The sequence below is a fragment of the Micromys minutus genome (assembly GCF_963924665.1).
Source record: "Micromys minutus genome assembly, chromosome: 5".
Lineage (NCBI taxonomy): Eukaryota > Metazoa > Chordata > Mammalia > Rodentia > Muridae > Micromys > Micromys minutus.
This window is the reverse complement of record NC_137974.1, coordinates 78,280,552-78,421,533: the sequence shown is the minus strand read 5'-3', so window position 1 is coordinate 78,421,533 and position 140,982 is coordinate 78,280,552. Positions and strand designations below refer to the sequence as shown.

The 140,982-nt window shown below is 47.7% G+C and overlaps 4 protein-coding genes across 15 annotated transcripts; 2 read left to right on the top strand and 2 right to left on the bottom strand.

The window, feature by feature from the left end:
* The first annotated feature begins 4,551 nt into the window (after positions 1–4,551).
* LMAN2L (lectin, mannose binding 2 like) lies at positions 4,552–23,097 on the top strand. 2 transcript variants are annotated; one of them, XM_080917029.1, is made up of 9 exons: positions 4,552–4,744; positions 5,944–6,062; positions 9,493–9,610; positions 10,387–10,469; positions 19,179–19,211; positions 20,183–20,344; positions 20,429–20,543; positions 21,361–21,480; positions 21,802–23,097. In XM_080917029.1, the coding sequence occupies exons 1-9, from the start codon at positions 4,555–4,557 to the stop codon at positions 21,942–21,944; spliced, it is 1,083 nt and encodes a 360-aa protein (XP_080773155.1). In that variant the 5' UTR covers positions 4,552–4,554; the 3' UTR covers positions 21,945–23,097. The 2 variants fall into 2 exon arrangements, with proteins under 2 accessions (XP_080773155.1, XP_080773156.1); XM_080917030.1 differs by lacking the exon at positions 19,179–19,211.
* A 1,341-nt stretch (positions 23,098–24,438) lies between these two features.
* Positions 24,439–73,709, bottom strand: FER1L5 (fer-1 like family member 5; the record flags this gene model as incomplete). The annotated part of the gene is made up of 53 exons (XM_080917478.1): positions 24,439–24,657; positions 24,769–24,916; positions 25,169–25,278; positions 25,442–25,632; positions 25,708–25,807; positions 26,000–26,141; positions 26,298–26,393; positions 26,614–26,702; positions 27,709–27,848; positions 28,072–28,220; positions 28,410–28,580; positions 28,804–28,895; positions 29,054–29,212; positions 29,667–29,786; positions 30,355–30,459; positions 30,567–30,617; positions 32,247–32,272; positions 32,412–32,574; positions 32,650–32,796; positions 33,741–33,845; positions 34,104–34,265; positions 34,475–34,656; positions 36,045–36,122; positions 36,217–36,349; positions 36,544–36,714; positions 36,820–36,995; positions 37,459–37,561; positions 38,717–38,831; positions 39,062–39,225; positions 41,501–41,629; positions 42,682–42,837; positions 42,915–43,092; positions 43,726–43,826; positions 44,587–44,711; positions 55,473–55,650; positions 57,141–57,269; positions 58,381–58,475; positions 58,821–58,903; positions 59,002–59,045; positions 60,138–60,206; positions 61,765–61,814; positions 62,439–62,559; positions 62,798–62,913; positions 63,297–63,327; positions 65,560–65,610; positions 66,426–66,488; positions 67,436–67,564; positions 67,972–68,081; positions 68,946–69,000; positions 70,362–70,470; positions 71,024–71,115; positions 71,833–71,885; positions 73,625–73,709. 53 exons carry the CDS (start codon positions 73,707–73,709, stop codon positions 24,439–24,441), a joined length of 6,159 nt encoding a protein of 2,052 aa, XP_080773604.1.
* A 1,986-nt stretch (positions 73,710–75,695) lies between these two features.
* Positions 75,696–108,414, top strand: KANSL3 (KAT8 regulatory NSL complex subunit 3). 11 transcript variants are annotated; one of them, XM_080917103.1, is made up of 23 exons: positions 75,797–76,379; positions 76,506–76,620; positions 76,789–77,056; positions 78,970–79,140; positions 84,104–84,194; positions 84,332–84,517; positions 88,459–88,590; positions 89,010–89,126; positions 89,357–89,458; positions 89,562–89,633; positions 90,887–90,961; positions 91,156–91,313; positions 93,599–93,662; positions 94,043–94,243; positions 94,399–94,555; positions 95,774–95,851; positions 96,995–97,186; positions 97,562–97,643; positions 97,986–98,116; positions 99,128–99,237; positions 99,578–99,800; positions 100,081–100,214; positions 106,494–108,414. In XM_080917103.1, exons 3-23 carry the CDS (start codon positions 76,842–76,844, stop codon positions 106,512–106,514), a joined length of 2,712 nt encoding a protein of 903 aa, XP_080773229.1. In that variant the 5' UTR covers positions 75,797–76,379; positions 76,506–76,620; positions 76,789–76,841; the 3' UTR covers positions 106,515–108,414. The 11 variants fall into 11 exon arrangements, with proteins under 11 accessions (XP_080773230.1, XP_080773232.1, XP_080773229.1 ...); XM_080917105.1 differs by having other exon boundaries at positions 76,786–77,056; XM_080917107.1 differs by having other exon boundaries at positions 75,797–76,620; positions 106,494–106,541; positions 107,859–108,414.
* A 13,036-nt stretch (positions 108,415–121,450) lies between these two features.
* On the bottom strand, positions 121,451–135,479 carry ARID5A (AT-rich interaction domain 5A). The gene is made up of 7 exons (XM_080916923.1): positions 135,394–135,479; positions 126,865–126,983; positions 125,930–126,050; positions 125,595–125,647; positions 125,099–125,196; positions 124,604–124,769; positions 121,451–124,280 (listed from the first exon to the last, which is right to left on the bottom strand). Exons 1-7 carry the CDS (start codon positions 135,395–135,397, stop codon positions 123,075–123,077), a joined length of 1,767 nt encoding a protein of 588 aa, XP_080773049.1. The 5' UTR covers positions 135,398–135,479; the 3' UTR covers positions 121,451–123,074.
* Between the last annotated feature and the right edge of the window lie 5,503 nt (positions 135,480–140,982).

The following is a 140,982-nucleotide window of genomic DNA, read 5'->3' as shown; positions in this document are numbered from 1 at the left end:
CCCTTAAGCTTTTCTGTCAGATACTCTGCCACAGCAATGGAAAAGTAACCATGGACCAACCCTGGGTTCCCAATACCTTCTTTCTAAAGGTTGGAAACCTGGCTTTACTAGAGCAACTGTTCTCTGCTTAGGCATTCAATAGGCAGAGAATCCTAGAACCACTAGAATGGAACCCCCACTCTTTTTCTAAGCCCCGGGAAATGCTCTCCTTTGTCTTCTTTCTGAACTGAGGACTGAATCTAGAGCCTCAGGTACAACAGGGAACCAACCTACCATTGTGCTAATCCAGTTCTCTTTTTACTTAAAAAAACTTTGTTGTTGTTGTTGCATGTATGATGTATGTCTGTGGTATCTGTGCACATGTATATGTAGGTGGGGGGGCGGGGCAGAAGAGGATGGTAGTTGTCCTGCCCTATCACTCCCTGCCTTACTTCCTGAGACAGGGTCTTTCACTAAACCCAGCTGGGCTGGCAACTAGCAAAGCCCCAGCGAGCATCCCTCCAGCCTCCACTCCTCTGAAGCACCATCTCCCCAACCTTCGTCACCATCGTGGCTTAGTAGTTAAAAGTTCTTGTTGTTCTTTTTTTTTTAAGATTTATTTATTATACATTATTACACTATAGCTGTCTTCAGACACACTAGAAGAGGGTGTCGGATCCTATTACAGATGGTTGTGTGGTTGCTGAGATTTGAACTCAGGACCTCTGGAAGAGCAGTCAGTGCTCTTAACCATTGAGCCATCTCTCCAGCCCCTTGTTGTTCTTTACAAAAGACCTGGGTTTGATTCCCAGGACCCACACAGTGGGTCAAACACCTACATCCAGGAAAACACCTGTACCCATAAAATGAAAACAAATAATTCCTTAAAACTGAGAGCTTTCTGGGCCTAATGAGGCATGCCGGTAATCCTGGCACTCAAGGAGATGAGACAGGAGGAATGTCTTTAACTGAGGCTGCAGGTTAAGTTCTAAGATTCTGTCCCATAACCTTTTCTAATTAAGAAGGAAAAACTAAGAGCCAGGTGTGGTGACATCTACCCATAATTTCAGAACTAGAGGTAGAAGGACAGCTGGATTCCAGGCCAACTTGGACTGTGTTGCAAAACTGTCACTGGTAGGGATGAGCTACATCCTTAGCTTTTATTTATTTATTTATTTGAGGCAGCTCTGACTATCCTTGAACTCACTATTTAAACTATGTCTGTGATGTATGGTGTACTTAGAAATTGAGAGCTGGAGCTCTCACACATGGAATCCCAGCACCTGGGAGGCGAAGGCAGGAGGATTAGGAGTCCAAAGTCCCACTTAGGCTACACGGTGAGTTCAATGCCAGCCAGGGCTACTTGAGACCCTATCTTAAAAGGAGAGGGGGTTGGGGGAGCTTTGCTTGGTGGTCTAATACTTGTCTGATATGTAAGAAATTCTTTTGATATGTCTTGATTTCCCTATACTGCCAAACAATAAAAAAATAAACAGGACTGGGAGGTAGCTTGATGTCAGAATATTTCCCTAGCATGTTCGAGGTCTGGGTTTAATCCTTAGCACCACAAGCAGATGGGGGGGGGGGGGACTCAAGACAGAAGGCTAACCAAACAAATAAATAAGTCATCAAAAGTTAAAATTTATTATTTAAGAACAACAAAAACAGTCTAGTTAATAGAAATATAGTGGAAATAATTCTTCAAATCCATTAGAACCCTTACTCTGTACCAATGATAGGGGCTGGGGGTGGGGAAGTGGGTGGGGCCTTGCATAGGAAATGAGTAAGAAAGGCTTCCTGAGGCCAGTGAGCTGCATTCCTGGATAGGAGACCGACCGTGCATACTGTTAGTTGAGTTACATAATTCCAGTGACACCCATTATAATGGACATGTATACAGTTTGATCTGATCACTTTATAAAGAGCTTTGATGGCCACACTAGGGTGACTGCATTTTACTCTATGGCCACTGAGGGCCCTGAATGGTTTTATGGTAAGGGACTGACGTAAACAGATGAACTGCCATTCTTAAAGTCTTGCCACCAGGTATCTATCTGTCTTGGGTGATGTAAAAGATTGGTATCTTCGGCAGCTTTCAAGAGTTGGTCTTCTCTGAGGCAAGCTCTTGTTTGTCACTCTGTCAAATGTACTCAAGTTTGGAAGAAAGTTAACTTGGGCTGTGCCTATTGGGAAGGTGTAGACACAAGTCTGAGAAGTCCTTTGTAGATATCTGTAGACCAGAGTCAGAGCTCAGTCAAGGAAGGCCTCCAGGAGGAAGAAGTTAAGAAGCAGTTTTCTGAGAGACGAGAACAATCGGGCAGGAAGCTGGAACTTGGTGAAATATGGGCTCTAGGCTGTAGTTAAACCGATTTGAACACATCCCCGACCAGCTTATAAGTAAATGGGACTAAGACCATGGTTATTTTATTTGGCTTTGACTTTATTGGAGGTAACCCCTAATCTACTCCTCTAACTGCTGTCCTGAGTGTCTCCCCAGAGGTGTACCCTAAATACTTGCTGTTTCTTCTGGTCATGTGCTCATGGTCCATCTCCCCCCATGGAGGCTTCTTCCTCTTTGTTCTTCCTCTTTCTCCCCCTGGTCTCTCCTCCCTCCTCTCTCTTCTCAAGCCCCAACTAAGTAGCTCAAAACCCACCTACCTCTAATCCCTCTGGTAATTGGTTGTAGCCAATTTTATTTAACCAATCATTTTAAATCAAGGAAAAGTGACTAAGCCTTTGCTGTAGAATTCCTATAGAATTTAGCATTTTGATACACAGCAACAGACCAAACCTGTGAGCAGTTTGGCTGCAGGGGAGAGTTAGTGTCAGATGGCAGAGAGTTTTTCTCTATTGGCAAACTATTAGAGGGCTGATTGATAACTAGATGAAGCAACCATGTTGGAAGTAGGTTGTTGTGGCTTGAAGGAAGCCATGGAAAGGAAATATGTATTTTCAATTTTTTTTCACACCTTGACAAAGGTTTAAACTCTATAAATGCCATCATGTGATGCTGGTTGATAGTGTTCGTCAACCTAGCAGGTAACCCAGCCTGTCCTTTATACATTTTATAATTTGCCGGCATTTTGTTTATTTGGTGTGGCTGTTTGTTTCTTCGAGGCAAGGTTTCTTCTGCCTTGGCTATCCTGGAACTTGCTCTGTAGACCAGGCTAGCCTCGAACTCAGAGATCCCCATACCTTTGCCTCCAAGCATTGGGATTCACTCCAGTGCCAGCTGTTTCATTTGAATGAATTGCTTAGGTCCCTAACTCACTGGTTGGGTTTGAATTCTCTACCTTCCTGCCTCAGTTTCCAGAGTGCCGGGATGACCTAATACTCCCTGACATCGAAAGTCAAGTTTTTTTTTCCTTTCTCTTTTTTTTGTATAGAATATTCTCTATATTTACATTTTTTAAGCTTTATTTTATGAGTACACTATTGCTATCTTCAGACACACTAGTAGAGGGCATCAGATCCTGTTACAGATGCTTGTGAGCCACCTGGGAACTGAAATCAGAACCTCTGGAAGAGTAGTTAGTGCTCTTGACCGCTGAGCCATCTCTCCAACCCCCTGTATTTACATTTCAAATGTTATCCTCTTTCCTCCCACTCCTATCCCCCCTTCCCCTCCCCTTGCCTTCATGAAGGTGTTTCCTCTCCCAACCACCCTCTTCCCAACTCAGTGCCTTTGCATTCCCCTACACTAGGAAAATGAGCCCTCACTGGACTGAAGGCCCCTCTTCCCCTTGATGCCAGATAATGCTATCCTTGGCTACATATGCAACTGGAGCCATGGGTCTCTCCATGTGTACTCATTGGTTGGTGTTTTAGTTCCTGGGAACTGTGGAGGGTTTGGTTGGTTGATAATGTTCTTCCCATAGGGTTGCAATCCCTTTCAGCTCCTTCAGTCCTTTCTCTAGCTCCTTCATTGGGGTCTCCATGTTCAGTCCGATGATTAGCTGCAAGCATCTTCATCTGTATCAGTATGACTCTGGCAGAGCCTCTGAAGAGGCATCCATATCAGGCTCCTGCCAGTAAGCACTTCTTAGCATCAGCAATACTGCATGGGTTTTGTAGCTGCACGTGGGGTGGATCCTCAGTGAGGACAGGTAAGGCAGTCTCTGGATGAATTTTTCTTCAATCCCTGCTCCCAACACAGCTAGTCTTCAGTTTCTAACACTCATTTTATTCATGGATTTGTCTATTTTTCTTTTTACTTCTATGCCCTCTTGACTGTTAGATTGATGATCAGGTAGGTACAAATGGCAGTGAGGATCGGGGAAAAAAATGTTTTATCGCTTTAAATTTACTATAGAACGCAGAAACAAAGTAAGAATCACCATTACTACCAGGCCTGGTGAAGCCTGGGACAAAAGCAAAGAAGGGAGTCTGGAAATTCGGCAACGCCCCTTGCCTGGGTTGGCAAGGCAACTGCTACCAGCCAGCCAATCGGTGGGATACTCACCTGCGGGGGCGGGGACTCTCCAGAAACCAATGGGAGGTCGTGCCGATGGTTCCGCAGGCCAATGGGTTGGGCCACGGGGCGGGCTTTTTGATGAAGGGCCGGCGGTGGGAAAGATGGCGGCGGCTCCGAGACCCTCCTGGTGGCAACGGTGGCGGTGGCACGCGTGGGCTCGGGACGGGACCAGGCTTTTGCTCTTTCTCCTTCTGTTGGGGTCTGGGTTTGGGCCGGGGCCGCGGCATGTCAGGGCGGGTCAAGCGGTGGAGTACTTGAAACGGGAGCACTCGCTGTCGAAGCCCTACCAGGGTGAGGCGCCCAGGGCGAGGTGGTCGCGCAGGGAGGGCTTTGGGACCGAGCGGGGACTGAGTTCGGGGACGTAGTCATCGGCGGGAGGGGGCGCCCCGAGGATCTCCGCTCCTTTGAAGAGCCACAGGTCCTAAGGACAGGGGTCCGCCCCCCACCCCCGCCCCTTTCTGAGCGCTAGAAGTTTCTAGTAGGGTCTAGGTAGGGCTCTCAGATATTACCGGTGTCGGGCTTGGAGGAAAGGGTGTTTGGAGTTGGACAGAAATATGAGGAGAGAAAAATGAGGGATGGCCGAGGACTATTAGCGATGAGCCGGTGTCGAGGTGGAACGGTGGCAGCTCTAGAACTAAAGCACGAGAAAGAACCCTGGTAGAACTCGGTCGGCTTGAGACAGGAGAAAAATAAAAAGTCTGTTTGCTGGTTAGAACACCTGCTCTTTCCCAGGCCGCGAGCCCTGGTGATGAAAGAGGCCGGTTAGCATTGCTTTCTTCAGGGATTTCTAGGTCTCTAAGCACAGCTTAGTGTTAGAAAATTGACACAGGTCTACAGAGGAGAGAAATTAGTGCAGCTAGCTACAGCTTAACACAAGTTTGTTTTTCTCGCAGAGCTATGGATAGGGGGTACAGGAAACAAACATTCAAAATGCAGAAAACTATCTGTACACTGTCAATAAGATGTCCTCGATTCAGTGATTGTATATAGTACCTCTTTAGTGTTGATTCCTGCTGATCCTATAGGTTGGATGGGTTTTTCACCCTGGAGATATTTAGTCCAAGGGACTTGGGGACGATCAGCTTCACACTTGAAAGATTGATTTTAAAAGAATAGTTAAGCACATGGGCTTTTGAGGATCAATCTTTTTGCTATAAATGACAAAATTCTTGTCCTTTCATGTGCTAAAGTTCACCCACATATAGATCTCAACTCTTGTTACTGTGTAACAACGTCTTGTGTAAATGACAGCTCTGAGGTGCTTGGAATCTTCTGCTGAAGGACTTAACTAAAGGAGGTCTGGTGTGATGGCAGGTACCTGTGGCTCTAGTAATTCAGGAGGCTGAGGCAGAATATTGAGACCCCCGTTTCAGAAAGGAGAAAAAAAAACCATTAATACCAAAGGAAAGATCATGGCTCCAGTTTTTGTAGGATCTGGTTTTGTGAACCAATGGATGAAGAATATGAGCTGATTTTTTCCCTCTTCATAGGTGTGGGAACAAGCAGTTCTTCCCTGTGGAACCTGATGGGCAACGCCATGGTGATGACACAGTATATCCGCCTCACTCCAGATATGCAAAGTAAACAGGGTGCCTTGTGGAACCGGGTGGTAAGAGGCTTCCTGTGTTAGGACCCTCAGTGTCCTAAAAAGCCCAGAATAACTTTGACATTACTTCATACAGTCTCTTCCCAGTGTTCCATCTTCTAAAGATATGAAAAGTCTTTAGAGGGTTGGAGAGATGGCTCAGTGGTTAAGAGCATTGTCTGCTCTTTCAGAGGACCTAGGTTCAGTACCCAGTACCTACTTGGCAGCTCACAACTGTCTGTAACTCCAGTTACAAGTCATTTAGCTCCCTCACACAACATTTATGCAGGTAGAACAGCAATGCACATAAAGTTAAAAATAAATAAATCATTAAAAAGAAACTGAGAGTCTTCAGTTTATAGATAATGGGGAACTTCATAGTATAGAAATTAGATATTTTTTCAATTGCTCTATTAGACCAAGAACAAATAATTCATTTTCTCCTTAAGCTGGACATACCATACTTTGGCATTTCATAGCTTAAATCTTATTTAATTACTTCATTAAACAGGAAGCTCTTGGCTTTTTGCTGTTATTGTTGTATGTTTGTTTTGTAGTATGTAATCCAGGCTGTCCTTGAACTTGGTAGTAGCCTAGGTGACTCTCAAACCTATGGCCCTTCTGCTTCAACCTCCCTACTTTGGATATAATGCTATACATGTATAGTTCAAATTTCGTGGGGGGGGAGGGTAAGGTAGAGGAATTAGTTAAGCCCAGAAATTCAGTCGCAGCCTGGAAAACATAGTGGGACACTGCTGCTAGATACTTAAATATTAAAAAACACTCAGATGTGCATTTATCCCCTATGTAATCCTAGTGGCTTTCTTTTGTTTTAGTCAAAAGTTTGTTTCTGCTTCCATATGAAAGTCACTTTAGCCATGTTAGTCACTTTGCTTGTCCTCTGGACCCTTTCTAGCTGCCTCCTTTTTCTAGAGGTATGGTAGGAAGGAGCACCTGGCACTGCTGCACTGTGACTCTGTGCCGGTCTCCGGCAACGCTTCTCACTCCCAGGTCCTTTCTGACTGAACAGCCAGGTCACTGTTGGGGATGACATTGGCATCCTTGGTGTTTTCTCCTGGACTCCTCCTGTGAATGAAGGCACAAAAATCATACACTACCATGTTTTTTTTCTCGTTAGCTGCTTCGAGTGGGTCTCATAAAGAGAACTGTTTCTCTTCCCTGGTGGTTTGTTTCTATCCAAGAATTGTAAAGGGGTAGAAAGGTATGAGCCATCTACACAGGCAGGCCCCGGAACCTGGACGTAGCACTGAGCTCAGTGTGGGTCGTGGTAGGAGATGTAAGAATCAGTTGACTGACGGATCTAAGTCCAGCTTGAAGAGCCCTGGGCAGATCCCCACCTGTAATACCGGCTTGACAGTCTAGTGGTCGGAATATAGCCAGAAGGGGCATGAAAAGATTTTGTGCAAAGTTTGCTACAGTGGGTACAGAAATATATGCTGTTCTTAGACACCCCCTGCCTCAGTTTCATTGAAGGGTTCTTGTGGGTTATTTAATTATACAAGGCTTAATACCTTAATATAAGAGTCTCTGATACCTATATTAACAGAACAAACTAAGGAACTATTTTAAGATACATAGTCGGGGCAGGTGGTTCTCAGATTTGGCTGTCCACTGGAGCTGGTGTCTGGATTCTACCCCAGGATGCTGATTTAATTAGAATAGGGCACATTTTGGTCACTGGGCTTCCTCTTTTCTTTTCTCATTTTTTTCTTTCTTGGAGCAATTTGGTCATCATATTCTCTTTCTTTTTTTTAAGATTTATTTGTTTAGTATGTATGTATGTATGTATGTATGTATGTATGTATGTATGTATGTATGTGAGTACACTGTCACTGTCCTCAGAAACACCAGAAGAGGGCATTGGATCCCATTACAGATGGTTGTGAGCCACCATGTTGTTGCTGAGAATTGAACTCAGGACCTCTGTAAGAGCAGTCAGTGTTCTTAAACGCTGAGCCATCTCTCCAGCCCCTTCTTTGTTTGTTTGTTTGTTTGTTTTTAGTTCTTTTGCAACAGGCTTTCTCTGTGTAGCCAGAGCTGTCCTAGAACTTGCTCTGTAGAGACCAGGCTGGCCTTGAACTCAGAGATTCTGCCTGCCCCTGCCTCCCTAGTGCTGAGACTAAAAATGTGTGAGCCACCATCACTGATTCTGTTGGGATTTTAAACATGCAGTGAAGTTTCAGAGCCACTCTTAAAAATCACCATGATACCCAAGGTCAAGAATTAGCTGCAACTACCTGTTGACTTAGTACAGGCTTCTCTGAGCCTGCCCTTTTTGAAGGCCCATTGTACTACCTGCTGGCTACAGCACAGCTTTCTGCTTGTCCTGAAAGCTAAATGTAACAGCAGAGAGATAACCTCACTTGAAAAGACAGAATAAAGCAGACTGTTGGAGACATCAGGGCTCCCTGCTGAGTGGGAAAGCATCCACCCCACTTTGACTGTGACTCTGAACTCGTAACACCAGGTCTTTTGGACGATGTCCCAGAAATTAAAAACAAAAAACTGAACATGATGAAGCACTGTGTTGCTCAAGGCCCAGAACAATCTATTTGGAAAGCCTTTGGCAGAATCCAGCCAACCCCAGCTGAACCCTTCCCTTCTTTCTTCACAGCAGGTTTTAACTAGATGCCTCCCCAGACCAAATACTGTACTCACCCCAGTTTCTACTGGAAACACAACTGTGCCACATACTTAGTCTCTCACCACCTCTCCTTTTATAAGGTTTTGGCACACAATTACAAAACTCAGAAGCCTGAATGACATCTCTCTCCTTAATATTTCCCCACCGCCAAGAGGCTGTCCCAGAAGAAGCTAGTGTTTGCCTCTGGCACATTTATCCTTTCTAGCCATGGGCACAAAGGTTTGGGGGACTGTAACTTACTCTGCTATCTGTTCTCTTGGGAACTCAGGCTTGCCCCTTAGCTTGGCTAAATTCCAACTTTAGCTAATTAGAGTTCTTCAGTAACATCTGCTAATTATCCCCGGAAACCTCTCTGTGGGACTTAGCTTTTTAAATTTTTATTTCTTTTTAAACAAAATGAGGTTTTGACTTTTCTTGGAAGCCCCGCTTTTTAGAGTCTTTCTGTCAGAATAATCTTAGGCTGCAAACAGGCATTAAGTCATTTTCTTTATCCAGTTCTGCAGTTGTGCTTCTGGGTAAATGAAGGATCATGTTGAATTTATGTGCCTTTTCCAGCTTTAAGCGTACTCTCCTGTTTCTGCAGGAAGATGAGAAGATAATCGGGTGGTTTGTTCCTTGAACAGATGAATGGCTCAGTCTGTTTAGTTTTTTGACAGAAGTGCTTTCCAAGTCTTAGATTCCATTTCAACTTTTAGTGTGTTACCAAAGCTGCTTTCCAAGTTTGTAGACTGCTTCTGAGGGCTTTATGGGTTCTATGCTCCTGTCTTACACCTGTCTTCCTCACATCAGCCATGTTTCCTGAAAGACTGGGAACTGCAGGTGCACTTCAAGATCCACGGCCAAGGGAAGAAGAATCTGCATGGAGATGGCTTGGCAATCTGGTACACAAAGGACCGGATGCAGCCAGGTATTAGGGACCCTGGGTTGCTCCCACATGGGCGTAGCAGACCTGTTTATGCCCGTACCCTCTTTTTGAGGTGGGCCCTCCCTTCTAGTTTTCCCTCTCCCTCGATGTCTGTGAATGAATATTAACCTATCTTAGAGTGGGGTCAGAGTCCTAAGCAGTCTGAACTTGTCTCATCCTCCAATGAGTCCTTGCTTGTTGGTTCCTCCTGTGTTATCTGTGAAGCCTGGCCACTGGCTGGCTGAATGCACTTGCTCCTGAACACTGGAGGCTGGTGTGCTAGTCTCTTCTGGACATATAGGCACTTACTGATCTCAGCACGGAGTCAAGAGAGAATTCCCTGTTGTGTTTGCTGCTGTTGGAGCTGGTGTTCCAAGTGGATGGCAGGCTGAACCTGATTTGACCTGGTCTCTTGCAATAAGAAGTAGAACTTGGGAATTCAGTTCTCTCTTGGGGGCATAATTGTCACCAAGTGTTTGTGAAGCAGAATTCTGTAGGCAGAGGAGCCTTAGCAACCAGTTTGGAATAGGGCGTTATCATAGTACAAACAAGATTCAAGTAGCCTTCCCTCTTTTCCTCCTTTTAGCAGCAAACTTCTATAGCTGTTCATGGACCCAGATGTAGGTCACTTTGCAAGGGTCCTTTTATATGTGTGCGCTCATCTTAGGAAATGCCTGGAGCCATTTGAATATCACCCTGTCCTCTGCCATGTAAGAGTTCTCTCCCTTTGTCCGCTCTTGGGTGTATGTCATTGTTCATCATCTGTTCTCTCTCTCTAGGGCCTGTGTTTGGAAACATGGACAAATTTGTGGGGCTGGGAGTGTTTGTAGACACCTATCCCAATGAGGAGAAGCAGCACGAGGTAATGGCGAGTGTCAGGGCTTAGGGCCACTGTACTGGTCACAGCCCTTCCCCCAGGAGCAGAGTACAGAGCAGTGAGGCCCATCTTTGACCTTCAGAGGACAATGTCCTTGGCAGCTTCCTTTTCTTTTCTTCCTTTCCTTTTCTTTTTTCTTTTCTTTTCCTGGAGAGAACTACCTGTGATCCCAGCAGTCCTTGAGGAGTAGCTGTCACACTGGGTGCTCTTCCTTCCTGTTAGTCACACTGGGTGTTTTTCTATAGTGCCAGCAGTGTTCCCACTCATTTCTGTAAGGCAGCTGCTTGAATTGAGCACACATGGCTGGTGGTGTTTTGGCTTCTAGACTGAGGCCAGAGCAAGGAGAAAGATGGGTGCTCCACACTTTAACCATCTCTGTGGACCTGCCATTTGCCCTCCATTCCCAGCATCTTTATCTTCCCTGGCAGCAGTTCCCATCACTTACAAGAAAGGGTTAAGTAAATAGAAGTTGCTGAAAGCGCTGTACTTATTTACAATGATAAGGTCTCACTGTGGTTCAGGTTGGCCTGGATACCTGAGATTTTCATCCTCAGCCTCTGAGTCCTGGGATCGCAACAGGGCCACCATACCTGGCTCAGATCTAAGCATCCTGATGGAACCCAGTGTCTAGACAGTGCAGAGACATTAACTACCTCTGCAGGTTCTTCAGTACTTCCTTATACTAGCACAGGGCTGTGTCCTCCTCTCCTGTGGCACTGCTGTGAGAGGGTAGAAAACTGACAAGCTGTTCCTGGGTGTCCTTCAGGGTTGGGAGTGGGGATGGAGACCATTCACTCCCCACAGAGATTTATCAGAAACACATGTAAAATGTGACAGTGACTACTGTGTGTACCACACTCAGGTGTAACGGTCAGAATCTCCCAAGGTCACTTTAGAGGAGCTGGAAAGTGAGACCTGGGTTAGGTGAGTAACCTCCTGTTGTGGATCAGTTAGAATTGTGTTTCCATTTCCTCTGGGCCCATCAAACCCTTGCTAGATGCTGGGGCAAGACCAGCATCATCTCTGTGCTCTGTAGTGTGGAGATTGCTGGAGACTCTGGGGCCCTTTGAAAGGGGCAGCAGTGGTGGCTACAGAGCCTTCTTTCAGGACGAGCATTTACATTGACATCTGCAGGATGAGCCAGTGGTCCATGAAGAAGGAAACCATGTACTAAGGCATTCTGGGAGGGGACAGGGAGAATAAGGAAGTACAGAGCTTCATGTGAGGCTAGAAAGAAAGGCAGCCAGCGCCTTGCCATGTCCGAGTTATATGAGCTGCATGTTGCTGTTTGTCCTTACCCCTCCTAGGTACGCTAGCCACACTGAGATTGTATGCTTGAATGTTGTTAGCAGGGCTGTTAGATCATTCACAGATGGTTCCTCTTTCTCAGTGAATGAACAGACTAGAGAAGCTATGTTGGGTAGCAGCCTTTGTAGGGTCTCCCTGTCCTGAAGCTCGACATTCTGGTGTTAGGCCTTCACCTATCCACTGTTCCTGTTCATTGATTTCTTTCTTGAGAGAAGAGACGTTAGGTATTTGCATATATGTGTTTTCAGTTCTTTGAGCTTCTGTTCAGTCCATAGAATGTAGAAAATTGTCTTCTTTTCTACTACCAAACCAACTGGGGCCTCTCAGAGGTAAAAGCAAATGTATTTTCTCAATGGTGTGGTTTACTGTGCTTACTCATACAAGGGTGCAGGGCATTGTTCCATGCTTATTACTTACTTGTAGCAACTCTTTGTTGCAACTGTTACCATCTTTGTCTGATGAGTAAGACATCTGAAGAGCAGAAGAAAGTCTGCAGAGCTTATTGGGTCACACAGGTCCTAGGTCTGATTCCAGAAGCTCCCCCTCTGTGATTTTGGCTTCTTAGATTTGGTAACAAAAGCAGAAATGACAAGAAGAAGCACAGGGAAACTGGGCTTCACCAGAAGGAAGAACCTGGGACTGGAGAGATGGTTCAGCAGTTAAAAGCACCACGCCTTCTTGTATAGGACCCAGGTTCAGTTCCCAGTACCCACATGGTGGCTTACAACTGTCCATAACTACTTACACATGCATGTGGTGCACAGACATGCATGCAGGGAAAACAGACACCTAAATTTCTCTTTTGGGTTTTTAAGACAGGGTTTCTATGTGTGGCCCTGGCTGTCCTGGAACTTTTTGTAGACTAGGCTGGCTTCCAGCTCAGAGATCTCTCTGCCTCCTCTGCCTCCCAAGCACTGAGATTAAAGGCGTGCACCACTATGCCCAGCTCTAAAGTTAATTTTTTAAAGTAATAACTTAATGTGCTTCAAACACAGTCAGGAATAGGGGTGGTGGTGTAGCTCAGAAGAGTATTTGCTTCATGAGCACAAGGCCCTGGATTCAGGCTCCAACACTGAAAGCATAAGAAAGTGGGATCGCCTGTAGGATGGAGGAAAATCTATGTAAATCTTACTAGAGATCCATCGCTAGAATATATGAGGAACTATTGTGCAAAGAACTACTACAACTTAATAAAAGACAAGCCAGTAAAACAATAGGCAAATGATTTGAGTAGGTTTATCTGAAGAGATGCTCTACGTCATTAACTTAGAGAACACAGATGAGACCACAGTGAGATCCTCACAGCCACCAGAATGCGAATGCAGAGATGTGGGCGTCATTTGGAACCCACAGATAACTTGTGGGGATGTAAAATGATACAGTTGGAAAGCAGGCATTTCTTGAGACTGCTAAAGATAGATTCTTTAATCCAGTGAATCTACTTGTGTGTGTGTAGCCAAGAGAAATAAAAGTATCTACTAAAAGGTTTGTGCACATATGGTTATAACAGCCAAAACATTGATACACCTCAAGTGTTCATCAGCTGGAATATTCGGTGATAAAAACGTGTTCCTTCGGATCACAAGAGTCCTGCTTATTGTGTGAGCTTGTTCCTATGAAGTATGGTCAGACCTACAGAGACAAGGTTAGAGAGCAGTTGTCCAGAGCTAGGGCTCTCAAGTGGAGAGGGGGACTGCCAGTGGGCACAGAGTTATGGAGTGGTTAAAATGTTCTGACATGATAATCATCACCTTAATTAGCACATGCCTGAGCCCACTTTGTGTGGATCAAGTGCTGTTGATTTAGAAGTGGATGAAAGATGACTCCAGTCTTTTGGCCCTAGGAGCCCATCCACTAAAGATCATGTTTCTCCTGTGAACCCAGATGGTGGTGATCACTTCAGGGAACTTGGTAGCACCCTTGGAGCACAGATGTCTTTGTTCTGTTGAAACCAGAGTTTAGTGGGAAGAGATTTCCTGAAATGACGAACAGAAGAGTGAAGCTGTTGGCAGACTCGGGTTGGCAGGCTTGGCCATCTTTTTGTCTGTGACATGTTTTGAGCCTCACGCATGGGAGGGAGAGGCAGTTAGTAGTAAGAGGAGCAGTACTCCAGTCTGCCTTGATCAGGCCAGCCTGGACGTCATGTGTCATGGTTCAGACACTCCTCATATATATTGGTTTTTCTCCTTTTAACTGGAAGAAAATAAACACTAATGTTTTTTTTAATATACTAATTGATTTTTATTGGATATATTTTATTTACATTTTGAGTGTTATTTCTTTTTTGGGATTCCCCTCCATATCCCCTATCCCATCCCCCTCCCCCTGCTTCTATGAGGGTGTTCACCCACCCACCCAACCCCTCCTGCCTCCCAAGCATTAATATCTTAAAAATACATTTCAGGCTGAGGAAATAGTGATAGAACTCATGCCCAGAAACTGGAGAGTTCATTCCCTAACACACACACACACACACACACACACACACACACACACAAACACCACAGACCTATAAGCACTCATGTATGAATACCTTGTGTTCCCTTAGTCCTCTCTTGATAAACTAATCTCAGTTGGTCTTTTATGTTTGGTCTATGGAATCTCCCCCACGCCTCTTTTTGAGACAGGGTTTTCTCAGTGCAGTCTTGCTGTCCTGGAATTTGCTCTGTAGACCAGGCTGGCCTCTAACTTATAGAACTGTTTTCTTTTGCTTCTGAGGCATGTGCTATCACCATCCAGGGAAATATTTTTCAAAGAAACACTGACTGCTTAAGTCTTTTGTTATAACACTTAGATGTGCCTTTTTTTTTTTTTTAAGTTTTTTAGATAATGATACTCAAGTATATACGCATTGTGTGAGGACCTGGAAGTACCCCTTTTCCACAACCTTTGACAAGCTGAGAGCTGAGGTCAGCATCACCTTGTAGGAGACTGATGGGGTTTGGTGCTGATGGGGTCACATGTCTCAGCTTTGATTATTGCCTGCTCTGAGGAGCATGGGTTCTGCTTAGGTTCTCGGTGTTCTTTCTGTTCCTGCATGAAGGGCCAGCTGAAGAGCATTGTAGGGTCAGTGGAAAGGGACAGGACCAAGCACTGGGTTCCCCATCTGAGGGCTTTCGTGAGAGACTTGGGAGGAGGCTGCCTCTTAGCAGCAGCACATGTCATTTGTTCTGTTGCTGCAGAGCAGGAAAAACAAATCTGTGTAGGCATCTTTTTACAAATGAAAATGGTGCCACATACAGCAGCTGTCTAAAGACATAATTATGAAACTGGAGCATAAGAGTATGAATATCAGATTAGATATGTCTTTATTTTGATACAAGTTTCAGATTTATAGATTGGTAATCCATTAGAGTTCTAGAATATACCCTATGGATACTGCCCAGGCTGGCATCAAACTTCTGGTCTTAGGTGCTCTTCCTGCCTCAGCCTCTTGAGTAGCTGGGATTATAGTCATGGACCACTTTGCCCCCAGCTGTGTCCTTTATGTCCTGCATGCCCACACTTGCTCACCATGAGCATTGTCTTCTCCTCAACTAGCTAAGAGTAATTGGTGAATGTTGCCTCCTTAACCCTAAATAACCTGTGGGTTTTTCCTAAAAAAGCAAGGACTGTTCCCAGCATAGTGGTCAAAACAGCAAGTGAGAAATGGTGAGCTCACTGCTGCTCGTCTTCAGACCTCACTTGGGTGTCCTTAATGCTCCTCTGTGTCCTTTAGCAGAAGAAAACCCGAGGCCCTTGGACATGTGTTCAGTTGTTAAGAGTGCATGCTCTCTCATTTGTGTATGAGGTGGAGTGTAGAGGTCAGAGGACAACTTGCTAGAGTTGTTCTCTCTTTCCACGCTGTGGGTCCCAGGGCTCAAACTCTGGTTATCAGGCTTGGCAGCAAGCCCCTTTCCCCACTGAGCTGCCCTCTCTTAGTCTTTAATCTGGAACCACTCTTGAGTATGTCTTTGTGCCTTAGAGTTCCTAAGCATGCTGTTTACTTACCTGCCTGTTCCTTTTTAAAAGTGCATGTTAAATGTTGGCTTTAAAATAGACAGGGTCTTACTTTGTATCTTGGTCTGTGATTGTAGCAGTCCTGGGATCACAGGTACCATCCATACTTGCTGAGACTCCTACGAGTATGTGGTGGATTCTAGAGTCACACTGACTGAGACTGGGTTCTGGATCTGAGCCACGTGGTTTCATGTCAAGTACATCCTTGAATACCGGCATTCTCTCCCATGAGATTGCTTCCCTGTGAGGTGAGGACACTGCCTCACAGGTGGCTCCACTGTTAAAGGTGCCTGTCACCAAGTGAGTTTGATCTCCAGGACCCAAAAGGTGAAAGTAGAGGGCCAGCTCCCCCAGTTGTCCTCTTTCCTCTCCCTGAAGTGATTTAGCACAGAAGATGGTGCTGGTTCACAGGGCTGAGAGGACTAGAAGCATGTCCTCTTAAACACCGCTGTTCCCCACCCCTCTAGGTGGGTTCTTCTGAAACGTTTGGTAGCCAGCTTGGCAGTAGCTGCTGTGCGGCCTTCTCTCATCTCTCCTCTCCCCACCCTTTCCTTCACATCTCAGAGTGTTAGGAGCACAGCTTGGCAGTTTGCAGCAGGCTTAGGTTGGGAAGCACTGCCCCAGAAGAGTGGCTGGTACCAGAGGTTTTCCCATCCAAGATTCTGAACAGAGAAGCGACTTTTCCTGTGTTCCAAGTGTTTTCAAGTGTGCTTTATTTTAGGAAGTTATGTAACTATAACTTTCACTTTTTGGTGTTACGGTATTATGGATGGCCTTTCCATTCCATCTTAAAATATTTAAAAAGAGGAAGAGACTGAGTCTATTAATTCCCTAATGTTTTTAGACAATTTTCTGGCCTATGTGAGCCAAGAAAATTACTCCCCTGAATCATGTATGTTTGGCTTTGAACAATGTTTAATGTAAAAATTCATCAATTTGGCTATTAATTGACTGGATTTTTGTTGACTTCCCCCAAATGCCAGCCACTGTGCCAAGTGGTCCACCCATCTCATCTCTTTCACATAGTTAACCCTTGAACTCTACATATAATCCCCATGTTTTCCAATAAGGATAAGATATAGAGGTCACACTGTGCAAAGGTATGCAGCCTTAGGTAGTATAGGATGATTGGGACCCAGCTGCTAGAGGCCCTCCGTGCTCTTTTCTGTTAGACATCAACCCCATGTGCTTTGGACCTACAAAATTTCAGAATCCACAACTCCAAAAGTTCATGAGTATCTTTTTGGGGGGATGGTGGGAGACACAGGGTATCAAGTACCTGATGCTAGCCTGGAGTTTACTATATAACCAAGGATGACTGTGGACTTATGGGCATATGCAGTCATACTCAGTTTTATGTGGGGCTGAGCATCCAACCCAAGGCCTTGTGTGTGCTAGGCAAGCATCCTACCATCTCAGCTCTGCTCCATCTCCCTTACCACCATCACTTTCTAAAGCCAAGCTAAAGAAGTTGATTTATTAAGAAAAGTGAGGAGTGGGAGGGTCTTAAGAGTGGGAGAGTCCAAGGAAGAATCCTAGGTATCTTGTTAATGAGTGAATGCTTCAGAAGGTCGTTTTAAACACTCTGAGTGCCTCCAGTGGTACAAGGCTTGGAAACTTCCTGTGCTATAGACAGTATTCACTGGGACAATAGGTGGGAATTACTTTGGGAACTCTGAAATTAGGAATGAATTCTACCTTGCCATAGTGTGAGCTGCTGAAGCTACAGATGAAGCTTTGGAGCCATGGGCTCAGTGTAACTTAGTGCGTCTCGGTCTTTATGGGGCTGGGGGTGTAGCTCAGTTTCCATAGCATGCAGGAGACCCTAGATTTGATCCTTTGCGTGCCATGGACCTGGCAGTGGCAGTATTCTATCCCTCGCACTGGGTAAGTGCAGGTAGAAAAACTCAGTCTTCCTTGGACACGGAGTCTGATGACAGCTAGGGCTACATAAATGTCTCAGACAAACAAAACCAAGAATGTGCACAGATGAAAGGCTCCTTCCTCCAGGGGAACCTGGGCCCAGCTCTCCACCTGGCTTTCGGTGGTGATTAGATGTCACCCCAGCCTTAGAGTTAGGTACCCTTGCCTAAGGATTGCTGTCCTAGGCATCCTAAATTTCTAAGTTAATCTTGTGATTGGAAGTGATAAATGAAGCGAATCTTGGGGTCATCAGAGCACCCTAGGGCATTCTTTTAATCCCTTCCTTTCCTTAATTGTTCACTGAAGTAACAAGCTTTCTCAGAATTCATTTCTTAGAATTACTTAATAACACGCTGCCAATTACCATGCTCTAAATGACAGTTGCATAAGAGTAACTTTATGGTGGCTTAATCATCCACTGATGGCCTACATGCCCCTCAGGGTCCTGTAGCACAGACTTATGCTGGTGGATCACAACATCTGATCTGTGAGGCTGACATGCTGTTGCTCTGCCTTGCTTTACACGAACCTCTCCTTCTTGCATCAGACCATGTGCTGGACTCTGACCACCTGGAAGCACCTCTTTTTCTATCACTGGTAGAATATTTCCCACTGAACCCCAGCATTTCAAACAGTACTGACTCTCGGCATAGTTGGCTTTACTAAGGAGGAGAGGAGTGCATGCTTCGGGACCCCTCCCTTGCCCTCTTATGAACTGGGCTGAGTTGAGCATGTGAGGCTTCCTCTCAGTGCTGCTAGTTGAGAGCTGTGGAGATTTGCTGAAGCAAAGTTGAAGTGCCTCAAGCCCAGTGACTTTTTAATCCCGTGCTGCTGTGCTCCCACGGAGCTTCACCCTGCCCCCATGCTGTGGGTCAGAGTAACAACAGTTATTTCAGATGGGTGTCCAGGAGGCTCAGTTAGAGGGCAAATGATCCCTTTGGATTAGAGTTAATTTTATGGTCTCGTAAGTAGGGTTCTTGTCTTCTGGGCAAGAGCTATATCCTGAGACCTGAGCAGTAGTAGACATCTCAAACTTGGAAGAGTTCACTTGTTTTTGTTCCCCACCCCACCCCGATATAGACATGCAGTAGTCTGGGAGACATAACCCAGTTGTGTTTGGGCAGTGCAAGATGGTTTGTTTCACAAAGCTGCCCAAAGCCCCGGGTCCTCTCTGGGGTAGAGAGGCCTTTGTAGTCGGCTCCTTTGAGAGTCTGATGACAGCCAGACAGCCTCAGTGTGTGGTGTGGTGTGCAGGCACCTAGGCATGTGCTTTGCATATGCTGGGAGAGCTTCAAGAGCTTCCTGGGTTCCCTTTGTGGACCCTTAAATTCTGCTTGAGGCTTTTGGTTGCTAACTCATCTACCACAGCAGGGTCATAGCTCTCTCAAGGCTGTCTCTTTCTGATGTGGTCTCTTGTGTTCTGTGTCCTGTCTTGTTTTGTAATAACCTGCTGGACCCACTCAGGCCCAGAAGAGGCGCTATTCTCCAGGAGTCCAGGTACTTGGCTCTTGACTCACCGTGCTCGTCCCTAATTTTCACAATCCAGCTGACGTTTCTTGCTACTTACAGTCCATGTGGCTGTTGTCTCAGGAGTTTGAGTTTCTGGTTCTGACTACATTTCTACCTTGCATGTTGACTGGAACAGTGTGGAGCTTGTCCAAGGAGCGCATGCCTCGTCTTCCCTTCCCCCTTCATCACTCTACCCCTCTGCATCGACTTTCACTGGGATCATTCTGGAATGGTTAGCTCACCAGTTTTGAGGAGGAATTGCTTCTACAGCTCTGTTGAAGCAAGGGCATCTCTTAAGTAGTGGGAATACAGTAGGTAAATGGACGTTTTTAAGTTTTCCTACATGTGAGACATTGTCCTCTCACTATTGGTGTCCTTGGAGGTTATGTGTGGATGGACGTCTTGACTAAGAACAGTGGTTGTGGGTAGAGAAGCCCCCAAAGCCTGTCCCAGTAGTGCTTTCTGGACTCATTTAACATCAAGTACTGGTAGGATTTTAGGGTCAGAAAGGAGCTATCCAGACTGGAAAGATTCCCTGACCACTCAAACAGGTATTTTCAAGAATGCCTGCTGTGTGCCAAACACTTCACTTGGGCAGAGGGCTAGGGCTGAAGTGGAGACCTGGGAGATGATTTTCCTTGTCTTCAAGAAGCTGTTGGGGAAGAAGAGGCTCTTGGTAATCAGTACCAAACGGAGGTTCACTTGCTGGGAGTAGAGTGAACCCCAGTGTCTTGCAGGGCCACTTCAGGTCTACCATGGGTCTGGGGAATTACTAACATCAAGTGTGGAGTTCGTGCTCCCTGAGTCCATGCCCCCCCCCCCCCCCGTGCATGATCATCTGTATGTGGGTTCTGCTGGGGGTGGGCTGCTGAAGATGAGGCAAGGGTTTCAGTTCCTCCCGCTGTAGTGCAGGCATTGCTGAGAGTCTGCCTTCCTGTCTGCTTTTCCCTGTGTTCCAGCGGGTATTCCCCTACATCTCAGCCATGGTGAACAACGGCTCCCTCAGCTATGATCATGAGCGGGATGGGCGGCCCACGGAGCTGGGGGGCTGCACAGCCATTGTCCGCAATATCCGTTATGACACTTTCCTCGTGATTCGCTATGTCAAGAGGCATCTGACGGTGAGTCCTGTCTTGGAGCAGCTGGTGATACGCCCTGCCTCTGCTTCTGTGGCCTGACCCTGGTATCTCTCCGCTGTGTTCCAGATAATGATGGACATTGATGGCAAACATGAGTGGAGGGACTGCATCGAGATGCCTGGGGTGCGGCTCCCCCGGGGCTATTACTTTGGCACTTCCTCCATCACTGGGGATCTCTCTGGTACTTGCACTGCTCTTTCTTCCTGTGCCTCAGTTGACTCCTTTTGTCAGGCCCCCAGGCTTAGTGGTTTAGGAATGCTGTGCATTCTTGTCTAGATCTGTAAAAGCTCCAATCTAGGCTCCTTTGGGACAGTTGTATCCAGGAGCTACCTCAGGCAGTGAGTGTGTGCTGTCTGGGTAGCTCGTCTGGCCTGTGCCTCTCACCCTGCACTTACTGTTGTGCCCAGTTTCCCTTCTTAGGGCTGCTCCTTGACTCCATCACCCCTTCCTAACCAACCCCAGTCCCTCTCCCTCTTTGTTCAAACATTTGAGTGAAGCTTGTGTACAAGTTTGCAAGCCATCTTCCTCCTGCCTCCTCTATCCTGTGATAGAATTACAGGCATGTGCCACTACACTTGGCCTTGTTTTTGTTTTGAATTAAGTGCTGGTCTTGCAGGCATGCTCCGTCATAGGGTCTCATGTAACTTTCACCAATGTATGTCATTTCCTTGGCCTATACTCACTGCCCCTGTACCCTGTCGTCTTGCTCCTCCTGAAGCTCTTCCCTCCCCCAGATTGTCCTCCCTTCGCATTTGTCTTGTGTATTTAAATCTACATTCCCTATCTGGAAGAAAGCGTGCTTGCTGTATTTGTGCCCCCATTACTGTGCCTCAGTCCCATCTCCCTTTTCTGTTAGTCTCCATGCTCCCCTGAAAGGTTGTCTTCCTGTCACTGCTGTCAGTGGATAGAGAGGCTTGTATCAGAGGCTTGGAGCAAGATATGAACTGTAGAAGCCCTCTTGAAGGCGATGAAATAACCCTCCATTCTCCTTCCTTTAGATAACCATGATGTCATTTCCCTGAAGTTGTTTGAGCTGACAGGAGTGAGGACCCCAGAAGAGGAAAAGCTACATCGAGATGTGTTCCTGCCCTCAGTGGACAATCTGAAGCTGCCAGAAAGTGAGTGTGGGATTCTGGGAAATGGCCTGTGCTTGGGGAGAAGGTTGCAGTGTCCAGAGTCTGGGGTTACTGGCACCCACAGCTGTCAGGTCCTTCTGTGCTCCTGTGAGGCTCAAGGAATGCCTGCACTGCCTCCCCATCGGTCCTACAGGCAAAGCGGGTGGGGGGGGGGGGCGCTCCTTTATTTTTAAATTGAGCCACCTGGAAAAGGGGAGAGGTTAGGATCTGGTTCCTCAGAAGTGGGAACTGGGGACCAGACAACCTGTTGACCCATTTTGGGGTGGGCTTCATATTTCCTACTGTTGTTTTTTACTTTCTCAGTGACAGAACCACCAACACCCCTGAGCGGCCTGGCTCTCTTCCTTATCGTCTTTTTCTCCCTGGTGTTTTCCGTATTTGCCATTGTCATCGGTATCATACTCTACAACAAATGGCAAGACCAGAGCCGGAAACGCTTCTACTGAGCTCACTGCTGTTGGTCCCTATATGGTGTTTACCGTAAGGTGTGGGTCTGAGCATATAGCCTGGCGAGTCAGCCTGTTGTTCAGGAACTGTGTTCTGTCACTGGAGCTTGGAATGCAGGGACCCTGCATCCTCACAGTCATCCACGGGAACACCTCACTGGCCCAGGATACCACCTGCGGGGCTGAGCAGCTGTGGTGTGCCTTTCCCTGGAGTGCTTCCACGTAGAGTGAAGAGACATGGAGATCTATTGTGATGCCTAAATTACAGAATTGGATGGACCAGATGCAGCAGGCCTTCCACTGCATTTTAAAATTCCCAAATAGAAAACCAGAGCTCGGACAATCTGGAAACCTGCTTACTAGCTATGCTTTTGCCCATGCCTCGTTCTACTTCAGGAGCTCCTTGGCAACCTGGATGGAGACTCTCTCACCTGCCTGTCTCCCTCCACTCACCGTCCTCTTTATATGCATCCTTAGTTAGGAAAGAAGTTTGCCACTCTTATTAGGTGGCCCTGGGTCTTCCTTCGTAGCTCACTGCTTCTGTCTCTCTTCTCTGCTGGGTGGATCTTGTTTGTGAATGTTGCTGGGTCTTCTTCAGCTTTCCTCATCAGAGCCTTCAGGCCTTTGGATAGTTTGGCTAAAAGCTGTTACAAATTAAGAGATGCTTGGACAATTTCACAGATGTTGTGAGGTTAACTATGAAATCATCCAGGTCCAGCTGTGCCCCAGAGAGCGGTGTTGGCTACATCTGACCATTTGGAGTGTTTCTGGACCTGCTAGACCCTGCTCAGTCGCATGTTTTATGTTTGTCCTAATTCTTGGGATCCTGCTTTGAACGTTGGAAGAGAAAAGCAGCTCTCTTCCTACTCCCTGGACTTGGACACACCCCCGAGACATTTGGCCTCTTAATGAGAAGAAACAGTTGGTGATCTCGTGTTAAAAATCTCAGAGAGAAAGCCTTTCATCCTCTGTGCCTGGAAACGTTCTGGTCATCAAGCAGCAGCACAGCTTGAGTGCCCTCGTGTGACACCGATTACACTGCCTTATTCTACAAGTGTCACATGCTGCTCACCTATCCACCCTGTGGTTAAATTGGTTACAGGCTAGTCTCTGGAGGGCCTGACACAGTTCTCTGTAGCCTGAGGAAGTCTTCATAAAGTAGCTGATGGAACCAATCAGGAGTTCTGGCTCTGGCCTTCTTGTAGGGTGGACTTGGTTGGGAGCCTCCAACCTTTTCCCTGAGCCTCAGGTGTGTCAGCTCTTATCCTGCCCCTCCTGGGTGGTTGGGGAAACCTTTACCCTATCCCTCACCCCATCCATTTGCAGAGTAGGAGGAAGGGTCACCCTGGCTGCAGGTGAGAGTTCATCTTCTCAGCCCCCTGTCTTAATTAAGCAGGATAGTCTGTGTTGCCCTTATGCAGGAGAAAAAAAGATGGGGTACAGAAATCCTAACACTATCCCCCAGTAGTAGAATAGCTTAAGGAGAGCCAGGGAACAAACTGGGATATAGAGGTTGGCCCTAGCACTAGGAGGACTGAGAAGTAATGGCAGTTTTGTGTGTTTTGAGCTCAAAGGGAACACAGGTGGGTCCTGTGGTCGAGGACCCAGGTGGCCTTGTTGAGATGCTCTCACAGCCATGGGACTGAAAGGGTTTGCTCACAGGAAAAGTGAAAGTATGAGTCAGGCTAGTGTAACTCCTGCTCATGAGCACCTTGATGCTTTGAAAGAAGGCAAGAAGATAGGCTCTTCAGTCCCCCAGTTGCCTAGGAACTAATCTTTTCTCTCTTTGAGAAATGTGTATAAGAAAACCACCCAATACCAGTGGTAGGGCACACACCCTTAATCCCAGCACTCAGAGGCAAAGGCCAGTGGGTCTCTTGAGTTTGAGACCAGCCTGGTCTATGGAGCAAATTCCAGGACAGACAGAACTACACAGAGAAATCCCAACTCAAAAAATTAAAAAAAAAAAAAAAAAAAAAAAAAAAAACCCAAACAAATGAAAAAAGAAAAACAAAAAAAAACAAAAAAAAAAAAAACCAAAAAACTACCCATTGAGCATACTGCATCCTGCCCCAGCTCTTGGTTTTTGTTGCAGAAGCAAATGTTTTCCATGACGAGAGAGGCTGACTTCCTGATTATTGTAGCCCCAGAGTGTGTACTGGAGGTGGTGTGGCTCCTGTGCACTCAAACTTGGGTAGAGGCCGTGGCCTCCGTGTATAGTACACAGTTACCCTTCTCCTACCTAGGACTAGATAGGGTGATTAAATGTGGCATTGCTCCCCAAGTCTCAACATGACACCATTTTCAGCCTTTCACATTATTTTCAATCCCAACCCCTAAGTCTTAAGGTGGCTCTGTTGGGAAAACATATTTATTTCAGTAGAAAATTACAGCTTTGCTATTGTCAGAAGCGATCTCTAAACATGAGTCAGAGTGTGCACAGCCCCTTGGACATCCACCAGGTGAGATAAAAGGAAGGCTAGATCTCAGAGCCTCATGGAGCTGGGATCCCTGGGAAGATATCTCTAATGTGATTCCTGGGTACCTGGACCAGTGCTGGCTCATGGTCTTTTAAAGGCTTTAGTTTTGAGCCCTCCATGGTAAAAATGGAAGAGTTGATATTGCTGGTGTTCACTGAACCGATGAGGTTGACTATTTTAATGGGAGGATTCAGCCGAAGTTTTGGTTTGATCCAGGTCATGGCCAAATAGCTCTATGGAGAAAAGAGATACCAGAGTAGCCTAAAGTAGCAACTTAAATGTGCTGAGAGCTAATGCAAGAGTGGCCACCTTTGTCCCTTCCTTCCCCATGGGTTAGCACTCACCGGAGCTGAGTAGAAGAAGTTGAACAGTATAATCCCTATAACCAGTATCACCACTAAGCATATGATTTTGGAGCGGTAGCGCTTGCAGACAGCATAGCACAAGGCCTTGATAGGTGACTGGTACCACAGTAAGAAGGAGTCATTCCGCCTGCCCGTGACAGTAGATGTCGGGAACAGAGGGCAAGAGCAATCTTCAGGGCAAGTGATCCAGAGCAATGGGCTTCCCTTTCCTCACAGATCAGGGAGCCACTTACACTCAACCTTAAGTCTTATTTTCTGATGTCAACTTAACCATGTGGGAGGAAGTGGCTGTCCCTTTCCACATGGAGGCCCACCAGCCACCACCCTATACCAAGGAGGAGAAAACTGAGTTTGCGCTTCCACCCTCCAGGGCCCTTACTCAGGAGGATGAAGTGTAGGGAACTGGTTGGGTGCAGACTGGCCTCGCCCGGCTGGCCTGACTAGAGCTTCCCTCTCTGTCAGCATCTCAAGGGTCATCTTGACTTTACCCTAGGAACACCAAAGGACGGAGCAGGGGCTGTTGTGTTAAACACTAGGATAAGGTCATTTCAGGACCACTTTCCTACCTCCACAAGGGAGAAGAGGTTTGGCTACAGCCCCCAGAACTTTGCTAGAGAGGTCCTATTCACCAAACATATTCCCCAGCCCCTACCGACAAACGCCACTTGTCACCATCGTGGACCTGACAAGGCCACCATCCAGTTACATTGGTCTTCTTAAAGAGAGAGATATGCTTCTGTGGGGTGAAGGGCCGTTTGGAGTCAGTCTCCATCATCTTGAGGGAGCATTGCCTGATGTTACGAGCCGGAAGGGGCATGTCCGATAAATCCAGCTCCAAGACCCCTGAGCCAGAAAAAGGCTGTTGTCAGCAAAAGGGGTTACTTACCTCATGTCACAAACCCTGGATCAGGATCTCACCTAAGAAGTCATCTGGGGTAAAGAAGTCATTGTCCCATATTTGGATGATGAGCCGGGCTGGAAACTTCACTGATGTGGGATCCAGGCTCCATATGTAGTCCTGGAGGACAGCAGAAGGCTACGTTAGTGGCCTGCCTCTTGGACATTTCCCTCAGATACCCACTTGTCCACTAATGGCAGGCTGTCAAGGAAGAGGACATGTCCTAACATCCTATAACAGCTTGTAGGTCTCTGAAAGGAGGGAAATCTCTTGGAGCCTAGGACTCTTCCTTTCCCCTTCCTACCCCTTTACCTTCTGGCTTTGGACGCATACACGCTCGGTTTTCAGATAGTCCATGGTAAAGATGAACCTCCAGTTGAAGATGGCCTCACCAGTCAGACAATGGTAGTGGACATCTGTCTTCTGAGCATCTGTCTCTAGCCCAAAGAGCCACCTAGGGACAGAATCTTTTCACCGGGGGTTCCTATGTGTGGCCCCCAGCCCTCAGATGCAGGTGGTGGCAGAGGTGTTCCCCTTGGGAGCTCCAGCAGGGTAACAGAACCAGGGGACTAGGAGGCCCTCTGGAGCCCTCTTCCTCTGCCTGCCTTACCCTTTCACGTAGATATCGCTTATTTTGTCTCTACTGAAGGTCTCTTCGACCAGGTCCACTTCAGCCGTGCGCCAGATGATACAACGCAGTTGGTACCTGTATCCACTGTGCTCTGAGGCTGGGGTGAGGACCAGCCCCACAGCCACAGACAGCCTTCATAAGGGAGGAGCTGCCCATGGAGCCTGGACTTGGGCAGTAAAGCTCCTTCTAAATTCGATTGAGAATTCCTACTACATGGGGTTGTGGGCAGAGGCACCCTGCACTAGGGGGCAGAGCTGGAGCTCCATGCTCAGGAACTGAGCTTTAGCATACTCACCGTTTAGGCTTCCTGGGGCTGATGTTGACTTGTGGCCCAGGAGGCCCCAGCGTCTTGGGGAAGATATCCACCCACATTTGTATTTTTCCCTAGAGTCAGAATGGATTTGCTGGTTGGGGATTGCTGGTCTCTTTGGACTTGAATGGTATAAGGATGTGACACATGGGTTGGTCCACCACCCGGGGGCAGGGCGCTTTTGGCTGGGAAGGCAAGTGAGTAGGGGTGAAGGATCTGGCTCCATGAGTGGGTGCTGAGCTCTCACTTGTGGCTGGGTAGGATGAGGAGGTCAAGCTAGACAGACAGCCTGTTGGTAGGATCCATGCTGGGGCTGGGCCTCATGTACTCATGTGGGCATGGAAGCCCCAAGTAAGAGGAAACTAGATAGGAAGGCCCTTTGTGTTGTGTGGCTACCACCTAAGGATATTAAGCCAGCCACAAAGTAGAGAGTTGACAGAGACAGAGATTATGAGAATTAGCGGTGTAAATGGTAAGAGGAGGAAGGGAAAGGTGGCACCTCAGGCCTTGGGAAACAGGTAAATATCTTTTGCCCATCAAACCACCTGACCTACTTTAATTTTTCAAAGTTGACCCATTTGAGGATGGTTATTCTAAATTTTTCTCAGCCAAAGACTTCATGAATATGAAAGAGTTATAGAAGATGAACCCGTCTAAATGGTGGGACAGTGAGGGATGATTAAGGTGCTCTTGGTGGTGGTGGGGTCTGTGTTTCCAGGTTCCTTGCCATAGAGAAGACGGCCAGCCTGCAGTTAAGCAGCTGGAACCGTGGCTTGTGTATCTGTGCCCTGTGATACCACCTCCCTACACCCAGGAAAGCAAATAGCTTTTTTAGTGTTGGTTTTCTAGGACAGCTGAGAGCTTCCTGCAACTGTCGTGAGGCCTCCATTTCTTACAGCCCTTCCAGTGTGAAGTTCTGACTACCATGCAAAACATGCCTGGCTCCTGTTTGTGCACCTATGTGAGATGTTGGCCTACCCTTGCCTCTCATTGTGGACTGCATCCTGGGTGGATAGACATCCATATCTCCTGGTCCAGTCTAGTCCATGGGAGGCAGGAACAGCCTCTCCAGTCACCTACCTGGTCAATACCTGGCTGGCTGTTACTGTGCAGTGTGCGAGTCTCTACATGCTCAGGAACCAGTCCCTGGGTGTTGAGGATGTACAGTGCCAGGCGCTCCTTCTTAGGCCCCAAATTCTTATAGGTAGGGGGTGTGGGCTCTGGATTGGAGACAGGACCATGAGGTCATTAGCATTCCCATCTGAGCATCTTTCCCCCTGGGATGTTTGGCTACAGTCGCCTTCTATGAGAAAAGGCAAATTGGAAAGATGTCTTTGTTCTCTACCCAAGGGCAAACTCTCTTGCCCGCCCACCTCTCCCTCTGCCCAAGTCCTTGGTTCCCTGAGGCTACGCCTGTGCTGTCTGGAAGTGTGCTGGGCTCACCAAAACTCTGCAACTTGAACTTTTTCCCGTTGTAGTAAATTGAATCTCCTTCAAGGTCAAATACAGGTGGAGGCAGCCCTTTCTGTTTGGCATATTGGTACAGGAGGTAGCTCGGGGTCATCTGATCCCTCCACTTAAAGGGCCCTGACCTGTGAGAATATGCAAGAGGAACAGGTGGGAAGGAACAGGTCCTTCCCACCTGCATTGAGCTGCAGGTGAGGGTGCTGGAAACCTGGGTAGAGAGGCAGGTCTAGCCCAGTTCCCAGTTACTTCTCAGGAAGCTGTGGGCTCCCACCTCCCCTAACCCAGCTTGCTTGCTTGAATGGGTCCATACTCACTTGCAGTAGGATTTAGAGAGCCCACAGCGGGCCCCAAAGCCAGACAGAAGTCGGTTCTCAAGGTCAATAACTGTAGTTCCAATTTCATCATCAGAAGTAAATAGGTCAAAGTCATATAGCTGGATCTCCAGGTCCTTCTCCAGCGGGATGTTACAGGTGAGTTCATACATTCTAAGGAAAAGGCATTGCAGTATGGCTGTGGGCAAGTACTCTGCCTCACCGGCTAGCATCTCAGCCTAAGTGTCCCTGCTCCACCTCTTCCCTCATTCACAGTGAATGTGGGCCGTGGAGCACAGGATGTCTACCCAGCATCTTGTTTTCCTGAACATGGCTGAAAGTACTCTAAAAGTAAGATGGCCTAGAAAGTAGCCGTGGGTGACTGGGGGCAGCTCACGTGCCAAAGATGGGATCCAGAGTGTTGGGGTAATATGAGTCCCGGCTGCCAAGTTTTGTCTGTCCCAGTTTCAGGATCACATATGGGTCACACTGGGAAGGAAGGAAGAGGGGAGTCAGTCAAGGTTGGTTAGGGAGGGTGGGGGCATGGGAGCAGGGAGGGTATGGGCTGGGTGCCCATGGGGGTGGCTGTGTGGGTGTAAATAGTCTGGGGCCACTGGTGACAGATGGGACTTTTTTTTTTTTTTTACCAGGCCATTGTAGTCCTGTGGCTGCAGGTTGATGGCTCGTATTAGGTACACCCGGACCAAACACGTCTGAGGGAAGTCCACCTCAGGCCAAGCCGAGAACTGACGTGGGGGTTTAGGGTCATCTGGGTCCTCAGGAAAGGGGTAGATGCGGAAGAGGCCCTGGGGGTGAGAAGGCATTGGCAGTGCTAACCTAACTTTGTAAAGTGTCCCCAAACTGGGGGAGAGGGTGGTTGGGCTAAGGGTGAGCAGCTGGAGTCTTCAGGCAGGGACCATTGGGCTTAAAGGGGCGTTGGTCAAAGTACTCCAAGCTACTTGCTATTTCTAGACTATGCTGATATCAACTCTAAACACTCATCTCTTCAGGTCTGAACATGTCTGAAGCTTGTGTCTCTGGGGGAACCAGCATGAGCCAGAGCTGGGAGTCTGAAGATCTTGCCCTCCTCAGTCCCTGCCTGCATAGAATGACCTGAATCTGGATTGCTCCTACTTCTGGAGCTGTTTCTCAGGCTCTGGCTCATCTTTCTCAGGGACGTGCAGAGCTGGGGCTTTTATTAGAGACTTTGGGGACAGATGGGCTACAGAGAGACAGGTAGCCAAACTGGCGTAGACACACCTTGAATTCCCCTACCACAGGACTGTCCACCTTGGGCTTCTCTTGGTAAAGTTTGAAGGTCTGGCAAAAGTCCTGCAGGCCCTGGAAGGCCAGAACAGCCTCCAGCTCACAGTCATATACCTGTAGGGGTGTACGCAGGACCCGGGCTGCTGAGGAGCCATTTAGGGAATCGGATGAAGAGACTACCAGCACCCAAGCCTTTCGCTAAGAGTTTGCCCTGTCAGTAGTCCTACTGTCTGCTTCACATGGAGCGGTTTTTGGAAGGGTTTTTGGTATTCTTAGGGGGCAATGTAGAAAGTACCCCTCCTTTGGCTACAGAGAGACAGGCAGCCACACTGGTGTAGACACACCTTGAATTCCCCTACCATAGGCCTATCTACCTTGGGGTTCTCCTGGTAAAGTTCAAAGGTCTGAGAGAGTGCTTGTCTAAAAGGATCCCTGCTCTAAGCTGAATGTAGTGATGCATGGCTGTAGGTCTAACACTGGAGGCAGAGGCAGGTCCGGAGTTCAAGTCCATCTACACTTACCAAGCAAGTTGGAGACCTGCTTGCACTACACAGGATCTCAATTCAGCAAAGGCAAAACCAAACTGTTCTGCCATTTGGTGGTTCTCTGACAAACTGAGGTCGAGTCTCTAGCCCCTCCCAATGGAGGCTCTGCTCTACCCTTTTCTCAGGACCCTTCAAACCTGTAGGGTGTGGTAGCTTTTGTATTTGTAGTTCAGGGACTTGTCTGCATCACCCGTGGCCCAGAATAGCTTGCTCCACCAGTCCACATCCTGATCATAGTCATCCTGACCGAGAAGAGGCCTTTGCTGGCTCCCAGGCAGGGCTAGAGCCCACCCCACCTCCCTAAACTGATTGGGGTTGTCCCTTGTTCCCTGGTCTGAGTCTGCTTTACCTCATCTTGACTGGAATTGAACCAGAACTTCTTGTAGACAAAGTCTAGGAACTGAAAAGTGGAGAAGGTTAGAGAGGAAGAATGGGAAGAGCAGGCTGAGCAGGCTCATCCTGGCTCTCCTGCCTCTGCGGCCTTTACATAGGCCTTTCAGTCCAGACAGGACGGGAGGGGTGAAGGAGAGGAACCATGCTTCCTAGGACAGGACTCAAGAGTGCTCAGAAACGCAGAACCTCACACTCTATCTGAACCTGTGGAGGCAGAATCTTTCTCCCCTTTTCTCTTCTTCGTTTTTTTTTTTCTCTTCTTTCTTTTTCAAGAGTTTCACCATGTACGTAGGCAGTGATCCTCCTGCCTCAGCTTCTCCAGTGCTAGGATTACAGTCCTAACTACTATGGCCACCCAGTAAGATTAACCTTACCTCCCTCCTGTATCTTGTGCTAGATATGGAGCTTGGGGTCTGGACCTTGGGGACTCAAGGTGTATCTCTGGACCTTGTTCTTTTGAGACACTATCTTGCTTATGTAGCTCAGACTGTCTCAGACCTGCAATCTTCCGGTCCCATCTTTCCGAGTACTGGGATTGCAAGCATGTAGCACTTTGCCTGGCAGCATCTGAAGGCATTTAGGGATTTCTCTGTATTAAAATGTGCTGCTCTTGCCTAATAATCATGACACATTAGGGGTAGAGAAACTTGGGACAAAATATTAATGACTGATAACTCTATCAGGATCTTTCCAGGGCCAGGGGCTCAGGTAAGGAGTTCTTAGTCCACACAGTGTTTGTGTGTGTTCGTCTCCTTGGTGCTGTGATCAAATACCTGACAGGAAGGGGTTGTTCTGGCTCACAGGCATGATGGTGAGGAAGAGACAGGGGCCGGTGGCTGAGACAGCTAGTCTCGTTGCATATGAATTTGGGGACCAGTGATGGAAGCCATTGCTCAGTTCTCTCCTTTTGATTTCATGTAGGACCCCAACCCAGGGGATGCTGCCATCCTACCTCCACTACTGTCATCTAGATTACCCTCACAGACATGCCCAGAGGCTTGTCTCCTGGGTGATTTTAGATCCTGTCAAGTTGACAGTCACTGTTAACCATCATAATCTTTAATCCTCTGTAAAATTGGTGGTATATGTTAGCAATCCTGGCGCTGGGGAGGCAAAGACAGAAGAATCCTTTGGGCTGACTGGCTAGCCTAGCTTAATTAGCAATTTCTAGGCCAGTGAGAAACCCTGTCTCAAAAAGCAAGGTGGAGTTATGTCTGGCTTATGCACACACACACACACACACACACACACACACACATGCACACACACACATACACACACACCTCACGTGTACCACACACAGAGATGTACACAATAATAAAATCAGAGGTGAGCTGGATTAATACCAGCAATCCTAGCACCTGGGAAGAGGCAAGAAGACCAAGAGTTCAAAGTTATCCTCTACCACCTAGCAAGTTCAAGACCAGCCATAAATACATGCAATCCCGTGTCAGAACTGCCTCCTAGTACCACCCCCACTCATGATTCTCACATGTAGACTTGACTGAGAACCAAGCCCTTAGTCTTCTCCTGTATAGTTAAGCCTCCTCATAGGAACAGTTTAATAGACACCTCTCTACAGGGACAAAGTTCATATAAAAGGTAAGGGAGAAGGTAGCTTGGGACCCTTACTCACAGTATCAGGCTTCTTCATAGACAGAGCTGTGGAGAGAACATGGGCATGAGCCTCAGGAAGAGAGAAGACAAGGCACGGACCCCACAAAGGAGCCAGGGTCCCACCCTACTCCTATTGAGGGCTTCCTGGAGAGAGAAGAGACAAAGCTAGGAGAAAGACTTATACCTGGCAGTTTTACAGTTGGGTAGTTCAGAGACCAAGGGTCACAGAAATAGGGCTGGAGGAAGTCAATGTTGGCTTGACCAACCACAATCTGCTGGCCGTATTCCTGGTTGTCCAGCACTTTCACCACCAGGGGCTGTGCATGGGTCTCCTCCATAGGCATGAACTACAAGCCCAAAGAGGGGAATGTGAGGCCCCTCAAGGGGTGAAGACTGTCCAACCCCTGCCCAGGGCCTCTTACCACTGTGAAGAAGAAGGTGGACGTAGGGAAGTTGGGATTCTCTTGGAAGTTGCTGATGGGTTCTGTCCTCAGGGACTCTCCCCCACATTCCAGCAGGAGCTGGGGGTAACGCACCTCTATCATGTTCCGAAGGCCCCAGGCCATAATCTGTTAAAACCAGGACAAAGGGCAGACAGTAGCACCTCTTAGAGCAGGGGGTCAAACTGGCCTGGAAGTGACATGCAGCAGGAAGCATGGCAAGTTAGGAATGAGGCAATGCCAGAGTGAGCATCTGAGGCTCCCCCAGGTCATTCTGTCCTGTGAGGGAACAGGCTGGTTCTCTCCACAAAGAAGGTGTCATCTAAGCACCAGCTGAATCTGCCACTCACCCCTCCCCCACTGGCCTTCAAGTTGGTAAGTGGTAAACCTGCTCACTGCTGGCTCGCTGGCTCCATACAGTTCTCGGACTTTAAGGTCCTGAGGCTGGCTTCCTCTAGGGCCCAGAGAAGCAGATGGTGCCCAGATTTTTCAGAGTCCCTATGCCATTTAGCTTATCGCTGACTTGTGTCCCAGACAGACAGCTCCATGACCAACCAGTGACCTGGCACCCTGTAATTTCTCTCTCAGCTGACAAAGGAATTTCTACACTCTTCACAAGACCCTTCTCGGGGGCTGAATGGGGACCAACCACATTGGTTGGTCTTAAGGAGTCACTAGTTCTTGGACTACTTGACTGTTATTTGACAAATCAGAACAGGGCACAGGAGAACCAATGTGGGGAACCTCCATTTGGCCTCAAGCAGGGATGGGTTTAAATCATGGTTTGTCACTTAGTCTCTGGTCACTCTGTCTGCAATATGTCATCCCTGAGCCTCGATTTCTTCCCCCAGGAAGTCAGTCTCTGATACACAGGGGTCAGTACAAGATGGTCCCAGGTCTCCTGCCCGCTGCCTGACTCGCCATATTGTCTAAGCTTTTGCCCTCGGATATCTTCAGGGAATGTGTTCTTAGGCTTCAAACTTCGGGCTAAGTTGTCAGAAAAGTCTCAGCAAGAGCTCTAGGCTACCCTGGGAAAGGCTTCTCCCTGCTCACCTCTCCCCATCTGCACACACCTCAATGGCCATCATTTTCACACTAGGCCGAATGTTCTTGGGCAGCATGTAAATCCCATCCTTACAGGGGACATTTAGGATTGGCGGATGTGACTCTTTCAGTTTCTGGAGGGCAGAAGAGAGAAATCAGAGCACGATGCCCTGGGGTCTGGTGCTGCTGCTCCTATGCCCTCTTAACATGTCCCAGAACCCATGAGTTGGACTTGGAGGGGACTTAAAGGAGAGGTTGGCCAGGTTGACAGCACCGGATCCATCCTGAACCTCAGACCTTTTAAGAGGGGAAGGGGAGGGCCCTGGTGTTTGTGGGAACCTGCAGGTGGAGGTGGGGCAGAGGGGCATGAGTCCTGCTCCTTCCATCTGTACCTGTGTCTCTAGGATCAGGTCACAGGATGCCAAGATCTCACCCTCTTCCTCTCCCAACTCTCTTATAAGGGGGTGCCACCTCAGTGGGGTAAAGACCCAGTCTTGGAAGCCCAGCCAGACGACTGGGGGCCACATGCTCCGTCCCCACAAGATCTTGTTTCCCTAGAAGAGAAGGGAGCTCATGGGATGTAGAAGACCAACCGGGCTACCAGAATGGGCTTCTGAGGAGGAAGGGGGGTGTAGTAACACGTATACATGGCCTCTGAACACCAGCCTCACTAAATACTCCACCACCTTGTTCTAAAATACACCTCAATCCCGAAGCAAGGCTGAGCGGTACGTCTTCCTCCCTTAAGCGCAGCCTGCTGTACCTGAGCGTCATGTTGCCACAATTCTAGCACCACAAGTGGCGGGTTCTCTCTGGTATCTTTAGGGTCTTCAAACAGCAGAAGGTGCTGGAAGATAAGCGTCTGGGACCACGTCGGAGCCGGGGAGCTTCTCAGAGTCTGGGTGCACAAGCTGTGGTTCAGGAAGATCACTTGGATGAAAGGCTCTAGATCATGGAGGGAGGGCAGGATGTCACAGCTCCAAACTGCCAAAGGAGGTTCTCCTTTCCTCTGTAGAGGCAGCCATTAGACCTAGGAGACTCAGGACAGGCAGCCCCTGAGGCTGCTAGCCCTTGTAGGGTACAGCCCTTCTAGAATGCAGGAGCTGCAGATCCTGGGCATGCCCCACAGGCCAGGGTACCTCTGCTTCCGACCATGGGAATGCCATGCCCACTGTGGTTACAGCCTGGCTTTCACAGAGATGGAGGTGGTCTAGGGATAAGCTTTCTCCTTACTGATTGTCCACAGCAGCAGTACTGTCCTTTGAGGTGAGGTGATGCTCAAAGGACACAAATCTTGGCAAGCATCCTAGATCCCTGCTAGCCGTTGCTTATCTTCTATGAACAATGCCATTAACAGGACACAGGAGGAGTAATCCGCTTGCCTCCTAAATGGTTCTATGGTTCCTTCCTTTTCCTTTCCCTCATCTACAAAGCCTCAAGTGATGTGGTTCCCCAGCATGTCTGTCTGTCTGTCTCATTTCTTTTTATTGTGTGTGCATTTGTGTTTTGCCTGCATATCTGTCTGTGGGAAGGTATTGGATCCCTTAGAACTGGAGTTACAGACAGTTGTGAGTGGCCATTTCAGAGCTGAGAATTAAGCCTCTGGAAGAGCAACCAATGCTCTTAACCACAGAACTCTCTCCAGCTCAGCATCTCGCTCTCAGCATCGCATGCTTCACCCTTCCTCCAGTCTGTCATCCAAGCCCCTCCTTCTCCTAGGCCTACTAAGCAGTCCCAGCAAAGTGGCTGAGCTCCTCAACTCCCCCCACCCCCGACTTTCACAGCATTGAGGTCATGTAGTCTTTGCTTGGGGGGGGTCCCCTCTGCTCCCAACAACAGTCATAAGCTCTGTTCTAGTGTCATATCAATTTGATGCAAGCTAGAGTGACAGCAGAGGAGAGAGCCTCCACGAAAGACTGCCTCCATAGGACCAGGCTGTAGACAAGCTTGTTTGGCACTTTCTTAATTAGTGATTGATGGGAGGAAGGTCAGACCTATTGTGGATATGGCCATTCCCTGGCCAGTGATCCTGGGTTCTTGCCCAGGAGGTAAGAACCTCTATATCAGGCTTCTGCCTCCAGATTCCTGACCTGTTTGAGTTCCTGCCCTTACTGCTTTCAATAGTGAGCTGTTATATGGAAGTGCACAAAAGGAATTAACCCTTTCCTTTCCAAGTGTTTTATCACAGCAGTAGCAACCCTAACTAAGCCAAGCTTCTCAGGAGAGGAGGAGGGTCTCCATCTTTGTCCCATACGCATCACAGTCTTATATGGGTATGTCTCCAGGCCTAGGGGAATAGCAGACAGGACTGAAGGACAAAGGGGCTTTCCTACCCTGAAAGGTCAGGATCTGGTTGTACATCAGATTCCGGGCCTGGTAGATATGGCAGAAGAGCTGGTAGTAGTGAGGCTCTGGGTAAAAAGAAGTCATATTCATTACCTGTCCCCAGACCCCTTATGTGCTCCTCTGTACTTCCTGTCCTCAGGCCCTCCCAGCCAGGCTTACTGTTGAGGATGAAGTAGATGAAAGGCGTGGTGGGGATCCGAGGATCCTCTGATGCGTGCCTCCACTCCTTCCAGTGTTGCCATGACCACATCCTCTCCATCTCCCTCTTAGGCTGGTTTTTCTGCTCCACTGCCTGGTACCCAGAAAGGCCCCTGTAAGTTCTCAGGCCTCCCTGACTCGTCTCCGGACCCTAACCCACAAGTCCTGTACAGATGCCACCTGCCAAACTTGAAGAGTTGGGACCTAGTCAGCGAGGGTCAGGGGTGTGTGTTCCTGATCCTCTGGGATGTGAAGTAATAAATGTCACCCAAACTGGGGAAGCCTTACCAAAGATCCCTCCAGGAGGAAGATGGAAGCTACACCCCTGTCCTTGTTCGGCGCTAGCCGTCGGTGCCAGCAGCGGCGACGGAACCGGCTTGTGGGCTGAGGGTCCAGGTGGAACCTGGAGCCGAATGTGCCATATTCCCAGCCCTCCTTTCCCTCCTCAGAGAGGTCTTCCTGAAGGGAAGGAAGAATGTAGGGTTTCAGAATCATGTTTCTGTCCTGCTTTGCAAGTCACCCCTGCCTGTGTCACAACAAGGACCCTTGCTCCACATGTCTCACCATCTGCAGGAAGGAGAGGGTCTCCTGCTCCGGGCTCAGCTCCTGGCCCAGCTCTCTATGATTTCGAAAGCGCAGGCGCACCCATCGTCGCCGGCGGCATGAGTGGTAAGTCTTTTCCACAGAGTTCCAGATCTGGGGCAGGCCGGAGGGTGGGATCCCCACTCCATACTCCCAGCCTGCAGGGGCAGCGTCATGCCCTCTGGGCCCACTTGAACCTGCAGACTTGGGGGGCTTTGACATGCCTGAGAAAGGGGCCCTAGAAAGACGGGTCCTGGGGACAGAGGAGTCCTCATGTCCAGAAAGATGTGCACAAATTGTGTAATAAAGACTACCTGGGACCAGCTGCAGCAATTGCTTGTATCTGAGACCCAGGCCTCAAAATTTCCAAGCCATTGCTCCTTCCCCAGGTAAACTGGGGCTCTACAACTAAATCCATGTTCGCAGGCAGGTTTGCTTTGGTCGGGCCTTTGGGAGGTGCCTGCTGCATCTCAAAACTAGGGTCTGTATCTGTGGGATAGATAGAGGCTCTATTCCCTAGGGGCTGGGAGCCCTAGAAATTCAGACACATCCTGCCCGAGAGCTTGGCTAATCAGAGGCTTCCAGAACAACCAGACTTGCTTGACTTGGCCAGAGACTGACCTTCACTGTCTACTGCATGGTTGAGTTCCACAATCCAGTTCTTTTTAAAGTGCCAGCCCTGGGGACACTTCACATTCTCCAAGGCTTCCACGGGCTGTCCATTCTGTAGGGGTGTTGAGAATGAAGGAGGGCCATGTAAGGTAGATGAAACTTGCCTTCATTCTTTTTCACATACACGCCTCTCTAGCCACTCTAGGCCTCTCTAGCCACTCCAGGCCTCTCTAGCCACTCCAGGCCAGAACATCTTGCTCCTTCTTCGGCCACTCTGGCTCTTTTATGAGAGGTGAATGGCTCTCTCCTTGTTGCATTGGGGGTCGGTAGGTTCTACTCAGTGACCTGCAGCCTCCATTAAAATGAAACAAAATTCAAAGGCTGGCTCCTATATTGTGGAACCATCTTTCCTGTGCTTAAGTAAGAGTGATCGAGAAGACAGAATATTTCTGTCCTGATAAAGTGTACCGTGTGTGCATGTGGGAGTTGGGCATGGGTGCACACATGCGCTCATGCATGTGGAGACTGGGTGCCATTCTCGTTGCTCAGAAGTCCATCTACCTTAGTTTTGAGATAGTGTCTTCTATTGGGACCTGGGCCTTGGGCCTGTTAAGTTAGGTCGTCTGACCAGCAAGCACTAGGGGCCTACCTATGTCTGCCTGTCTACTGCTAGGATTGTAAGTACATACCATCATGCCTGGCTTTTTATGTGGGTTCTGTGGATATAACTCAGGTTCAAACTCTAACTCCTGGGTTCCAGTGACCCTTCTGCCCCATCTCCCAAAAACAGTTGCACTACAGGCAGGCACCAGAGTGCCCAGTTATTTCTTTCTTTTTTTTTAAAAAAAAAAAAAGATTTTTTATTTATTTTATGTGAATACACTGTCACCATCTTCAGACACACTAGAAGAGGGCATCAGATTCCATTATAGATGGTTGTGAGCCACCATGTGGTTGCTGGGAATTGAACTCAGCACCTCTGGAAGAGCAGTCAGTGCTCTTAACCACTGAGTCATCTCTCCAGTCCAGTGCCTAGTTCTTTCTGACATCCTACTAGGGTATCTGCAGCTTGACATCCTTGAGTACAACCCCTTCATTGGTGCTAGAAGAGGGCACCTCAGAGCTAAAATGCTTATCTGGGGTCCCACCACTTATACAGGACAGAGCTCAAACACAGCTCTTGCTGCTGAGCCACCCCAATTTCTCACTCTTTTCATCTGGTCCTTGCCTTTCCCCATGTACGCTATGGTAAGATGGAGCCACTTACCACATCCGTGTTGGGGATAGCTGCAGGCACCCAGGCACCTGTGGCATTACGACACTGGTTCTCGTACACCTCTTCCAGCACCTGGCTCTTGTTGATGTCTATGTCCAGGAGGAGTCTGGGTAGTAGTGATACCCAAGTTTCCAGAGCTGTCTGAACACCCAGGATCATCTCTGCTAGCTGAGCATCCCTATGTGACATCCCACCTCCTTTGAGCAAGGCAGAGCCTGGCACACAGACAGGGTGTTGGGCAAGGCTGTTGGCCTTATGTATTCCCACTCACAGGGACTAGAACAGTGGCTTGGGGCCCTTACAGGTGAACATGGTCAGAGCTTACACTGTCCTCACCTCCTCTGAGGCTCTACTACCCAGTCGTTCTGCCAATGCCATCCGGGGGGAGCCTTGAAGTCTGTCTTGGGGAGAGCCTTGTGTCCCATGACATCTGAGAAGTTGGGGCAGTAGGATAGCCCTTGCTGTCCCCAGTCATCTTTGACCTTGGCCTGATTCTCATACTGGGGGGAGAGGAGTCACAGTCAGTGCCCATACCTGCTTCATCAACCTCCCAGCATTGGGGGTGTTGACGCTCTTGATCCCCAACCTTTAGATATGGAGTAGCCAGGCAAGACGGGGTCATAACTTTACTGAATCCAGGAGACTGAGTCAACACTACCTAATGCTGCTCAACTATCAGGGAAGTGGTGAGATGCCCGGTTAAAGTCCACATCTTCAATGTGACCTGCCTACTTCCTAGTCACTACAGACATGAGACATCCAGTCCTGCTGTACAGTCACCCCTCTGTGCTACCCCATGTCTTTTCTTCCCACGACTCTATCCATCTACCTCTACCTCTGCCTTACACAGAACTGCTTAGACACAGTTGTCACTTGGCAACCTCAGGGAAATTGGTTCCAGAATGTCCCTGGGTAACACAACCTACGCTCTAGTCCCTTACATTTTAAAATGGCCTAGTATTTGAGTATAACATACATTCAAAATCATCTGTACGTGGCATAAGACCTAATTTAATGTCAGTGCTTTGTCAGCAACTGCTCTAGTGTATTGTTAAGATCACAGTGACAAGGATGTATTCATGTTTGGTATATGTGGTGGTTTTAATATGCTTGGCCCAGGGAGTGGCACTATTTGGAGGTGTGGCCTTGTTGGAGAAAGTAGGTCCCTGTGGGTGTGAGTTTTGAGACCCGAATCCTAGATGCCTGGAAGCCACTCTTCTCCAAGAGGTCTTCAAATGAAGAGGTAGAACTCTCAGCTACTCTAGCCCCATGTCTGCCTGGATGCTGCCATGCTCCCACCTTGACGATAATGGACAGAAACTCTGAACTTGTAATCCAGCCCCAATTAAATGTTGTCCTTGTAAGAATTGCCTTGGTCATGGTGTCTGTTCACAGCTATAAAATCCTAAGACAGTATAGATGTTGCCATCACAGACTTAAATGATTTTTAAGCCAGGGTTAGTTCAGTAATGTAATAGTGTTGACCTAGGGGGCTGACTGTGTTACGATGTATTATCAACAATGTTTTTAAGTGCATTATTTTTTCTTTTGTGAAGTAGCTCTGGTTGTCCTGGTACTTCTTATGTAGCCCAGGCCAGTCATGAACTCCTGCTTAAGTCATCCAAGGGCTGAGATTTCATGCAGATGCCAACCAACCACGAAACCAAACCAAAACCAAGCAAACAAAACCAAAACAAAACAACACCCCCCCCCCAAACCCAAACCCTTATAAGTCTGTAACTTAAAAGGCCTGTGTTGTGGAATCCTGTCTTCCAGACATGACACAGCTACTGTTGTCCTGAAATCTGGCCAACTATGACTACCTATGGGAGACTAGCAAGATGTGGTCCCCCTGTTCCTTTTTTGGGGTACATGAGCAGCTTACAAGGCTCATGGCCATCTCTCCCCCCCAGTGTGTGTGTGTGTGTGTGTGTGTGTGTGTGTGTGTGTGGTGTGTAAATGTGTGGGGGATTAACACTTGTTGAGAGTAAGCCTTCTTTGGTAGTGTGGCTGCCCATATACTGCTCATGCTTCTAAAAGTAACTCCAATTAAATTAATTTGTCCACTGAACTGGACCTGGACAGAACAGGTTCTTTGATCTGTCATGGGTCACCTGTCTGAGGTGGAAAGACATTTGTTCACATCTCCCCAGAAGAGCTCACACAGTAGCCTGACACTCAGACCCTCCAGTCTCTTGGCAGAGCTGCTTCCCCGGGCTAGCCTTCCTCCAAAGAGTAAAGGCCACCCCTCGTTACTGCAGAACAGTCTGCCCCGCTGTTCTCTCTGCATCTCTGATGTGCTGTGGGCAGAAGCCTCGTTTCCAGCTCCTGTCCCACTTCAGGGGCTCTCCCCACCTCCCATGACCTCCAGTCTGGTCCAGAGATCTGGGTAAGGGTCTGCAGGGGTCCCAAGTTGCCTGTTGGTGACAAATGAGACTCCTTACAATTTGGACTCTTGGTCTGTTCACATGTCTTGAGAAAGCTAGGCAAAATCTCTCAATAAACATCCACCAGGGACAGTGTGGCCAGGCACCAGAGGGCCCCGCAGACTCTCATTTCTCAGAACGTGAGCAGGGACACCAGGCTAGCACCATCCACAATTGTCATCACTGCCACCTTGCAGAACTCATTGTCACTTTGGGCCCAATATGTTGTATCTCTACCCTTCCTTCCTGAATGGCGCGCCCCACTATTAGACCTGCTCTTCCCTTCCTTGGCTCTGACTTGGCTTCTTCTACCCCACCCTGCAGTTGCCCTAGATGTCTGTCCACTCACCGTCTCTGCATACACCACCATGGTGCCCTGCTGGAGCAGCTTCAGATTCTTGCTGTGTTTGACATTGCCAAGCCACATGCAGACCCGGAGGTAGGCTGGGAGCGTGTCCTGTCTTTCACCTTCTGGGTACTGAACCAGAGGCAGATCAATCCCATGGGGGGTGGGTGCCACTCCCCGGAGAGACAGGGGCATGGGGGAGGGAGAGGGTGAGGCAAAGGCTCCGAGTTGCCTTGCTGGAACGGGCCACACCCACCCCTTCTCACCAAGTCCTGGGAGCAGGGGCCCTCACATCAAATTCTGTGTGGGAGTCAGAGAGTCTGCAATATTATAAAGCTCGTGGCTGATCGCCAGTACTCAAGGGTGACTGAGTTCTGCCCTGGTGTTCACAGAGGGAGACATCAGGCAGAGAGGGGTGCAGAAGGTGGGTGAAGCAGCCCAAGGAAGGTGACTGTGGTAGCTTTGGTGACACCAAGTGCCATTTACTGCCTACTGCTTCATCACTATGCTCCAGTCCTCACACCCCAGTGAGGGTGTCACCAAGCCCCATGGGCCTGGAGGAACACACTGAGGCCAGGATTCAGTCAGGCACTGGACAAAGACAGGGGCTTCACATGACTGTAGAAAGGGCAGAGAGCAGGCATATTGGGGATCTGGGAGGCCCAGAGTGGCTCGTCTGTTGACAGGGTTGATACACGTGTCTAGGGCAGGCCAGGCAGGCTTGATTTTCCCAGAGAGGCAATAGGAGTCATGAAGAGACTATGAGGACCCTTCTCTCCAAGAGAGAAGAGGGGTTCAGTCAGACCTGTTACAGCTTGTTTCTGGTCTGAGGAGTACCAAATCTTACATTCATAGAATGTTCTGGAAGTCACACAGTTGTGGTGTAGAGGAGAGATGACAAGGTATTAGACCAAGTGGTAAACATGGAAGTGATGAAGGGAGTTAGGAATTTGAGGAGCATTTACCATGGAAATGGGCTTGGGAGCAGCTCACATGCTAAGAGGTGCAGCCCCCACCCTACCTTTGGAAGCTATATGAGCTCGGTTCTACTTAATGCAGGACCAGGGGCCATGCCCTCAGGGGCTTGGGGTAGGGTCCCCACATGGCTTTCTCGGAATCCCAGGGGTTCTCTTTGGGGTACTTGGGAACCACATCTTCCCTGGAAGACACCCTTTCTTCCCCACCTGTAAAAGGAGGTTCTGAATCTTCCCACAGAACTTGCCAGAGCTCAGGGGTCCTTCTGGGGAGAACAGGACAGTGTGGGCAGGTACCCGAGCATAGGCCACTCGCCGCTGCTTGGACGTCAACCAGATCAGTACATCCGGGAGGCTCTCCTGGGGCTGCCAAGGTGGGAGAGCATCAGGATCTGTGTGGCCAGTTCTGGTCTCACTGTCCAGCCAGCACAGCCAGTGCCCACCTCAGGGATCACAGCGTTGAGACGGCGCAGCCACTCCTCTGCCGTGCCCACCATGTTCACTGGCTCGGCTTCCTCGGCCCTTTGCGCTAGCTGTTGCAGGAGAGCGCGGCGAAGCTGCCATTTATTCTTGTCCAAGTTGTTAGCTCTGGGCTGGTCCGTCATACAAGGCAGAGGGCGCCTGAGGCGGAAGGTATGTGTTCTATGGTCCTACTTCAGGCCAGTGTTCCCTTTCTAGCCTGGGGCTTCTACCCGATCCATGGCTGGCTTCTCCTTAGGGAGCTAGCTTTTTGTAGGCCTGACTTAGGTTCTCACGCTGCCCTCTTCCTGCCTTGAAGCCCTGTTGTATGCCATGTTGGTTCCCAAAGACTTCTTGTGGGTAGATGTTTTCTAGGGAAGAGGCTAACCTAACCATTGGTGTGGTGGGGCGTTGGGCATGGAGAGGCTTCCCAGTGAACTTGAAACAGCACACTGAATAAGATGAGCTATGGTAAGAGGCGTGGCAGGCGTGGCGGGGGAGGCGTGGCGTGAGAGGCGTGGCGTGATAACGGTGTGGGCTGTTCTAAGCAATGGAGATCTTCCCATGTGCTATGGACATGAATCATGGGCATGGAGCCACAAAGTCTGTACTGGACTCAGGGTCGCTCCACATAGGCAGGAAAAGCAGCTGTGTGTGGATTCAAGCTGGGGGAGATCTGAGAAATGTTTCTGTGGGCTAAGGGTTCATTGGGTGCTATGCAGAGCCTCTGGTTTCAAGTTTGAGCCTCACCCAGCTCAGCCTGAGCCAGCCCCACCCAGGGTACTGGGTTCCTACCTGCAGTCCTCCAGCAGTTCCTTCAGCAGTTTCTCCCACTGTTGGAGCAGAGCTGGGTCCCTAGGATTCCGTATGGATTTCAGCATGTCCAGGTTGGTTTTCTGCCCATTGAAAGAAAGGGAGAGAACAGGCCTTAGCCTGGAGCTCCCTGGGATAGGCTGAAGGATTGACGGGCCAGTAGCCGGTAATGTCCATTCCAAACTGCCCTGTGTCCTAGCAAAGCTAGGATACCCTTCCTTTATCCAGCAGACAAAATGGGTGGTAGGGAATGGAGTCATGCCGAGAGAACATGAGAAAGTCATGACCAGAGAGAGGTGCTACATATGCAGATCTTCTGAGACCAATACTCTCTGACAAGACCCTAAGGCTCTTTGTGATGTGGCCCTTCCTAGCCTCTCCAATTTCTGTGGTACTTCTATGGCCCTAGTTCCTCTCGTGGCTTTAAAACCTGGTGTATCTCCATGACTTCATACATTTTAGCTGTGTGCTTCCATTCCCAAAACTGCCTTATGAGTTTTTCCAAAATTCCACTGCTCTGCCACCTTCTAGCTGCTCTTTCCCCTCTCTCCATCCCCATCTCTCTGATCCCCATCACCCTAAATTTCTCAGCTCCTGTATTTCCATGGCAACCCTAGTTGCACTGCATAGTAACTGCATCTCTGATTTCTGCAGTCATTGAGGACAAATCTGTTGATTTATCATCATGTCTTCAGGGCCTGATGCTGTATCTGGCACACTTCTGAATGATGCGGGGGTCCCAATATCATGCTGTATACAAGTGCTGGGTGTGACTGGATTCCTGGTACTGTGATGTACACTCTCTAGCCTCCCAGCCGCCCCAGCTCCCTCCTGTACACTTACCAGGCGATCCCGTGTGATGTGGAGGAGGTTGAGGCAGTTCATTCGGAAGCTGACATCTTCCCAGTTGGAGGTCACAGCCACCACGGGCTTCGTGTTGTACCAGGGCACATAATGGTAGATAGTCCCTGAGACACAGAGCACAGGATGGAGGCAGGTGGGACATACGAGGAACCAAACTAGAAGGTCCTAATCACTGTCTCCTCCTAAAGGGTGGCTCCTGGGCTTCCTTGGTTCTCAAGGATCCGCTGACCATGTCAAAGTGGGTTCTCAAGCCCAAGGCAAGAGTGAGCACTTGAACATAGCTGGTTCCTACTGTGTATATCCTGTGTTCAGTGTGTCATGTGGCTTTGGTTTACAGGTAGGAAATCAGGTTGGTGCTGATGTGGGTGCTGGGAACTGGAAGATCAGTAAGAGCCATCTTCTCTACAGTCATCTTTTTCTGCATTTCCCTGCTGCATTGGCCTCAAAAAAAAAAAAAACCAAAAATCACAAGTGCTCAAAATGCTTAAGCAGAAGAAGACCTGGTGGACCAATACCTAAACCTTGAAAAGTTGAGCTTCTCTGATAACTTCAGGACATGGGAATATGAGAGAAAGCTAGGTCCTACCCAGTTTGGGCAGTTTTTAACAGGACACCCTATGTCCTGTGAATCGAAAAGGTACGTTGAGGTCCTAACCCTGCTGCCTCAATATACCATTTAATGTCGACATAGGACCACTGATGATGTAATTAGTTGACATGAGGTCATTCATTGTGGAGGAGGATGAGTCCTTAGGCCAATATGACTGGGAAGCAGACAGAAGACCCAGGATTATCGGGAGAAATCAAGGGAAGGTAAAGGAGAATGGAATAACTCATCTGCCAGATGACGAACACCAAGAACGGCCCTTAGCACTCCCAGAGAACCAACCATGACTCCCTCACCTCCAACTTCCACCTCATTATCTTTTGGTTATCATTGTTTTGTGTTTGAGAGGGGCTTTCTCTGGGTAGCCCTGGCTATCCTGGAACTCACTCTGTAGACCAGGCTGGCCTCAAATACAGAGAACTGTTGTCTGCCTCTGCCTGCCGAGTGCAAGTGGGTTTAAAGGTGTGTGCCACCACAGATAACCTCCTGTTGTCTTATTCTAAACTTTTAAGAACAACCTTCTCTTTCAGTAACTTCTGTTTGCCAGGTTTTTGTATGTGAGTGCAAGCTGTCACTGTGTGTGGAGGTGAAGGTTGGAGGAATGCTGTCAGGGGTCAGCTCTCTCTCCTCCCACTCTGTAGGTTCTGGGATTAGATCTCAGATCATCAGACAGTAACCACTTCTGCCCACCAAGCTATCTCTCCACTCCAGAGGCACCATTTTAGGCCACCCAGTGTCTTTTCAGACCTAGAATGAAATGTGGATACCCCAAAACCTCTGCTCTCAGGGTCAGGGTGAATAAAAGATGGCCTATCGCCCACAAGGGGACAGTGAGGACGCCGTCCATCTCCACTGTGGCTTTATATGTGGTGGGGACATATAACTCAGCATCCTGAGACATGCTACTACTGAAGTCTGAAGGATGCCAGACAAGCAGGTTGGAACTGGCTCCTTGGCTGTGGCCAGGTCCCTGGAATAAGAAACAGGCAGATTTCCCTGGAGAATGAAATTTGAGCCACCCCTTAAAGAATTCCCACAACACAAAGAGAAAATTAGCAGTTTAAAAACGACATACACATTCCCTAATCCAGCAATTCCAGTTCTGCCGTAAATACCTTACAGGGAGGTGAATGCAGCCTTCCTAAGAGATGTGCAGAGAAGGCTTGTCTAGCAGCTGCAATTGGAATGGGCAGAGGTTGGAAAAGGCTAACGTGCCCTCCACAATAGAAGGGATAAACAAATTAGGGTAACCAGCCATCCCTTAGGACTGTTGAGAAACTGGTTTGAGGAGACCCTGTGCTACCAAAACCTACAAACAAGTCCCTTATATAAAACACGCAGCATTTGCCTAAGATCTACCCCTTCAGTTCCCTATACTCACATAATCTGCAGTGTTATTACCTCATGCAAGGCGGGTTCTATGCAAATATCTCTTACTCTGCTACATGACAGAGGACAGTGACAAGAAAAACAACCTACACGTGTTCAGCATAGATGCAGATTTGTGCATGAGTGCGTGTGCACAAATGCATGTGTGTGTGAGTGTGCCTGTGCATGTCTGTGTGCAAGTGTGGTCTGTGTAGAGTAAGTATGAGTCTTATGCTTGTGCACAGCACAGGGAGTTTAGAGGAGAGTGTCAAATGTCTTTTCCTTTCTGCCTGTTCTTTTGACTCTCCTAGACCTGGAGCTTGTCTTAATTATTTTGATCGTGTTTGTCTGTGTATCACATCGGTGTCTGATTCCCATAGGGGCTAGAAGCGGGCATCCAGCCCCCTGAAATTGAAGTTACAGATGGTTGTGAGCCACCATGTGGGTGCTGGAAACCTACGCAACTCAAGGGTTTCTGACAGACAGAGCATTTAATGCTCTTAACTACTGAGCCATCTCTCCTGGAAGAGCAAAATGTATTCGGCTAGGTGGCAACCAACAGGGCCCATCCAGTCTTCACTCCAATCTCAGGTTATAGGCTTCTTTTTTTAAAGATTTATTTATTTTGTGTATATGAGTACACTGTAGCTGTCTTCAGACACACCAGAAGAGGGCTTCAGATCCCATTACAGATGGTTGTGAGCCACCATGTGGTCGCTGGGTATTGAACTCAGGACCTCTGGAAGAGCAGTCAGTGCTTTTAACCACTGAGCCATCTCTCTATCTCAGGTTATCAACTTCATATAGGGGACTATACAATGAATTCCAATCATCAGGCTTGTGTAGCAAGCCCTCCCAAATGCTGAAGCATCTCTCCGGCTCTTGTTTTTGTTTTGGTATTTTTCAATTTCTTTGTCTCGGGTAATACTTCTTATGTATGCATTAATTTATTATATATGGTATATATATATTTTAATACTTGTATATACATTGCTGATTCTATCTATCTATCTATCTATCTATCTATCTATCTATCTATCTATCTATTTATCTACAGGATCTCTCTATGTAGCTCTAGCTGTCCCAGAACTCTATGTAGACCAGGCTGGCCTCAAGCAATTCACCTGAACTGTCTGTTTCCAGAGTGCTGGGACCAAAGGCCTGCATTACCACACCTGGTTTATTTTTAGTGTTTTTGATGCCTGGTTAGTTAAATCTGGTTGTCCACATACTTACACATGGCTGACTATATTTACACAATGGAATACTAAGTACTCGGAAGTGAAAGTAAGAAAGCTTCAGCTGTATCCGGGAATATGTTGATCTGCCACATTTCACAGACTGATGAAGACAGAGCTTTTCAAAAAGAATGTGTATAATACATGTTTTTTAATATAGCAGGGTGAGACTGAGGTTAGGAGTACAGTGGTCCCCGGTGGGTGTGGGTAAGAGGCACAGGCCACTGGGGTGTCCAGATTCCACTTTGCCATCTGAGTGCTATTGCTTAGCATGTTTGCCCCAGGATTAAGTCATTGAGCTCCGTGCTTTGTTTTGTGTGGTTTTCCATGAGTATATTATTCTTGCATCAAATCTTTACTTAAAAATATTGAGAAATAGTACTGTGCTCCTGAGCAGAACAGTGGAGAAAGCCACCTGCCACCTTTCTATCCCAGGGACTGAGGTTGATGTTGAACTTGTGCTGACTACAAATACTTATTGTTAAAAATATACCTTGTCGTTTGTATCGTGTGCACAGAGAAAAAAAGTGAGGAAAAAAAGGACAAAGCCAGCTTGTGCAGCGTACTGTAAACAAGCTGCTGAGAACAGAATGGGGGAAGGCGGGCAACGGACGGGCCTTTCTGAAAGGATCTAGAAGTTTCCAGACATAGCCCGGAGAGAGCCTAGTATGAACGCTATGGACAAGAGACTTAGAAAGGGGCTGGGTGGGGTGTTTCCAAAAGGAAACAGACGAGAAAGCTGGAAAGGATGGTTTGAAAAGACCCAAATGTCAGAGATGGCTGGGAGACACTCCTCATCGACTCAGGACTGAATGAATGGGCTTCATAATCAATACAAAGAGGTCCATGGCTTAGGTTCTGAGTAGGAGCCCGGGGATCCAAGATGGCAACTTTCTTCTTCCATTCTTGGAGAACTTCCAAATGTAACAAGATGGAAAATAAGTCCATTTCAAACAATCAGGAAGACAGAGATAACCTATAGACTCAAAATACATATAAGGACTGCCAAAAGCAACCTGGCTTCCACAGAAGTTCCGAGGAACAAAGACAGCAGAAAGCAAGAACCACAATGGGAAGCAAGGCCTGCTGGGAAAAGGCCATGAAGATTGCCCTCAAAAACAATCTCCCCAAGGAAGCAGGACTCGGAGGATAAAATGTGAGCTTGGGAAACAGCCAAGAAAAAACAAAAACATCCAAGAAAGACAACTTTGGGAAGCCCCAGAGTGACATTTAAACCTCACAGACAATTCACTGAGGCGTAATAAATTCTCAAGTGACCAAAATGAAATGGAAAGAGGGATTCAAAAAAGGGGGTGGGAAGGGGCTGTGTGGAGAGGGTGGGGGGGGGCTGCGATCGAGATGGAAAGTGAATAAATAAGTAAATTAATGGGGAAAAGGGGTCAGGGAGACAATGATGGCTAGAAGAGAACCAAGGGGAACTGGGAACACCATCCGTGGCAGCACCAGAAGGTAAGCACAGAAGAGTTCTTTATCTCAGATTACAAAGCCAGTCAGTCAAGGAAAGGATAGTGCTGTAAACAAACGGTAGGTGTCATGGTTTGTATATGCTTGGCTCAGGGAGTGGCACTATTAGAAACTGTGGCCTGGCTGGAGTAGGTGTGTCACTGGGGCTGTGGGCTTTAAGTGTCTCAGCCCTAGCTGCCTGACAAAAGTTGGACTGGGGTATTGCTGTGACAGGCCTGACCATGCTTTTGTTTGGAAGAATGTGGATTTGGGAACTTTGGATTTGGACAGCCATGGAATGTTTTAAGTGGGGCTTAATGAGCCATCTTAGTAGGAGTATGGAAGAGTTTGTTGGTGAGAATCATTTGAAATGGGCAGACCTGGCCCAAGAGGTTTCACTGGAGAAGAATTTCGGAATATGGCATAGAAACTTTTGTGGTATTTTGGTGAAGAATGTGACTGTTTCGCCATTGGCCAAAGAGTCTGCCTGAGGCTAAGGTGAAGAGATTTAGATGAATTGATTTGAAAAAGGAAGTCTCCTGACAAATACAGAGTCGATGCTCTCAGCATGGTTATTGGACTGAGCACAGGGTCCTGAATGGAGGACTTAGAGGAAGGACTGAAGGAGTTGAAGGGGATTGCAACCCCATACAAAGAACAGTATCAACCAACCAGAACCACCACCCCCCAGCTCCCAGAGAGTAAAACACCAACCAAAGAGTACTCATGGAGGGACCCCATTTGTAGCAGAGGATGGCCTTATCAATGAGAGGAGAGGTCTTTGGTCCTGTGAAGGCTCAAAGCCCCAGTGTAGGGGAATGACAGAGCAGGGAGGTGGGAAAGAGTGGGTGGGTGGGGGAGCACCCTCATAGAAGCAGGATGAGGGGGGATGGGATGGGGGATTCCAGAGAGGAAATAGGATAGGGGAAAGAGGATAACATTTGAAATGTGAGTAAAGAAAATATCCAACTTAGAAAAAGAAAAAAGGAAGTCTCAAAACAGCCTGGTATAAATTCTGTCCTGTGGTTACTAAAGTTCACTTTTTTAAAAAAATATTTTTATATTAGTACACTGTAGTTGTCTTCAGACACATCAGAAGAGGACATCGGATCCCATTACAGGTGGTTGTGAGTCACCATGTGGTTGCTAGGAATTGAACTCAGGACCTTTAGTCAGTGCTCTTAACCGTTGAGCCATCTCTCCAGCCCCTAAAGTTCACTCTTAAGAGTGTTTTAACAAAAAGGAGCAAGCCAAGAAAGGAAAACTACAAAACATATCACTTAAGTATTAAAGGGGCACCAGGAAGTAGCATAGAGCTGATTTTATATTCTAGTAGATAGCAGCTTAAGGGAGTGGGACATTGAGGCAAGATCCCATCCAGCTAAATTTAGATCCAGGCAAAGTGGTGCACACCTTTAATCCCAGGAGATAAAGCCAAGCAGATCTCTGAGTTCAGGGCCAGCCTGGGACAGAACTAGTTTTATCAAGGTGAAGAAAAGCTTAAATCCAGGTGTGGTGGTACACACCTTTAATCCCAGGAGACAGACAAGCAGATCTTTGAGTTCAAGGTCAATCTACAGAGCAAGATCTAGGACAGCCAACACTTAGGCAGTGTAAGAGTTAGAAACCAGAAAACAAGTGATAATGTAATAGAACAAGGGGCCATGTTCCAACCCCAGTAAGCAGCAGAACACGGCAGCTTTGGCCATGTGTCTCTGGCTTTAGAGTCCAGAGAAGGGACTACTGGGACAATTGGTGCTGGTTAGCTGGAGCTAAGAAATTAGTAGTGATTAAGAAAAAAACTAGTATCACTGAGGTGAAATCTTCTGGGAAGTGTTTTCTGAGAGCACAAAGAAGCTGTGTTCCCAGAGATAACCAAGGTTCTGTCTCATGCTGCAGCTGTACTTGGAATATGTAAGAGTCACTCAGGTGGTACTGGTTTTGAAGGCATGAAGGGGCCATGAAGAACAGCTGAGGCTTGACACTGTGAGAGGCCATGGACGGCCACTAGTGAAGGTGCAGCCTTAGATGCATGCAGTTGAAGGTCCAGGACTGGAATGGGTTATGCAAAGGATTTGAGGCTTGGCACCATGAAGAGAGGCTATCAATGAAGCCTCATTGCAGCAGGAGACTCCAGTGTATTGGAGATGCCAGTGCCATGGGATGACCACCAGGAACAGCAGCAGCAGTGGAATGGATCAACCTGAGCTTAGAGCTTAGAGTGCTACAGAGGGCAGAGCTGGGGAAGTGATGCCAGCCCTTTGAAGAAGCTCAGAAGACATTGAAACAAGAAGCTGTAACTTGGAAGTTGCCTTGAAGACCCCAAGATGTTTGAGATGCCAGAGTTGTGGGCTATCTGCTGAGGAAAACTGTTAACAGGGAGCTGAACCAGCCCAGGAGAACGAAGTTTGTTGCAGTCAACAAAGATAAAAAAGGAGTTGGAGATCGGAAGACCACTTTGACATCAGACGTGGAGATGCAGAGTTTGGAGTTTGCCCAGCTGGTTTCCTGTCTTGCTTTGGGAATTATGGTTAAATGATCGGATGAATCTCAGAAGAGACTTTGAACTTTGGAGTTTTAACATTGTTGAGACTGCTATAGACTATGGGGACTTTGGAAGTTGGACTAAATGTATTTGAAAGATGCACAAACCCTCCCCAACGTATTTGAAGGAAAAAAATAGGAGAAAAAAATTTATATCTTAAGGTAAGGCCTAGTTCTTGAGAAATGACACCATGGGGTAAAACTGGATTTGACCTAAATTAAAATTGGCTCTTCAAAAGATAAAGGAGTAGTGCTGCTGGAGCAGGCCTTTCATCCCAGCACTTGGGAGGCAGAGGCAGGAAGATCTCTGTGAGTTCAAGGCCAGCCAGGGGTGCAAAGAGAAACCCTGTCTCCAAAACAAAGGAAAAATTGAAACATACCAACAGATAGACAGTCAGACAGTGAGGGCTAAGGAAACAGCTCAGTGTTAAAAGAGCTTCCTGCTGTTTCTGGGTCCATTTTTTGAACCCACATAAATGACTCTCAACAGCCAGAAGCTCCAGCTACAGGCGACCTGACACACTCTTCTGGTTTTATAGTCACCTGAACCCATAGACACAGACACATAATTAAACAAGCAAAAACAGGAAAAAAAAAAAAACAAACTTTAAAAGGGGGAAGAGATAGAATAGACGTTTTAGAAAGAGATGACAATAGATAGTTAATTGATCTTTAGGTGCCAAAGTAATTCAGTGCAGAAAACAATGTTTCTTAGCCTATAGTGTTGACTGTCTATCCAGAAACAACGAATTGCAACCCCTCCCCTCACACAACATATATAAACTAAGTTGAAACCAGTGAGAAGGACCAGTGTAAGGATGCTTTGCACCAAGCTTAATGATCTGAGTTCAGTCTCTGGATAGTGAAGGGGAGAACCAACTCCTAAAAACTGTGCAAACTGGCGCATCTGCTCTCCTGCCCTGAGGCGTGGCATCCTGACACTTGGTTCAGGCCGCAGGATCTTGAATTCAAGGTCCTCCCCCCCCCACACACACACAGCCCAAGACAACAAGCAAAACCTCTAAGGACCTTTGGCCTGTAAGATATATCTTTCATAAAGGCACTTTTCACCAAGCCTAACAGTCTGAGCCCCAGGACCCAGAACCAACTCCCCCATGTTGCCCTCTGACCTTCACTTATACATATGCACACTAAGTAGATGCAATAAAAATGTGACAAGCAAAAGGCTTAAACAGTCCTTTCACTAAAGAAAGACAACGCAAGGCTAGGGGTGTAGCTCCCAGGGTTGTACCAACTCCACCTAACATTCCCAAGAGCCTTAAGTTTGGCCATCAGTACCACATAAAGCGGGCCTTATGGCATATGAATGTGAATCTAGCAGTTAGAAAGCAGAGTAAGAAAGATTAGAAATTCAAGGCCATTCTCAGTTACATCATGGGTTTGGGGCCAGCCTGGGCTATTAGAAACCCTGTCTCAAACCACAAAACAGAAAGCCTACATTTTTAGCATATAATAGACAGATCTGACAAAAGATTGTATAAACTAGTAAGAAAGACACAGCCAAATGGTTATATACTGGAGGAAAAGCTGGAGAGGGGATAAGGTAAGATGAAATACACACACAGATGCTCAGCCTTCGTTTATAATGAGAAAGAGCACATTACGGTCATGTGAGAGTGTTTCTCACATCCAGTAGCATGGCAAAGTTAAATCCCTGGCAGCATCAAGTCCTGGTGAGAACAGGGAGCAAACCGAATTCTCATCCCATGCTGTTGGGAGTGTAATTTGGTATAATCGCTTCTGCTCCGAGACTCCCTCCCACCCCTAGGTATATAATTTAGAGGAACCCCTGTCCCTGTGACCAGAAGACATGTATGAGAATGCTTACAACAAAGTTATTACACCAGCCTGCTTATCTATATACACTATATAATTTGTGGTCTGATCACGCAGCGGGATGCATTCAGAAATGGAAATAAAATGTAGCTACCCAGAGTCACGTCCTGTCGGGCACGGATGGAGTCCTGTCAGATACAGCAGAAGAGCAGGCTGCTCCTGGGCTCCATACTCAGACAATCAAAGCAAAAATGAAAGTCAAAGGCTGATGAGCCTAAGTGAAAGAATCATGGTTATCTCTTGTACAGAGGGACCTTTAAAGGCATTGGCAGCCTTCTACGTATTAGCCAGGTGATAAATTTGTGAGGCCACTCCGTATGTAGAAGCTATGCATGTGCATCTTTAAATGCTTTTTGCATACATATTTCTCACTATAAAAACAGCAGAACTTTGTTAATGGAGGAAGACGGCTAGTCAGAAAGGACCATATGTCAGACTAGGAAAATGTATAGAGATTTAAAGGAGATTAGTGGCTGTCTACAGTCTTGGAGGTGAGACAGCAAGAAGGGGGGCTAAGGGTTTTTTTTGGGGGGGGAGAGAGGAAAGCATTCTAAAATGGGCTGTGGTAACGGTTGCATAACTGTGAAAATCCTAAAATCCATGCGATTGTATGCTTCGAAAGGGCAAATTATAAGTTAAGGGAGCTAGATCTCAACGGAGCTTTTCTTTAAAAGTGTAGGTAGGGAAGTGGTGCCCACAGAAAGCATCCTTATGGGTGCTGAGATGGCAAAGCTGACAAAGGGGGAGGGGAGACTAGTCAGGAGCTTTCAAACTTAACATGAACCCACATCACCTGTGGGCCCTAACAGTGTGCTAGGCTCTATTCATAGATTCTTTTGTTATTTATAGGTGTGAAATGGGGTTAAAATCTGCCTTTTTAACATGCTGATGCTGTTGGCACAGGGACTGTAGTGGACAGATAAGGTTCCCAACTAGTTCACATTGGACGAGAGGATGGATGGATGGATGGATGGATGGATGGATGGATGGATAGATGGGTGGATGGATGAATGGATAGATGGATGGATGGATGGATAGATGGGTGGATGGATGGATAGATGGGTGGATGGATGGATGGATGGATGGATGGATAGATGGATGGATGGATGGATGGATAGATGGATGGATAGATGGATGGATAGATGGATGGATAGATGGGTGGATAAATGGATGGGGTGTCTGGGAGAGTGGATGGACTGGGGCCTGGAGAGATGGTTCATGGGTAAGTGCTTGCTGCACACCTATGGAGATCCGAGTGGGGGTCGTGCTGTGCATGGTGTAGACAGGGGACTACTGAGGATTGCTGGCCACCAGGCTCAACCCAGGTACAGTAAGAGAAGAGTGAGATGGAGTGACAGAACAGGACATTCAACATCCTCCTTTGGCCTCTGCAAATGCACACACAAGCTCATACATGTGCATGGACACTGCATGCAGAAATAAACTGAACAGAGAGATGGATAAAGAATAGACAGATGACCAGTAGGTAACGGGATGGCTTGTGGTTTTCTATTCTAGATGTCACCACCCCCCAGTTATGCAATGTCTGGCAGGTGACTTCACCACCTTCATCATGGTAGTGTGTGAAATCTGTGTCAAGTGATCAGGTGTGGTGCTTTGCAGCCTGAGGTAGGGGGACCATGAGATCAAGGCCAGTCTGGACTGCATAGTGAGACCCTACCTAAAAACAACTGGAAATATTCAGGAATGTTCTATGAGCCAATTCCCTTGGAAGAGCCTCACATACACATGGGCTGCCTCAGTTTCTGCTTGAATCTGACAGTTACCGTCGTAGATCACGGGACTGTGCTGTGTGGTGGACACAAGAGGCTTGTAGTTTGGATCCATCTTGTTCCCATAGTGGCCCATGCTGACCTCGAATTGAATCAGGTCCTTAAATTTGGGCATCATGGTACAGGAGAGGAAGACGACGCACAGCCCATACTTTTGGCGATACTGCAGCATCTAAAATATTAACCACAAACACACACACCCTCAGTATGTCCAGGATGAGTAAGGCTATCCTGACAGGCAGGGGACTGTTTTTTCCTAAAGTGTTCTGTACGTCACTGTGAAATGAACACACACACACACACACACACACACACACACCTTGTTCTTGGTGGCTTTCAAGTCACTCTCCCTTATCCAGAAAGACTGCCTCTTTCCACTACTGCCTCAGCTACCAACTGTCCCCTGATTACGTCTGTTCTGCCATGCCATTCACTAGCCTGGGTCCTCTGCCCACATGTTCTATTGCCAACATCTGTGCTGTCTCCTCCCTCCCCTCCCTCCCTTCCCTTCTACTCTCTTTCCCCTCCCTCCTTTCCCCTTCTCCCACTCTCTCCCTTCCCTTTTCGTTCTTTCTTTTCTCCTTTCACTTTCTTCATCTTTTAAGTCGGTCTCATTGTATAGTCCAGGCTGGCATTGAGTTCATGGCAGCTGCTTCAGCCTTCTGAGTCACAGGATCACAGATAGGAGCTACCACAACCACCAGGACCTTCAGTCTGTCTCTCTCCTGCCCTGCCTCTTCCCTCCCCCAACTCCCTTCTCCCCTGTGTGTGTGTATGTTTGTCTGTGTCTCTCCATGTTTACCTGTCTCTGTTCTCCTCTCTGTCTCTCCACTTCTGTCTCTCTGTGTCTCTATGTCTACCTGTCTCTACCTGTCTCTGTTCTCCTCTCTCTGTCTCCCCCACCTCTCTCTGTCTATTTCTCTTACACACACACACACACACACACACACAAACACACACACACACACACGCACACATACACACACATACACACAAACACACACATACACACACACACACACACACACGCACACACACATACACACAACACACACACACACACACACACACACACACACACACACTCAAGGTCTCTGCTTTCTTTTCCTCTCCCCCCCTCTTAGCTGTAGTGCCATGTTAGGGTCCACCCTCGGTTCTCAGCTCCATTCAGTCCCCTTCCCCTTCCCCGGCCATTGCTCCCAAGACCACAGATCCAGTTGTGATGTGCTTATCACTGCCTATGTAGCCAGCGGGTTCCAGGCTGAGCTATGTGTCTGTCTCTGAATCTCACAACAGAGACCGGGATCTGTCACCTCCCATATTCCTTTCTTTATTCAGGGAGCCCATCTTGGTGGCAGACATTGTTGACCATGCCGTCTTTCAAGACTGAATATTGAGCAGGAACTTAGAGTAGCCAGCCTCACTTTTGTCTTCTTTACTCTGGACATGGTCTCTGAGTTTGCAGGGTCCCTGACCACTGGGGATTCGGCTCAGCATGAAAGCCCTGGAAAATGCTTAGGGAATACTCCAGTAGACTGACCAACAGATTGGTAGCCAGTGTCTCTTGCAGTGTCAGAAATGCTCCCCCCACCCCCGCCACAGTAGATCTGGGGGATACAGAGAAACCCTTCTTCTCCTGGGTTACTTGTCTCCTGTGATTACCTCCACCTGGATCACTTCCTTAGACAGGTCCTTTATCACAGAGTCCTGCTGAGACTTGATCTTGGTGACTAGCTCCACAAAGATTCGGCCACGGTAAGCTAAACCATCCCTAACAGCATCACGGATGCACTAGAGCAACAGAGAGAAAGGGATGACACCCTCCATCCCCCCCCCCCCAAAAGAAGTAAACAGATCTCCCTGGAACCCACACAGCAAAGGCAAGACTATCCAGGGACAGTCTGCTTGGGGTGGCTCCACCCACAGCCCTGCTAAAGAATCCCAGGCTGCCTCCCTCTTGTTCATGAGTTCATTCTGCCGGCTGACCTGGAGGAACTTGAACTATACAAATGTTTGGAGGTTGGAGGGGATGGTAACCCCTCACCAGAGGGAGGCTTCCCAGTCTGGTCAGTCAATGTATGTTCTACCTCTGTGCTGAAAATAATTGGTCCAAGAGGAACAACGAAGGCCCAGAAAAGGCCAACTAGGGGGATCTCCTGGCCTTATGGGCGAATTTCCAGGAAGAGCTAACTGGCAGCAGACAGAGGCTGAGGAGCCATTGGGGTGACATGGAGCAGGAGACAAAGCTGTGACAACTCAGGGCTCCTCTCACAAACTCCCTTCCAGCCTTATTAAGCAGCCCCACACTTTTTTTAGGTGTTGAGGGTATGGGGTGTGCCAAGGCATGAGAGTGGGGAACAGAGGACAACTGCTCAGAGGTGGCTCTCTCCTTCCACTGTGTGGCTTCCAGGATTGGACGCAGGTCACAGGTATAGTAGCAAGAAGCATCTTTACTGGTTGAGCCATCTTGCCAGCCCCACCTCCCCCCTTTTAAAGATAAGACACTGCTGTGCAGTCTGGCTGGCTTCAGACTCATGATCTTCCTGCACCAGCCTCCGGATTGCTCTTGCTCCCTTCTCGATCAAGCCAACTTGAGTTGGGTTGTCAGCACTAATTGACAATCGTGAACAACCCTGTTTTCCTACCTGTGGGAAGCCTACCAAAGGTTTCATCTTAACTGTTCTTCAGTGACCAGCTAAAGCATCCCATTTGTCCTTTTCTGGTACCTCAGCTTGGGATTCTGTATTCATGGATGTTTATACACCCATGCCTATCTTCCTCTGGAAGGAAGCAGACAGAGGCCAGGCAGGGTCCTCTCTGGACATTGCTAATCCTCCGGTACTTCACTCACAGACAACCTTACATCTACTGCCCTCCCCCCAAGCTGACAGGGAAAACTTACAGTGCCTTCCTCAGTGGTCCTGAAAGGGGGCTTTTCACCCCCTCGGAGAGTCAGGAAGCTGGGGCCAAAGCAGGGCAGGAAGCCAGAGTACATCCCTGGAAGAGATAAAACACACTCAGGGGCTCAGGTGGGAGAGGTGCGAAGGGAGGGATCCCAGGAAGGGAGGGTTCCCAGGAAGGGAGGGATCCCAGAAAGGAAGGGGTCCCAGGAAGGAAGGGGTCCCAGGAAGGGAGGGGTCCCAGGAAGGAAGGGGTCCCAGGAAGGGAGGGGTCCCAGGAAGGAAGGGGTCCCAGGAAGGGAGGGGTCCCAGGAAGGAAGGGGTCCCAGGAAGGGAGGGGTCCCAGGAAGGAAGGGGTCCCAGGAAGGGAGGGGTCCCAGGAAGGAAGGGGTCCCAGGAAGGAAGGGGTCCCAGGAAGGAAGGGGTCCCAGGGTTTGCTTGCCTTGGATCTCCTCCCCGGTAGATGAGATCTGGCTGAGGCACAAGCTGGCCGACCCAATCTCATCCTGGCAACTCTGTTTGGAACTGGGAAACAAACTGCAGGCTGAACCTCTCCCCCCACTTCGGCCCAGCTCTGCCTCTTTATCCCCAGAGCATGGTTGGCCTCTAGTCCCTTTGCTTACCAGTCCATGACTCTGAACTTGATGTAGCTAGAGAGGCAGGGCAGCTGTAAGGAAGATGGGGAGGGGGGAGGGAACAGTGAAGGTGCACTAGTGTGGCATGGTCCTCAGGGGACCTTGCAAGCAGTTGGGAAGGCCTACCTCAGTCCCTATTCAATTGCAAATGAGCCAAATTTATCACTGTGCTTGGGCACTTTGGGCTCCCAGACTTCCCATATACAGGGGCTGCTGGTAAGGCCCTGAAATGATATAACAGTGCATTGTGTTCATTTGGTTTGTAAGATTTATTTTGTATAGATGAGTGTTTGCCTGTGTCTGTGTAAGTACACCACTTGTATGTCTGAAGAAGGCACTGGATATCCTGAAACTGAAGTTACATGCTGTTGTGAGCCTCCACATAGGTATTTGAAGCTGAACTTGGGTCCTCTGCAACAGGGACAAGAGTTCTTAACGACAGAGCTCTCTCTCCAGCCCCTGTCTTGTATTCTTGATATTAGCATGGACCCCAGCTTGTTTAAATTTCAGGACTGGGGCTGGCGAGATGGCTGAGTGGGTTGGAGTGCAGGCGCAATGACCTGAGCTCAACCTCTGGGAACAGACAACTCCCTCAAGTTGTTCTTTGTGTCCTTGGCACATGCATTCTCCCTTGGCACATCTAGAATGCCATGGGTGCCCTGGGAACTGAACCCAGGTCCTCTGTAAGAGCAACGTGTGCTCTTTTTGGGGGACCCACATGAAGACCAAGCGTCACATTTGTTACATATGTGTGTGGGGCCTAGGTACAGTCCATGCATGCTCTTTGGTTGACAGTTCAGTCTCTATGAGCCCTGTGGAACCAGGTTACTTGGCTCTGTAGGTCATCTTGTGTTCTTGACTGTTAAGCCATGTCTCTAGCCCATCCCTGATTTCTTTCTTTGTGTAGGTGAAAGGACATATCTAAATCTATAGAATTAAGTTGGGTGGCCCCTGACTGTTCTCTACTAGACTGAGTAGCATATCCCCAGCCTGGTGTTTCCTACCAGGCAAAGCCTCTTTTGCTATGCTCAGTTCATCCCAGCCTCCATCCACACCAACCCCAACACCAGAATTTCCCTTTTGAATGATACAAATGGAGGGAAGGTGTGAAGGAGCAGCCATACCTGAATCTGGAAGGTGAGGATTTGGTTCCATATTGGGTTGTCGGATGGGCTCTGTGGATGTGTCCTGAGCTGAGAACATCCGAAGGGTCAGTCAGTACTGGGCTGTTTCTTCCTCCTGCTATTGGCCTTCCCTTCCCACCTCCCTGTCCAGTCTGCTTCCTGCAGTGCCTAGATGAATGGGCTAATTCCTAACCCTTGAGCTAAAGTTATCTTTGGACAATAATTTCTCAAGAGCCCCAGCTCCATTCCTTTAACTATCTTAAAATGACTGCCCCTGTGCCTTTTTTATTTTTAGCAGTGTTGGGGACTGAAAACCCACAGCTTTACACATGCTGGGGATGTGTAATTTCTTGATTTTCTTTTATGTGTTTTTTTTTTTGGGGGGGGTGATGGTTTGTATGTGCTCTGCCCAGGGAGTGACACTATTGGAAGGTGTAAACCTGTGGGTGTGGTCTTAAGACCCTCATCCTAGCTGCCTGGAACTCAGTCTTCTACGAGCAGCCTTCTGATGAAGATGTAGAACTCTCAGCTCCTCCTGCACCATGCCTGCCTGGATACTGCCATGTTCCTGCCTTAATGATAATGGACTGAACCTCTGAACCTGTAAGTCAACCCCAATTAAATGTTGTCGTTCGTAAAAGTTGCTTTGGTCATGGTGTCTGTTCACAGCTCTAAAACCCTAAGACAGGTGGTGTTCTTTACCTTACTTTCTTATGGGTGTTTTGCCTGCATGTATGTCTGTGCATCCCATGATTCCCTGAGCCAGAATAGGTCAATAAAAAGTGTTAGTGCACCACTGGAACTGGAGTTACAGATGCTTGTGAACCACCATGCTGATGCTGGTAAGGAACCTAAGTCCTCTGGAAGCCAGCCCTAGCTTTATCTTGATTTGAGGCAGGGTTCCACTAAATAGCCCCGACTGGTCTAGAACTTGTTATTTATCAGGCTCTATCCTGGCATTGACCGTGATCTTCCCGCTTCCCAGAAAGGACTGCCAACTCTGTTACATGAGGCACATACAAAGATTTTGTTAGATCAATTCCAATAGAAAAAATGGCCAAAAAACATGACTGGTGTCAGTAGAAGCCCTTCTCCCACCCCTTTAAAATGGAGGCAGGTCTCATATAGTCAAGGCTAGCCTCCAACTCCTGGTCTTCCTCTCTCTCCAAAGTGCTGAGGTTACAGGCATGCACTACGTATCATATGCTTAGCATACATTTTACTTGTATTGTATTTTTTAAAATAATTTTAAAAGATTTATTTATTTATTTATTTATTTATTTATTTATTTATTTATTTATTTATTATAGGTATGCTTCAGACACAACAGAAGAGAGCATCGGATCCCATTACAGATGGTTGTGAGCCATCATGTGGTTGCTGGGAACTGAACTCAGGACCTCTGGAAAAGCAGTCAGTGCTCTTAACCCCTGAGCCATCTCTCCTGCCCTATATTGTGTTTTATTGAGGCAAAGTATCACTATGTAGCCCTGGCTGGTCTGGAACTTATTATATGTAGACCAGGCTGGCCTCAGACTAGGATGGTGCTCTCCGGCCCTCTGTCTTCCTATGCAGTGCTTTTCCTAGGTGCCACTGTCTCTGGGTCTCACACACTTTCTGTACCTACCTTGTCCCCAATTAGTTCCACCTCCAACGCAGGAGTGGCTGACTGTTTCCCTAGGACAGGAGGTTAAAAGGACTTCTAAGATGCATTTTTTTTTTTTTTTTTTTTTTTTGGTGGAGGGGTCAGAAAAAGGAAATGGGGAACTGAACAACTTTTAATCTGCCACTACCCCACCCCCTTTAGCTTGGCTTCCATTTTACACAATGGCACAATGGTTCCAGAGTATGTACATCTTCCTCCACGCCCCCCCCCCTCTTGTGTGTGTGTGTGTGTGTGTGTGTGTGTGTGTGCAGGGTGTCTTAGAGATGCCCAAGTCTGCATCTAGACACCAAAACCAAGTCAATGGCCTGGAGCCTTGAAAATCTATCTGTGGGAATTATATGCCAGGCAGTGGTGGCTCACACCTTCAATCTCAGCAGGCGGGAGGCAGAGGCGAGCAGAGTTCAAGGCCAGCCTGGTCTACGAAGCAAGTTTTGGGGGCAGCATGGGCTACAAAGAGGAATTCTGTCTCATAAAAACTGAGAAAAGAAACAATTGTGATTTCAGTGTTGCTCATCCCCTATTCCAAATCTTAAATTGATATTAAAAAAAAAAAAAAAAAGGAAATCTGGTATGGGTCTGAGGTGCCTGTCACAAGAAGCCATGGAGTTTCCCCCTCCCTTCCCACAGGCTCTCACTGAAATGGAGGTCCTCTGCACAGTAGATGAAGAACTGTAAGTAAGCCAGGCTGACTGGAACTTGTGTTGACTTGAAGATCTGGACCTGGGCATCACCCTCATAGGGCAGCTTTTGATCTACCTGCAGATGCCAGAGAATTGGACAGGGTCAGAGTCAGAGGCAGGGAGTGCACAGCCAAGCTCACCCACTTTTGACTTTCCGACTTTCCAACTTGATGCACAGAGAGCGGACAGCCCCTCTAAGATGTGCCAAACAAAGATGGTGTAGACCAGTGGCCACTTGGAAGGCTCAGAGGTTCCTGGGGAAGCAGCTATGTGAGAAATATTACTGGGGACTGGGAAGGGGGTGGCAGCCTCACCAGCGCCTGATCCCCCACACCGAGGGCACAGATGGTGACTTTCAAGTAGCCTCTAACTCCACTGCTGGTCTTACTCCGTTGGCAGAGGCCTAACCATTTCCTTAGGAGTGTATGACCTGGGGAGGCAGAGCCAATGTGAGATCCTCCAATCTGTCTGTCTGTATGTCTCTGTCTCTCTCCTTAAACAGACTTTGTTTCCAGGGGAAACAGGGCAGGCAATGTCTCACATGCACAGACTCTCATCCAATGGTAGAGAAGAACAAAAGAAGAGTTCAATATGAATTGAGCATTTGTCTCCCCCATCCCCCAGTGGGTTGATCTTTTCAGAGAAAAATGCTATTAGTACAAGTCATGATAAAATTTACCATAAAGTAAGTGTTTTCAAGCAGACAAATACTTTGTGACATCTCCTTCCCATTTTCTGGGGATTCTGAGGGATTTTGACTCCTGGCCCACTTTTCCCCAGAAGTCTCAAATGTTTGCAACATCTGTCACCTACCTGGGGAATGGTAGATAAACCCAATGTCTGTCTGAAAAAGATAAGAGTAAAATAAAGATTAGTTCTAGCTTGGGTTTTGTTGTTTTTATTTTTAGACAGGGTTTCACTGTATAACTCTGTCTGTCACAGATCATACAACCTAGACCAGGCTGGCTTTGTACTCACAAGAGATCCACCTCCCTATGCTGGGATTAAAGGCATCAGCTACCATGCCCAGTAAGCTTGGATCTTAAATGTCCCCCAAAGCACCATGCAGTAAAGGCCGTGTGGGGATGGTGGAGTCTTTAGGAGCTGGGGCTCAGTGGGAGGGTTGTGAATTACTGGTCAGCACTGTTTAGAAGGGGATTTGGGAAGCCCATTCTTCCCTGTTTACATGTCTTCCATTTGTTCTGTTGTACTTTTTAATATGTGTGCTACCACGGGCCCAAAGCAAGGGGACTAACATCTGTAACTGAGAGCCAAAATAAACTCTTTCCCATTTTATGCTGAATATTACCAGTATCTGGTCTAGCAAGGGGAAGCTGTGTAGCACAAACCAAAACCAAGATTTGCAATTCCGCCTCACCCAGTGGCCACTGGCTTGAGAGTCAGATTAGTCTGAGTTCTGCAGGAAAACATGGAAGGACATTTTCCCGATATAGGGGAGACTAGTGAGTTCCCAAAGACTTAACAGCTTGTCAAAGAGGTGGCCTGTGCTGAAAATCTCTTCCCTTTCCCTATGCTAGGGGATGAGGACCATCAAGTGGTCTCTGGCAGAGACTATAGGTGGCTTTCCTTTCTCCTCCTGGGAGAGGGCATTAGCCTAGGCCTGAGATGCTACAGGAGAAGCGGTGTGAATAGGACCAGTGCCCAGGTTCTCATCAATAGCAAGACTGCATAATAGGCCTGCTTTCAGACTCACTCACCAGCTTGGATTAGATACGCAAAAGCTTCTTACACACACACACACACACAATAAAAACAAGCAAAAAGTATAAGCTAGACTAGACTAGAACACTTTCCCAGCTTACAAACTTATAGAATGCACTGGGTTCAATCCCTAGCAACATGTACACACACCCATACACACAAATACACACACACACACATACACACACACCACATACACACACACAGATACATGCACAGATACACACAGAGACACATACATGCACACACATACATACACACACAGATACACACAGAGACACATACACACATGCACACATACTACATACACACAGATACACACACGTGTACACACATACACACACCACATACATACATACACAGACACACACAAAGACATACACACACACACACACACACACACACACACACACACACATGAATGAGCACACACAATGTACAACCCATAAGAAACTAGATACATTGAACTTTACTAAAATGGCTTTTCCCTCTCCCTTATTCCTAGTGTGGGAGACTGAACCAGGACACTGCGCATGCCAGACAAGTCTTTTAGTTCCAAGCTACATCCCCAGTCCTAGACTTCATTAAAACAGAAACTTGTGATTTTTGGTCATGGACACACATCATTTAGCTATATTGGGGTCCTTCCATTTTCTTCTACGGAGTTCTACAGGAGTGGCTCGGCATGTAAAGGTGCTGCTGTGTAAGCCTGAAGTCTGACTTTCATTCCCTGATCTAATGATAGAAAGAACAAACCTCCAAAAATTGCCCTCTTACCTCACACACACTGTGACTTTTATACTATGGCACATGTATGTGCATTCATGCACACACATACACACACAAACACACAAAATGAAAATAGATAAAACCCTTCATCTTCAAAGTTAAAACCTTAAAATTAAATACAAATACTAAGGTGGGCATGGTGGCTCATGTCTGTCATTGCAGCAATTGGGAGGCTGAGGCAGGAGGATGGCCATGAATTTAAAGCCAGCCTGAACTACATAATGAGTTCTTGGTCGGCTTGGGCTATGTCGCAGAATATCTTTCCCCTCACTCTGTCCCCAAAGGCATCAATCTCTTTCTGGAGTTCTTCAGCATTTGGGGTGACCTTCTGGGGTCCATGAATGGAAGTCCAGTGTCCACAGTACATGACAGTGGGTAACAGTCCTTATCTGAGCCTGACACACTTTAACCCTCATGGTGCTCCCACAGGCTGGGCACAGTGTTATGGGAGGTATTTTTACTGTTGCTATTGGCATCCCACAGCTGAGACCCACACGTGGGTCTGTGTGAAATGCAGATGGGATCCGTAATAGTTTTCCCAGCCTCCTCCTCCATCAGAGCTCACTTGGAATCTCCCAATCTCTGCTTTAGATCTTGGTGCCGCAGAGTCCACGACCTGCAGGGAGTTTCCAGAAAGATCTTATCACTCACAATGCCAACCACCCCCACCCTCTGTGGAAGCAATTGCAAGGATATATCAGGGGAGCTGGCCTCAAACTCACTGTGTAGCCAATAATGACCTCGGACTCTAGACACTCCTGCCCCCACCTCTTGAGCTGGAGGGGGGGTTGGTGGGGGGCGGGGCCCAGGTGTAGGCCACCACACCCACCTCACTGAGGGCTTTCTAATGGCTGGCACTTGCATATCATTTTTCTTAGGTCGTTCTCAGAGGAACCTTGTGAGGTTCATATTTTAAATTTAATCTCATTGATGAGGATATTGATGAGAGAGATCAATTCGCTTGTCCCAAAGTAAGCTGTTACAACTGATTCTTTTTAGTGCATATTGTTCTGGTTGTTTCTACTCTGTTCTGTGCCCAAGAACATGAAAATGGCCATAGGGGAAAAGCTTCCCAGTTCCCCGAGGCCCCATGCTGGACACCCACCCAGAAGGCACTGGATGAATATCACCACTGTCCCTGGCTCCCTCTTGTTGGGGAATGGGGTATGTCACTCTGGTGACAAGGGAATTTGGCTTCCTTGTTCACTCAAGCATGTAGCTTGGCCCTGCCAGTTGGCAACCTCTAATAGTACTGGTTGAATGAATGAACGAAGGAATGAACGATGTGTCTGGACCACAAAGGGGAAAGAAAGTGTTAGAGATGCTGCCCTGGAGACCGCCAGACAAGTGACTCCAACTCAGAGTGTTTTCTGATATTGAGGTAGGACAAGAAAGTGGTCCTGTTTAGCTGGAGACCAGTTTGACCCTTACCTCGATTAGGATGTTCTCCTCAAAGAACTTGGCAGGAACCTCATGGAAATTCTGGAAGAATATCTGGAGCAGAGAGAATCGGGGGTGGGGTAGACAGTTCCTTCCATTTCTTTATCCAAGCTTTGGGATAGTAGGCTTCTTGTACTCTCTCCTCTCCCCTCTCCCTCACTACATGCCCATGTCAGTGACTCTCTGCTTATGACCACCCACACACTCCCCAGGACCAGAGGATTCCTAGGCTCCCGGGGTGGGGGGGTGTTCTGCCCAGGGCCTCTATAGGGAACTTAGCCGTTCGAACCGACTCGCTGCTCCAGAATGGCTATCTGAGCCTTGTGCTCTTCCTGGATAGCTCTGCCAGTCCACTCCACCCTTCTCTGCATCAGCTAGAACCTTCTTTGCCCTGTCACCCTTGGACTTAAGTCCTCCATGGCTGTCAAGCGCTGTGATGGGACCCTAATCTGCACTGCGCACTCCCAGACACACCCTTCAGCGACAGTTTGGCATATTAAAAAAAAAAAAATCAAAACTGGTTCTTTGTTTTTGGATCAAAAAATCCAAGTCTTTGAATTACCTTTCTCTGTTGTCCTCTCTATCCTCTGCTAAATTCTTTCCTCATAGTTTTTGGAGCCTTCCCTGGGTCCTCTCCACTTCACCAGTACCTTCTGTGTCCCTGACACCATGCTACTGGGGCTCAGCAGTGAAGAGATGTGCATGAACTGGGGTTGCTTTCCCCCCTAACAGTGCTCTCCAGACCTGTTTGCCCACTGGAATTGTTTGTGGGCTCATGTGCTGTGTTGCCATCAGACCACTAGATCCTCAAAGTGCAGAATTCTCAAAATCAGCCCATCCTATTTGTCCGACACTGGGCATAATACTTGGTGTGTAGTAGGTGCTCAATAAACGCTTGTAGCTTACAGACAGTCCACTTGGGAAACAAGCTTGCCAGCTGCTTCCAAGGAATGGCCAGCTCCTGGCTGGCTCCCCTGCCCTACATGGCTTGTTCAGCTTACCTCATTGAAGAAAGGATTGTTTCCCATCTTGATCCGAGTGAGATACTGCTGACCTGCGATGTTTATCTTTACTACAGGTTTGATGTTGTTGCCCAGGAGCTGTCGGGCTTCAAACACCTTCAGCCGAACCTACAGAGAGGACACCCAGGAGACATGATCATGGGAACATGGATTTCCCTCCTCACTACAGATAGAGAGAACATATGGGGGGAGGCTGAGGAGCTGAATATTAAGGAGAAGGCTTGTGTTATCAAGGGTCTGGGCAGCCACCATAAGGACCCCAAACCCTGCAGCACATGGGACTTTCTATCTTCTCTCTCTCTCTTTTTCTCTCTCTCTCACAGATTTATTTATGTGAGTGCACACTGTCGCTGTCTTCAGACACACCAGAAGAGGGCGTCAGATCCCATTACAGATGGTTGTGAGCCACAATGTGGTTGCTGGGAATTGAACTCAAGACCTCTGGAAGAGCAGTCAGTGCTCTTAACTTCTTAACTGCTGAGCCATCTCTCCAGCCCCCCTTTCTAGTTTCTCACCTGAAAGTGTTGAGGCTTGGAAGCCAGAGCCCTGGTCATGGGGAAACCAGGGACCATTTGTTTCTTCTGGGTTATTTCATTTACAGTTGAGCCCAGGAGCTCCTCTTTGTCTAAGGAAAACATCCAGGGTGGACAGTTTAGAAGGTTTTTAAGCCTTTCCCCCTTTCAATCACTCTGACCTCTATGACCTACTCCCGACTAAAACCCTGACCCTGACAAAGCACATGTCTTCCCCGCCCCCCAAACAAGCTCATGGGTTCTTCTAAGAGATCCTTGGGCCCTGCTCTTCACATATCAGGGCTCTTGAAAATGGTCATCCTTATGTCTTTCTGGCCCTATTAAGAGAAGTTTTATGTCCAGAGATTAGTATTAGAGATGGATGGCTGTGCTGGCTAGTTTTGGTCAACTTAACACAACCTAGAGTCATCTGGGACGAGAGAACTTAATTGAGAGATTGTCCCCATCAGTTTGCCCTTAAGCAAGCCTATGGGGGAATTTTCCTTAACAGTTCCTGTAGGAGGGCCCAGCCCACTATGTTGGTTTCACCTCTGGGCAAGTGGTCCTGCACTAGATGAGCGACCATGGGGAGCAAGCCAGTAAGCAGCACTCCTCCATGGTCTGTGCTTCAGTTTCTACCTCTAGGTACCCATCTTGAGCTCCTGACCTGACTTCTCTTTACGGGGGATTGCAAGATATAAGATGAAATTAACCCTTTCTTCCCCAACTTGCTGTTGGTCCTAGTGTTTGTCAGAGAAATAGAAATCAAACTAAAACGGTATCATTAGCCAGATGGATGATGATCTGACTCATAAAACTTCCAGGGACCCTTATTTGGCCATAGTCTTTTGGTCCAGCTGGAAAGATGGCTCAGCCGTTAAAGGCCAGGCTCACAACCAAAAATATAAGGACTGGGTCTCAAAGGTCCCAAAGAGCCCATTCAGATATGCTTGGTAATACCCTAGGAAAAGACATACCTGTCATCTTGGTTTCCTTGTCGTATATTTGGGCCACCCGTAGGGTGACAGTACACTGCAAAGCAAAGGCAGGGACTTGGAAGCCAGGTCTTGAAACCCTTAATAGGTTACAGCACCAGCCTTTCTAGTCTGGCTGGGTACATGACTCCTCCTCCATGGGACAGGGCTATACACTGTGTGTGTGTGTGTGTGTGTACATGTGTGCGTGTATTTCTGTGTGTGTGTTTGCAGCCATGGACTGATGGAGAGATAGTAATGGGTTACAATGAAGGGGACTTGGAAGATAACTGATTTATAATGATATGAATGACAGAAGACCCAGGAGGCTGCTGAGAAGAGGGACCCAGGACTCAGGACCAGTCCTGAACCATGATGCTAACTAGGGTGTCCACCCATGGCAATTTGAATGTCTCCTGATCTAGGAAAACTCCCATCAGTACCTCCTAACTGACATCCTTCCTTCCAAAACTCCTCACCCACCCACTCATCTTTAGATAATTCCTCAGGATTGCCTACTGAATACCTACTACCTGTTTAAATGATAAAAACAAGTCTTAGCAGCACATACCACAAGCCCCTTCGCCTCTGGCTCCTGTTCTGTCTACACCTCCACCCTGTACCAATCCAGCCTGCCCTGCCCAAACCTGGCTTCTCTTCATTCCCTTCTGTAGGGGGACCTGCCACTCCTGATGAGTGGAGACAAACTCATGTACTTCTGAGAGACTGGATGTGTCATGACCACACCACATATAACAGGATTCTCGCTGTGGCCACCAGTCCAGAAGGCCAGCCTGCCCTATGCCAGACTCTAGGAAATCAATCCACCATCTCTAATAACAAGCCAAGGAGCCAAACAGTGACTGTCAGCTCCCAGTGGCAGGGATTGATAAACAGCTGACCTAAATTCTGCTTATGTATGTTGTGTAGGGTGAGGGGAGCAGGTGTCAAGGTGCAAGTGTGGCGGTCAGAGGATAGCTTATGATGGTCAGCATCCTTCTACCACCATGTGGGGCCTGGGGTGGAACTCAGGTTGTTAGGTTTCTAGCTCATAGGCTTTTCCAACCAGGGAAAGCCAAATATAAATTTCAAACCAATCGCTTGGGTGAGCCTGTCTGGTTTTTCAAAAGCAGCAGCCTTGAGTCGGGGCACACTGAAGCTTTCCCATTCCTCGCTGCCTGCCAAGATTCAGCCTAGAATCCCAGCGTCTAGCATAGGGACTGACTCCTGGGGCGATAGAAGAGTGGATGGGAAATGGATGGTGTGAAGGGGACCAGGAGATGACAGCAGTGTGACAGGCCCTCCCAGGATGCAAAGGACTCCTTTGTGGTGGAGCATTTGGGTGCTCCTGGAATGAGAAGTTCAGCTACACCAGCAGCCCATGTTCCTCCTGCCTGGGTTTCCTGGTGCCTGACTCACATCAGTGGGCTTCATGGAATGGTTGAGCAGGGTCAGGTTCCTCACAAAAAGGACTTTGTTTGGTCTTTGCGCCAGCTGCTTGAGCAGGACAGTAGCCAGGCCAATGAAGCTGGGGGAGGCAAGAGACAGGTGTGAGATTCCCAGGCAGGGTAGAGGGTTTCTCCTGTGTCCCAGGCTGTGTCCTGGGGATGACTTTCCCCCACAGCCTAAAGAGTCCAGGTGATCAGAGCATCCACCAGGACCGGTCAGGGTAAGGTCTCTCCACACTATGAGATGCTGTTTGGGAAATCCCCCCAAAAAAACTATATCATTGGATCAAGGATGGTGGGCACCTGTCCAAGATGGACCAATCAGATTCTGTGTGCTGAAAAAGGCCCATGGTGTGCTATGAGTTTACTCCCAAAGGGAGTCTGAGATGGATACTAAAATTGGGTTTTGACCAGAGGATTGGGCAGACATTCAAGAACTGTGGCTTCAGGAGAGAGTCGCTGGTGGTACCCAAGTCTGCATTCTAGCCATCTTCATTCTCTTGGTTCTCCTTTAATACTGCCCCCCAATTTTCCTTGACTGTGTGGCAGGGGTGCTGGCTGTTCATCTGAGGTTAGCAGTGAGCGGCTGCTTTGGTCAATGAGCCTGGTTCCTCCTGTCTCTTTCTGCCTTACCTTTCTTTCTTTTGAGAACCTGAATCCTGAAGTATGACTTTCAGGAAGGAGTCATTTTCCAGTGGCTGATTCCAGAGGTGCCAGATTAGGGTCTATGGGGTACAGGAAACGATCAGTATTTTCGATTCTTATTTTATTTCGAAATTGGGTATTTTGAGACAGGGTTTTATTATGTCTTCTGGCTGGCCTGGAACTCATTAGGTAGGGCCAGGTTAGCTTGGAGCTCAGCCATCTTCCTACCTCAGTCACAGGAGTGTGGGATACCATGCTGGGCAACATCTTACTTCTTCCTTGTCATCCACCCTTCTAGGAAGTGAGGCAAGTCTAGGGAGGGGCTGGACCATAGGAGTTTCTATTGTCTCTGCTTTCCTAAGGAGATTGCACTTGCTACCCTCCTTCCACGTGTGGGACATCCCACATGTGTGCCTGTGCTGAAGCTTCCTGGGCATATTAAGGGTTGAGTGACTGTCAGGTGAGACAATGAGTGACCAAAAGAAAAGAGGATGCTGCACAAGGAGCCTTGTCTATGCTTCAGGATTTTTGGGCTATGAGAATGGTGTCAGTGGGTCAGTGGATGGACCATGCTGTGGTGTTGTGTCCAGAGGCAAGAGAGAAAGATCAAGAACAGCTGTGACTTCTGCAGCCCTGTCAGATTAGAGGGTAACCTAGGCTAAGTTGCTTCAGTCTTAAGAAACCCAGGTGAGACTCCTTGGAGTTCCTTAGACCCCTGGCACCTGGTTCGTGCCTGACCCTGACCCTTTGCTCTTGGAGGTGTTCATGTTTCTCCCAGGATTGCCACATGTGTCTACCTCATTCCATATGGGGTTGTTTCCTTCCTCGACATGAGTTCTCTTCTTCATCTCTGCAAAGACACCAAGGGGCTGGGATGAGTCAGGGGAAGTATTTCGGTGTCTGGGTTTGAATGGGGTCAAGACCTAGAATGGTGGAGGACCCTAAAAGTCAAGTCTATGTTGACAGCCATAACATAGCATCTGTGGTTTCTGTCTTAGTCAGGGTTTGTATTCCTGTACAAAGCATCATGACCAAGAAGCAAGTTGGGGAGAAAATGGTTTATTCAGCTTACACTTTCACATTGCTGTTTATCACAGAAGGAAGTTAGGACTGGAACTCAAGCAGGTCAGGAAGCAGGAGCATGATGCAGAGGCCATTGGAGGGATGTCACTTACTGGCTTGCTTCCCCTGGCTTACTCAGCCTGCTTTCTTACAGAACCCAGGTCTACCAGCCCGGGGATGGCACCACCCACAATGGGCTGGGCCAGGGATGGCTCCACCCACAATGGGCTGGGCCTTCCCCCCCTGATCACTAGTTGAGAAAATGCCTTATAGCTGGATCTCATGGAGGCATTTCCCCAACTGAGGCTCCTTTCTCTGTGATTAACTCCAGCTTGTGTCAAGTTGACACAAAACCAGCCAGTACAGTTTCTTTTTTTTTTTTTCAGGCATTTCAAAATTATCACCATTTTCTTTTCTTTTTCATTAATTAATTAATTTACATCTTGATTGCAGCCCCCTCCTCCCAGTCCCCTTTATAAACCCCTTTCCCCCATTAAGCCCTTTCTCCCATTATCCCCTCCCCCTTCTCCTCAAGGCAGGGAAGCCTCCCTAGGGTACCACCTGCCCTGCCTGGCACATCAAGTTGCAACAGGACTAAGTGTATCCTCCCCCACTGAGGCCAGACAAGGCAGCCCAGCTAGGGGACTGGGATCCAAAGTCAGGCAACAGAGTCAGAGAGAGCCCCCACTTCAATTGTTAGGGGACCCACATGAAGACCAAGCAGCACATCTGCCACAAAACCTTCTATTGAAAAATGTGTCCTTCCTGCAAGATAGATGTGCAGGGATAAAGATGGAGCAGAGATTGAGGGAACGGCCAACCAATGACTGGCCCAAGTTGAGACCCCTGACACTATTAACGATACTTTGCTATGCTTGCAGACAGGAGTCTAGCATAACTGTCCTCTGAGAGGCTTCATCCAGCAGTTGATGGAAACAGATGCAGAGATCCACAGCCAAACATTAGAAGGAGCTTGGGAATGTTGTGGAAGAGTTGGAGGTAAGGACTGAGGGAGCAGGACATGCCAAGGATACTGTAAGAAAACCTATAGAGTCAAGTAAACAGGGCCCATGGGGCTCAAAGAGACTAAATTACCAACTAAAAGCATGCATGGACTGGACCTAGGCCTCCTACACATATGTAGCAGGTAACTCTTTTCATTTCCCTTTCTTTCCTAGGACATGTTACCCCGAGTCTCAAAGCCATGTGGGGCTGTGATTCATTCTGGCCAATGGAGTATAGGAATGATATTTGCTTTACTTGCTGGGCCATCTTGCCTGCCCTTAAATAGTTTTGACTCTAAGTCTCAGACACAGGGCCCACAGATACGGAGGGCCGGCAGTACTGCCTTTGTTTCTATGGACTTAATTTTCTCATTCCCAAGATGCTAGGTGCTTGGTAACAGGTTTTGAAAGAAACAATCTACCTCCCAATTGTGTTGCACAGGAAGGTTAATATCCTTATAGTGGAGTTGACCATGTGATACCTAGCAGGGCTCCTCGTAGCCTTTTGAAACCGAGTTCTCACCTCTGAAGTAGACAGTTACGCAGGCTTTGGGTGTGGGGCTGAGGGGAGGGTTAATTGTGGCTGACTCCACAACAACCCTCAGCATCTTGAACACTGGTTTCCGCTCCTCTTTCTCTACCCAGGGCTACCTCTCCATCCTTGGAGCTTGTCTAGCCCAGATTCACAGGGTGAGTGGAGCTTAGCAACAAGAGAAACATCACAGAGATGAGTGGTTCTTTGTTCCAAAGAGAATCTCCGGAAGAGATGAAGGTCGTATGGCAGAGTGTAGATAAAACTAGTGGCTCGAAGCCCTCAGACAAATGACCTCGCTGCTTTGAGGATGCCTCCTTGCTTTTTTTCTGTTGCTGTCCTTTTGAGTTCAACACCAGGCACAGAATTCTCTTCTGTCTGGAACGAATTATTGGCAAAGTCATGCACTTCAGATGAGAAAATACAAGAAATGAGGCCATCAAAATCTATATACAGGGAAATCAATGGTGCCTCAGTGGAGGGCTTTCTAATGGAGAAGCAAAACATCTGGTGTTCTTTTTCCTTTTGTTTGATTTTTTTTTTATCTGGGGGATAGGGTCTCATGTACCCCTAGTTCTGAACTCACTATATAGCCGAGGCTGTTCTTGAATTCCTGATCCTCTTGCCTCTGAGGTGATGGGTATTTTGATTTTATAATAATTAATGCTAGGAAAGCTACTTTATATAAAGGCATGCTACAAAATGGCAGAAGCATTCTCAGAAATGGTTGGACAGTCTGTCCTGATCCCAAGCTAAAATTCATTTAACGATTGTTTTATGAAGCTCAAGTCAGCCATTCAGATGTCAATTTCTAAAACCAAGCATTCTATCACAATCCAATGAAATGCTACTTTGATACATTCTGAAAGACAGGAAAATGTTGAGCCTTTGTTTTTCTGTAATAAAGCTATCAGATTTCTGTAAGAGCAGGAAACTTTGTGTCTACAGCAAAAACGCTGCAACTGAGAACATACAATAGTCTAAAGTCTGGGCCAAGGGGTTTTCCAAAGCATCTGTTGGCATTGTAGCTATAGGGCACAGGGCCGTGCAAAAGTGCACTTTGTGTGCTCAGAACCAAGGAAGCAAAGACTTTGTGGATGTAACAGTCATGAACTGCCAGAAACACCCCTTGAATTAATTTTCCATCCTTGCACACTTAGAAACCTCTTGTCGTTGCTTAATTTTCCTGATACTCTACTCTATTCAAGCCGAAATTTAAAACATTGTGCTCGAAGCTAGGCATGGTGGTATAGGCCTATAATCCCAGCACTTGAAAGGAAGGGCAGAAGGATCAGAAGTTCAAGGTCAACCAGGAAATAGTAGGCATGCGCAAAAGCAGGCAGATCTCTGAGTTCAAGGTTAGCCTGGCCTACAGTTTATTCCAATAAATAAAATAAAAAACAAAACAAAAATCGAACCGAATCAACAACAAAATTCAAAGTCTTCTCTGGGTGCATAGCTAGTTTGAGCCCGGTCTGAGAAACATAGGACCCCGTCTCACCTTCCCTTCCATAAAAGAATAAATAAAAACAACCAACAACAGAGTTCGAAAGCATGGAGGTGGGGTAGCTCATAGCAATTGCCATCAATTGCAATCAGTTGAGCTCTTGACAGGTGGGCAGGGCTTAGTTAGGTATTTGGACGGGATGAGAAAAAGGCAGAAGCGTTACTTGCTGGGATCTGCTGAGCCAGGCACCTAAAAGCTGAACCTTACATCCGTCCTCTACCTCATCTTCTACTCATCCTAGTCTGAGCTCTCCCCATTTTCTCTTCATTTAAACCCCACAGAGTCCTAGAATTATTTCCCAACACTGCAAAGTTTTCTCTCCCTCTCCTCCTCTTCCTATCTCTCTGGTTGTCTGAACGACCTTGCTCTTTGCCCGCACTTTCTTCACAGAAAACGCTGAGGGAGGAGGACCTTTCTGCCCGGGAGTCCTGTGCGCTTTCGGCGCTCCCCACAAGGCTAGCCAGGTCGCGGGGGCGGATCCGCTCCGGGCTTTGCCGCTCGCCGTCGCGCGGTTCCGGGAGAGCGATCCACTTCCTCGTTTTCCTTAGAGCCCGCGGCGCCGGGCGGTAAGGCGCACGCGCACTGGGGTCCGGCTCGGGCGAGCGCGCGGCCGACGACTGCGGGTGAGACGCGGGGCTGCCCCGGCGCGGGTGGCGGCCCGTGGGGTTCCAGGCGGCGGGCGGCGGCCTCGGAGAAGCCCTCGGGGCTCCGCGGGCCTGCGGGGCCCGGGCTGGAGGCGCGGACCGGGCGGGGCGCGGGAGGCCGATTCGGCGCTTGGGCGGCGGAGGCGCGGGGCCGAGGAGGGCCCCGGGAGGGGAGGCGGGGCCGGGCGGCTCCTCCTCGCCTGGAACTCGGGCTGACCTTGGCCGAGTCGCCCGGGCCGCCGCCGTGCCGCCCGGGTGGGCCGTTTTGAGGTTTTTGCGGTTCCGTGTCGGGAACCTCTAGGAGGAGCCGGCGCCTCGCCGAGGGAGGGCGAAGGTGGAGAGGCCTCCCGAGGGCCCGGCCGGGCAGTGGGCGGGCTCTGGTTGTTCTCTTCTCAAAACTCCGGTGTACCATGAGGTCGGTGTAGACCTTTGGTGGAGCGTGGCCTTAGGATTGTCCCCTTGACCTCAGCCCAAAACGATGAAGCCTGGAGCTCTGGGCTGCATTCAGTTCCCTGGAGGCCCGCGGTGGTTGCCTGTTGTGCTGGGGGCGTTCGAGCCGATCATCCCTACGCAGTTCTCTTTAGGGGGATGGAAAGTAGGCACCTTTGAAGAATTCATGTTTGTGATCCCTCTGGTTTACAAAAACCTTTACCACCCAGGAAGAAAATTGTCCAGCAAATTTAAGTCTTTTTTTTGTTTGTTTGTTTGTTTTTGTTTTGAGACGGGATTTTTTACTGTGTTGCTCTGATGTCCTGGAACCCACTCTGTAGACCAGGCTGTCCTCGATCTCCCAGAGGCCCGTCTGCTCCAGCCTGCCCAGTGCTGGGATTAAAAGGGTGCGTCACCACACACCTTGGCGCTTGCAAAAGTCATGTTTTTGTGAACTGCGGAGTGTTGTCAGTTTACAGTTACAAAGATGTGCATAATCCTGAAAGGCATGTTTTGATAAGTGTAGGTTGAGTGAAATGGAAGCTGTTGAATTGATGAACCCCTTTTCACAGCAGGTGACTAGCATGCAAGATATTCACACCCTGACTTGGCTGCCTTGACCACTGACATGGCCCACCGGGGTGGGGAGCGGGACTTCCAGACCTCAGCTCGGCGGATGGGTACCTCCCTGCTCTTCCAGCTTTCAGTGCATGAGCGGGAATTGGACCTTGTTTTTCTGGATCATAGCTATGCAAAACCGTGGAGTGCCCACCCAGATGCCAGTAGTGCCCGCCCCACCCGCATGCTCTTTGTAACTCCCCGTCGGCAGCAGGAGAATACTATGTGAGTTTGAGAATACCATGTGAGTTTTGGGTTTCCTTCTTAAGGGCTACTTCTGCCTGATCTTGGCAGTGATGGTGTGGCGGGGCTTAGAGAGATATTCTTGGGAGTGATTGGGGCTGCAGGGTGACTGGAGAGCTTGGATGAGCAGCCAAAGCTTGAAGAGAAAGCTGAAAAATTCCCTCCTCCCTTTACTGCAGAATCTAGTTTGACCATGGCTACAATCTATCGTTGAGTCTTTGGCTTCAGTGCACGGATTGAGAGGGAATTCCGAAAACATTGCTTTCATTCTTACCTCCTTACAGAAAGCCACCTGTGGGCTAATCTAAATTTCTCCTAAGTCTCTTTATTTCCAGACACCAAAAATCTACCCTCTAATAAGTGATTTGGTTACATTTTACCTAATTAATCATTTTGAACCTCCTGGTTTTACCCATATCAGGATTTGTTGAAACACACTTTTCTGATCATTACAAACTTGGATAAGAGATTGTTGCTTAATCTTCCCTCAAAGACAAGTTTAGTTTTTTGTTTTGATTGAGATCCTGTATTTGGGTTCTACGCACACACACACATACACACACACACACACTCTTCACAGACAGTAGTATAGCTTAAGTTGATTCTTGAACTCTGTTCTTCGTGCCTGCACCTCTCAGGTGATGGGATTATAGATATGTGCCACCGTGATTAGTTGGTGTGTTTTCCTTTTTTTTATACAGGGTCTTACTGTGTACCTCTGGCTAGCTTTGGGCTTACTGTGTTGTTCAGGTTGGCAGCCTCCCAATATTTGAATTGCAGTCATAGCTGTGGGTTAGAAGAGTGGTTTGCTTATTTGATATAGGGCTTCTGTATGTAGCCCTGGCCATCTTGGAACTCTCTATGTAGACCAGGTTAACTCATAGAAATCCACCTTCCTCTACCTCCCCAGTGCAGACCTGGAATTCACCCAGGTCATCGGAGTTTGTTTGTTTGTTTTGGCTTTCAGTTTCCTCAGCATCCATGAGCTTTAGGGGAACATTCTAGCATAATCCTTATGCTTCTGGCCTGGGCATAACTGAAAACTACCTTTAAGTAGAATTTGAATTTTTTTTTTAACTGTATAAAACTACTTGCTTTGAGTTTGTATCTTAATGACTTTTTTAAAAGTGAGAATTTAGGAACTGAATTATTGTATCAGAAAATTTATTTTTAGTTATGTTTATTTATGAGTGTGGCATGTTCATTGAATACCACTGTCCTCAGAGGTCAGAGGCATCAGATTCCCCTAGAGCTAGGATTAGGCAATTGTGCCACTCCACGTGGGTGCTGGGAATCAAACTTGGGTCCTGTGCAAGAGCAGCAAATACTCTTAACTGCTGAGTCATCTTGCCAGCTCTGAGGAACTGAATTCTTTAATTGTTTTATTTTGTATAGCTGCATTTTAAAAAGACTTTGGAGCCAGGTATGGTAGCTCATGCCTGTAATCCCAGAACTTGGTGAGGCTGAGACAAGAGCAGAGTCAAGAGGTTAAGGCTAGAGGCTGGAAAGAGATGGGTCAGCAGTTAGATTACATACTGCTCTTATAGAGGACCCAAATTCAGCTCATAACACCCATACCCCCATATATGCATTTAAAATCCTAAACCATAACAACTAAGTTCAAGGCTAGCCTAGGCAACATAGTCAATTCCAGGCCAGGGTGAAACTTTGAGAAGAAAAAACCAAAGCCACAGAAAGTGTAATGACCTTGCCTTTCCCAGGCACACAGCAGGGAGGGAGAGCCAGATGAGTGGATGTCATGATTGGATATGAAAATCATTTAAAGCTAATCATGTTCATTAGATATGTTTTAAACATTGGCGCTAGCTGATGGTTAAGCATCGGTGTTGTGTGAAGTGTGTGTGGCCTGGTCCTATTTCCTCACCTGTTTACAGTGAGTCAGACGTTCCAATAGATGTGGAGACGGTCACGGCAACTCCTGTTCCACTCTATGACAATCAGAAGGCAAGAAGTGTGATGAATGAGTGTGAACGGCATGTGATCTTCGCCAGGACAGACGCAGATGCTCCTCCTCCACCAGAAGACTGGGAAGAGCACGTCAACAGGTAGGGCAGTCCTAGGTAGATGGGCCAGTTAGGGGCTAATGTTAGTACTTAGTAATCCTGTAGTATCATCGTCTCTGAAATGTTGCCTGGGACTCATCTCATTTCACTTATGGCTATGCAGTGGGATGTTCTCTTCTCAGTGCATTGTCTCTGTGAGCTGCCTCACTCACTAACTCTAGCACACTGACCAGCAAACACAGTTGCAGCACCATGGAAGGCCTAGGCAGAACTCAAGATAAGTGTGGACAGTATAGTGAAACTTTAATCTTTTTATAACAAGTGGGGGGTTGGGGATGTAGTGCAGAGGTAAAGTCTTTTCCTGGCATGCGTGAAGCTCCAACACCACAAAACTGTGCAGTTGGCTTGCTGGATATAGATATGGCTGACTTTGTAGGAAGAGCCACCCAAACTCCCTAAAAAACTAAACTAAAACCCTTGGATATGATTGAGAGGTCTGGGAGCCAGTCATTAGATTTATTAGTATATAGCAGTGCCTTCCTTCAGTCACTCCTTTTAAGATACATTTTATGTTACTGTGTATGTATATGAGAGTATGCCAGTGTATGCCACATGTGGGTGCCCTTGGTAGCCAGAAAAGGTTGTTGGATCCCCTGGAGCAGCAGGCACTTGTGAGTTATCTGATGTGGATGCTGGGTCCTGACTCTAGTCCTCTCAAGAGCAGCAAGTGCTCACAACTCTTGGGCTATGTCTCTACCCCTTTATTGACTTCTTTTTGAGATAGGATCTCTGGTATAACGTAGGCCCACCTCACTCCCTAGTAGCTAGGGTTGACCTTGAATTTGTAATCCTTGTGCCTCTGCCTTTCACATGGTGGGATTATAGGTGTGTGTCACTCCTGTGCCTTTCATTTATTTTTATACATTGTTTTACTGTTAAAGCCAAGGCTTGTGTCATCCTGCATGGTCAGCTAGTGTGACTTAATTAAGCTTTTCTGATATCCTATATCTTATCCTGTTTGACTTTCACGTAAAATTTTCCTATAGGCTGAGCATAGTAGTGTACACCTTGATTTCCAGTGTGTGGGAGTCAGAGTGAGTAGGATTTCTTTTTTGTTGTTATGATTTTTTCTTTCAACTTTATTTAAAAAGAGAGATACATGTACAGATTTTTAAGAGCATTTTGGAATAAAACTATATGAATATATTTTTGTCAGTACTTGATTTTTTTTAAAGGTTTGATAGTATGCATTGAAATCGTACTAGCTACCATAAGCATAAAGTACACGTAAAACAGAACATAACATGGAAATAGTCAAAGTTTTCTTGGTGTGTATAGATTGAACATAATGATCTGTCAGTAGGATTTCTGATATTGAAGCCGTCCTGGTCTACCTAGTAAGCTCCAGGACAGCCAAGGCTATTTAGAGAGACCTTGTGTTATAAAAACTAAAATAAAGAAAAATAAGACCTAAAAATTTTCCTTAGACAGGGGCAGTGAGATGGCGTTTGGCAAAACACAAACCTGGTCCAAGGCTGATGACCTGAACTCAATTGCTGGAACCCATGTAATGGAAAAGGAGAGAAATCACTCCACAATGTTGTCTTCTTTTTTTAAAGATTTATTTATTTATTGTATAGGGATACACTGTCACTCTTTTCTGTCACACCAAAAGTGGGATTCAGATTCCATTACAGGTGGTTGTGAGCCACCATGTGGTTGCTGGGAATTGAACCTCAGGACTTTTGGAAGAACAGCCAGTGTTCTTATCAGCTGAGCCATCTCTCCATCCCCACAGCTGACCTCATAAGTGCCATGGTAGTTAAAAGTGTTTACTGTTGTTGCATAGGGCCAGATTTCTGTTTCTAGCACTCATGTGGTGGCTTACAACCACCCTAACTCTGTTTCAGGGACTCAGTGCCCTTCTCTGGTCTCTGTGGGTATCAGGCACACACATACATACATACATGAAAGCAAAAACATTCATACACATGAAATCTTTTAAATTCTTTTAGATATTTTTGCATCGAATTAGTCTCCCTTGGAACAGAGTCAGGGAATTAATAACTACCTTTGAAAATACTGGGTTTGCTGGCTTTGTGGCATATGTCTATAATCCTAGCCTTTGGGAAATAGATAGGAGGATCCAAATTTGAGGCCAGTGCAGGTTACCTAGTGAGACCTTGTCTCAAAGAAAAAAGGAAAAAGAGCCAGGTTTTCTAGGACCAGTGTGCTCTTTTGCTCTCTTCAACTAGGCTGAGCCTGAGGTCAGCATATCATTCAGGTTGGTCAGACCAAGGAAGACAAAAGAGTGTGATGTTATCTATGAAATAAGAAAATGTGTTTCTTGCACTTGTGAAAAGTAAATAGAGTCGGGCCCGAGGGGAGGGGCCGTTGACTCACACAGTTCTCATCAGCTCCTAAATTATATCTTTAGCATGCTCTTTATCTTAATATTGGGTTAGATCTTTTCCCCCTGCCCGTTAAATTTTTAGCCTCCCACTAAGCTTACAAGAACACATTTTAGTGTTCACTTAGTTGTATGTGCAGCAACAACCCTAAGAATTTGTTCTGAGTTTTTAGACTCAAAATTTGTGGCTTTCAAAAAATAAAAAATTATACAGAAAAAGATTAGGACACCCAAATTCAACTGCTGGCTTTCACATGCACACTTAGACACCCCACTCACGTGCATATGCATGTATATACAAATATAGGGTAGAATTTATCTGGGTGGTGATGGTATATCTCTTTAATCCCAGTATGGGAGACAGGCAGATGGACCGCTAAGAGGACAGCCAGGGCTACACAGAGAAACCTTATCCTGAAAAACCAAACCAAAACAGGGTAGAATTTAACTCATGACTAAAAACTAAGAAGTACATTAAAATGACACTGCATCTCTCTCCGGAAAGCCTTTTCTATTCTGTTTTTGAACATTGCTTCCTCCCACTGCTACACAGGCAGATCTCAGGCCCACCTGAGATTCACTGTTTGTGGAGAGATGCTGTCCTGGTAAATATGCTGTGCATTTCCATAATGTGACTGGAAGGAGAGTATGAACCAAAGGGCTAGGGACCAACAGGCCTTCCTATCCATGTGGAGTTAAGGATTTCTGTTTATCTCCAAAACCCAAAGTTTCTAACAATAGACATGGTTCTGATGAAGTCATGGGGGTCACACCAAGGGGGAAAAAAAAGACAAAAAGCACAATCTAGAAACCTAAGCCTGCTTCTTGTTCCTCCACAGTATTACAAGAGGGTGAGTAGCTTTGGGAACTCAGGCATTTATCTGTAGCAAGGAAAGCTTTGCAGATAGATATCTGGGGATATACTTGACTGGATTAGATCCTGATATTAAGGAGAGAAATGAAGGCATTTCTGAAGAGATATTGCCTGCTTTTCTCTCTAAACCTAGGTTGCTCTCATTGTTCATAGCTAACCTGAATTTTAAGTAATGTGGAGATCATTTGTCCGTGTCTGTTTTTTAGACAGGAAGACTTAGGGTCTCCTTATTACAGAGTGGAATACCATCCTGCCTCTTGGTTAGGCTTCTCCTGCACCATGTAGGGTGTGTGGTAGGTGGGGCTATTTTATTTTACACAGAAAGGGAGTTTCTAGTAAATATTAGCTTGTTCCTGGGGAACCAGATAGTTGAAAGAGTAAATTGAAAGGGTAATTTGTCCTTCATCTGTGTATTCACTGGGCCATGATACTTGTAGTTATAGACCCATAGACGACTCGTTGAGTAAGGCCAGGTGTGATGGAAAAGCTGCTTGTCCCCTGTGAAATAAGAGGTGGAGACAGTTGACACCCCTTTGAGCTGCTCTTCTACAGCTTGACCATGCTTTGTTATTCCTGTTGTTTATGTGTGTGGGGACCGGATGGACCCAGCTGTTCAGAGCACTTAGATTGTGTGTGTGCAATAGCTCTGTTCATTCAGCAGTGTTTTAATCCTCAGTGTGTCAGGCACTTGCTGCATGAACTGGGGATACAGCATTAAAACACAACCTTAAAAAGCTTGACTCTCTTGGCTTTTGCATTCTAACAAAGGGAGCCAAACACAGGATGACTAGAATGTGAGGTGGGATAAGAGGGATTAAGGAAGTGTCAGTATAAGGTGATGTCTGACAGTGGCGTGAAGACAGGGCATTTCTGTGTGAGTTCAGGGAATGAATGAAAAGGGTCAGGTGCAGGACTGCACTTGGAGCACGTGGGTCTATGTAGGAGAACGTACTACTATGTCTGGCTTGTTAGGAGTTTCTTGATTGGAGAGTGAATAGAGTTTAAATATCTTCTGTTGCCTCTCTCCTCCTGCCTCTTAAGATTACTAGTCACAGTTGTGACGTCAAGATTACGGAGTTGCTGGGGATGAGGTGATGAGTGATCAGTGTCGGCAGTGAAGTGGGGCTGAGAGCAATAGGATAAACCTGTAATTGCATTTACAGCTGGACTTAGAAGCTGTCAGTAAGGAAGACAGACATTTGTATGTCGTGATGTCTAGGATAAGAACATACTAACATTATTTCACAGTTGTGTGACAAAAAAGGCAAGAACTGTGGAAAAGGAAAACCATTAGTATTGGGTACAGTATTGAGGCACTGGAGAATTGTTATAGTTCTGTTTCATTTTTGCTCTTCAAACTCCTACTTCTAATATAGTACTTCAAAATGCTCGATGATCAGTTGTGTCATGCGTTGTAATCCCAGCATCGTGGAGGCTGAGGCAGTTTGGAGTGAGATCATACTGGAAAATAGATAGTAAATAGAATTGAAGCATGTCTTTAGTTACTAATATATTTTAGCCACCAGATAAATAATTAGCTTTTAAGCACTGAAAAGACTCACTGATTTGTCATGACCAGTTGAAGAGTTCATGCTTTTAGCTCAGTGACCTTAGACTCTTTCATAGTTTGGACAAAATATGACAGCATCTCTTTATCTGGTGGACATACATGGGAAATTTCCTCAGGGTTACACTTTAATTCCTTGGAATTTCTGTTATAGGACTGGCTGGACAGTGGCTCAGAATAAGCTGTTTAACAAGATCCTCAAAGCCCTGCAGTCTGACCGGCTTGCACGATTGGCCAATGAAGGGGTAAGACATCAGAAATACGTTTATGTTCTCTTAGTTCAGGTATCACTGGCTCTTTGTGTCCCGTGTGCTCTCTCCCCACAGCCCCCAGCTTGATAACCGAGTGTAACTATTGTTTTATTTTTATGAACACCTTCCAGGCTTGCAATGAGCCTGTGCTGCGTCGTGTTGCTGTGGACAAGTGTGCAAGGAGGGTGCGGCAGGCGCTGGCAAGTGTCAGCTGGGACACCAAGCTGATCCAGTGGCTGCACACCACCCTTGTGGAGACCTTGAGCCTGCCCATGCTGGCTGCTTACTTGGATGCGTTGCAGACACTGAAAGGGAAGGTAAGGCTGTGGTTGGTTTGACCCAGTAGTACCAGCCAGTGTTTGCTGTGGGTTCAAAATGTAGGTCTGGACAAGGCCACGTGACTAGGTCAGCATGGAAGCTAACAATTTAGCTATTAAAAATGGAAAAAGGGTATTATTTTCGGTTTTGTTTGGTATAAATGTCTTCTTTTTGGATAAAGTATGGCATCTGAAAACCTGAGTACATACTTCACTCTGTACCCTTGTAATTCTCACTTTGAGTCATCGATGACTTGAATGTGGTAGAAGAAATGAGGATAAACCGAGGAGGACCTAGGTAAGGTGTGTGAGAGGCAGCTCTGTAGCTCTCAGGACCAGGGGATTACATAGAGGGAACTGCCTGAGTTAACTCTCCTCACGAAGAGATGGACAGAAGACTTGGTGTACAATGCTACACCCCTTTAATCTCAGAACTGTAGAGGCAGGTGAATCTCTATCACGTTGAGCTTGGTCTACAGTGCAAGTTCATTCTGTAGGGATTGAGTTAGTGAATGAGGTAGAGTTCTTGACACAAAAGCCAGTACATCGGAAGCCCACAGTAACCAATGAGGATTGTGTAAGTGGCCCTCATAGGGATTCAAGGAGTCTGTGCTTTGTTCCAGCACAAGATAGTCTTAGGTAATGGTTCTTAATTCAGTTTTTCACTTTCCTTTACATGGTGGTACTGGGGTAGAGCCCAGGTCCCTGCATTTGCTCAGTGATATGTCCAGTCATGTCCTTGAAACTTCTAGTTTGATTGTTTCTCAATCTTAATTTTTTTAAGTTACAAAATGCTGTGTTTATTAGAAAGCTGAAGAAAACTGGTTGTGTGCCAAAGTGAAAGAGAACTCAGGATTAGTTACAGCAGTTATGTGTGGAAGGATATTTCACCTCACTTTCTACTTCAGCTAATGTTTACCTTGCATGGGAGTGAGCAACAAGAAGTTTAGTTGGTGGATAGTGTGCTCTGGGGTGAGTGCTGGTAGAACACAGGGCAATGGCAGCCTGTCACACTCGCCACGGCCAGGATTTAGGAGTAATTCCCTTGCTTGAAGAGGCAAGGCTGCGCTACTTTTGGTTTAAGTTATTGTGTGAATGGGGTGATAGGTATTTTGAGCCTGACAGACCCTGTTGTAGACTCTTTAAGTGTACACAGCGGGTGCCAGTGCTACCTGGACATACTGCTGGAGTCCATTGTGGGCCAACTGGAATGGCATGAGTGTGCCTGGCTCACTGCCAGTGAGCACATGAGTATAAGATGCTTTCTGTCCTGGGCTGTGCTCTCTGCTGGTGGCTCCTCTACTTCCAGACTTACAGCCGCTAATGAGCACGGGGTTGTTTTGATTTTAAATACTTGCTAAGCTTTAGACAGTGCCTGGTTGAGTCCTGCTCTTAGCCCAGCTATTTTCCCCCCTAGCAGAGAAGGGATGGCAAACTCAGGGTCTTCACTGTGTTGAGACAGAAGCATACAGGGCTGGAAAGGCTGGAAAGCTTGGTCTTAGGTGGAAGTCAGTTACTGATGGCTTTTTCATGTTGACAGTGAACCTCAAGGCTTTTCTATTTCATAGGTAAGCTACTGCCTTAGAAAGCATTATAAGTAGCCTCAGTGATTAAAGGAAGTTATAAAGAATGGCCAGTTGTGGGTGGTGAGCCTTTGTGGCTGGCCTGCATACTACTACTCCTTGCTGGAGTTAGGTAGTCTACTTGGGCCTGGAATAAACCCACAAGTTCTTGCTTTTGGGTGTTTTGAGAGTGGGTCTAACTGTGTGACTCTGTCTGGCCTGGAACTAGATTTTTAGACCAGACAGGCTTAAACTTTGTTTAATTCTCCTACCTCTGCTTCCCAAGCTCTGGAATTACGGGAATGAGCTACCATACCCAGCCTGAGCTACCATACCCAGCCGTGCCTTTGTTTTATAGCTCATATCTCATCTCATGATGAAGTCCTGCCTCTCCTAAGTCTGTGTCACCTTATGTATTACTGCTTCAGGCGTGACTTTCTGCTCCCTTTCCTTGCTCTGTTGGATGGCTCTGTCACTAGTGTGGGCTTTTTGTCCCCCCATGGTGTTAGAACCACACATCCCTCCCCACCACCCCCAACTTGGTTTGTCTTTCTCGCCCTCGAGAGTAAATCCCTCTTCAGGATTAGCTTTGTGCTTTGTAAGAACACCTGAGTTAGCTGAGGCAGTCTAGTCTAGAGGGTATAATTTCTCATGCACAGTTCCTTTCCCGTCTCTTCTCCCTTTGTTGTTTATTTACTTACTTTTTTGAGATAGTGTTTCCCTTTTCTGGCCTTGAATTAGATACCCTCCTTCCTCAGCTTCCTGAGTGCTGGGCCCAGATTTCAAATCTTTTTAAACTTACTTATCTGAAGCATATTTATATAAAGGACAGGTGTGTTGGAGTAAATATTAAAAAGTGGCTTAACCTTTTATCGGCCCCTGGGGTCTTACTCTGAGGACACCACTCTAGTGTAGAGCTGAGCACACACATTTGGTCCCAATACCACTTGGTGCTCCAGGCCGCCTCTAAGAACTCAGGCACAGTTCACTCTACCACCCCTTTGCTTCTGTCCTGGGTAGACATGGCCGCCCCGTGTTTCTTTCCCCCACTGCCCGACACAAACATGACTCCAAGGCCCAGTAGCTTTTCATACCACAACTCTCCACAATAAGCTCACATCCAAATGACAAGATACAAACTACCCTTCTATATGAGATAAAAAGACCCCTAGAAACCCTTAGAAATAAATATTCATATTCACCTATAGCCAATTAAGTCCACCTGGATCTAGATCCTCTTTCTCCAGCTCCATCTTGATTCCTCCAGGAATCTCCCTTCTGCCTCCTGCTTCCACTTCTGCTCCCTGATGTTTTCCCCTCTCTCTCTCCTGTCCAATCATGTATCGCCTTAATGTAAGTCTACACATCACCCTTTTCGTTTTACTTTAAAAAAAAAAAAAATCAAACTTTACCTTTCAATCTAAGCTCTGTATAACTATTACCACTTGAAAATTTTCTAAATGACTATGTTTTCTCAAAGTTAATTATCTGGGGTAAGCTATACAGGTGAGGGATTTCAAGTAGCACACCACATTGTCCATTTCATTTTAGTTATTTTGCATGCTAGAGATTAAACCCATTACTTCCCAAATCCTAGATAAGAGCTAGTCCTAGCTTCAAATCAGTCTTTCTGACTCTGCATGTCTGTCTATCTGTCTGTCTGTCTTGTAAGGAGTAGCTCATCTGCCTTTGGAGTTTTATGCCTGTCTCACTATATTCTCTAGTTTTGTAAAATCCCTTTGAAAGTCCTCTGAAAACCACCTCTAACACTTAAAAACTTTTCTTTCTTGAGATTGTTTTGACTTCTCTGTGGGCATTGTGGGATTTATGGAGATATTTCTTTGCAGTATAAGCATCAGCATGTCTGAAACCTGTATTTATATATTGGTGAGGTCACTTTTGGGGGGATAGTTAAAAACAGGATATGATATAAAGCAAAATATACATAATATAGTAGGATATATTTGCGGGGAGCAATAACAGAGTTCATTATACATGTCTCAACTTGACGACTATTTGTCTGTTGTGGCAGGGTCTTTTGTATTCCAACCTGTGTAGTGCTCAAACCCCATCCCCACCCCGCACTCCAGTATAGCTAAGGTTGATTTCTGAGTGTTTTCTGATGTGAGGAAGTACCTGAAGTACAGTCATTGGGGAAAAGGATGGTGGAATGCACTTGTCCCTTTGTGCATCTAACCAGATTGCCTTTCAGTGGATCAGCCCTGCTTTGCTTCCACAGGAGTGCACTTTCTGTGTGTGTACTGATTTGTCACTGGGCATAAGAGCTCAGTGGGTGGGATTCTTCCTGCAGTCGATTACAGCTGAAGGGAAGGTTTCTCACTTCACACTGGAAACATCTTCACTCTTTCTTCTTCATAGATACCAACTTTGATAGACCGGATGCTTGTGTCGTCCAACACCAAAACTGGAGCTGCAGGAGCCGAGGCCTTATCTCTTCTTCTCAAGAGACCCTGGGACCCTGCTGTTGGTGTGCTTTCCCATAACAAACCAGTAAGTTGGTTGTTCAGCCTTGTCTTAACGTCAGCAGCCTTTAAGTATACATGGGCTTGGCAAGAGGAAGATAGTGGCTCAACTTTTCTTATTAATAGCTTGGGTTCTTTTTAAAGATTTGTTTTTATAAAGTGTGTGTGTGCACATATGAGTGCAGATGCTCAAGTGCTCCTGGAGGTCAGAAGGGTTCGGATCCCCTGGAACTGAGTTGCAGGCAGTTGTGAGCCACTTGATACAAGCGCTGAGAACTGCTGTCAGCTTCATTGGAAGAACAGTGTGTGTGCTCTTAACTGCTTGAGCCATCTCTCTAGTCATAAGCAAAGGATCAGTGCTTGGGGCAAGAACTGATACAGTTGTTGTGAGCTTATAGATGAATACCTTTCACTCAGTGCTTGTTGGATGGGATTCTATCTCCCCAGAGCAAACTCCCTGGCTCTCCTCTGATTCTCATCGCCTCCTCTGGTCCCTCCAGCTCTGTGTTCCCTGCCTCACGCCGCCACCGCTTCTGGCAGTCACAGCTTTCCTGCTTAGGCAAGGTAAATTGTAAAGGCAAGAGGAATTCTGGGTAGGAATGTATGTAGTCTTGGATGAGTAAAGAGAAGAGTATATGGGAGGGGGTCCAGTTTGTTAAATTCAAATGTGGTTCATTCCCCTAACTCTTAATTAATTTTGGCATTAAGTGTCACTTGTCTAAGGGATTTGGAATGTTAAGCAGAATCGAGGTTTGATTGGCACTCCTGGCACAGATGCTCTTTCTTTTCTTTAGGTCATCCCCGTAGCGACCCATCTGCTGAACAATGGCAGTGGGGTAGGAGTTCTGCAGTGCCTTGAACACATGATTGGGGCAGTGAGAAGCAAAGTGCTGGAGGTGAGAGTGCCCAGACCTAGTTCACTGAGACATAGCCATAGTGTGGGATTGTTCTGTGCCATAGAGTCTCTGATCTTACCATCTTCTTTCTCTCGCCACAAAGATTCACAGCCATTTCCCACACAAACCCATCATCTTGATTGGATGGAATACAGGAGCTTTGGTGGCCTGTCATGTAAGTAGTTTCTATTGTATTTAGACGTTACTGAAAATGTGAAGGTGGTTATGGGAATAGTGCCACTGCTATTTGAATTCTTGATTGTCATAGTACTAGATACTTTGCATGGGAAACTACACTGTGGAAGACAGTTTTTGAATGACATTATAGAAATGTCACAGTAGGAAGAATAGAGTAATCAATAAACTCCCTGGTCTCTTCACCCAGTTTTTCAGTGATCAGTTCATAGTCAGGCTTGCTTGACTTATTTCTGCCCACTTTCTTTGTGCTTCAGATTATTTTGAAGAAACTCCAAAGTGGAATGGTACATGCTTGTAATGTCAGCTCGGGGACTGGGGGATGAGACCTAAAGTTTTCCATGAGTTTAGAGTTACACTGGACTATAAATATGTTCTAAGCTACACCAGACTTCTTAGGAGAAGAATACTAAACAATATTAAAAGTTCCAAATAGGTTTTCTATTTATATGTTTGAGCATGTATCTTGGGGGGGGGGGGGGACAAAAAGGTTCCTTCTCCAGACGACTGTGCCCTCTCAACATTTCAAGTAAGTACAAATTAGTTTTCAATTTGATCTTCTTGTTTGCATTTTTTTCCTGTGTGTGTATATCAGTTTGTGTAAGTGTGCTTGACTTTTGAGAGTCCCAGTTCTTCCAGTGTAGTCAAGTGTGGTGTCTAAAGTAGTGAGAACAAGCATCTGCCACCCTCCACACGCCAGGGACAGAACTCTCAGGGCCCACATGCTTTGAGAAGTCTTAGCTGTGTGGAGTGTCCCTTAAAACTACTCATGAGAGATTTCTTTATTTAAGGGACAGTGTTGCATTTTGTTTTTTTCTGTGTTGGGGTGGGTTGCCCAGGGCTCCATCTCTAGAACATGTGAGAGAAGTGTGCTACTTTGTCCTAGCAGTGTCTCCCAGCCTGGTAACATTTGTAGGTTTTTTTTATTATATTTGTTCTCAGTAGTAAAGTCGGTAAGTAAAGAGGGCTCTGGTCTAGGTTGTCCTAAAAGTATGACCACGTTCATCAGGCTCAGCTCTGTGCAGGTTCTATCAGGGCTCTAGTTCTCTAGGTGGTGACTGCCTGTGCTCTGTACTTAAATCATGGATGGATGACAAAACTGAAGGCTCAAACAAGCAAGAAAAGCAGGGACTGACTGGTGGCTTTGGGCTACCCAGGCCCACCTGTTTTCTGGGAAGGCTGGGGTGTAGTGAATTTACTTGCCCTAAAGCTGAATGATTACTTTATTTACAGGTGTCTGTGATGGAGTATGTCACTGCTGTCGTTTGCCTTGGGTTTCCTCTGCTTACTGTGGATGGACCCCGGGGGGTAAGAGCGAGGGGAAACTGGTTGGTCTTTGGTGGTGGGAGTGGGAGACAGCAGAAATGTGGGGCAATGGAGGGCATGCTGCATCCTGGGTCGGGTGAAGCCTCCTGCAGGGTCACAGCTGACCCTTGTGGACAGCTTCAAGGCCAGTGCTTCTGAGGAACAACTGGTTAAATCTAAACTGCTGCCTCTTCTAGGATGTGGATGATCCCCTCTTGGACATGAAGACTCCAGTCCTCTTTGTCATTGGTCAGAATTCTCTACAGTGTCACCCTGAAGCCATGGAGGACTTCCGGGAAAAGATTCGGGCAGAAAATAGTTTGGTGGTGGTTGGGGGAGCTGATGATAATCTCAGGTGAGTCCATTTCCCTGGAGATGAGAGGGAGCATATTAGAATGTTAGAGGATGTTTGTCCCTGGCAGTATAATGACAGACCAGTCTGGCTGAAGGAACAACTAAACCTGCATCCTATAATCCACTATATATTCAGGAGGCTATAGCAAAAGCCAGCCTGGCCCTTGAACCCATTTGGAAAAACTACAACACTAACAGAAGAAATCTGAAATCTCATCTATCCCTCACCTAGAGTTTCTTGTATAAACAAGAGACAACTTTCAAAACGAGGAGATTGATGTCGATTTGATAGTATTGTCTGTTCCAAATAATAAATCTAGATTTCATTAGCCTCCCCCGCCCTCTTTATCATCAAGACTGCCATTCATTCAAACTTAAGAAACATCTTAGGAGAGAGAGGAGGGTGGGTTAGCCTTTCTCCCCCTCTTGGTTTGTTTTAAGACAGGATTTTACGAAGCCCAAGCTGTTCTCAAATTTACAATGTAGCTGAGAGTGGCCTTGAGCATGGTCCTTCTACCCTTAGCCCTGAGTCTCCGTGCCCAGTCTTCATTGTCTGTTCTCAGGAGTGCCACAGAGGTGATGTAGCTTCTCAGTGTGTTCTGTCAGAGGATGCATGATTCAATTTGTCCTGTTACTACTGATAATAATGTTGATCACACAGTTGAGATAGCTACTGTGGAGTTCTCCACTATGAAATTACTGTTTCCCCTTTGTAATTAGGAGTCATCTTGTGGGAAGAACATACTTTGAGATTCTTTGTCATCAAACCTTTTCTGGGGTAGGCATTTTTAAAAGTTTCATTCCTTGAGGTACCAGTGTGAACATAGATTCACTTGGTGTTAAGCCTAACTGGATGCATTATGAAAAAATCAACAAAACCAAATTTTGGGAGGGATTTAAGGGAAGGTGACTTGTGACTTTGGTCATCAAGATAGCCTTTCATTCAATCTTAGTAAACATCTTTACTTGCAGAAAAAAATTTAAGACATTCTCACTATGTAGCTTTGGCTATCTTGGAACTATCATCATGTAGACCAGGATGGCCTGAAACTCACAGATCCACCTGCCTCTGCCTTGAGTGCTAGAATTAATGGTGTGCACCACAATGTCCAGCTTTGTTTGTTTTAACTGAACAGCTTAGGTTGTTCCTGTCTGTCTGGTTTGGAGGAGTCCTGGCCTTTGTCATTTGCCATTTGATTGATGTTCAAAGCAGTGTTCTTGTGTAAACACATTTTGTTTGCAGATACTCAAGTGGTTTTATCCACAAGAGAGCATGTGTATATTGAGTTGCTGTGAGAGGATGGGGAAGGATGGGTTGTGGTGTGCTTGAGCTGTGTTGTGAGCTTCAGTTAGTCTCAGTTCCTCTATGGAGAAGCTCGCTCCTGTAACTCACTCTCCTCAACTGAAAAAGATGCTATTAAACTTAGGTCAGTTACCAGTCCGTACAGAGGAAATATTTGGGGACTCTTGTCTTTGAGATCAAATTTTTCATTATGTACACTCTATGGATTTTTTTTTAAGTAAATCTTTAAAAAAAATTTTTATTAATTTTTATTTGAGTGCACTGATGCTGTCTTTAGACACCAGAAGAGAGCAATAGACTCCATTACAGATGGTTGTTACCCACCATGTAGTTGCTGGGAATTGAACTCAGGACCTCTGGAAGAATAGCCAGTGCTCCTAACAGCTGAGCCATCTCTCCAGCCCCACTTAACATTTTATTTTATTTCTTTTTAATTTTTTTGAAATAGGGTCTATTGTTGACCTGATGTCCTATAACTATGTGGACTAGGCTGGCCTCAAACTTACAGAGACCTGCGTGCCTCTGCTTCCTGATTGCTGAGGTTAAAGGTGTATGCCACCTCACCTGGTTAAAAATTTGAGTTATATTTTTTTATTAGTGGTTTTGTGTGAAGGTGTTCCCATGCCCTGACACCTTATGAAAATCAGAGAACCATGTGTAGGAGTTCTCTCCTTAGACCGTGTAGATCCTGAGCAACTCACTTTGGAGGATTAACATGAACATAGGTAGCATTTGTATTAAAGTCATCTAATTTATTTTGGAGGGTTAATATAGTTTTAATATTGCTCTCCATTGTATAACTTAGGGGCCAAGCCTCAATCAGAAATCAGGTTTTTGTTATTTTTAGACAGGGTCTCGGTCTCTCTGCGTGCACAGGTAGGACAACTCTCAGGGTCAGATCTCTTCCACTCTGGGTTGCAGAGTCTGCACTTTGTCATTGTGTTCTCTCTGTGAGCCCTTTACTGTTCCTTTTTGCTTCTTAGAATAAGCAAAGCAAAGAAGAAATCAGAGGGCTTGACTCAAAGCATGGTGGACAGATGTATTCAGGTAAACAATTTGCTCTTACTGTTGTTAGGTTTCAGCTTTCTTATTGGCAGCAGCCTTTCTCACTTGGGACCATGAAGGGCACCCAGTAGGCTCTGTGGTAGACTTAGTCATGATCAAAGCAAGGGGGAGAGGGAGAAAGGAGTGGTGAACTGAGTTATGAGTGGGCATCTGTCTCAGCAGAGTGAGGCGTGGAGAATGCCCAGAGCTTTCTCACAGGCACCTGCTGGTTTTCCCCAGGTATAGCAGCTAAGCTTGGCCTTTGTGTGGCTTTGAGAGAGAAAGAACCATAGAATAGAATAGAGTTCTGTTTATCTTGATGCTATCTAGGAGTGTCCTCTTATCCTGAGGAGGACCAAGGCCTTTGCTCCTTTTCACACTAGGATGAGATTGTGGACTTCCTGACTGGAGTACTCACCCGTGCTGAGGGTCATGTGGGCTCTGAGCCTCGGGATCAGGATGCTGAGAAGAAAAAGAAACCCCGGGACTTGGCCCGAAGAGACTTGGCCTTTGAGATTCCTGAGCGAGGCAGTCGTCCTGCTTCCCCAGCTGCTAGGCTCCCCACATCCCCCTCAGGCTCAGAGGTAGAGTGTGTAGGGAGGGGCACCTTTGCTGAGGGCTGAAGATGCATAGTTGGTCTTCCTTTGTGGGGATGTCTGGGAATCCCTGTAAGGGGAGATCCGGGGAGACATGCCAAATGATGGTTGGATACAAATCTCTTTGGACCTTCTCTACCCAGGATCTCTCCAGTGTGTCCAGCAGTCCCACCTCTAGCCCTAAGACCAAAGTGACCACAGTGACCTCTGCTCAGAAGTCCAGTCAGATTGGGACCTCCCAGCTGTTGAAAAGACATGTGCAGAGAACAGAAGCTGTGCTGACCCACAGACAAGCCCAAGGTATAAATGGTCTCCTGGCCCAGCAGCCCCAGAAAGGCCCTGTTTCCTGCAGCTAGTGTCAGGTAGACTTGGGAAATATTAGCTCTGCAGCTTTTTCAGGGCGGTGTGAGAGGCTGTCATATTGCTTAGGCAAACTCAGGTTGAAATGAATCCCAAGGCTGTGTAATAAGAGGCATTTTGTCATTAGTCATAGCCTTGTCTGTCCTGGTGTGCTGGAGATATTGAGCTTATATGTTGACTGTGTTTAGCAGCCTGACCTTTCTAATTTCTAATTGGAGAAGCTATATATTTTGCCAACCATTCCTGGAGTCAGGGCTTCCCAGGTGATAGACACAGGATGACTGATTTTACTCCTCAGACTAGTCTAGCTCACCTTGCCCTTTTGATTTGGTCTTGAAGAATCAAAGAGTTCCGTGATGTGACAGTTACAGATTTGGTCAGTGTTTTGCAGTGAAGCTTCAGATAAGACTGGAAAATATTCGTGTTGTTGAAATCAAGGTTTGAGGGTTCCAAGGGTTGTGTAAGGAACTATAGAAAAGGAGAAATTCAGTGAGAAAGAAACATCGGTGGCTCTGTCCCTAATGTTCATTTGTTCCACTCCCCTCCATCCCAGCGTGGTCCTCTGCTCATCACCCTTTTTACTTTTATTGAGGCCAAAAGCTCTTATTTCTTAAACTAAGGCTTCTTATGAATGCTACTAACAAGTGTGAGTGGGTGGGCAGGTGAAGGCAACAAAGGGGGCTGGGTTCCTGGGGTCTGTGTGGATGCTCTGTAATTGGTGCTTGGAACTGGTGGGATTCCCGTAGAGTTTGATGAAGGCAGAGCCAGAAGGTTGCTGTGTTTCTGGGTAACATGATTAGTGGAGAAACGTAAGGTGATCTAGAAGACTGAGTGGTGAGCTGGGTTTAAGATGGGATCCAAGATTGTCATTGAGGGACAGCAGTGCCCATACAGCCATGGCTTAGGCAGAGCTGACGGGTGGTAGGGAATAGTAGTTAACAGAGCTTTCACTGCCTGTTGACCCCTCTCTTTGGAGTTGACTTGCCCTAGCTTGTTGAGCTTGGCAACAGCTCTGTGTGGCAATTACACAGCAAAGTCAGGTTCCAGATCATGTGGTTTCCTTAGAATAGTTGACCGTTTTCATCTTTTCTTTGTTCCTGCTCTGTTCCTCTATTCTCTACTGGCTGTGATTCTATAATTCTTTCTGATTCATTCCAGCACAGTTTGCTGCTTTTCTGAAACAAAACATGCTGGTGAGGAAAGCTTTTCCTCCCGGCACCTCCTCCTGTCTCTTTGGTGAGTATCACTTTCACCTGCTCGCCTAGGCTTGCCACTCTCCTCCCTGCCTCTTAGTGTTCCCTGCTCTGCACTGTCTCTTCTCCTCTATCTCCCAACTCTGTTACCAGCTCCTTTGCTTGTGTTCTTCCCATTGGTTTCTCACTTTTCTGCCATGCTTTTTGCCTCTGAGTCTCTTATATGCCTGTGGCCTGCTGCTTTCATGTGAGCCTGCATTTCCTTGTCTGCTTTCTCCTGCGTTAGTTGTTTCCATCCTGATTGCTGCAAGTACAAGAGCCACTTAGAGCACTCCTCCATCTTAGGCTGGTCCATTCATCCCTAAGCAGCCCTTGATTCCTTCACTGTAGCTCCATGCCAGCAACCCCCATGTTCATTGACCCGCTTGCTGTCTTGCTCCCTACCCCACCTGTTTGCCCATGCTGAGAAGGCCAAAAGGGAGACTTCTGAGGTTGTAGGGTAGGAAACTTAGAAAGCCTAAAAGTTATCAAGTCTAGAAGGCTTGCATTTATGTACCGTGATCTATTTGAGTTAATGGAAGCCCATATCCCAAGATCTGGTTGTGAGATAGGCCACTTCTCCCGTTTTTGGGCAGCAGCTGAAACCTCACCCAGTAGTTCCTAAGAGCCAGCAAGTCATGGTGACAGTCTGTCTGCCCTACCTCCATTTGACAAGCAAACCCCTCAGTCTTGAGTACCCAATGCATGATAGAGATTGTGGAGCCCTATGAAAATATCCTTATACAGAGGATTGGTGGCCTATACTGTCCCCAACTATTGGACAGTTGGGAGTAGGTATATAACAGGGAAATGACCAAATTCTTTGAGTCTGGAAAGTACTGGGAGAACTGACTGTTTACTTCTCTGATGGTGTTGGTTTTGCTAGACAACGTCAGCATGCCTTTTATCCTTTGGTTCCCAACAGCTCAAGGCCCTTGTCTCCCTACTCCAGGGCAGCTGAAATGGGCTGAGTTATCTCTGGGATGCTCCAAGCCAGGTCCCCAGTGGGTGGGACCAGAGGTAGAAATCTGAGTGTAACCTATACCTGTGTCATTTCTCTTGTACATCTTCCACATGGCTCTTCTGGCTGGCTTGGCCTATGGTATTTATAAGTTATGGAAGATCTTACTTCAGCTCTATTTCTTAGTTCCCATTTCATCAGAACCAGTGGAGGAGATAGAGAAAGAAGAGCTTCGGGTCCAACTGAAGAGGCACCATCCTTCTAGTCCTCTTCCTGGTGCAAAGCCCTCCAAGCGACCGAAGATCAAAGTGTCCTTGATCTCCCAAGGGGACACACTTGGAGGGCCTTGTACTCTTTCTCAAGGGGGAATGCCTGAAGGTGAGTCTTTTGTGGTGTGTTAGGCAAAGGCTGACCAGCGCTCCTAGGCTTGGCAAGCAACCCAGTCTGTCAATGCAATGGATACCTGGAACAGAGATGGTCTGAGGTCACACATGGTGGGAAGTGGTGGTCACCTGTCTCAAGAAGAGATACAATAGAAGAGTACTGGTGGGGCCATTTATAACATTACACACTTTGTCTCTTTGGGGTTTCAATTAAGGTAATAAGATGATGCCAGAAGGCTTTAAAAATGGAAGGAAGAACCCCAGCTCTCCTGTAATAATAGCATAGCTGTTCTTTTTCACCTTCCATCTTAAATTCAACCTTGGTTTAGGGGCAAGTTCGGACTGACCTTTGGTCTTGATTGTTCTGCAGCTGCTGGAGGAAAGCCCATCACCATGACTCTGGGAGCTTCAGCAGGAGCCAAGGAGCTCACTGGACTTCTCACTACAGCCAAGTGAGTCTGCCTTTGGTCTCTAGTTCTTTCTTTCTCTTAACTTCTGCTTCATTTGGTTAGGGAAGTGGAGAGATTCTGGAGTCAGTTGTCATCATGTGACTTTTTTTTCTGATTAGGAGCTTCCTTTCATTTCTGTCCATTTTGAATTCATTTTTTCTTATGAGATTGCAGAGCATCCACTGACTTTGAGACCTGAGTTATTAATTTAGACCTGGCTTAGATAGAGGTGTGGCTTAGAAGCTGAAACAAAGAATTGGAAGATTCTTCCTTGTCGGTCTTTACTCTCCTTGTGGCTGTGGGCTGCTGCTCTGTGGATGACAGGGCTCCTTCCTTTGTTTCCAGGTCAAGTTCTGCTGAAGGTGGAGTTACAGCCAGCGCAGCCCCATCTGTGGCTTCCAGCAATGCCACACCTAATGCCATCCACACGTTGCAGAGCCGCTTGGTGGCTACTTCTCCAGGAAGCTCCCTTCCAGGTATCTTGTAGCCCATTACACTCTCTGCGAGGATTGTCTCTACTGCTGGACAGTGGGTGGTCTTAGAGCAGGAGCTAGAAGTGGAGCTGGAAGGAGGAGTAACCATGCTCTCCCAGTGATGGCAGAAGCTAACAGAAGCTGGGATCAGCTCGAGTTCTGGAAACTCCCTGTCCTTACTGTCTGTAAGGGCCTGAGTCCTTTACTGTGAAGATGGACAGTGCCTGTATTGTTTCTTCTTAATACCTCCAACTAGATAAAGCTGGAGGGGTGCTGAACTGGACATCAGCAAAGTGAGATGTATTTTATCTCTTTGTTATCTACTTTTTCTGAGCCCAGCCTGCCTGGAAGGGCTGATTCCCTGATACTGTGGGTTAGGACATTGCTGAATTAGCTTTTTTTTTTTTTTTTTTAAATTTATTTATTTATTATATATAAGTACACTGTAGCTGTCTTCGGATACACCAGAAGAGGGCATCAGATCTCATTACAAATGGTTGTGAGCCACCATATGGTTGCTGGGAATTGAACTCAGAACTTCTGGAAGAGCAGTCAGTGCTCTTAACCACTGAGTCATCTCTCCAGCCCTGAATTACCTTTTCTTTAAGGTTTTTACTCTAAGGTTCTTGGACTATGTATAATGTGGTCTGATATCTGAATCCACTTGGTTTAGTTTTTTTTTTTTTTTTTTTTTTTTTTTTTCTGTAGAAGTAATTGAATTTGTTTCTGAAAAGTGGGATTTAAGCTCTCCATTTTTCCTAATGCTGTTTAAAATGCAGGACTGCTGGCTTAGAATAGGTTGGCGTGTGCAGAGCAAATCCAAGGCAGTGTGGCATAGCACCTGTCCTTATGTGGTAACTACTATGTGTGCTGAGAAGGCTTTCCTGGTGTCTTTCTGAGGCCAGGGGAGTGCCCAAGGGGAAGTTTAGGTTGTAGAGTGGAAGTATATTGTAGGCTGCTTGTGGGTGATACACAGGACTGAAGTCTGTTGCTATCTGCCATGTTTTCTCCTAGGAGCCGCTTCAGCCAGCAGCCTCCTCCAAGGCCTCAGCTTCAGCTTGCAGGATATTAGCAGCAAGACCTCTAGCCTCCCAGGAAGTCCTTCCCCAGGGCCAGCCCCACAGGTATATCATTTGCTGTACTGGGCAGTGTAGGATTAGGACTTCATAGGGAAGGGAGGTTATGTCTGGTATGGGTGGGTTAAGGACAAAAAGCCTTCTAAATACATAGAACACTACCAGACATTATAATCTATGACTTATTCATGGGCTTAGATGAGTTTCTTGGCATCTCTGTCTTGTGTCTTCATCTATAAAGTAAAGTAATAATTTTAGCTTCCTCATATATTTGTGATGGTTAAAGATAATATAAAGATGAATTAAAAATAATAAAAATCCTGGAAGAGTACCTTAACATGTGCTGAATGGGCGGTAACTTCTAATCATCTGGTTGTATGTCCAATAGGCCACCAGTGTGAAGTTGCCAACCCCCATGCAGAGTCTGGGTGCCATGACCACAGGCACAAGCACCATTGTCCGTACCATTCCTGTGGCCACCACTCTCTCCTCCTTGGGTGCCACTCCTGGTGGGAAGCCCACTGCCATCCACCAGCTGCTGACCAATGGGGGCCTCGCTAAGTTGGCAAGCAGCCTTCCTGGCTTGGCTCAAATTTCCAACCAAGCATCAGGTAAGTCTCATGAAAATGATGGGGACTTCAGATCTAAGTATTTCTAGGCCTCATGTAGGCAAAGTGTCCTGTCCTTGATTCTTGGATTCAGCTCTGTGGAGCCTGCCCTTGGAAAGGTCTAGAGAACACAGGCTGCTGCCTTTTTTAATTTACTGACAGAGCATGGACCTACCTACCCAGGAAGAAAGCCAAGATGTTGTTTTGGGAAGAAACTGTTAACTGTTACCTGAAAGTAGAGGCTAGAAATCAATCAATCTTCCTATGTCTGTCACTTATTTAGGCTTAAAGGTCCCCACCACCATTACTCTGACGCTCCGTGGCCAGCCAAGCAGAATCACCACGCTAAGCCCTATGGGTTCAGGAGCAGCACCATCTGAAGAGCCTAACTCCCAGATGCTGCCCTCTAGTTCACAGGTGAGTTGGCCTGGGCAGACCCAGAAAGTGAGCTCTAGTGCTAGGTAAATGTGGGGCTTGCCAAAGGGTTGACCATAGCTGCCATTGCACTGAATTTGTTGGCAGACCAGATTCAAATTTGGACCCTGAGGTTTCTAGACTTGTTACTTTGAGCAAGGCAGAATCTCTTTGAGTTTCCTTCTCTGTAAAACTGGCTCTTGTGAGGATTGAGATAGTGCATTTGTGACTGGGTATAATGTTTTTAAGTATTTCTCTCTTCCCTTTTTCCTCCCTCTCTCGGTTTCATCATTCAGAGCTTATGAGTAGAGTCCGAGTCTCAAACCATGTCTTCATTGCTGTCTTTAGGGTGTAGCTACAGTTTACATAGGAAGTAGCCATCGGTTTCTCTTAGCTGATTTCCATTATGACTTTATTTAAAGTAAAGTAAATGCTCCTAATCTATAAATGTTGATCTGAGGAGCCATCCAGAGATAGGAGGCTAAACAAAAATGGCCTGGTCCAACACTACTATACTCTTCTCCACTAGCTTAGTTCACCCAGGCTATCTGCAAGCAAGGAGTGTACAGACTGAATGTCTGCAGGTGGGTCCAGTTCCTGTCTTCTCTACCAGAACCAACCTGCCTGGGCGTAGAGGGTCTGGGTATTGCTGCAGGCACCCTACAGTCCCAAGCCATTCTATAGAAAGGGGTTGAAAGCCTTCCTTCCTTCCTTCCTTCCTTCCTTCCTTCCTTCCTTCCTTCCTTCCTTCCTTCCTTCCTTCCTTCCTTCCACATTTGTGTGTGTGCATGCACACCATTCCATGGTTCCTGTGTGGAGATTGGAGAGCAACCTGTTTGCTCCTTCTACCTTAGGGACTGGAGTCAAAAACGGTTATCAGACCTAGTGACAAAAGCCCTTAACCACTGAATCATCTCTGTGGACTGTGGAGTTTTTTTCGTGTTTTGTTTTTTATGTTTTCAGACACGGTTTCTCTGTGTGTCTGCCTGGAACTTGCTCTGTAGACCAGGCTGGCCTTGAACTCCAGGATCTGTTTCCCAAGCACTGGGATTAAAGGCATGCACCACCATTGCCTGGCTTTTGGCTTAGTACTGCCCAGCTATTGGCCTAGTGTTTTTTATTTTTTATTTTTCTTCAGTTACAAAAAATAACAATGCTTACTAAATTATTTGAACAGTACAGAAACAGTATAATTTAGGAGTGTTTACAGTTATCAGTGCTATCTTTATAAACTGTAGTAGCTTGACAGGGTAAAGAGAAGTTGGGTAGGAACTCAAGACCAAACCTGGTGACAGGTGCTGAAGCCCAGGGCAGAAGGAACAGTGTTTAATGGCTTGTTCTTGATGGCTTGCTCACCTTGCTTTCTTATACAACACAGCACCACCTGCCCAGGGTGGCAGTGCCTGTGGTGAGCTGGGCCCTCCCTCCTCAGTCTTTAGTCAGAAAATGCCTGCAGACTCACATACATACAATTTAACGATGGAGGCACTTTCTCATTTGAGGTTCCTCTTTGCACATGACTATAGCTGTGTCAAGTTTCAGGGGGAGGGGCAAAAAAAAACCCTAGGTCATATGTGGGGACTAGAGGACAACTTTTTGGAGTTGGATCTTGTCACCTCTATGTGAGTTTTGACATACAGTGGTTTTATATTAATCTTTTGTCTGTTACACAGTTTCTTATGCTTTATGCCAGTCAGTAGATTGCCTTTATTTTATTATTCTTATTTTTTTGTGTATGAGTTTTATCTGTATATGTATGTGTGCATTCCTGGGACCCTCAGAGGTCTGAAGACGGCTCCACATCCTTTGGAATTGGAGTTAAGAACGGTTGTAAGCCACCATGTTGGTGCCAGGAACCAAATTCTGATCCTTTGCAAGAACAGCAAGCGCTCTTAAATACTCATCAGCCTCTATATAGTATATTTTTTGAGAGAAAATCAGGCCCAGGCTGGTCCTGAATTTAGCTAAGAATTGCATTAAACTCCTTAGTCCTCATTTTCCCACCTCCTGAGTTCTATTGCATGTGCATGCCTGTCACTTCCCCCAGTTCCTGGTTGTTCTTGATAATACTCAGTATTTAACCCAGCGTCCCATGCATACTAGGCAAACACTCTGCCTGCCAGTGAACTCTAGTCCAAGTCATTTTATCTTTCTATTCAAAATTTGACTTTTAACCTCTACTTCTGGATCTTGTGTGTGTGTGTGTGTGTGTGTGTGTGTGTGTTTGTTGCTCACATTTGTGGGATGGTGCCAGGGATTAGCATTGGGATTGTCTTTCTCATTTACTTCTCCACTGTAGTTTTTGAGACAAGATCTCTTAGTGAATCTGGAACTTGTCATTTGTTCTAAGATTGGGCAGACTCAAGCCCTAGAAGTACATGTGTTCACTGTGAGTATTTTATGAACATAAATCCAAAGTTGGGTTTTCATGCTTACTCAATGCTTACTACCACACCATCTTTCTGTTCCCTTTTTGATTTATTTTTTAAGACAGGGTCTTGCTGAATTGCTCAGGTTTGCCTCAAGACTGTCTATGATTATTCTACTTCAGCCTCCCAAGTAGCTAGGATTACATGCATACAGCTAAAAAGTTTTCTTTTGAGATAGAGTCTCATTGTATAGCTCTGGCCTGGAGTTTGATGATATAAACCAGGCTGGCCTCAGACTGACTGAGATCACCCACATCTACTAAAATTTGCCCAGCCATTTTTGTTTGGTTTTTTTTGACAAGTTTTCCTCTAGAAGGGCAGCATAGGCTATCCTTATATTTGACTCTCTTCATTTCTGTCTTTGAGGCAAGGTTTCACTATGTAGGCAGACTGAAGCCTCAGCCTTGTAAGTCCTGGGACCTCAGGCATGCACACCATGCTCACAAGCATGTACACCATGTCCAGCTGCAGTTCATTTACTTTTCTACCCATTGAAGTAAAAGGTGAATCTGTTTATCCTAAAAAAAACATTTGAAGTTACCTGCTTTAATGTTCCATGTTACTCCACACATGTGAGTCTGCTGTATGATTTTGTCCTTTTTCTTTCTCACTAGCCTTTTGTTGTCTGACAGTGCAGAAGCCATGCCCTCTTAGAATCATCCAATATGATTGAACAAAAACAGTTCTTTTTTTAAGTGATTTTATTAAGTGGTGTTCCTAATATTCAGCTATCTGAATTCCAAATTCTGGGGGGGGGGGGGGGTTGTTGTTTTCCAATACATTCTGATGGTTTCTTTTTATTCATTTGAGCTTATTTCTTAGAGTCGAGTCTTGTTGCATAACCCAGGGTGGCCTTACACTTTTGATCCTCTTGGCTTGGCCTTTCAAATGCTAGGACTGTGTGTACTAACCATCCCATTTTTTCCATCAGTTTTGTCAGAGATGGGTACCCTGTGTTGTTCAGACTCTTCCAGGTGCCAGTGTAATTCCAGAGGCACTCTGCCATCCCCCCTTCTTGTTCTTTTCTGCACCCTTCATTACTTTTATCGTGTGTATAAAAGAAACAAGACCCTATCACAGGAGAACAGACTGGAAACAAGAGCCTGCTGGTTAAGGGATGGATACACATCCTTTCCATCCGCTTCTGTTCCACTTGGGATTTTAGGCTTCACTTACTAGTATTAGACTGGAGTTTTTTCTTTGTTTTTGCTTCCACCTTGAGTGTCTGTCTGTGTGTCTGTGTGAGAGAGTATGTGTGTGTCAGAGAGAGATATGTAGATATGGTGGTGGAGCTGACCAGTTTTGTAATAGATCATATATCATTTCGGTCCTTGTAGATTACAATAGGAATAGTTTGGGGTTTTTGTTGTACGCTGCAACAGACAGAGAACAGTTCCTTCTGTTCTCTGATGGACCTGACCATCAGGGCCTGTTCTGAGGCTGTCTTTACCTTTGCTGGTGCCACATTAATATGCAGCTAGAATGCAGATTACTACCTTCCCTCTAAAGGAGACATCCACCTCAGCTTGCTGTTCAAGTTGAGATCCTTGGAGACCCTCATTTTCCATGCTGAATTAATGCACAGAATGAAAGCTGAGTTTTACTCATTGGCTTTAACCCAGATTAGTTTTCATGTGAATAAAATGAATGCCTTTTATTACTAGACGGAATCCATTGTGGTCCTTCCCCAACAGGGAAGGGGCAGTTAGTGTTATCAAGTCTGAATTTCCAGTTTTACCTCTGTTCACATTGTCAAATAGTGTGATCTTAAAGAAGGAACTCTGCTTTGGGGTTAGGCTTGGTTTTCAGCTAGTAGCTGTGATCCTGTGCAAATCGCTTGAATTCTTGATGTTTGGGTTTTATCTAAGTTGGTGTAGAAATTAGCTTAAGTAGGTAGGGTTTCTATTGCTGTTATAAAACACCAGATGACAATGTATCATGAAGCAGAGTCTGGGCAGAAGCCTCAGGGGGTGCTACTTGCTTGCTCTCATTCCTTGCTCAACCAGTACCAGCAACCCAAGAGTAGCATTGTGCACAGTGAACTTGGCTCTCCCACAGTTGACAAGATGTACCACAAGCCAATCTAGGACTGGGGAGGGCGTTTTCTCAGTTAAGGTTCTTTCAAAATTAGTCTTATCTTGTGTGTCAAGTTAACATAAAACTAGCCAGTTAAGCCAGGGACCTTAGAAACACAAATGTTTATTTAAATGATAAAAAACAAACTACCCACATGTAATATTTGTGAGGCTGTTGGAAATGTGAGTACTCAGTAGATATTTGTAAATATTAAGACACTGTTTGCTTTCTTGTTGAGACATACCCTCAAATATGTAGTTCAGACTGGTCCCTATTTTAGCATTCTGTTGCTGCCTTCTAGATACTGGGGTCACAGATACTTGTCCTTGTGTGTGACAGTGATGTTTTACCTAATTTTTGTTTTGTTGTTTGAGAAAAGGGTCTTACTATATATAGTCCTGGCTGGCCTGGAATTGACTGTGTAGAGCAGGTCGACCTCAAACTCAGAGACCTACCTCTGCCCTTTTTTTTTTTTTTTAACATGAGTATATCATGCTGCCTTCAGATATATCAGATCCCATTACAGATGGTTGTGAGCCATTGCGTGATTGCTGGGAGTTGAACTTGGGACCTCTGGAAGAGCAGTCAGTGCTTTTAACTGCTGAGCCATCTTTCCAGCCTCAATACCTTTGCCTTCTAAGTGCTGGAATTAAAGAAAGGAACTATCATGTTCAGCTCATTTAATGAAAAAACGGGTGGGCATGATCAGGTGCTTGCCTAACATGCATGAGGCCCTAAATACACCAAATGAATCAGGCAAGATGGTGAATATCTGTAGTATCAGCGTCTAGGAGATAGTTAGGAGACTCTGGGTCATCCTCAGCTGACCTGGACCAATGGGAACCTGTCTTGAAGTAGTTGTCATTTCTGCCTCTTCCTTTTCCTCCTCCTTATTTTATGGTTACTTAGATAGTACTGATGCATGGGATGATCTTAAAGAAAGTGTAAGTACCAGCTAACTTCTGTTAGATCCACAACGTGTTGCCTTGATGGGCTTGAGCTATCATTTGTCCTGACAGCCAAGGGCTACAAATGGAAGAAGGCTATGTTGTACCCTATACTCCTCGTCTTTGTCCTTCTGACCAGACCCTGATGGTGGCAGCCCGGGAGGCCCTTGTCTAGCTGTTGCCCATGGCAGTGGGCCACACTGCAGCCTCCCTGCTCAGTCATACTTAATTAAATCAGGACAATCATCTCCTGTATGCACCCCTGTCCTGGGGCTCTATAAGCAGGTAGGAAGTGGGTCCTCTAGCGTTTTATCACACCCTTCATCCTCCCATGCTCTTCCTCACTGTGTTCCTGGGGTTTCTGAAAGTGTGGTGTGTAGAAATAAGGTAACCTAGCTTAGCAGGTGTCGTCCTTCCACCTGTGTCCTCTTCCCAGGCTACAAGACTCAACATTCCAAAATTTCCATGACCTAAAAATGGTATCATAAGCGTCGTGGAAATTTCCTGTCCTTGATGTGTGAACTACATTATTGATGCTTTATACGGGTTATCTCACTGGGAAGCAGGTGCTGCCATCTGTCCCAGGTGAGAAGGAAGCTCATAGAACCTTTGAGCTAGTGAGTCCTTACCCTAAGATGTAAGTCCTTACCCCAGTGGGCCTGACCATGTTCTGTTAGTGTATAACATCAGAGCAGAGTGTCTTATTTTGCATGTCTTATTTCCTATTGATCATTACATTGGATTGCATCTTCAGGAGTGGGATGATTGGGTGAGAAGAGGGGTCTAGCCTGGCCAAACTTTGACCCCTTTTCCCCTTTCTTCTGCCACAGCGCCTGCCTCCAGCACCCTGAATGTGCCAGCAAAAATGTCCTTACCAGGTTGGTGATAGCTGCCTCAAGGTGAACCATGTGGTCCTGCTGAGCTGGCTGAGTGTCTGAAGACATCCTTAAGACAGCCATTTTCATCTCTCTACTAGCTGTCTTTGGGGTTGGGCCTCTGGTTCTTGAGAAGACATTAGGTCAGGTGATACAGGGCCAGCAAGATATGTGGCCATGTGTGGATTTCTAACCCAACACTGATATAATTTGACCCCAGTATCAGTATAGAACGGCTCACTGCAGTCTCATGATGAGGGCAGGAAGAAGTGGGCTGTTGGCTGCCAGCCCTTAGCTGCTCTAAGATGTATGGAATGGAGGTTACCATGAGATGGCTGGCCCCTTCCTCTTCCTTGGTGTTTTGTGTGATTGCCTATACCACAGAGAGGCTGTAGGTCCAAAAAGACTTACAGTGAGGGGTGAAGCAGCAGAAGTAGTTGGCAAGAAAGGCCCAAGGACCCTATGCTACTGTCAGCTTGGGCTTGTAGGGCTGTACGTGACACATGAGGGCCTACAAATGGCTAGAGGGAATTTACCAAGTCAGAGGGAAACCCTGAATCCCTAAGAGTCTGTCTGTCTGCTGCCTGACGATGAACCATTTGACCAGCTACCGTGCTATCTCTGCTATTACAGGAAGCTTGGGCCAGTAGGACAGGGATGGCTGTACTTCAGAGTTTGTTTCCTTTCCTTAGAACTTTGTCTTTCTGCTTAGAAGTAGGAAGGTTGTTGACTACTGTGTGAGGCTCTGGGGCCAGCCTGAGCCTTGCAGACCATGGTCCTGGTGATGTGGACACTGAAGATGGAGTGGAGCCTGGTTTCCTATGACACTGTGCATATGGAACTTGGAGTTTGGCTCTGAACTTGTGTTCCAGAGTAGGCTCCTTTTCCTTTCATACTTAGAAAGTTTCTGTCAAGATGAGAAATAAAGCAACTCAAGAGTGATTTTGTTCACAGGGCCATACACAGCTACACCAAAGCCTTCTCACCTGTAATCTGAGTGGACACATAGTGTTGAGGAGCCTCAGGCAAGTCAGGTCAGAGACGTGTGATAGGAGTAGAGAGGTCTCCAGACTCCACACCTCACCTTAGCTGTGGAGCTGCACCCACAGTGGTTCAGAGTGGAGCTGTATTCTGAAATTCAGAAGGCATTCAGAGGATTTGAGAAAGTATGAAATCTGGATGAGGTGCCTAGTGCTGGGCCTTGCTAGCTTCATAGGGCAGAACATATAACCACCAACAGAGGCTAAGACTGGGGCTCTGTGAAACTTTTAGGGATCGTTTAAGTTGGCAGAGGACCTTGAACAACCCTTTGTGACTTAGGAGAACAGCTTGAACAAGACTTGGAGGGGCTGCTCCTGAAAGATGCTGTCCCTGTGTTCTGGAACCAAAGAAAACTTGTGTCCTGCTTTGGTGGTTAATCTCTGTGCATCCCATGGGTGACTTCTGAGGCATGGCTTACATACCTTGAAGAACTGCAAAACTGAGGAGGGGGAGCTGCAGCACTGATCGTCGCCATTGAGGGACTGACCAACAAGGAAGTGGCTGGAGTCTGTAGACCACATTCCTCAGGCCCCATCTCAACTACACAGCTTGGAATGTGGAGAGACACTTTACCCACCTCGTGGCAGACTGGAGGGTGTGGCCTCAGAAGGTAGTACTCTTATGAGTATGTGGAAGGGTGTGGAAGGGTCAGGAAGGCTTTGCATTCTCTTGTGGGCAACAGAGGGCTTGTAAATGCCCCCACAGAAGACGTCACTGAGGAGCAAAGACAACCTTTGGTTGTATCACTATAATTGGGTAATGAATTCATAGAAGTGAGCCAGAGTGCTGGTTCTGATCTTATGTTAGCAAAAAGAATAAAACACAAAACATTGAACTTTGTGTTGCTTCAGCTTTTTTTTTTTTTTTTTTTTTTCCATTTGGTTTTCCATGCTTGGGAATTGCCTGTGCCGTGGATTCAGACTTTAGATCTTGTGCGGTGAAGCCTGGGCACTCTGATTAAGAAGAATGAAAGATAGTTTCATGAACTCTAAGCAGGCCTAAGATTCACTGTGCAGCTGAACTGGCCTTAAACTCCCAGTTCTGCTTCTGCCTCCTAAGTGATGGGAGTTCAGGCATTTACCGCCACACCCAGCTTTCACTGCTGCTGATGTCCTGGGTTCTGAGATGGAAGACCAGAAATGGAGACTAGCCTAGGAAGTGAGGAGAATGGCTCTTTTCAGTTGTCCCATCAGGCCAAGAGTGATTGATGTACCTGAGTAGAACTCCCACTAGGCCTCAGTCGGGTGGGATGGGGTGGGATCTCAGTTCATCCTAACATTTGCTCATTTGCTTCTTTGACCCAGAGGTAAGGATTTAGAGGTGGATAGGTGGATTCTAACCTTCAGGTTACCTGTGTCTCTAACGAAAGGGACCTCCCCCACTCCCTTTGATCCTTAGCTCCTTCCATCTCAACCCAGAACAGACATCAGCCCACACCTCTTCCTCACCTAGAAAGGGACAGAGCTGAGTATACCAGTAAATACCTGTAACCCCAGCATTCAGGAGGCAGAAACAATGGTCAGCTTAACTACACAGAGCATCTGAGGCCTTGGCATTGGCTTTCTGGTGGAGATCATAGCTCTAGTAGACATTTAGCATGTTAAACTGTCTTCATGGTCAGCTGCTTTCCTTCACTTTTACTCCCTAGGGTCCCTGAATCCACTGCTGAGTCAGATGTGAGATGAGTCTCTGATACAGTTAAGATGGTACAAGTCTTTGTTCCCTTGCATCTTTTTTAAGTGTGTTTTAGGACTGGGAATTGGAAGAAGCAGAAACTGACTCCCTTGAGTGGGTACTCCACCTCCCAGCTCCTTGTTTCAGGAAGGTTCTTACTCAGCGCAGGCTGGCACAGAACTCACATAGCTGCCTGCCTTGTGTATGCTCTTAACTGCTGGGCTATCTCCAGCCCCTCAGAATTAGGTTTCTTTTCCTGTTGTCATCGGACTTGTTCAGTACAGACTGATGGATCCCCATCTCTCACTTCAAAATCCAAAGACACAGCTCCATTACCTGAGCCCATTTAGGGGCTGGTTCTTGCCCCACCCAGTCGCCTAATCCAATAAGTCGTGCACTTACTACCACTGCTTTGTAAAAGAAAAAATGAGGAATGTGAACTGCTGAGCCGTTCTGCTGCATGTGCTTTAAGAGTGGTAGTGTAGGGCTAGTGTACCCAGCTTTCCCCCATGGCTTGCGTTTCACCTAACTAGTATACCAAGATGAGAAAATTGAAGGCTGGAGAGATGACTCAGGGTAAAAGTGCTAGTTCACTAGCCTGATGACCCAGGTTTGCTTCCCCAGAGCCCATATAAAAAGCTGGATTGGTTGCATACATTTGTAACCTCAGCATTCCTACAGGAAGGTGGAAACCAGTGCCTGGAAGCTTGTGGGCTAGCTAGCCTGAGTTTCCAGCACAGCCATAACACAAGAGACCCTGACTCAACAAGGTGGGAGGCAAGAACTGGCTCCCATAGCTGTCCTCTGACCTCCACTGTGCCATGACATATAATGTACATACAAGGTTTTTTGTAACAAGTGAGTATTGGTTCATCGTGTGTGTGTGTGTGTGTGTGTGTGTGTGTGTGTGTGTGTGGTTCTCTGATGCTGTGTTCTTGCAAACACAATCAAGATCTGTTCTCTCCGTACAGAGTTCTTGTCCTACCCCTTGATAATCACTGCCCATCTCAGTCCATAGCAAGCACTGATCCCTTCTCTCTAAATAGAATAATATATAAATAGAACTGTACAGTACATGACCTTTGAGATTCTTTTTCCCCCTCAGTGTAATTCTTTTGATGTCTGTCCAAGTCTTGTGATGGTTTAATATAGCTCATCCCTTTTATTGCTGAGGAGTGTCCATAGTGCAGGTTTGCCATAGCTTAAGCATTAACCTGTTGATGGACCCTCTTTCAGTTTGCAACCAGAGCATGCATTGCATTTTATGATGGATCACTGAAATCTTCAAGATTAGCTGGGTGCTGCAACAGCTGTCCTGTGGAGTCAGCTGTTTTGCCTTCACAGAATTCATGTCCAAGTGAGATGCCTCGTTTGCCCAGCATCCCGTGTCTTAGCTTTGACAACACCATTTACACTTCCTGAGCCATGGCAGGAGCACACTGTACGTTATTCCCATGCTTTCTATAACAGGACATTCTCTCCATTGACTTGCTTCTGCCACTGGGACCAGAGAACTTGATGCTTTTAGCAGCAGCAAGTTTTCAGGCGAATGCCTACTTTCACTTCTCAGCGATAAATGTTCCGAGGTATGAATACTGGGTCCTATGATAAAAGTTTTATAAGAAACTGTCTTAACTGTTTTCTGGGGTGGCTGTGGCATTTTACATTCCCAGCAGCAGCGTGAGGCACCTGCCATTCAGTCTCCTCGCATCCATGTTATGTGTCTTGTCAGTCTATCAGCGTGCAGAGGATGGCTCATCGGTCTTCCATATTTATTGAGAGTTGCCTATGATCTGGGATGTGGTCCACTTTGCCCTACGTTCTAAGAATACGTAAGAGATGCTTATTCTGAAGCTGTTAGGTTCTATAGAGGTCAGTATATGTTCACAGTCATATTCTTCAGTACCTGGTGATAGGATGGTGTTGGAATCACCAGCTACAGTCTCTTCAGCTCTTGTACATTTTACTCACAGGCTTCACATTATGATTTGGTACAAACACACTTGGGATTATTTTCCCCTGGGTTGACCTGTTTATCAATGTAAGGTCCCTGTGTGTTGCTGTTAGCTTTTGCCCAAAGTCTGTCTTAGTTTCTCTTTCTCTAGCTTGTGTCTCTCTCAGCCTCCACACCCTCTTCTTGAGACAGAGCCCAGGACCTGCACACACTGAGGTACTCAGCCCCTCTCTGTTTAAATTTGCCGATGTGATTATATGAGACATGAATGTCTGGTGGAGTGACTGCGTTCAGCATGTGATTTTCCCTCTGACGATCTTTGAATTGGTGGCTGCAGACTGTTCCCATTACATATAATTACAGATCTGTCAGGGCTCTTGTCTGCCCTTTAGTTCCTGATTTCTGTTGTGTTGTTTGTTTTCTTTTCTCCTGCCATTATGAGTTGCTTGAACATTTTTTTTTTTAGAATGCAGTTTTGATTGGCCTATAAAGTCTTTGATTGTATCTCCTTATACTGCCTTTTTGATGTGTGCTCTAAAGTGTTACATCATATGACCTGACTTGCTTTATGCTGCAGAAAGTCCAGCCCTGTGCCATACCACATTGCACTGAGACTCCACGCTGGGCCTCTCCTCCCACTTGCAGTACAGATGTCTGAACTTTCAGAGCCTCACCAGGCAGGACTTGGAGTTTTTATTCAGAGATAATTTGGAACAAAGTGTTGTGATTATCCAATTTTCACCCTCTCCCTTGCTCTTTCCTGCTGATGCTCTGGGACTTCATTCCTCGTCTCTCTTCTGTTCTGAGAGCTTCGTTTAGCCATGCCTCTAAAGGTCAACCAGCAACAAATTCTTCTGCATCCTTTGTCTGGGAGTGAAAATTCTGGAAATATGTGTACCTAGAAGAAGTGCCAGAAGCAGAATACAAGTAGTTAAAGTGATAATCTGTATCTAGCTGGTGTCAGACAGCATACATACAAGCTACTTTTGGAAGGCTAGCACAAGTGACTCCATTTTTTTTTTTTTCTTGGTTAGTTTCTGAGATAGGTCTCTGTGCTGTCCTCTCTTTCCTCTGTCTTTGTGTGCCATCATGCCTCTTATGAATCCATTTTGATTTTGACCGTTTCTTCTCTTTTTTGTTATCTTGATGTTGGCATCTGTTAGCTGTCCTCCTGTTCATGTGAGAATTTTTCTTCGGTTCCTTGTACGCTCCTTGGGTGGTTTTGAATGAAACGTGTGAGACCCTAGATCTGGTTTAGACATTGTGTCTCCTCAGTCTTTGCCTGACTCTGCTCTGAAGGTGAAAGGAGAACTCTTGATGCCTCACGCAGGATGGAAACTCCTCTTTACTCCTGGTGCAGAAGGAATTTTGGCTCCCTACTAGGACTGCAGATGCCGGCCTGCCTGGAACAGGAAAGTTGTCTTGCTTGTCCTCACACTGTTTCTCCAACACCATGAGGAGCTGTGTGGCCTTGTTACTTCTGAGCTTGGACATATCCCCTTCATCCTCCGCCCTCACCGACATCACTGCACCTGGAGCAGGTGCGAGATGCTGTAGCCAGTTCTCAGGTGTGTGTCCAGACTGACCACAGTGCGGGTGACAGCCAGGGCCTTGTTCATGTCCACCGTTTTCACTGGAAGCTTTGGTTTTCATCTTGCCCTTAACAATAACTAGGCATTAAGGAGACAGTCATCTCAAGAAAAGGTAGCACATGGACAACAAAATCCTCTGAAATGACAAAAAATAGAAGAATGATGAATATCTAAATATTATGTAAAATATATGTATAGTAGCGTGTACCTGTACTCCCAGCCTAAGGCAGGAGCATCACAAGTTCAAAGCCATAGTTAGACCCTGTCATGAAATTTACAAAAGGACTGAGGGTGTGGCTCATATTATAGAGCCTGTGTGGCAGCACAAAGCTTTACATTCAACCCCCAAGAGCCCCTTCCCACAAAAGAAGTTACAACCAAGCAAACAGCTTTAAAACTGACACGTTTTACCCAGTAATGCCGTACTGCTTTTAACAGGCAGAACATTGCCACATCTCTGGTAAGCAGATTCACTAGAAGCCACCAGCACTACTGATGACACTTCGTCTCTTTACCCACAATGTCTAGTTGCTGAACAGTTGATGTCATTACCACTGTACTGAGAAATGTCTCTTCTAATGGTCACGATAGGACTCCCTGAAACACACACATGTTGAAGATCAGCAGTTAAGGCTGCAGATGTATCCCAGTAGATAGTGTTCACTTAAAAGCCACAGGCTTGCTCTCCAGCACCAAATAAAACTAGTCATGGTGCTGTACATCGGTACCCTAGAGCTGGAGGCAGAAGGATCAGAAGTTCAAGCTCATCCTTAGCTACATAGTGAGTCTAATAAAACATGACTAACATTTTTGTTTTGCTGTATAGTTTTCTAGTCATAATTTCAACCCCACAGGTACAGACAACAATTTACCAAAAGCATCGTTGCCTTCAAGACCTGTGAGCTCTTAGTGAAATTACTAAGCAGTTCCATCATACTCAACAATATGTTCTTAAAGGTGGCATCACCGACCCAATAATCTGATTTCATTTTTTGAGAGATAAGGTCTTGCTGTTGTAGCCCAGGCTGGCCTTAAACAAAGTAGTTGGAAGCAAAGTAGAGGAAATAGTTGGTCCTAGAGCAGGGCTCCATGCTTGCAATATTCTCAGATCTTTTAACAGTAATTCCTCAAAGATTGTGGACAAGGTTTTAAGTCCCTGGGGAAATCTGCTCTGTAATATTGAAGAGTAATGTTTGTTTGGTTATTTTTTTTTTTTTTTGAGACTGATATTCCTGACTATATGGAAACTTGCTTTGTAGACCAGGCTGGCCTCAAATTCAGAAGTCAGCCTGCCTCTGCCTCCATGTGCTGGGGTTCAAGGTGTGCACCACCACTGCCCGACTGGTTGCTTCTACTTGCAAAAAGTAATTGTAATTTGCTTGCCAGTAGAATACAAAAGAAGGCATTTTAGATCATGAAGAGGAGAAGAATCTACATTCTACTGGCAGAACACAGAAGTAGGCGCCTGAGTGAATGTCCTGGGCAGTTCCATTAATAGCTCATAGTCTTCAAAAAAGAAATACTCCTAGTTCCGGCAGAACAGGACTGTTACAAGCTAACAGACAAGACTAGATTGAGATGCACCTTAAACATGTCTGAAGTCTTGGTGCTGGAACGATGGCTCAGTGGTTAAGAGCACTGGCTGCTCTTGCAGAGAACCTGTGTTCAATTCCTAGCATCCACATGGTGACTCACAACCATCTCTAACTCCTGTCTCTGGGGATATGATGTCCTCTTCTGGCCTCTCGCAGACACCAAGCACACATGTGATGTGGATTCTTACATGCAAAGAGACAAAGCCCAAATTAAAAATCTTTCTGAAGTCTTTATTGGATTCAACTGCAGAGAGTGAGAGAACTTCTTTAAATAGGGAGTTGGTGTGCATTCTTTCTTTTGATGTATGTTTCTAATTGTTATTATTATGATGTGCATCTTGATTGTAGAAACCTGAGAAAAGACTGGTCTTTGACAACGAAATTCTATTTGCCCAATATTACAATCATTTAATGACCCAGGATGAGGTTACCTCTTTTTCGAGTCCAGTATATAGTCTAGTATAACCATTGTTATAATACTTGGCGGCCATTTTTCTTAGCTGTGGTTAATAGCTGTAAGCAGAGGACCCATTTACAATTCTCCCTACATGGCTTCTTGATAATACAGGCTTGTATTTCCTGCTGTCCACAAATGAGGCCCTTGAGTACCTGGCTGCTCTGGTTGTCTCTTACATCGCAGTGTACAGGATCACATCAACCTCACATACCCTTGTTGAAACAAAGAGCATAGTCATGGGCAGTCCCCCAAGGGCTCAAACGATGGATATGAGCAATGAAGGAAGCCCGGTGTGCACCGCCAGAGTGGCCTTACCACAGTGGTCACTCTGAAGGCTTACAGAGTTGACCACAGCAGTAGCCTGTGCCTCAATCCTAGAGTTCCTACAGCAATGGGAGGTGGAGACAGAATTCCCAGAAGCTTGCTGCAGCTAGCCAAAAGCAGCAGGAAACAATACAGAGACCCTACCTCATACAGGTTGGAAGGCAAAGACTGTATTACAAACCTGAGATTGTCCTCCGATCCCCACTTGTCCCATGGCCTGCGTGTGGCTACACTCCACGTGCATGTGTGCAAATATGCACACTTATTGATAATAATGGCCTACAAACCCTAAGTCATTTTTTTTTGTTTTGCTTTAATAAGTAGGAAAACCATGGATCTTGTCCTAAAGGGAAAAGAACATTCCCTGAAATAAAAGAAATGTCTGCTTTGTCTCCACCGTGTGTGCAGGGCTGAGCAAGGAATGGGGGGGCATGACCCATATTTTTGAGTCCTGCACAGAAAGAGTCCTCCGGGAACTGCCAAAGCAGCACATTTCACGCTGGTGTTTCTGATGCACATCAGTGGGCACTCTGCTATAATACTTTGGGTGAGTTCAGAACCCCTGCTGTCTGGGGCTGTTTGGGGAGGGGTGTGTTGGTCTAATCAGGAACTGGAGGTAAACACTAAGCAGGGGCTACCCCAAGAACAAATAGGGCAGGGCAGGGCAGTGCACGGACGCAGACGTAGGATGGGGAAACAGTAGATGCTTTGAAGGCACCTGAGATGGTAGCCAGGGTTCCTGGAAGAAGAGGCTTCAGGATGAGGATGGAGAAAGCGAGTAGAGAATGGTTTCCAGGCAGATGGAACAGCATGTGTTTCCAGGACTATGGGGGATGGGTGACTGCCAGAAGCCTAGTGGGGGCACACCCCAGACCCCAATCCAGGCAGGAATTGGAAAGCGTGGTGTTATGGGAAGTGGGGAGCCAGAAGCCTGGGAAGGAAGAAGTTTTCAAGCAGACACTAGAGTTTTAATTCGGGGACAGTGCAGAGTCGTGGGCCACGTTTAAGGGCAGTGAGCTGATCAGAGCTGGACATGGCATGCTTACTTTAACCTATCCCCAATGGTTGCAACTAAGGCCATTGGCACCATATCAAATGCACAATGACTGGGAAGCTCACCTCTCCATCCCATCCACCTCTCACACCTAGTTACTGCTAAAAGAACCGTTTCTCCTTCTGTTCCCCTCCTTTGCTTCTCCCCTCTTTCCCTCCTCTCTCTCAATTACGTTTACTTGTTTGTTTGGAGGGGTGCATGCATGCTATGGCACACATGGAGGTCAGAAGACAACTTCCAGTAGTTTCTGTCCTACCATGTGAATCCAGGGGATCAAACTCAATTTGTCACACTCAGAAGCAAGTCTGTAAACCTGCTGAGCCATCTCCTCAGACCTCTTTTGAACAGCTTTCCCCTAGAGATTCCCTCCCTGATTACTACCTAGGCATTCAGAAGTAGCTCACAGGCAAGCCATATCCAAGCCAGGCTTTCTTGATTGGGCTCCCAGTGCAAGCAAGCGCTGCTTCCTTCCCGTGGGAGGGAAACCACCAAAGCCAGGCTGCGATGTGGCAGTGAGGTCAGGGACTTGCATCAGACAGCCCATCATCAAGCACCAGACAATGGTACCCATGTGGCAGGTGAACCTCCACTCCCCTTCCTAGGGCCCTGGCAGACATTACTAATCAATTGCATCACTTTCGCAGTGAGTCAATCCAAAGCTGCAGACAACCACAAAAGTTGGCTTACCATTCTTGACCCAGACACTATCCAGAAGTCAGAGTCATTGACTCAGAAGGCAAGGTAAAGGGTAGCAGTCAGAACACACACATGGGTTTCAGAATGGCAAGGTAAAGGCCAGGACAAGGCATGGCCAAGCTAGCAAGGGAAGTGGTGACTCACATTCATTGGAACTTAAGTTTACAGAGGGCTTTTTCTAAATATCCTGACTCTTGAGGTTAAATGACTCACTTCCATACTACAGATGAGACAGAGAAGTCTTAGAGAAAGGGGGTACACCTGGTGTCACACAGCATTCTGATCCATGTGACACACACTTTCTCTGAGCCTTAGGACAGATAGTTCAAGACCCAGAGTCAGATTCTCCTCTAACGAGTCACCCAGAGCTGAAACCCCTGAGAGGGTAGGAAGCTGAGCCCACCTGCTGCTAGCGATCTAAGCCCTGACTGGACACACACTCAGGGAACATTTGCTGACAGGAGACACTCTGGAGGGCACAAATGTCACTACGTCAACACAGTCCAAGCTACCAGAAAATGTCAGAGACTACAGACAACAGATGTGTATGGCTACCTCTGGGTAAGCTGTGACCATACCTTATACACAGCTGTCCCCAAGTAGTGCAGAACTGCAGGGGTAGATCACTGGGGCATGTCTTTGGAGGTTATACCTGGTTTGTGTGCTCTCTCCCTGCCCCCCCCCCAACCAGTTGTCTACCCTGAAACAAAGCCCTTCCAGGGCCTGTGATTCTGCCACCCAGTGGCCATGGGCTAAATAAAGTCTCTAATAATGTGGACAACAACTGTGATGGTTCATATATGCTCAGCCCAGGGAGCGGCACTATTAAAGGTGTGGCCCTATTGGAATGGGTGTGTCACTGTGGGCATGGGCTTTAAGACCCTCATCCTAGCTGCCTGGAAGTCAGTCTTCTGCTAGCAGCCTTCAGATGAAGGTGTAGAACTCTCAGCTCTGCCTGCACCATGCCTGCCTGGATGCAGCCATGCTCCCACCTTAATGATAATGAACTGAACCTTTGAACCTGTAAGCCAGCCCCTATTAACTGTTGTTCTTACAGAGTTGCCTTGGTCATGGTGTCTGCTCACGGCCGTAAAACTCCAAGACAACAATGAAATCTTCCATCTCCCAAGTTACTTCTGAAGTTATTTGGTTCCAATGATCAGAAAAGCAACTAATACAAGATGCATGTCCCTCAGCATGGCCTGGGGCCACTCGGGAGTTCTCTTGCCTACACTGGCCTTTATTTCTATTGCTTGCAAGGAAAGGACCCAAGAACATCACTGGCACACTGGCTGTGGGGAAGTATGGGTCAGAATCTTTTTGGCTTCTAGCTTCTTGGCCTTTCCTTTCCACCCCAGGGCCCAAGCAAGAAGCCAAGAACCCCAGAGGTAGGAAAGAGCCCCAGGAAATGTAGAGGGAGCTCCTCTCCCAAGATACCCACTGGGAACCCCCTTTCCTTGCTCTCTCCTTGTATGTTGAAGCCTTTCCTCACAGCCAGGGCCAGGTAGCTCCCAGGAGTAGAGGCTCCCCATGAGAGGCTGAGCTGCCCCCTGGTAGGGTGGGGAGTGTGTTCTGCAGTCGTCTATGCCTTAGGGTCTCTAGATTCCATTCTGCACCATGAAGAGCACAGAGAACACTTAGGTAGCCAGCTGTCATCCTCACACGCACATGGGTGTGCAGGAGTGGCCCAGCGAGCCAGGCCCAAGGCTTGGGAGCTTGTGCTCACAATCGCTCACCTCGATGGCCCTGTCAGATCAACAATTGCACTCCTGCCCAGGAGTCCTTGGAGGAGTTGAGCAGCAACATTCTTAGAGTCCTTAGCTAAGGAAATTGGTCTGTAACCATGAAGAACAGCAGCTGCCACCTAGTGTCTGAGCAGTGTCAAGACCTGAGTGGTGGGATCCAGGGCGGTTGACTGCGACTGACCTCCTACGGGTGGGACACAAGGGGAGCTGAAGGACTATGGGAGATAGAGGTTCCTCCAGTCCCAGTTCGGAAGGTCATCCTCTGTGGCCAGAAATGCTGGCTATTCCAGAAGAACTCAATGTTTTAAATAGTGTTAATTTAAAAAAAAAGTTTATCATCTATAGAGGAGGGAAGTGAAGACGATTTTTATTTTTAAGATTTTTCTAAATGTGAGTACACTGTTGCTGTCTTCAGACATACCAGAAGAGGGCATCTGACCCTATTAGAGATGGTTGTGAGCCACCTGAGAATTGAACTCAGGACCTCTGGAAGAACAGTCAGTGCTCTTAACTGCTGAGCCATCTTTCTAGCCCCTCCCCCTTTCTTTAACACCAAATGCTATGGTAGACTACTTTACCCAGCATACCCAAGGCTCTGAGTTCCATCCAGCATGCTAGAAAACAAACTCATCTAAACATGCCAGGCAGCCTCTGCTCTTGATTTGGATGTTTTTCACTTGCCCCTGGCCTTCTCTAATGTCCACTCTGTCTAGGGCTCTGGCCAGCCCAGAAACTTCAGGTGGAAACTAACCTTTGTTTCTTGCCTCCTGTGCTGCGTTTTTGCTGAGGCCCCATCTCCTTCCTCCTGTGCCTATGCACCTTACCCTGGCTGCTGTGCCCACCCGGCATGCCTGCTGTCCTTATTTGTAGCGTTTTCAAAGTCCTCTGTGCCTGAGCTCTTTTGACAGCCCCTTCTTGCTCTAGTTCATCCAACCACCAATAGCTGACGATTTCAGCCAAGCCTCTTATGTGCACCCACTCCATCAAGTCCCCACAGCACACCAAGATCTAAAGTCTGGAGGTCTTACCACCTGCTCCCACTTCCCCGCATCCCTGCTTTATTCCCTGGTCCTCTATTCCCTGCAGCCACCTCAGCTCCTACTAGAGTGGGGCTTAGCTGGCCCTTGCCTTAAGACTACATCCAGCTGGCCCCCTAGGTGCAATGGTACTCATGTCCCTAAGCTCAAGTTTTTCGGATGCCTTGGCGTCCCAGCTTTGCCCTTGGACAGCTTTGCTCTACTGTGAGATCCCTGGTTAGTTCCCCTTCTCCAAGCCCAGCCCCCACACCCATCCTGCTCACAGTATAAACAGAAACACTGGTCAGATATGTCCGCAGCATCTCCAGACCTGTGTCCAGATGTCTCCACCATCTCCAAGGATAGGCTTCCTGCTCTGTTCTAGTCTCCAGAGTCCACACCCACTGTTTGCTAGAGGCCAGGGTCGGGATACAGCAAGTGACCTTTTTGCTTGCTGAACATGCAAAATGCCCTGGGTTCCATCCTTAGCACCATAAAGCAAACAAATCTGGGAGGCAGAACGCTCTTCCATCTTTTATTTCACATAGAAGCCCAAATGCCCCCTGGACCAGAAGGCTCCAAATGCAGCCTAAGTCACCTCTGGCTTTCTCTGTCCCTGCCCCACAGACCCCCTGGCTCCTGTCACCCCCCTCCACTCTCTCAGGGGCTTGTTGCTGTTTCTCCATCACCTCTGTAGCCATTCTCAAGGTCTTCAAAGGAACAGTCCTAGCCATTCTGTTTAATACTCTGGTTACTGGGTGAGGTGGTTGCTAGGCAAGGTGGCCCATATCTTTAATCCAAATAGAGGCAGAGGCAGGTGGGACCCTATTGATTACAGACCAGTCTGGTCTACAGAGTAAGTTCCAGGGCATCCGGGGCTACACAGAGAAACCCTGTCTTGAAAAAACACCAGGGGGCTGGAGAGATGGCTCAGTGGTTAAGAGCACTGACTGCTCTTCCAAAGGTTCTGAGTTCAATTCCCAGCAACCACACGGTGGCTCACAACCATCTGTAATGTGTTCCGATGCCCTCTGCTGGTGTGTCTGAAGACAGTGACAGTGTACTCACATATATAAACTAAATAAATAAATCTTTTTTTTAAAAAAAAGAAGAAGAAAAGAAAAAACACCAAACCAAACCAAAGAAATAGCTATGGTGGTGGTACTTGGCTTGTGTGGGAGATGCAGGTGTACACCAGTGCCACCTAAGAGAGGTAAAGGGGCAGCATGCTTTAACACCCAAGGCAAAGATTTCTTGCTGAATGCCCAACTCCTCAGTTTGGCTGTTTCCAGGGAAATGAGCTAGGCCCATGGTCAGGGGTGGGGTCAGCACAAATACCAGGATGGCTTCTTTCTCCTCCCACTATTAGCTCAAATGTCACAAATGATTTGGAAGTAGACTCTGACCACACGATATGCCCTGGACACAAACCCGAGTGCTCTGCTGGCCTGTGCGTCCTCTGGGGCAACCTGTCAGGGACATGATTGAACAGAGGAAGGTATGTGCATCCGCTGCCAGACACCCTGGTGTTTGGAGTCACCTCTGCACTCAGCTCTCTCACTCACAGAAGGAAGGAGGATTGTGTGAGGCTGGCACATGGGTGCAAAGTCCCAAGGTTTTCCAGAAAGCCTGACTTGTATTTATTTCTAGAGTCTTTGCTGAAGCAGAGATGGGAGTCCAGCCCAGAAATCCACACACCCTACCCTCCCTCCCAGCCGTGCATTCTCCAGATGAACCTGCAGAGGGCTCCACTCCTGCAGTTTGGACGCTATCAGGCTGTCTAGACTAGGGTTACTTTGTAGACAAAGGGGATCCCTCCATGCACAAAGGTACCCTCTGTCTATCCTGGGACCTGAACCCACAGTATGCAGCCCAATAGCCAGGGCATTTGTTAGCCTTGAATCCCTCCTCACGGGCCTGTAGAAGCTCACAGACATGGGTGCAAAGGAGTTGTCAGGAGCTCAGGGATGGTCATTTGCACACTCAAGATGACATCCTGGTATCTCCAGAAGATGGGGAGTTGCAAGATGCATCAGTGAGACCTCCACCCTCTGGCTACCTGGTCCTGGAGGACACCCGTGTCCCAGCTCCTTTCCACAGGCAGCTGCCTTCCCTGGCCACCAGTTTCCCAGAGCCAGCCATCCTCAATGACACTTCCTGTCCCCTGCGTTGGCTATACCCGTGAACTAAGGGGGCCATAAAAACTTTCCCTCCTACCCATGGCCTGAGGTCAGGAACAGGGTAAGTTACCATAATGTAGGTCAGTAACCATCTGCTGACTTGGTTCACTGGCATCTCTGGGTCATAGTGGCACTGCCTTTCCAGGAACGGTGTGAAGGTGCACCGGCCATCTCCTTGGGACTGGCCCTTATCTAGGGAAGGAGTGGATGCCAAGCCATAGGGGTTTCTCTGTGGGTGCCTGGCGCAACCACAGTAAATGTCACTGTGACTTGTCAACAGATTCACAGGAAGAGATGGGTTCCCTCTACCCTTCACCTTGAACCCGGTATGTGGAGCAGGAAAATAGGTGTGGATGTTGCAGGTCACTCACTGGGAACACTAGGCAGCTGGGCTTACAGGTCTGCCCACTACCAGGACACTTGGGTTTTATGTGAGTACCCACAAATCCCCTCGCCATGGATATAGAGATTCACACCTGTAGCTCCTGCTACTGAGAAGGAGGCCAAGGAGGATTCCTTTAGGTCAGGAGTCCAAGACTAACGTGAGCAACACAGCAAGATCCTCTCAAAGCAAGCCCTTCACTGAAAAACTCAAGGCCTTCTGGGACTGGGCCTGTGGCTCCGCTCAGAGGGTTGCAATGACACAGCCCCTCCCTCTTGTCTCACAGGTCACCAGTGTGCTCTGGGCTTTGCACCGTGGCAACCTCAATAGTCAGGTGCCCTGAGGCTGTTCATCTGTGCACAAGAGGCCGAGTTTGGCTCTGGCCCTGCCCTCCAGTGGGATGCTAGCATCCAGGACAGAATGGCATTGCGTCATCTCTGCTCCACACTGATGACCACACCTACAAGCTCTCTCCTGCCTCTTCTCCCCTTGCAAACGTCCAGTGCCGTACACTCCAGGGTTGAGTGCAGTCACACCAGTGTCTTTTTATTGGGTCTTTCATGGCCAACCTGGGATGCCTTTAGCTGCCATCTAATTCCCCCACCTCTCAACGGAGAGAGAATACCAGCTCAGGTACTTTCATGATCTTACCACAACTTGGTCCCTGGGATTTGAGTACAGGCTGCTTCATTCAGAAAAGCCCACTGTCTCCTTCTGTCTGTACCAGGGAGACACGGACTGGGGAGGCTATCTGGCCTGAGATACGCGGCAGTACCATTTGAGGCCCCATCAAATCCTCCATAGTATAGCAGGATAGGTTCGGGCCCTACAATTTGGTGTTGAGGTGGAAGAAGTGAGGTGCTGCGTAGGTTGTCACGGGTGGCATGTGCCAGGCAGATGAAGCTGGACCCAGTCTGTTGTGGAGGACAGTGTCATACGGTGTGGGAGGGAAATGCATCAGGCTGGTAGCCAGAGGCGAGGGGCCTGTCGTAGCTAGAAGATGGGCTGGGAAAGCAGGGATGACCACGGGGCTGAAAGGGAGTGAAGCCTGGCCCTTCAGAGGGTCTGGGCTACTGGTGAAGTTCAGAGGACACCGCAGCATGGTGCCCCTGTAGGCCTCTGGAGGAGCGGGTCCCAAAGTTGGGCCCAGTAGACAGGATACAGCCAAGCTGGGTACTGCAGGCTTGCCCCCACACTCCTTGGCATCCACCTCCTTCAGAAAGGGAGACACTGCCCTCAGTTTCTTGCCACCGTGAACAAATCCCTCGTCTTCCAAGCTGCGCTTATTGCCAAGACCCGGGCTACTGGGATGAGGGGGTGGGGCTCCAGGACTCTCATCAGGGACCTTGGCCATGGGGGACACCCAGCAGGCTTTGGGCTTGGGGTAGAAACTTCTTTTTCTTGTGCTGCCTTTATGGAATGCAGAGGGGCGGTTGGCATCCCCACCCCATACCAGCTGGGACCTTTTGGTCGTTGGCCTTTCCTCTTTACCAGGTGGTCCCAAAGGCACCCTGTCTTTAAGGCCAGAGAAGAAGTCCCTGGGGTGCTGGCTGACAGGCTTCAGCACCTCGGTGGGGTATGCACGGAAACAGCCCGAGAAGGTGGGAGCTGTAGGGCAGGGGTCCACTTGTGCCCCGGTGCTGCCCCCAGGGGCCTGCAAACCTTCCTGGGGGGTTAGCTGGTGTTCAGAGTCCTCAGTCAGCCCTCTTAAGTTCTGGGGACTTTCTTGAAGGTCCTTGTTGGGGCTCCTTGCTCCGTGGCGACAGCCCTTTTCTTGGCACTGCAAGGCTTCTGCCTTGGTGACCTGGGCCAGGAGTTTCTTTTTGGCCAGAGGTGACATGATGCCATGTGTCCCTTTGCAGTAAAAGCTGGACAAGAGCCTCTTGTAGGCCTCAGGGCAACTATTGGGACCCACGAATGGCGGAGAGAGCCCAGATACTGGGCCCAGCTGTTCTGTGCTACCCCTTGAGGATCCTTGGCTGGGAAGCTGTGACTGGCCAGTGGCATCTGATTTGGTCTTTCCTGGCGTGGTCTGGAAGAAGAAAAAGGCATGTCTTAGGGTTGGGAACAAGATGATGCATCTAATCTAGAGACCTGGAGGTGGTAAGCTCTCAGGGAGCGCTCAGCAGCATCTCTTAGCCCTTGCAAAGTCAAACGTTTTCCAAGGTGCCCCACCCTGAGCAGCTGCAATTGCAGGATAGGGTCCTGTGAGCCGTGTCAGTTGGTCTTCAGAGAACCCGAAGTTCATCAGCTCCTGACCTAGCAGCAGGCTCCTGGTGTTCCAAGAAGGAGTCAGCAGCCATGGCCAGAGGAAGCAAGGGAGCTGTAAAAGCAGCCTCACCACGCTCAGCTTACCTGGTCCACCTGCCTCTCCTCGGAGTCCTTGGCCTTCTTCAGTTTCTCAGAGGTCCTATCGTCTCCCCTCAGCTCCTTGGTCATCTTGTATTGCTTCCTGGGCTTGGTAGGGGGCAGTGGTTTGTCATCTTCCCCCTTCAGGTGCCGCACATAGGGGAGAACCAGCCTGGGGAGGAGCCAGTGTGTCCACCAGAAGCCTAGCTGCTGCCTTTCACAGCTGGCCTCTGATGGGCATCCTCTTAGCCCCTCTGGCTCCTTGCCACCAGAACCCCTGCCATGTCCGAAGCTTTCTGTCCCTTCCTGCCAGTGCACACAGCACATTACAGCTCTCCTCGTCTCGCTGCAGATCCCAACGGACAAGGACACAGCTTGTGGCACATCTACTCCGCCCCTTCTCTGGACACAAATAGCACATCTGTCTTTATACCACCTTTGTACCCCAAGACCCTGGAAGGGGGAAGACCTAGTGGAACAGCATTCTATAGTCACCCGTACCTCTCATAGTGGCGGCGTGTGCATGTGGCCGCACTGGTGCTGCCTGGGCTACCCCCAAGTTCATCATACACGTTCTTCCAGAGGCGGCGGCCTGTCACCTGTAAGACAAGGAAGATGGGCCAGTGAGTACCCTCTGGCCATGGGATCCTTTCAGCTCCGGGTTCCCCTTGCAGGGAGGTGATGAGAGGTGAACTGGGCGGTTCCTTGTCCAGCTGTGGGCAGGATGCTAGAGAAGGCTGTTGGTACCCACGAGCTCCCCCTCCCAGGGCTACCTGACTGCTGGGCAAAACAGGTTTTGGAACAGATGGGGATGGGAGGAAACCTGCTTAGAGATGCAAAGTCCCTCATCCACAGTACACAGGCTGGACCTGGATAATCTGATCTTCCTGTCTGCAGGCAAGGACAGCCCTGCCAATCAACAGCCCTGCTCTCTAGCTCCTGCTGGAGGTATGGCTGAGGCTGGAGCACAGCAAGGGACTTGAGAGTCCTTCCTTACCAGCTCATAGGCCCCCAGCTTCTCCACTGCCTTGTAGATCTTCCACAGGTTAACTAAAGGGAAGAGGCAAGGCAGACTGTCAGGCTCTGCAACCCCACAATCCCAGGCAGGACCGCTGTTATGGATGGGGCAGGCTGGCCTAATGGCCAGGAGGATGGGAACCCAAATCCACCCCTTGCCTTCAGGAAGGCACCATCCTCACAGACAACCCGCACAGGCTGGTGGCATCCAGGGTCACCTGGAGGAGAGGTGCCGTGCCTGTTATCTTGCCTAGGGAGATCCCCTGGGTGTCCCTTACACCTGCCCCCCCTGCACCCCTTCGCCCTGGGACGCACTCTGCTTGAAGCCAAGATGGGGAACCCTCTCGATGGGCGTGTGTCGCTCCTTCATGAACTTGTAGAGGCTGACCAGGAAGGCCTGTTCTTCCTCCTGCTCCCCATCTGCCTCAGGGGAGTCCTAGGGAGAGAGATGGGCCCCATTGATGGGCAGCTGGACACTGGAAAACCACTGCTGTATGAAGGAATAAGTGCCTAGGTCCCAACTATGAGCTAGCTGGGAGCACCTAGCCTACTGTCCTGGGCCACACGAGTGTAACCCAGGCTTAGTGCCCAGGCTCATGTCAACAGCTGGAATCCAGAGCTACAAAGTCCTGGCAGCCCAAGGCCTGGAAGTGGTCACAGGGGCAGCCCTCAGTTCTCCATGCCAGGACTACTTTTATATCTTGCTTTGATCTGTTTTATCCAGCTCAGCTCCTGAAGGCAGGGGTCAGTGTTCCTAAACCGTATGGTAAAAGCTAAATGCACATCAGACAGTGATGGTACACCTTTAATCCCAGCACTCAGGAGGCAGAGGCAGGCAGATCTGTGTGAGTTTGAGGCCAGCCTGGTCTACAGAGTGAGTTCCAGGACAGCCAGAACTGCACAGAGATACCCTGCCACCCTTCCCCCCAAAAAGGAAGTGCTAAATGCACAAAGGCCTTCAGTGTTTCCTGGTACCTGCAGCTGATGGTGGGAATATCTCTTAGCAGCTCAGACTTGTGTTTGTCCAGTTTGTGTCTGAATCCAGGTTGTTAGATTATCAGAGTTCTGCTGCAAATCTGGGTGAGGCCCTGCCTTGCCTAGCACCCATATCTTGCACCTTCCAATGTGGAGCCCCAGGAAGCTCTGCAGTGTGAGCAAGACGTCTGTCTTCCTTTCAGAGCTCAGGGTGTCTCAGGTTCCCTGGAGGCTGAGCCCACCAGGGAAGAGGTTCCAGAATTTGTCCAACTCACCTCGAGCTGGATGGGGCTGTGGTTCCTGCTCTGCTCCTCCTCGGGCTTGGGGGATACAGGGAGCTCTAGGAGGTCACCTTCCGCTGACTGCTCTGTTTTCCCTTTGGTCGAAGGTGCTTCTGGGAAAGGGGAACAGAAGAGGAGAGGCAGGTGAGATATGGGTAGGAGGAACTATGGGGAGGGGGCCGAGGGACGGTCTTTCACATCAGCCAGGGAAGGAGTGAGTGCTCACATTCCTTCCAGAGTCTCTCTGCTTGCTGGTCAGTGCCACATTCTAAGCATATCACATGCAGGCACACACGCACACATGCACATACTGGCTCACCCTGGCCCAGCAACCACCCTTTATTCTTTCCTCTGTTCTAGTGACTCCCCCATGTCTCCCCAGGAAACCCTGAGCCTCCTCATGACTGTCCAGGATCAAGTCAGAGGAGTCCGGAGAGGGTGTGTTGGGAACTCTCTCTCACACCTGCCCACGTTCAGGCAGAAAGCACTGGAGTAGCTCAGCTGAATGCTATCAAGGCTTCATCTATGAGTCCCCCTGTTTCTCTCAAGCCCTCAATAACAAGGCTCTTGATAGCCATTCTCAAAGCAGCTGTAATTCCTCGCTCTGGATGGCCTTGGCCAGCCCAGATGACTCCAGAACTCTGTCCTTCCCTGTCCTGTCTGTCATGGCTAAACTGCAACTGCCCACATCCATAAGTCAAGGAGGATGAGAGAAGGTCTCGGCTTGTGACAATGGCCAGGGAGAAGCCACATGTGCTGCGCCGCCATTTAGTGAAAGCTCTAGTGTGGACAGGAGGTTGCAAAAGTGACACAGATTAGCCACTGCCCTCCTCCCCCAAAAATACCAGCCAAGTTGCCTCAGGTGATGAGGCAAGCTGGCATCTGATTTGGACCAAATATTTAATTAATTAATTAATTAATTAATTAAGACAATGTCTTCTTACTTTGTAGCCCTGGCTGGCCTAACACATAGAGCAATCCCCCTGCCTCTGCCTTCTGAAGGATGGGGTTACAGGCATGTGATACTGTACGTGGTGGCTCTGATGCTCTTATTGGGAATCTGTGTGAATCCTGAAGGTCCTGTTCCCCAACTGGTTGATTGATCACTTAAGATGCTAGCGGCTAATGGCTGAGCGAAAGAAGCAGGACTTCCAGTTTCCCACAGGCAGGCTAGCAGATGCAGGAAAGGAGAAGATTTGCTATGCTTCAGACGGAGAAAGAGCAACCACCATATGAGATCTTGGACAGGTGGAGTGACCGTTGGCCAATTCCTGGACTGGGCCTAGGGAAGCAGGCGGGAGATTAGAAACACACAGATGTTGGAGGGTAGATTTAGGGTGTTGGTTAGGACTAAAGGTAACTGAGCCACTAAAGCTGAGAGCAGACTCAGGTGTTGAGCTGGGAGTGAAAAGAAGAGTAGTCCGGCTACTGAGCTAAAGCATATTAAAAATAAGTGTGTGTGTGTGTGTGTGTGTGTGTTTTATCTGCAGATCCTGGGTGACTCCTGGGTGGGGACTGGTAGCCCAGAGCTTAAAGTAAGGTAGTAGAAACTACATGCTACATGCTACCATGTCCAATGAAAAGGTTGGCTGTTCTGGCACTTGCTGTGTAGACCAGGTCAATGGCTTGACAGCCCAAGGCCTGGAAGTGGCCACAGGGGCAGTCCTCTGTCCTCCGGACCAGGACCACTTGCTTTGATCTGTTTTATCTGGGTTCCTGGAAAGCAGAGTCATCACGTCCCGTCTGACAACTTTCCCTTTTCTTTTGTTAATCTGGACCAACACTTGGTTTGCTCCAGCTCAGAGAACCCTTGTGGAAGAACTCTGGAAGATTTTCCTGTCAGCAAGGGCAGAAGAATCTCCCATTTTTCTATCAGCATAGACACATGCCTTTAATCCAGCACCTGGGAGGCAGAGGCAGGCAGAACTCCCAATTCTAATGACTGCTAGGGCTACACAGAGAAACCATTGTCCATAAACAAAGGGGAGGGGAAGAAGGAGAAACAGCAGGAGGAAAAAAAAAAAAAAAAAAAAGGAACCTTCTTGAGGACACTGGTCCCAGAGCACCCAGCATTAGGATGCTCAGCTCCTGAAAGGCTCTCTCCCTCTCCCCCCACTCTCTCTCTCTCTCTCTCTCTCTCTCTCTCTCTCTCTCTCTCTCTCTCTCTCTCTCTCTCTCTCTTCCTCTCCCCCTCCCCCTCGACAGTTCACACAAGTGCAGCCATTTGATCCTGTGTTTGCTCACATGGTACCAGCCCCTGAGTCTGGGACTGTGACTTGCAGGTACTTTCCCTCTAAAAAGGGAAAACCTGAGGCCAGAGGTCACGAGGTTCAGCCTCTCCCTAGGACACCAGAACTCAAAGACAAAGCCGGTCTGACCACTGGTTCAATGACTTGCAAGGGTTATTGTCACCACTGGCGAAGTCCTCATAAAATGGCCAAATCCACTCACAGAGATGTTCACCCCAACTCTTGCCAGTGTATAAAGTGACTTAAGACAGCTACTGACATCTGATTCACGGTCAGTCTCTAAAAACCCCAGGGACTGACAAGTGTTCTCTCTTTTCTCCTGCAGTCTCTGAAACTCCATGCCTCGGTCTTCACTTCTGTGACAGGAGAAAAGGTCCTAGGGGTCTTTAGCTATCTCTGGGTGACTCTCAAGTCAGACAACCAGAAGCACCTCTTGCTCCAGCCTGAGCCTCCTCATACTCCTGTCTCCCATCTTTCCCTGAGCGTGACATAAAGATCTGGCATGTCACAGCCCCTGGGTCTCAAAAACACATATGAAATAAATAAATAAATCAATCAATAAATCAATAAATAAATCAATAAATAAATCTTAAAAAAAAAAAAAGTCTGATGATTACGTCCTGAGTCTTTATCAGAATCTACGGTTCCCAGGGATCCCAGTGGGCTGCAGGTGGACAGCCACCCGTTTGGTGATCTTTACTCCTGATGCCTGGTTCATCTGGGATATGAACCCACTCAGGAAAAATCTCCTGGAATAGGGCACTCAGGTTACCTGGAAAGGAAGTCACCAATCCAATCTGTTTGGTCCCAGACAGAAAGGGGGTCAGAGCTCCCGCCTTGATCCACAAAGGTAAATACTCTGTCACTGTGTCCTGAGTCCCCAAATGAACTTGGTATCCATTCTTTTCTGGCCACACCATCGCTCTTTCAGCCCTGGCAGGACCTCCTGGGCTCTGACTTCTGCAGCTTTAGATGAAGAGGTGGGGTGTAGATAAGGAGGTGGGGTGTAGATGAGAAAGTGGGGGGTTATAGATGAGGGAGCCGGGTATAGATGAGGGGGCAGGGTATAGATGAGGGGCGGGGTGTAGATAAGGAGGTGGGGTATAGATGAGGGACGGGGTATAGATGAGGGGCGGGGTATAGATGAGGGGCGGGGTGTAGATGAGGGGGCGGGGTGTAGATGAGGGGCGGGGTATAGATGAGGGGCGGGGTACCCTTAGTTCTGTCTGTGGCACTTCTAACCCCTCATTTTCCTGATCATTTATAGATACAGGTTCCAGGTAAATCATTTGTAGGAAAGGTTCTGCTATGAAACCCACAAGCGTAGACTGAGACTATGTCTCAGCCTGCCTGCTCCTGCACCTCCTGATACAAGGCCCAAGCATGGCGCCGCAGGCTGGGTCCCACTTGGATTCTATAAGGGGTGAGAAGGCGCTGGTGGCACTGATCCGTCTCTCAGGATCACTCCTTCCCTATTTCACTACTGCTGCTATGAACCAAGTCCTTATGTACCTTAGAGCCTGTGACAGATCCCTTCCTAGCCAGTCGTGCGTGTGAGCAGAGAAGAGGGCTGGCGTTTGAAGAAGACAGTCTCTGCTTTCCAGAGTATTATCCACACAGGACTTTTCTATCCATGAAACAATCGTAATGGGGGTTGAAGTCTCCTTGTGGCACATCTAGACTGCCTTCTGGTGTGAGGTGTGGGGTGTGAGGTAGGTGGGTGTGGGGTGTCAGGTGGGTTTGGGGTGTGAGGTGGGTGTGGAGTGTGAGGTAGGTATGAGGTGTGGGATATGAGGTGGGTGTGGGGTGTAAGATGTGGGGTATGAGATGTGGGGTGTGAAGTGGGTATGTGGAAGATATAGGGTATGAGATGGGTGTGAGGTAGGTGTGAGGTGTGGGGTGTGAGGTGTGGGGTGTGAGGTGTGGGGTGTGAGGTGGATGTGAGGTGGGTGTGAGGTGTGGGGTGTGAGGTGGGTGTGAGGTGTGGGGTGTGAGGTGGGTGTGAGGTCTGGAGTGTGAGGTGGGTGTGAGGTGTGGGGTGTGAGGTGGGTATGAGGTGTGGGGTGTGAGGTGGGTGTGAGGTATAGGGTGTGAGGTGGGTGTGAGGTGGGTGTGAGGTGTGGGGTGTGAAGTGGGTGTGAGGTGTGGGGTGTGAGGTGGGTGTGGGGTGTGATGTGTGTGAGGTAGGGGTCTACCCATGTTCTCCTCCGATGCTCCAGTGGTCCCCAGTGCTGGACTAGTGACACCCCTGTGGTGACAAAGTGCTACTTTCCCCCCACAATCTCACACTTGACAGAAGCATGCCTGGCTTGTCCCTAGACTTTCTAGTCTGTCCCACTCACTCTGGAGTGCCGCATCCACGTGCGGTTTTAACTTTTGGAGCTTGGTGGAAGAGTTTACCACACAGAGCTCAGGTCTCCTTTCAACACTCCTCTGTGGATGACGTGGGCACAGGTCCTCAACCTGTGGGTCGCGGCCCCTCCCACAGGGCTCACACACCACATATCCTGCGTATCAGATATTTACATTATGATTCATAACGGTAGAACCTGGCGGTTCTGAGGTAGCAATGAAAATAGCTTTATTGCTGGGGGTCACCAAACATGAGGAGCTGTGTGTATTAAAGGGTTGCAACATTAGAAAATTTAAAGAACCACTGCTCTAAGGAAATAAAACAACAACAAAATAACCCAGTGGGATTGGGTTGGTAACTTTATCCTTGGTCTGCTCCTTCTGTGCTCCACAGTTCCCTGAGCTTCCTACTCCGCTTTCCCTGCAAGGGCCCAGGGAAGCTAAGAGATCAATCACAGTTTGACTGAGTCCCTTCCTAGGCCACAGGAAGGCGGGGGTGGGGGGTGGGGGGATGCCGGTTCAGCAGAGAGGGCTGCCCCAGCCCCTTGTGGGTGGAATCCAAGGCTGTGTCTGAGGCAGCGCAGGCCTGTAGGTTCTAAGCTACAGACAGCACTAAGGGCCGGGTTTCAGTCTCGCTTTCCGAGCTTGCTAGAGCTGGTGTTTTCAAGCCATTCCTTATCTCTCTCTGCACTAGCTATGGCTGCACTAAAGCTAAGCCTTGCAGATGTCGTGCCTGACATCTGTCTCAGGGTCACTCAGATTCCAAACTACCAAAGTCTGATGGTGCTGAAAGTCTGAGCCCTCAGATCTAGAGCTGAAGTAGGAGAAGGAGACCCGGGCTATCGCACTAAGCTCAGAGTGCATAAACTTCCCCGCACTGTCAGAGTGGATCTGTGCAGCCCCATCCCTTTGCTAACAAGAATAGGCCAATGTGAACCATGGAGTCAACCAGGCCCTGAATAGGAAGGAGCAAGAAGGTCTGTGGCTCAGTAGTTAAGAGCACTGACTGCTCTTCCAGAGGTCCTGAGTTCAATTCCCAGCAACCACATGGTGGCTCACAACCATCTGTAATGGGATCCGATGCCCTCTTCTGGTGTGTGTCTGAAGATAACTACAGTGTACTTATATATAATAAATAAATAAATATATTTTTTAAAAGGTGTGAGAAATGGGTCTGGCCTTGGAGTTGCCCAGGGCCCCACCATCTTGCAATATAGGGTGTCACCTTAATGAAGGAAAAAAGTGTTGGCACTACTGAGATTCTCTGGAGAAGTGGTAACTGCTGTCTGGGTAGACAAAGGCTCTGTGTAAGAGGGGGAAGATGAAAGTAGTGAGGGTCACCTTGCAGAGGAGTCACTGAGGCAGGGGAGTGGCTGTTGGGATATCAAGAGGGCCTGTAAACCTGCCCTTTATCCTTCCCATGAGCTGAGATCAGATGAAACTGTTCTGGACAAAGCGGGAAGAGAGGTCTCTAGCACCACATGGGGTGTGTGTGTGTGTGTGTGTGAGACAGGGTCTCTCTGTGTAGTCCAGGCCGGCCTTGAACGTATGAGTCCCTAGTGTTGGGACTATAGGCAGGCACCACCATGCCACCTGGGTGTATCTTTTGTCACCTCCAACACTGTTTCGGTAGCTCTGTCCCCTCATCTGTGAGACGGCTGTGCTAGGCTCAGTAGCCAGTATTCTAAGCAGAAGAAAGCAAGAAATGATGCTTCTCCCTACAAACCACCTCGCTGACCCTGCCCGTCCCTGAGTATCCGAAATCCCTAGGGTGCTCCTGAGAGACTGACCTAAGCATGTACCTGATGCTCAGAGGGGGGTTCAAGACTCACTCCCTTGAGCTGGCTCGCTAGTGCTAGTGTGGCTACCACTTTCCCTCTCCTTCATGTGCCTACCCCAGTCACCCTTCTTGTGATGGGAAGGAAGTGACACTTCCTTTCACGAAAACTCACTGGCTGGGAACACTACGTCAATTACAGCAATAACGGCAACAGCAACCTCAGTAACAACCAGTAGACACAGCCCCACCCCCTCGCCTGAGGTTGTTGGCTTAAGTTTCTCTTAGCTCAAGCTGGAGAGAAAACAAAGAACGCCTTTGAAGTGGTCGGTCCACTCTGTGGCCCAGAAGCGGGCTGCCTGGCATTCTCCTCCTTGGGCTTGCTCCAGTAGGCAGTTTGGGGTGTGTGTGAGGGGGTGGGGTCCTGCCAAGAGCCAGCCTTGAGGACAGCTGGACAGGAGTCTGAGGATCCAGGACACAGAACCAGCCGCAGCCTACCCTGGGCACCTCTGCCAACTCTGGTAGTGGCAGAGACAAACTGAGAGCTCTGGGAGGTGTATAAAGGCAGGGAGGAGTATACGGGCACAGAGTATGAGATTCCAGACTCCCCTCTGCCCTGAGATAGCCCAAGAGAGCCTACTCCTGGAAGGACTGAGTCTTCCCTGTTCCACCCCTCTGTCCATATGTTTGGTGAAAACAGAGCTCTCTCTATGGATCATTTCCTGTTTTCCCACCTCACCCAAGCAGAAACAAGTAACAGAGGGTGATGCCACAGGACACTAGAACCCCTACACGGGAAGCTTCCTTCCGGAACTCACTTTTCCTTTCTCCTCCTTTCCCCACCCTAGCTCAGTGCCTGCTACCCTGATCCTAGAGGGAATCTAAACTATTTGCACATTAGCTCCCCACCTAGAGCAGCAGAAGGCCACCAGGAAAGAAGAGAAAGAGCAAGGAGTCCGCGAAACCTGGTCCTCACTCACTGTCAGACCTGAGCCTGTCTCTATGCCTCAGTTTCTCTGTAATAAAAGATGGGGGGATCGGTATATAATTCTAAGGTCCATTCTGCCTCTGCCACTTCAAGTTCTAGGCCAAGCTGTCAGTTAGGATTCGAACTACTGTGAAGACCAGACCCTCTAGATAACGTCCCCTACAGTCCCTTTCCCTGGGACCCATCCTCTTTAGGTACAGAGATCCCTAGATTTGGGTCCATGCCCAACAGTGCCCGCGGGGCGGGGCCAGGCCAGGAGCACCTGTTACACGCCTCTGAAACGAAAGACTCTGGAAACCAGAGGATGCAGGCTGGAGTAACACAACTTGGGATGAATTTGAGGCCTTCCCAGCCCAGGTTTGGCTCCACTGTGACTGTGGACTAGAGTATGGGGTGTGACCCCAGCCACGGGGCAACGCCTGGGCAGCGTGGAGGGTCGCAGGTGCGGTGGCGTGGTTGTACCCCTAGTTCACAATGAGAGCAAAGCCAAACTTGGTCATCGCACTCTGGCAGCCTGAGCTTCTGCCCTCCTTCCACTAAAACGCCACCACCCCGTCCTTTTGAAGAGACCCGAGGGAAGAGACTCAGAAGACCAGGCGGGTAAAAAGAAACCGTCTTTCCTGTTGGCGGGGGGGGGGGGGGGGTGTAAAAAAAAACAAAAAGGAAAGAGAAGAGAGAAGGAACAGGGGATGTGAAGCTTGTGACCGTCAAACCACCAGCATGTCCCTCGGCAGAAAAGAGGAACCGTTGATTCTTCAAAGCGCATTGAGCAATTTCTTCAAAACACGTGCAGTCACTTTCAGGAATCGGGGCCGCAGTGGGTAGCGCCGCGCGCGGCCAGGGCGCCTCGGCTTCTGAGAAGCGCTGGGCTGGCACGGGGCAGGGAGGGGCCCGCGGCCGAGAAGCTGCTGCTGACAGCTGTCACAACAAATGGGCCCAGAGCAGCTCGAGATTGAAACCGCAGCAGGAAGTGTGGGAGGCTCAGTGAATTTCAGTCCAGAGACGGAGAGGAGAGTTTCAAGATAAACGCCTGGGAAGCCCCTGGCCGCCCGACTTTCCACGACTAGAGAGCACGCAGACACTCGGGTTGCCCCGAGGGCCACGATTGCTCTGGGACCCCAGCCCTCGGACCCCGGCGCCGCCTGCCAGCCGCTTACCCATTGCCTAGCGAGATCGCGCGTCGCCGTACAGAGACCCTCGATGCGTACAGCCGTCCACTCCCAGCGCTCGCGGCGCGACTGACTCCAGGCGCCTTTCGACTGCCTCCTCCCCGCGGACCCGCCCCTGAACCCGCCCCCGCTGCGCTCTGAGCTCCCATTAGTGGATCCTAATTTCTAGGGCGGAGCGGACTCCGCCCCTTAAGCCCGAAGACGTCTGGGAGTCGTAGTGTGCGCCTAGTTTCCAACTAGGGCACTCAAGAATCATGGCTCTCTGCGTCTGTTGGTTTCCCCAAAGGCAAAACCAGAGTCTTAGAAAAACTGCCCGCTCTCTGTAACGAGCCAAAGACTGAGTTAAATAAAGTGCTTCTTGCTTTTACCTGAAGTGGTCCTGGCCGGTTCCATCCTTTCCAGCTTCACATAGCGAGGTGAGTATTGTTAGCCTACCAGGAGCCAATCTAGGAAGTCCGTGGCCCTGATTTAATTCCCTAGGCCTTCCCGAAGTGCCCATGTTCACATATATCATGTAGACTGAGTGACAGCCACAAGCTAAACTGTGCAAAGAGGAAGTGAACAAGCGGAGGGTGAGTGGAGGCAGAGCAGTCATTTGGACCTGTGTGGGTTTTAGAAGATGATGCTGAAACTTGAGGTTTAAAAGCAGAAAGCCTTATTGGCTGAAAGGCTTGGACTTGAACTCTGTTCTTAGCATGTAGTTGGTATCCCCGGAACCAAATTCTGTTGATTAACTATAATAATCATACAGTTCTGCATGTCACACCATCATTATCCTTATTATACAGAGCAAAACAGGCCTGGGAGATTACTTACCTCATATTATTGCTAGGTGGTAGGGCTAGAGCTCAACCTTAGAATTGGGGCACAGATGAGGAGGGCTCCATAGTCACGCCCCGATCCCGGACATTTTAATGCCCCCTTCACGATGAACAAATGGTCAGTCTGCATTTGGTGACTCTGACCCTCTGGAATGGCAGTTCTGCAAGCTCTGCCTGGCACTGAGCTTGGCGGATAGTTGTAATAACCGGTGCTTGCTGGTCTGGTAACAGGCACATAGTTGTCAATATGTATTAACTGCTCAGAATAATGACCAGAATAATGATTGCCACAGTGTCTCCCACATCCAAGATTACACACCACAGTCCACCCCAAGGGATCCGAGACTCTGGCAGAGATGTTATTTACCAAGAGATTCCACATGGAAACTTCCACAGGCTTCTTGTTCCACTGTACTCGTTTGGTAAGGATTGGTTGGACTAGCTACCGTGCCAAGTTAAGTACGGAAATCTGCACGCTGCCTTCGGCACAGACCATCCGCTACCTCCTATATTGGATGCATCCATCAATGAGACCCTCACTTCCTTCCAAAGCCACAGCTAACCCTACCTTTGGATAGGAGGAGCCTACCATCCAGCAGGAGAGCAAGAGAGCAGGAGCACTCTTAGGCAACGCTGTTTGTGCAGAGCCTCAGCAAGTCAACACCTGTCTGGGGCAACCTGAGAACAATATGATCTAAATTTAATTGTCTCCTGAGGCAACTATTTGCAACAGAAAGTAATTTACAACAGCTAATAAATCCTGCCGAGGAATGATACCTCCCTTTGTGCTTCCTTAAAAGCACAAACACTCCAGTTGCTCAGGCTCCTGACCCAGCTCACAGCCACCTTTCTCCATCACCCTCCAGCCACAGAACACCAGCCCCCTGATAGGGTGAGCAGACACCAGCTCTTCCATGTCTTGGTTGTCTCTCTGGCAGCCTCCAAAAGAAAAACAAAACACCATTAATGTGTAAACACATTCTTCCCGGAAAAAGAAATCAGTCCTCTCTGGCCCTGCTCCAAATCCATTTCCCTCCCTCTCCTTATCAGATTGGATAGCCTTTTAGAATGTTCCTTACTTATTTTCATAAATATATGTAGTCATGGTATGGTAAAACATGTAACTTTGTTTGATGTGTGTTTTTAGCTGATATGATTCTGATTAGTTTTTTTCCCCACAGAGATGTCTATAGTTAAAACACAGATCAGCTTCTCTGTTAGCATCTACTACTGTCTGTGCCTTCCTGTGATCTCTCAATAGTCTTTTTTCCCCCCTTGACTACCTGAATCCTGCTGAGAAAAATTCTAGATCTCTCAGAGGATTTTGGGAGAGAGACTGAGCTAAAGTTATCTTCTAACGCCTTATGCTGGTCCATCTCTAGGGACCAGACCTTGGAGGGTGGATCTTATCCTGGGGCTTGCAGGCCCTGAGAGGTTCAGCAAGTTGCTGGAAGTCACACAGAAAAGTTGGTGCCACACTTCATCTGAGGCCTTCAAAGCTGTTCAGTGCGCAAAAAAAAAAAAAAAAAAAAAAAAAAAAAAAAAAAAAAAAAGACAAGCAGCCCCCCCTCCCCCCTCCTGTTTCTTCTGCTTTGTTCCCAGGCTCAGCAGTTACAAAATGCCTCTGGGGCCTTGTTTTCAAAGGGGAATGAAGTGGGGGAGTATTTTTAACTGCTGGCCCTGCCTTGCTCCCCACCCCCTGTGTTAGCTGTCCAGGAAAGGCTAGATTCACAGTGGCATTTGCAACTCATGGAAAACAACAAATGCTCAAAATAGACCATACCCAAGCCCAGGAATGGAAAAAATGGGCTCATGGTTTCAAATGCTTATTTCAGAAAGAGACAAGAATAGCTTTTGGCCTTTGGGGACTGGGTAGGGACGAGCCAGGGATGCTGGGATAGGGCTATGTCCCAGATCACCAAGGGACATTTCCTAGTAGAAGTAGGGTCACTGTCTCCTGGGTGCTTAAAAGCAGGTAGTCCAAACCCTCTATGCACCTTCCAGCTGAATTTGGAGCAGCTTCCTGTGCTGGGTTCATGCTGGCTTTGGATTTGGAGGCTCCCTGGCCCTCTCCCCACCCAACAGAAACCCAAGACACTGAACTTTCTGCACCTGAAAGGTGACAGTTGAATCCTCTTGGGGTAGGTAAGAATTTGGGGTTTTTATCTGCACTCATACATAGCCCAGATGTGCAACCTTGTGAGAGTTGTTAGGCCTCTCGGAGCCCCAAGTGACTTATCAGAGAAGATGGGGATGATGCTTTGGCCGTCCATCCATCCATTTTACTGACATATATCCTGTGCATCAGCACCAAGGTAGATACAGTCATAGCCACTAACTGGAGGGCACTGGAGAATCAGCATATTCTATCGGACTCCCACCCCCATCCCTGTGTCTTACCTGACATGTCACTTGGTCCATACAGAATAGGCACCGTATTTGTCCCCAGAATACTTTGGGGGGGGGGTGTTTGAGGAACCAAGCACAGATATTATGCAAGTTCATGCCCAGCCATAATCTGGAAGGAGTAAGGAAAGGTTGACTATGCGCCTGGTCCTATGAACAGCGCAACCGGACTTTGGTTCCTTGTGTCATAGTTTGTCTCAAAGCGATAAGTCTAGACTGGAAGTCAGTGCAAAATGCACTGGAGAAGGACTTCGTTTCAATCTTCTTTGAAGGTTCTTGACTGTTCCTCCCATTTGACAGGTGGATAAACTGACACATGTCTCACTTATGTGACTTCTGCTCCCACCTAGCCCTGCCCAATGCTCAGCAGCACAGGGATGGGGAGTGATGGGGGTGCTCCCAGAATCAAAAGAGAACTCCATCTCCCAGGATGCCTTGCTAGAGGGGGGAGTGTAGGGGTGGAGTTGCCACTCACTGTAATTTCTTGGCATTGGGAGGGAAAAGGGGGGCTGCGGGGGGGGGGTGTTTGTTAGGGGGCGAGTGCAAAAGTAAAGAGAATCAAAGCCTCAAGCGTCACGTCTAGGAATAGCCTCGGAGCTGGGCCAAGTCATTATCGACGATGAGTAATCCGGTTAAGTCATTTCTCTAAACACCATTCCTTGTAAGAGAATTAAAATATCAGCTTACATCAGAGCGGGAGAGGCGGGCTCCGGGCCGGGACAGCAGCGCCAGGAGCCGGAGCTACTGGCAGGCTTCGCGCTCCGCCTGTTCAAGAGGAGAGCGGAGCAAAGCGAGTGCAAAGCGGGTTTGGCTTCCGCAGCTGAGTGGCGGCGGGAGCAGCAGACCGGGCCTCAGTTTACTTTGCTGCTAAGGGGCTTAGGAAAAGTTTGACGGCCTGAAGTGGGACGGAGTTGGTTTCCCTCTTGACGGTGCTTCCCCGCTCCTGCCCGGGGTTCTAGGACTGATGTCCGGAGAGCTTCAGGGGCAAGTGCACGGTGAAGGGCTAGAACCGGGAAGGGTCCTCAGGCCTCTGCTATGTGTATCTTTGGCTTTAATTCTCATCTTTTCCTCTCACCCTTTCTTTCTAGTTGCTTCTGTGCCCTACCTGCCTTGTGTTACACAGGATTGTGAGAGGCGAGGAGGAAGCTAGCAACATCCTCAGAACCTTGATGACCTGGGAAGTGTGGGGGTCCCAGAAGCAGCACCCCCCCACACCGTGTAACCTCTAATCCCCAATTGTGTCACACCAAGACACAGGTTTGGTCTCACCTTCCAATGGTCCTAACTCTAACTCTTGGCATATAAGATCTCTGGTACCCCCCCCCCCCAGACTTCCCTCTGGCTTTTAGTTCCAAGCAATAACTAAGGCTAGCAAGATTAGCCCGGCCCTAATGATTTGTAATGATTTGGTTGGCTTTGTAATTAATTTTAACGAGGCAGGCTTTCACTATGTAGCCCAGGCTGGCCTTTAGCTTCAGGCCTTTCTCCCTGAGTGCTGAGATTAGAAGGATGCATGCCCAACTAGGCACCTTACTATGTTATCTCCCCCCCCCCCCACACACACACCAGGTTTGAACCTAGGGTTTTAAGGCGGCTGGGCAAACAACCTATCACTGAACTACACCTCCAGCTGAGTTAGGTACTATAAAAACAGTTATATAGACAGTCCAGACCCAAAGCTCTCAGGCTCAGGAACCACGTGAACGAACCCTTTCCAGTCCTGGCCACTTCAGCTGCAGTTTCCCTGTGGCTGAAGTGCTCTTAGCAGGATCTAGCTTGCAAGATTACTGTGAGTGTGTAAAACAGGCCTTCAGGGTGGTCAGGGTGGCCTGCTTTGTGAAAATAACCTCTGACTGGGCAGATTCTCTGGGTGGATTTATTTGCCTTTTCTCTGTTTCCAATAGCACAGTGACAGTAAAAAGTGACAGAGTTGCAAAGTCAAGTTCATGATTCTGAGGATTTGGGGCTGAGGGCCCCATCTCCACCATACATCTCCCAGCTACTGTGTGCACACTGAATTAACATGGATACTGACCTGTGTTCACACATCTCTCTCTGTGTGTGTGTGTGTGTGTGTGTGTGTGTGTGTGTGTGTACACCGGCAGGAACCCTGCAGGCTCAAAAAAAAAAAAGAAAAAAAAAAGAAAAAAAAAAAAAAAAAAAAAAAAAACCATGCTCACTGTCCAATCACAGGTGAGTTCTGTTCCACAGTGAACCACTACCTTGGGCCACCGTGGACATCTTAAAGTTGTTTGGGCCTGTTTCTTTTCCCTCACCTGTCCTATATCCTGTAGTCTTCAGGGTCCTGGCCTAGGTGGCCTCTGCTCCATAACCGCCTTCTCTCTTTTCC

What these genes read in the sequence shown, in the direction of transcription:
- KANSL3 (XM_080917104.1), top strand. Translation starts at nt 76,842, where the DNA reads ATGGCCCACCGGGGTGGGGAGCGGGACTTCCAGACCTCAGCTCGGCGG. An exon ending in GGACTTCTCACTACAGCCAA is followed by an intron (nt 97,644 to 97,985) that starts GTGAGTCTGCCT and finishes CTTTGTTTCCAG; the next exon opens with GTCAAGTTCTGCTGAAGGTG. An exon ending in TGCTGCCCTCTAGTTCACAG is followed by an intron (nt 100,215 to 106,493) that starts GTGAGTTGGCCT and finishes CTTCTGCCACAG; the next exon opens with CGCCTGCCTCCAGCACCCTG.
- ARID5A (XM_080916923.1), bottom strand. An exon ending in AGCTGGGGGCCTATGAGCTG is followed by an intron (nt 125,197 to 125,594) that starts GTAAGGAAGGAC and finishes CTTGTCTTACAG; the next exon opens with GTGACAGGCCGCCGCCTCTG. An exon ending in AGGAGAGGCAGGTGGACCAG is followed by an intron (nt 124,281 to 124,603) that starts GTAAGCTGAGCG and finishes TTCTTCTTCCAG; the next exon opens with ACCACGCCAGGAAAGACCAA.
- LMAN2L (XM_080917029.1), top strand. Translation starts at nt 4,555, where the DNA reads ATGGCGGCGGCTCCGAGACCCTCCTGGTGGCAACGGTGGCGGTGGCAC. An exon ending in GTGCCTTGTGGAACCGGGTG is followed by an intron (nt 6,063 to 9,492) that starts GTAAGAGGCTTC and finishes TCCTCACATCAG; the next exon opens with CCATGTTTCCTGAAAGACTG. An exon ending in CATCACTGGGGATCTCTCTG is followed by an intron (nt 20,544 to 21,360) that starts GTACTTGCACTG and finishes TCCTTCCTTTAG; the next exon opens with ATAACCATGATGTCATTTCC.